Source organism: Notolabrus celidotus, chromosome 16 (genome assembly GCF_009762535.1).
Source record: "Notolabrus celidotus isolate fNotCel1 chromosome 16, fNotCel1.pri, whole genome shotgun sequence".
NCBI classification, from domain to species: domain Eukaryota; kingdom Metazoa; phylum Chordata; class Actinopteri; order Labriformes; family Labridae; genus Notolabrus; species Notolabrus celidotus.
This window is the reverse complement of record NC_048287.1, coordinates 20,243,572-20,381,517: the sequence shown is the minus strand read 5'-3', so window position 1 is coordinate 20,381,517 and position 137,946 is coordinate 20,243,572. Positions and strand designations below refer to the sequence as shown.

Genomic DNA, 137,946 nt, shown 5'->3' with positions numbered 1-137,946 from the left:
CAGTGAGCACTGGTTGTTGAAGGTTGTACAATGGACAGAAATAATCTGAGAGGCAGAGGAAGAGTGCGTGTAAGAGGTGGTCGAGGAGGAAGAGGAGGGGAGCGGAATGAAGACAGACGAAGAACAGTAACTTCTGATGAAATTCGAGCTACTGTGATAAACCATGTTCTTCTCATTTATATTTGTGTTTACTTTATCTTTTACTGTATACAGGTGCTACATTAAAATATTATTTTTTTCTTTTTTTTGCAAAATACATTTAGCCTCCTGTGAACGAACAATAAGCATTATTTCTACAGCTTCATGTCCTGAGCATTGTGTTTTCACTTGTTTATGTAGTGAGTAATGACTGCTCATTATTGTTTTAATTTTGATTGACTTGGGGTATGATCATAGACTGTAAAAAATATGGACGTAGTATCCGTGACGTCACCCATCTGTTTCTGAAGAGCTGTTTTGAGACCAATCGGCTGTGGCAATATGGCTGCGGCAGCCATATTGCTTCTGTCGAGCCAGTGTGACGTAAAGAGGCGGGCTTTGAGCCTCCTAGCCAACAGCTGCAGTGTTCCCACAGGCAGCTGTGCCTCTCATTGGAAGACTAGTAATCTCAATATCTTCGAAATTGCCGAATTAGAAAAAAATTCACCCCCCTCACAGTGAGAGGACGTCGAGAAATTAGCTATTCAGACTACACTCGTCTTTTGTACCAGGCTGTAAACATGTTTATTAATGCTGCAAAGATCGTCTTTTCCCCATTCATGTGTATGTGACTTCCGGTACTTCCGGAGTCAGCCTCAAGCGGATCCTCGATGAACTGCAGCTTCTAACACTTCCGCATTGACTCATATTTTTAGACCGGAGGTTGCTGCTTGGGTATGATCTGACAACATTGTTTGGTTTTGCAGGAAGAGTCAGAGGTTTGGTGAATGTAGTTTGAAAATTGGGTTTTGTGCTTATAGTGTTGAGAAAAGCGTGGTGGATGGAAGAAATGTGTTTTAGCAATTGAGAAATACTGTAAATGTGAATGCCACCCCAGTCCACCTCAAAATCCTAAACAATGATTGCCTTTTTGACTTTTGACTTTTTACAATTTGGGCCACCTTGCAACATACTTCCGAAAGCTTTATTTGCATTTTAAAGTAACCTATTTTCCTTTTGTTAATACTTTAAAAAGGGACGTTAGACAATCATCTTTTATTTAGTCCTTCAAGGTTTAAGCTAAGAAGATTGAAATGTTGCCACTTCATTGCATTACTTTCAACAGTGTGTGACCAGGCTGCTGACCAGCATGAGGAGGAGGTGCCAGGCTGTTGTGGCTGAGTATGTTTCTTCCACATGTCACTGAGGCTCCTGTTTGTTAAATAAATAAATGTTAAAATGCCAATATGTCTTGTTTCTTCAGACTTCAATCCTCCAATCCACCAAACAGCACCAAACAAGAGTCAATGGCAGAATAAGCTGTTTGGCATTGGCAGAGGAGATTTGGGGAAATTTTCATGGGCACAACCCACATACTCAACTCATCCCTGTTCTTTACAAATGTGGCACCATTTGAAAGGGAGATAAACAGGCATTCCATCAGTGTCAGATTTATTGCCAAGAACCATTGTTACAACAGAGAAATATTCTACCAAACAGAAATGTACTTACTTGCTTTTCATCATGTGTGTACACTTGTTGCCACCCCTGCAAAAGTAAGTGATCTGGTTTGGCCACCCCAGTCAAAAGAGTCTGGCTCAGCTCCTGAATGGATTTTGTAAACAAATAGGGAACGGTAGACAAAATTAGCTTATTCTTTGTCAGCTGGACAGTGGCTCTACACATCCCTTGACAGGATCCCGGGGCGCCTTAAAAAGCCCAAAATCCAGTGTGTAATGGTAACGCTGTAAAATATGCATTACTGAAGCATAAGTAACCCTGCTTTAGTTCCCACTTAGTTCAAAACCCAGAGGCCCTTAAGAGTGTCTAAATCTTGTTTCAGGATCTTCATAATTTCAGCAGACACAGTGATCACATTCCCAAAATAATTAACAATATTTACGAACAAAATAATGCCCAAGGCAGACAAATCAAGCCATTAATAAACCAGATTAACATGTAGCACAAGGGACCCTCAGGGCCATTCAAAGCAGCCTCAGAAGCAAGGTAAAGAAAAAGTTCAGATGCTTACAAGTCTGTTTTTTACATAAGAACATGCCATAATAATAATGAAATCAGCTCCCTGAAATCATGATGAGCATTATCCAGTTTGATTGACAGTTCAGGAAATATGAAGGGTTCTCGGATGCCAGGAAATGCAGAGCAAGCAACACTTTCTTTTACAGCAACAAATGTAACATGAAGAAATACAGTGTTCATATCACTCCACCAAGAACAGGCATTACTGTATTGTAACTTTGCTGCAAGCTATTTTAGCCTCTTTGATTAGCAGCATAAGCAGTCTTCATCCTTGAAAACCACCACTAGATTCATCCGAGGGGGTCACCAGAATCAACACAACATTAAATTTCCTCACAGTGCTTTCAATTTGGCTGAGATTCTGAACCCCTTTAAAGGTAAATTTTAGTATACATTTTTGGACAGAATTGAACGATCAATATTGTCTCATGTTTTTGTCACATTTTTTTAATTTGAGTCTTGTAAAGGAAACAGCGCAACACGAATATGGAGGTGGTAAAATATTAAAAACCAGTAACTACTTGGCTGTACATTACCTGGTATAAGTATTGTTTTGAGGAAGTGTGTCATTTTACAAAGAAGCCCAATCACCTAGCCATAGGAGAAATAAAACCCTGCCTCTGACTCATTTGTGTTTTAGTAGACTATTATCAGTTTACTTTGGATACAGAAGAAAATGCCAACCAGTCTTACAAACGTATCACACCGTATAGGTGCAGAAGTGTGGGGGCACCTGCTATTGTTCTGCTTCAAAGGGCTTTTATTTTGATATCTGCTATGTAAACATGTTACATAAATCTGGATTGCTAATTGTCAAATTCTGAGTGTGTCATAGATCATTTCGTGGGCATATACGTATATGCAGAAGATGTTACATAAAGCCTGATAAAGAAGGTTTAACCGGTTAGTTTTATTTGTTTGAAACATGATGCAGGTGGAGAATAAATGTTGGATTGATCAAAGGTTGGATTTGATAAAAATAAACATACAAAGAAGATAAACCTACTTAATTAAAGGGGTAACAGATGAACATTTGATGTTTTTACGGTCTTGTTTTTAGTGGTTGCACTTGCATTTCGGAGGTAATTTCACTTTAATGATCCTGCTAAGATTTCATTTATGTTCCCTGTGGTTATCCTATTGATGTGATGTTCAATCCAGCTGCATCGAACAAGAGAAAAAGACAAGCTCTGGAGGAAGCAGGATAAGATTTGTTAAAACCAGATAGAGAAGCAAACATCAGTGATGTAATCGAAGGCCAAAGACTAACTTGAGACAGCACATGCAGTCTTCAAAAATTACACAAAAAACATAAACTGGAAATGACACATGCCCACACTTTCACTTTCAACTCTCACTCACACACACAGAAACACACATCTCCATGGAAACTGATAAAAAGAATAACTGGTCTGCAGAAAGAAGAAGACCGACAATGCATGCAGAAAAACTTGGACGATCAGCAAGAAAGAATTTTATGGAATCAGGATGACAGATTTGAGGGATTGAAGCAGGGCAAAAAGGGGTCACCAGTCTGTCAGGGAAAATCATAAATTAACCTCCTACTTATGCAAATAAAACAAGAGATTATGATACTCCTGTGAACCTTTTGAATCTGCAAGATGGAAGCCTAAAATAGTCTCAACCGTAATGCTTTTCTTTTTCTATTTTGAGGCACGATTACAGGAAAGAGAGTGATTCTTGAGCTCACATGGAAACAGATCAGGAAGATTGGAGTCAGTTGTTCAGGGCTGAAAGTTACACGGATGTTGCAGATAGCAGAACAGAGAGGGTGGGCAACAGAAGAGGGGAGAGGACAGGGGAAGGAGTACAGCACCGAGTACAGCACAGTACACCACCTACACTCGTCTCCATGGCAACTACCACACTAGAACGAGTGATAATGCAGTTCAGTCTCTCTTCCTATTCTGAAAACTGTTCAATTGGTACCATATGCAGTGTGCAGTATGTGGGAGACAAAGCCTTCAGGATCCTGTTGTTTCACATGATATTAGGAAATGTTTTCAGGCGAAGTCATGGCTGCTAAAAAACATGAGTGGATAAATATTTTGACTGCATACGTTACATCCATCTATCCACCAGAGACGTCAGCTTGGCCTGACACTGAATTCATCATCATCGCTTTAAGGGATAATTTGTTATTTTTGCATTAATGTGCGGTGGTGTTTTTTTTTTTTTCCTCCGCCAAAGCAAGTGGTACATTGTGTGGGCAGCAGTTGCTTTCAAAGACCAAGTATTGAGGTTGAGAGAAATGAAAATGCACAATAAAATAAATGTTCTTACACCAATCTAGTCCCTACTGATGCTGCTGGTGCAAATTCAGGAGTCACTATTACTACTCAAAACTGTTAAACCTGCTCTTTGCAAATGCTCTTCGAAAGTTGTACCCTCAAAATGCAAAAACACCAGTCTGACTTATGGCATTATGTTCATCCTATTATTGCAGGATGTGACAGCTTTTTGTTGACACTACAGAGTGTTCGTACAATGTGTGCTATATCTAATGTCTTCACCATTAAAGGGGCCGGTGTAGTTACAGTAGACAATGAGTCCCTGCTACACCCACCACTCCTTTTTTTAGCCATCCATCCTGAGTCCTTTATTTCTATTTTGGACTCATTTTCTCCAAACTGCTTGTTTTACTGCCAAAGCAGCACAGTATGCTGCTGTTAGCATAATACTTTTCTGCTCTAAAAATCAAATCAATGTGTTGGGTCACAATACTCTGAGGGGGCTGATGTCTGATCTTCTGACTTGCACTCAATTTGGTCACAAACTTCAGCACTTTAAACCCATGAAATATCCACCATATCTACTTTAAAAAGGTTGATCTTTCCCTATGGATTAATTAGGGTCATGGATCTATCAACTTTTGTGCCTGATTGCTCAAAGCATCCGCAAAATAACTGTGTTCTGTATTTCTATATACCTTTATTACCCAGCTTTCTTACTGATCTTCAGGCTGTGTAAGATGCTTGATTATGATTGGTCGAAACCCCTTGACAGCCCCTTGATGGCAGTCAGGGGTGTCGTAGTGGGGGGAAAAATGGGACTGACTAAACTAGGGCCCAAGTGGGAAGGGGGCCCTTAATGGGCCTGGAAAAAAAAGTGTTTTCTACAACACTTTTCTTTTGTTTTGTCTTAGCTGCAATAAGATAACTAAAATTGTCTGAATAAATAAACAAACATTGAGAATTATTTTCTAGAAAAGATTGATCAGCTCTGTGAATTGTCATATTTTCACAGCATCAAGTGTAGCTGAAACTAATTAAAAGTAAACTGTAGGTTTTTAGAGTTTTATTTGACTTCATGAAGTTAGATTAGACCAAATAATGCCCCCTTGTTGTTATTAAACAAGTCACTTGGCTTCAAATAATCTTGTTTACAGAGGTGGACAGTCTGAAGGTCAATATTGTGCAGTTACATTTGGATAAATTGTAAAAAATCATAATAATAATATTGATATGTAGCTTAGATTTGAGTCAGTTAACCAGGATAGTTTTAAGCATATATTTTTGTTTAATGCAAATAATCCAGTATTATAGCAGCATTGTTATATTTTGTAGGGTTGGCTGTGGTGATGGGGACCACTGAGATATCTTTTCAGGGGCCCCAGAATTCCTGGCGACGCCCCTTGATGACAGTCATTAACTTTCACTAACATGAGCAATGCCAGAGGCAAACTGATCACACGTCATGTCAAATCAATCTGGGGAAAAGAGTTCCGACACATTTGCTTCTGCATGATGATTCCACAGACCATAAGGAGAGGTTGTATATTTCTGTTAGTTTCTGTTAGCATCATATTGGTAAACAATGTGGCTTAAACACTAGTTTCGGTTAGCATGCTGATCGGCAGGCTTAACAATACGGATATTTACCAAGCGGCAAACTCCGGTCTCAAACTATGAAGCCAATGCGGAAGTGATATAAACTGCAATACATCGAAAATCCACTTGAGGCTGGCTGCAGAAACACCGGAAACCACATAGACATGAATGGGGAAAAGACGATCTTTGCAGCATTAATAAACATGTTTACAGCCTGGTTCAAAAAACGGCTTGGCCCTACAACGCTAATCTCTCTAATGGCACACACTGTACGGGGGGTGAATTTTTTTCTAACGTGACGGTTAAGAAGATATTAAGATTATGAGTTTTGCCCAAATAAGGACATGACTGACGTGACTCCCAGTCGGGAACACACAGCCATTGGCTAAGAGACTCACACTACGTCACACTCTGCCTAGTTGAGTTCCGCATTACCAATATGGCTGCTGCCGTCGATTTGCTTCAAAACAGCTCTCAGGAACAGATGGGTGACGTCACGGATACTACGTCCATATTTTATACAGTCTATGATGTTTACATATTGAATCCTGTGCAGCAATATTAGCAACGAGTGGAGCAGGTGAGAGCAATTCTTTATTACCCATCTCTACAAAGTAACTTAACCCATGAGCGATGGTGACGATAGTAGCAGGGTTCAAAGTTGTGACATTTGCTTTATTAATTTTTAAATATGTGTGAACCGCAGAGCTCAGAGAAGGAGAGCTGAATGAGGACAGGTTAATGTTAATCGACCACAACAGGCAGATAAGAATCCATCACCATGGAACGCTAACTGCCAAATCACTGGGACTATTTTTTTAAATTGTATACATAAATCAATTTAAATCAATAAAATAATCTTTTAATTCATATTTTTTGACAACGTGTTTGCATCTTAAGTTAGTAGCCGGGTAATAAACGGGATCATTTATAGTTAGCAGGTGGTTATGGTAAATAGAATCCAGACAGGGTGAGACTCTTGTCCGCCCTAAAGGGGTTCTTTTCCCATAACCATAAGTATACTTCTATGCTGTTTTTTATAAATCTTGTTTTTACTCTAGTCTTAAACACTGTCGTCACATTGTCATGTTTAACAAGTCTGCCTTGTGCTGTTGTTTGTTCACTGGTTCAAAATAAAGGTGGACTGACTCTCTAAATCAAACTCTATAAAGGGTATGAGCAAAGTAATCCTACAAACCTCTTGATGTGATTTTGCTTGGCAGTCTTTTATGATTAATACAGACTACAATCAGTCTGTCACTGTCAGTGTGTGACAAATACAGAGCAATTTAGATTGGTGGTCGGACACTCAAGCAGAAAACTTCCAGATGGCTGCCATGCCTCTGCTCGTCTTTTCACCAACAATGTTTTGTACAATGACAGTGAACATCTGACTGCCTGAGAAGTCCCTGAAGTCATTTCAGCAGTGCTTAGTACAAAACCATGAGCCTCACACTAGAGGTATGATTGTATAATATCTAAAAGCTGTTAAAAACCTGCATGAATTACATTTTTATGATTGTTTTTATGCGTTCATTTGTGTTGATCAGTGTCCAAAGAACTCAACACAACACTTATTGACACCTGTGCCAAGTGAGATAAATTTCACTTGAAATGTCCTCATTGAAACACAAAGCAAAAAATAATTGTGGCCCCTAATATCTATATAAAAATGTGTTGCTAAGACTAAATATAACTATTATTTTAACACTGCTCAATCCAAAAACCAAGAGCTTACTTTAATTATTTTTCAATACATATTTTCTCTGCCAAAAAAACTGAACAGTGTCTTAAACTGTCTGAAATGACAATTATCATAGCAATTATCATATCTTGTTTTAACACAGGCAGTCAAAAATCCAAAGATATGGAAATCAAAATAAATACAATAAAGTCTGGAAACACCATATCCTCTGACATGACATTCAGGTGTCAGAGACCTTAAAAAAATCACAATTTATTATTATTATATGTTTCCACTGTTAAAAAAAAATATTGACTTATCAATCAACCAAATGATTGTTTGCCACAACACAAACACTAATATCTGAATCCTTTCATTTGCTTGTTTTTCTTGGTGTTTAGGTGAGGACATTAGGTCGGGAACCAAGAATATGGCTTTTACACGGGATCAACCAGAAATGTTTGGGCTTTTTTTATTTGTTATTTTGTTTGTTTTTATACGAGAAGCAAAAAAGTGGTAGATGACTGTGCTTATCTGCTGAACATCATCAGGACATTGCAGGAACAGCAGGAGAAAATCCGCATGAGTGCAACATGGATCTTTTGGCAGCAGCGTCACAAACAGAATTGTGGGAGCTTTCATGCAGAGGTAAAATTTTGGTCTGAACCATCTGCTGAGGTCTAAAGTGACATGAAGGAAGGATCGGCACAATTTGCAACTCAAACTTTGAAGGAATTCAAGGTTGGCTTCACCAGTCGGCCGTGACGCCGCCATCCTCATCGATCATGTTACCGACTGAAGTGTGAAAGTCAAAACTGTCCATGTGAAAAAGTCATATTCATGTACAGATAGGAGACGTAATGTGTAAGGTACTATTCCAGTGCTATTTCAGGAGCATGGTTTTTGCATTGAAATGATCAGTAATTAATTAATTGATGTATTTCTGTATTCTTCTTCATATTGTGTCAGTAATTAACATTTTTTTTATGTTTTCCAGGAAGCTTTTATGTAACTGATGTAGAAAAAATGTCTGGGAGCTACAAGAAGCAGGGGAGTTATTCCCAAATTAATGAGTGAAGGGGTCAAAAGTCACTACCCTTGTCAAGCTCTTATTGGTGTTATTGTTATTACACAGAGAGAACAAATATAGGATGCCTTATTTAGGGCCCTAATGGATTTAAAACAGCAGTGCTGTTCTCTCTGACGCTCCAGCGAAGCTCAAATAATTTTCTGTTATTAACTGTGAGCAGAAATGACACCTTTTATAAAAGCATCACAACAAGCTCCAACATGCTCAAAATGCTTGTTATATAAATGCTGTTACGTGATGTATGTGACTGGAATTATATGAATGTCTGGTCTGCACAGAGAGCTACAAAGCCATTAGTGGAATGTTTTAATTAATGTCTAAACAATCTGACTAGAAGAAGAGGGAAATAAAAAAGTGGAAGAAGCCGAGATTGTCTGCCTATAACAAACTACATAAAGTGTTGAACTCCTGTTGCTGTGCACAAATTTAGCATTGAGTAGAGAAAGGAAGAATAATAGCTTTGATCAGTTTACACAGTCATAATGACTTGACAGGCAGAGGCAGGAGATGAAACTCCTGAGTCCGTTTTTTTCTCAGAACTCTCTCATGTGACGTCAGTAACAGGGTTGGACTGATTGTGACGTCAAAGTTGGGTTTTTTTTTAATCAAATATGAGTTGTTAGATTTCGATTGGGCAGTTGAAGGTGAAACTAGTTTTGATGACAGAAGGGAAGATTGGATTTGGATTGATGAAGAGCATTAAATGGAAAAGTTGACGCAGGTAAGGTGATAAAGGTTGTAAATTATGACTATAGATTAAGAACCAGCCCTGTGATAGGTTGGCGACCTGTCTACAGTGCACCCTGTCTTCTGCTCAATGTCAGCTGGGATAGGCTCCAGCCCCTCACGACCCCACACGAGATAAGTGGTCAAGGTGATAGATGAATGGATGGATTAAAAACAAAATGTTAAGATTATAGGAGTTGAACCTTAAAAGACAGAGGAATACATGTAAATTGTACTGATCCAGAAGTGTATCTGTTCTCTGTGTTTTGTAAAGTATGCCACAAACCAAAGCTCATATAAGTAGAAAAAAATGACTAATCAAGTCTCGTTTTTTTTATTTAAGTTGAGAAATATGTACCCCAGGAGGACCGAATAACAAAACATTAAAAAAGGTTTTTTTGTACAAAAAAAAGGAGGAAACAAAAGCTGCACATCTGCCCTAAAGATAGAGACCTTTCTTTTTTTCCCAAAGACAAACTGTATTTTTTATCCACTCAACCTGGATTTGTCAGGGTATTAGAGTAAAATTAATTTCTGGATAAATCAACAACAGTTTAAGGAAATGCACCAACTGATCTGTTAGCAGTAATGTTTGTTTCTTTTAGTTCCGTTTTTTTTACTTTTTAAATATTTTATACCATCCAGTCAACTGCAGCACTGATTTTCTTTAGCCTTTAATTGCCTCAATAATTAAAACAGTGTGAAAACATCTGATGCTTTTTAATAAATCACTGAAGCATGAATGGGGAAAAAACTCAATGTAGGCAGTGACTGGTTTCAGTTTTCCAACATGTGACTAATCAAATTACTCGACCTGAATGCGTTCATTTAAAAAAGATGCACTTATTATCAAAATCCTTTGAAAAACACTTCTATGTTCCCACACCACCTTGCTTTACAACCATTTTCTGTCGGGCACCCTTCGCAGAGGAGTCCAATCCCATCGCCCCTCCCGACATGTTTGGAAATCCATGAGCAGCCACGTATTTACGGTACGCCTCCCTTATGATGCGGAAGGCTCGTGCGTTAGCGTATGGTATGTCAGTAACCGGGTCTCTGTACAGTGCAGCCTTATGGGTAACAGGACAAACCTCCTGGACAGGCAGCTGAGGGCTCGACTGGCCGCTGTATGAAAAGGCCGACTCGAAAGATTCATCATCGCTGAATGTAATGTATGTGCGAGAACACAGGCCTCCGGCGGGCTGCTGAGAAGGCGTTGTGGGATTCTGTGTTGTAGTCTGAGGGACATCCTGATCCAACCTTCAACAACAGGAAAATAACACAATTACTATTTTAACAAAAACACCCTGTAGGCTGTTCATCTCCTCACTCCCTTCTTCTTACCTTTGTTGTGTTCACATTGAAAAAAAGCAAACCAAACTACTATCCTTAATCAAAAAATGTTTTAGTATATTATAGTCTAAAATGGATTAAATACTTGAGGGCGAATTCACTGAAGCAGATTAAAGATTATAAAAAATACACAGTGGTTCAACAAGGTCAGCATCCCATCCACCAAATTATTTCTGTAGCTGTTCAAGTCTCTAAGTGGATCAGACGTACCCTTCAACATCCACATTTTCTTCTTTCAGGACCGAGTTGGAGACAAGCGGCATCAGGACTGAGTGGTAACGAATGGTCGGTCCTTCAAAACGCCGCTTCTTATGCACTTGTTTCTTCTTGTCCGCCTCCAGGCGTTCATAGTTCTCTGCACATAGAAAGTACAATAAACGAGGGGTGGCAAGTTTTAAGATTGATATTACAGAGATAAAAAAAAATAAAAAGAAGAAGATGCCTCCAATCGAGTGACACGAACAGGATGTTTGTACCTAAAGATCGAATGTTGAGCTCAGCTGTTATTTTGGCCTCTGCGAGCAGCTCTTCTTGGGTCAGGGGTCGGTCACGGTGAGCACCTCTCCGTCTACGAGGAGCATCCTGCCGCTCCTGAAGGCGAAGATTGGTCTTTCTGGTGTGTTCACTGGTGGATTGTCGTACAGATTTCCGTGCTAAAGAACGACAAAGTTATTTAGATCAGAAAACCCTGATCATAAAAAAACCTACTCAGAAATTACAAGCTCAAATTAAGACTCTCCTCAGAAAAACATGATTACTGTATCCCAAGTGCAATTGTGACAAAATGATTTAAGTGAGCTACTTTACAATAACTTCTTTGAAAACTAAAGATGGGCATTTAAATTGTTTTGTGCAATCTTACTCTCTGCAAAATCTTGGAATTCTTGTGGAATCCTCCGCTTGAGCTCCACTTTAGTTTTCTCAGTCTTCTTCAGTTCCTCTGAGGGTCTTTTGGGTTTAGGTTTTGCCACCTTTATAGGCTCCTTGGATAAAAAAACAAATAAATAGTGTATTAACTGCAAATGTATTTCAAACATCATTAACAAACTAGCAAGAGCTGCAGAGCTTTCATAGTGAAAAGTAGCTTTTAATTAGAGTCAGTATTCACTTTGCAGGATACTGTAGAGATGAAAAAAACAGGAGGTAGAATGGAAGTAAATATTATATATCATAGGAAGTCAATTTGGAAAATTGCTAGTTTGAAGTTATCGGGTATGAATGTATAATGATGAAGAATTATCCAGATTCCACCTATTAGAAACATAATCCCATCAATAGACTGTATAAATATGGACGTAGTATCCGTGAGGTCACCCATACGCTGTTTCGAAGCCAATCGACGGCGGCAGCCATATTGGAAATACAGGAACTCAACCAGGCAGAGTGTGACGTAAAGGGGCGGAGTTTGAGCCTCCTAGCCAACAGCTATGTGTTCCCGACCGGGAGTCAAGTCCTTATTTGGGCAAAAACTCATAATCTTAATATCTTCTGAACCGTAGCGTTGGAAAAAAATTCACCCCCGTACAGTGTGTGCCGATAGAGAGATTAGCTATGTAGAGCCAAGTCGTTTTTTGAACCAGGCTGTAAACATGTTTATTAATGCTGCAAATATCGTCTTTTTTTTGAATTGCTGTCTATGTGGTTTCCGGTGTTTCTGCAGCCAGCCTCAAGCGGATTCTCGATGAATTGCAGTTTATAACACTTCCCCATGGGCTTGGAGGTTGCCGCTTGATCTCATCCAAAGTCTTAGGGCTCCTGAAATGAGTGAAGCTACCTTATAAGCTTTGGTGACAACCCGGCTTTTCCTCTTGGGTGCATCCTCCTCCTGGTCGCTGTCTGGCTCGTCGCCCTCATCGATGTCAAAGTCACTGTCCACCTCATCCTCGGTGTCTGAATGTTCTCCGTGATACTCGTCATCTCCTGATTCCTGAAAAGAAAAGCTCATTATTTCAACAGCCCATCTGTAACTGCAATATCAATCATAATACTCCCTCTGGGTTTGTATTATTTAATAAACGCAGAGGGTTCACATAATAATATTGTATAATTATAATGCATTCAGACTCCTTGATAAACATGGTTACACAATGATATGATGTTAGTGAAAAAGAATCAAGGTGGTAATGTTAAGCTAAATGCCAAAAGAGCTATTTTAATTTGTTTGAAGCTGTGTGACGCAACAATGAGCTTTAAGGAAGAACATTTATTGAATACTGTAAACTCAGCAAAGAGAAAACCAGCTGTAATCAACTGTTAAATAAAAAAACATGACAACATATCAAAAACAGAAATTTTGTGTTTGAAAAATACAACAAGCGGTTGCAAATTTATAAACACTTGACAGACATCAAAAGTCAGATTAGTCCTCAAACTGAAGCAAATGCTCAGTCACAGTGACATTTTTAAGAGCAGGGATGATGAGAGTATCACAGGATTTGTTTGTGATATTTTTCTGTTACTCTTGTTAAACTCAGCTGAAACGAACGTCAGAACTGCCTGAGCAGCCGCTGCCAAATCCTCCTACGCGAGCTGACCCCTGAACCAGCAGCTGTTTGAAGAAAATTAGCCAGACTGCAAATTGATGCTACCAATCTTCATCTTTAAATGTAAGCCTTGAATGAAGTTAACATCAAATAATAGGATGTTGTGTTGACACAGAACTAAGCTTGAGGCTTATATAGACATATCTTCAAATGCAGCGTGAAGCAGTGAAGACTGGCACCCTCACCTGGCTTTCACTAATGAGTGAGCTGTTAAAACAGACTGAGCCTGGATATTATGGAGTCTCTGTCACAGTTAGGGTTGCAAAGGGGTGGATAATTTCCATGGGAAGTTAAGCTGGGGAATTTTGGGAATATTCTAAATTGGAAACTTTCCATGGTAGTTATGGGAATTCATGGGAATTAACTGGGAATTGAGGGTAATTTAATGGAAAGATTTATTTGTAAGTAGAACTTTATCAAACAAAAACATGAATGTTGAGTTAAATATTACTCATCCCCCGACACAACCCATTCAAAAATTAACAAAAATGCAACCCCAACAATGTCCCATTCAAAATGTCAAATGAAGAGAGCCCCTCTCCCTCCAAAAAAAAATTCCCATTCAACATGCAAATAAAAAAGCATCTTCCTTCAAGCTTCTCAAGCCTAGCCTCTGCATTTTTATGCAAGTATACATACAAAAAGATACACTTGTACTTTTAAATGTCTATTACACAGTATTGAAAGTTTTCTATGATTTTCTGGCTTGTTAATGCATGGTGTGCTACCTGACTCTATGCTTTCTGTGATGCTATCGTCTGTAGTCAAGGATAAAAATGGTAAATGATGTATCATAGATAACTATAGACCTATTGCTCTGGCAAGCATACTTTCCAAAGTGCTAAAACTAATTATCTTAGATCGGTTACAAGAATACATTGAAACTACTGACCAGCAGTTTGGTTTTAAGAACAAACACAGTACAGACATGTGTATTTATGCAAAGAAGGAAAACGTTAGTAATTATAGGCGCAAGAACTCCACAGTATTCTTATGTTTCCTTGATGCATCCAATGCTTTTGATCGAATAAATCATGGTAAATTATTCAAAAAACTGCATAGGAGAGGTGTTCCTCCTTATCAGAATTCTCCAATTTTGGTATCTGCATCAAACAATGCTGGTCCGATGCGGTAGGAGTCTATCAGTAGCCTTTTTGGTGACTAATGGGGTCAGACTAATTCTGTCACCTCTCCGTTTTAACTTGTATATGGACAATCTTTCTGAACAGTTAAAAGCCTGTAAGACTGGGTGTATGGTGGGGAATAGACTTGTTAATCATCTGATGTATGCTGATGACTTAGTCATCCTGTCCCCCTACAGTGCTGGATTACAGCAACTGCTCAGAATATGCTCTAGCTATGATGTTGAGCATGACATCAAGTTAAACAGCAAAAAGGGTGTTATAATGATTGTGAAAGCCAAGGATGATCAGAAGCAAAACTTTCCTTCTTTCTGTATATCTGATCAAGTGCTTAGTGTAGTGGACAAAGTCAAATATCTGGGGCCCATTATAAGAATGACTTATGTGATGATGATGATGATGATGATGATGATGATGATGATGATGATCTGCAACAACAGTGCTGTAAACTGTATGCACAGGCTAATATGCTGGCACATAAGTTTCCAATGTGCTCAGATAATGTTAAAACAGAGCTTTTTAGAGCTTACTGTATTCCTCTTTATACTGCTCATTTGTGGGGCAGTAAAAGTAGAGCTAAAATGAAAAAGCTTCAGGCAGCATATAATGATGCATATCGAATTTTCCCTAAATTTCCAAGATGGACCAGTGCAAGTTTTATGTTTGTATCAAACAATGTCCCTACATTTCATGCTGAACTGAGAAATTTGATGTATACATTTATGTGTCGCTTAGCTGATTCAGAAAATGAAATTTTAAGGGAGCTCACTCAGCCTACATTAAAAGGGACACACAGTATTTTTCTTGCTTTTGGAAACACTGGAACAAATGCCTTTTTATGCTCTGATCAAAATGAATGTGTAAACTGTTGTCATATGATCTTTTTATTTCTTGCTGGACATGTATATTACTTATTTTTAGTCTTTTATATTACTCTTGTGCTGATATGGACCTATGAGTCTGAAGTATATACAATTAAAGGTAGAAAGGGCCATCAAAGCCAGTTACATTGACATGTCCCCTCTGTAATGATGAAAGATACACTGGATTGAGACCAACACAAGCTAATGCTAACGTATATCAGTCCGGATACTCACCTCATTGAAACCTCCGTATGTAGTCTTGTAGAATTCATCTTCTTCTTCAGCATCCAATAGCTTTGACATGCGGTTACCCGCAGTCTTTCTAGGCTCCCGACAATCAGCAAGAGTCATGGCTGTGTTTTCTTTCCAATCAATGCTAGCACAGCTCTCGTTTTGTTACCCTGCTAGCTAATGTTGTGCTAGCTACACCGCTATCTGCTGTTTGAGGGGTATTCTCTGCCTCGTCGTTACTCATTCATCTTCACGTACTCATACTTATTCAATTTATTTACGAGCTTTAAATTCACACTGATATTATTAAACGTGTTCCCAGATAATCAATGCAAGCGGAGTGCACAGCTAACCGATTAATACTATCAAACCACAGCGCTGAGGAGGCCCAGGAACACATCCGGATCATGTGCTTCTACTTCCGGGGTATGGTCTACATGTTTTGTTTGTTTTTTTATGGAACATTTTACAAAATTGCAAACTCTCAAAGAGGATGGTAAAAACAGATTACAATCAATTACAGTGCAATCAACAAAAGTCAGGCATCCAAAAACAATATAAAGCAGAGCAGGGGCACAAAAAGAGGTTATCAAAGTTCAGCATAGCAAATAGCTGATTGGTCCATATATAGAAAACAGTTTGGGACAAGGGGGACATTTAATTTCAAACTTCTTTTCATGTTTGGCTGCTATAATAGTGGGAAAAGATAAGAAAATATATATACATATAATACACACATACACACATATACATACAAATATACACATACATATATATACACATGTATACATATATACATATTTCAAATTAAAATAGTAAATTATGAGCAATGTCTTAACATATCTTGCTTGAAATCTTTCTTGTCCGTAGTTTTTTCAGGGTCGAAAAAAATAACTTAAAGGTGACATATCATGCAAAATCTACTTTTTAATGGTTCTCTACCTGAAATATGTGTCCCTGGCATGTCTACAAACCCCCCAAAAATGAAAAAAAAAAAAATCCATTCTGGCCCTGTTTTGATTTCTCCACCTTTCTGTAAATGTGTACTGAAAAGAGCCGTTTCAGTTTTCAGTGTTTTTCATACGTCACAACACCATCCGGTCTGCAACGGAAGTCAGAGCTCGGAGCTTGTTCAGCCCATAGACTGTATAAAATACAACTCAACCCCTCCTCCATTTTTCATTACCTGCACACATGTGTGCTAACAAGGAGCTTAGGAGGGAGGCATGCTAGTTGTAGGCTGTCTTAATAAACACAAAGGTCGGTTTTACTCCCCACGTCTGCAGATTTGAAGATCTAGTGGATGATTTTTATTTTTCATGGAAAAGTGCTAGCGCTAGTTAGCATAGCCACATAGCTACATGTTCGTAGCTATGTACGAAGACACACGTCGACATACTGACAAATAAAACAACAAGAAACACTTAATCTGTGACCAATCGTTCAGAAAGGTCCTGCTGCAGGCGCCTCTCCATCAGGATCAGATTCTGGATCAAATTCAGAGGGTTGAAGTCGGGTCTGTGAGCAGCCGTGTATATTCAATCTCATTTAAAGGCACAGACACAGGAAACAGCCTGTTCTGAGCAGGGCTGAAAAAGAGGGGTTTACAGGCATACCAAAATCTGATTTCGAAGTGTTTTTTGAGCAATAAACTTTAAAGACATGTTTTGGGGACCTCTTAGACCAATATATATTGATGAAAAAGAGCGTAATATGTCACCTTTAAAAATCATTTATTTAACCAGGCAAGGAGGGCTTATAATTTCTCCACTTTGCACAATGAATATGGTATTTACCCAGTAATAAAATAACGTTAATAATATCTGAAACTGAAATAGCCAAATCATCTATGTAGTAAACAATGATGTAATTCAAAAGATGGAACATCCGTTATTTTTAGTGAAACCCAATTTTTTATATCTGACCAAAAAGACTGAGAGACGGGACACAGAAAAAATAGATTTTCCAGAGTTTAATCTTCGTTATTGCAGAAGGAACATAGATCCACCTCAAATTTAAAGCTTTTTTTTAGAAAAAATCTGATACAGGATAAATCTTATTTAGGATTTTGAATAGGCCATTTAATAAATTTAGAGTACGCTTTGTTTCATGTGACGGAATTCACCAGATTAGGGCTCTGTGGTATCCCAGTATGGCCTAAATGTACGTTCAAATGGTTTAAAAACGGCTCTTAAATTGATATCGTTTTGAATAATATGGATATAAAAGGTGTTTTTTTTTAATTTACCCAAAATCGGTATAATTTGGCTGGTGAATGAATTGTGTCTGCACAATTTTGGATGGTGTTGTTTATGGAAACCAGTGGAGTTGGTGCCCAGGACTCTTTGGCAGGACTGAACATCGTTCATGTTTAATACGTCTTTATCCTTGTGTTTAGAGCAAAACTAGGGTTGCGAATGATATACACTACCAGTCAAAAGTTTGGAAACACCTTATCATTCAAGGGTTTGTATTTATTTTAATTATTTGAAACACTGTAGATTAATGCCAACTACAAAACTATGAAAGAACATATATAGAATTATTTAATTAACAAAAAAGTGTTAAACAAACTAGAATATGTTTTATATTTTAGATTCTGTAAAGTAGCCCATTTTCTCCTTCATGACAGCTTTTCACACTCTTGGTATTCTCTCAGTCTGCTTCATGAAGTGGTCTCCTGGAATGGTTTCTAATTAACATGACTTGCCTTCTTAATGTGTTTGAGACCATCAGTTGTGTTGTTCAAAGGTAGGTTTAGCACACAGTGGATAGACCTATTTGACTACTGTTGCAATCAAAATTTATGGTAAAACCTTATTATTTCATAGTTTTGATGTCTTCATTAATATATATATATATATATATATTAATCTACAACGTCAAAAATAATTAAAATGAATAAAAACCATTGAATGAGAAGGTGTGTCCAAACTTTTGACTGTATGTTTTTACTTTGAATCGCTTTATGTATGAATTGTGCTTCGTTAATAAGCTTGCAAACTTAGTAGAAGTGGTTATTGAATTATTTTTAATGAAACACATCACATTTTCAAACTCTTAATTAGAAACTAGATGGAAAAAACTACTAATACTACTACTAAGTGTACATTTAAATTAGCTCAAGTTAGCTTTGATCTTGTCTTGAGTTTTTCTAAATTGAAAACATAGCTTGATGAACAAGGTGTTCCTTCTATTATAGTTTTTGACAAAGATCCACTTCATAAAAAAACAAAAGAATCACTGGAAAACATTTTTGAGAAAGCATCTTATTTTATTGAGGCTCATTTAATTAAAAAAATATTTATGGAGAGCATTAATAGATGAAAAAATACATTCAAAACACAAAAATAGTGAGGACAGATAGTGAGACAATATTATATTACAGTGGAGACACATAATCGAAGTAGGTTGGCAATTACAAGCCATATAGATGCACATGCTGTGTTATTTAACCTTAATATAAGATTAAGATTTTGTATAACCTTTTAAGTTTTATTGCAAAATTCTTAGGCCCATTTTTTGAAGTAATAAGACAGGATTTTAGGATTCAACTGTTGTAGAAATGAAAAAGACTTGAGTCCAGCTCCTAAGTGTTTTCAGTTGATTGACATCTACAACTGCAATAAACAAGAAACAAGCAATTAACATGACATTTCACATTTCCACATCTAACATGCTTATCAAGTGGCGCTAAATGTATATTTGGGTTGCTTTCCTATCATTGTGCGTCTGTCTTAATAAAGACAAAATACTATCAAGTCACACTGGAACATGTGTTTTGGACTTGTTCAAACAAGCTATTCCAGACAGTCATACTTCAGAGTTTATCTGAGACAAATCAAACCAGATACAGTTCTTGCAATGTTTGGGATTGGGTCAGCTGCTTTGGAGCTCTCTCTGCCAAGCAACTAAAGGAATGTGATATGCTTTGTGATCCTGTTAGTGAGAAGAATAATACTGCTGAACTGGAAACATAAAAGCTCTCCAGCTTATTTAGTTTTAATGAATGATGTAATGAAGCATTTGCAGTTAGAACAAATAAAATTCACCCTTAGAGAGAAGATAAATATACTTTACTCAATATGCCAGCCATTTATAGACTACTACAACAAGAAAAATATGTTAAAAAACAGAGCACCTGATGTCCTCAAAGTTTTATTATATAAATGTATATATGTATAAATGGATGTACATGTTTATGTTTTCTTGTTTGTATTTGGAGAAAAGAAGAAAACCAAAATAAAAATTAGTGAAACACAAAATATAGACAAAATTATGAAAGTTAAATCTTCCCAGTTATTTCTACTTTACATATACCTTGTAAGTCCCTAGAAATGCATCTGAGATGTGCTTAAAAGGTTTTGACAGCAGAGTTTACTGTAAGCTTTTGCGACTTTAGCTAACAAGCTTGCATCTATATGAATTATTAAAGACTCAGTTTCTGTTTGACACTTGGTAACATGCTATGATATGCACTTACTTTGACCAAAAATTCTAAACTTAAACAAAGGTATTCAATGTTTTTAATTACAAACCTTAAATGTAAGAAGTTAAACCAGCTGTTTGGAATCATATCAGTTTCATGGTGAACCTGCTTGTCTCCGTATGGTTTCCTGACCCTCCTTTTCCACTTGTCATGGTGCTTCGTGGCACGTATGCTATTGTGGCAGTGTGCTTTATCTGCCCTTTACTCTTGCTCCAGAAGAACATAAAAATAAAACACACGCTCACAGAGCTGAAAAATGAGATAAACCCAATGGTTGCGGCTACTAATAATGTCTTAAAATCAAATGGAAGTTGTTGATTTCCGTTTATACCTTGAGGTACAAACCAACCTTTGAGACGAGAGGGGTTTCTAGAAGACTTTGGAAAGGCTTGGACATGCAGGCTGACAGGCAGGCTGGTATTTCCTGCTGCATTAGATGCCACACAGAGATATGTTCCGCTGTCTTGAGGTTGAGCGTAGCGTATCTCCAGCGAGCCATTAGAGAGAACCCATATTCTACCAGTGGGGGATACGGGTTTTAGCTGTGGGTTTAGCCAGGTGACAGATGGTGCAGGGTCACCTTCTGCAGTGCAATAAAACATCACAGTATGTCCCTGATCGACTCTTGTTTCTTGACTTTTTCTGTTTAGAATACGAGGATGACGACATGTGAGCAAGCCTGAGAGTTCATCTTCCTCCAGGTCTAGAAAATTCAATCCATGAAAGTGGACTGAGGTAGCACAAGTCAGTGAGTTCCCACCAAAATCCAGATTTGGTCGTCTTCGTGCCAACCACAGCAAGCGGCAGTCACATTCTAAGGGGTTGTTATCGAGTCCCAGAGTTCTTAGGGTGTCCACTGACTGAAAAGCTCCAATTTCCATGGTGGTGAGAAGGTTTCCGGACACATTCAGCAATCTCAAATATGATAAACCTCTGAATGCTCCGGTTTCAATACAAAGCAATGATCCCCCCACCAAACGCAGCTCCTGTAGGCGCAGCAGGCCTCCAAGCTTATTCCCATGAATGTAGGTGATTGGGTTGAAAGAAAAATCGAGAAATACGAGATAGACAAGATGTTGCAAAGGGATGTAAGGGACAGCGCTTAAGTTAGAGTGTGTGATCGTGAGGGATGTAAGATTCAGGCCAAAGAGACTGTTACCTGAGATCATCTTTAACCACGGACAATGAGAAATGACAAGTTCTTTGAGGTAGTCTAGATTACGGAAAGAGTAGTTCGGCAGTGTTGCAATGCCAAGTCGGTAAAAATGAAAACTTCTCAGCCTGCTCAACTGTGTGAGCGCCTGTGTTGGCACTGCAGTGAGGTTGCAGCCATCGAGGTGCAGCTCTTCCAGACTTGTAAGTCCAGTGAGAGCTTGATGAGAAATAAAAACAATGTCATTATCTACTGCTGTTAAATACTGCAAAGCAGGCAAATCACAGAAAGTGAAGTCTAGAAAAAGTAGAATTTCATTGTCACTTATGTCCAGAGACTTCAGTTTTGGCATACCAGCAAACGCTCCCACAGGAATGATCTTTATGTGGTTGTGAGTGAGACGCAGGTTTATCAGATTTTGCAAGCCTAGAAATGCTTCAACTTCAATGAAAACCAGCTCATTATCACTCAAATCAAGGTGTAGAAGTTGAGGCAATGCCTTGAACTGCTGTTGCACCAGAGTCTTAATCTTATTACGGGTTAGATTAAGAAGTTTAATGTTTTGTGGGAGACTGTCGGGCACTGTGTTTAGTTGGCGATCAGAGCAGTTTGCCTCCAGAAGCATGGTGTTGCAACGGCAAGGCTGTGGGCACAGCCGGTGTGATTCACTTGTTAATGTCACCCCTGCTGCCAGCAGGTACAGAGCCCAGCACAGCCATCCATGGATGGCGATCCTCTCAAACATCTGGAGACCTGCCTGCGTGAGAGAGAGAGAGAGAGAGAGAGAGAGAGAGAGAGAGAGAGAGAGAGAGACAGTTGTAAAAAAAAAAGGTGATATTTTCTTGTGACATGTCAGAATAAAATGGGTGGAAGGAGGGAACAAGAGGTAGATTCTAAAAAACAGTCAGCTGCTGATGAGGGGTTGAGAAGCAAAGAGGATATGGTCAAACGCTGTAAGGTTTTAGCGCTGAGTCATCTTTATCTAACGGTGAATATAAGTGATAACAGTTTATTTTTATGTTGTTAACAGCACTTTGATAATCTAAGATGATGAGATACAGAAGTGAACACTGTGTCGTCCATTCTGGGAACATTTTCAGCAAGGTCTCATACAAGCTAATTAAGTAAACTCAAGAAACTAAAAGCTCACCTTTCTTTTCTGTCTCACTGTTTTTGTACCTTACATTTCACTGGCTGAGATAGATTCTTCTTCTTTAGTGATATAATCTGTCTCTTTTTACCTCTCTTGTTTCATACTGTTTTTCTGTCATTTCTGTTCTGAATGTGTTGAATAAAAAATGTATTTATAATCCTGGTTATCAACCTGACTGTGTTCACATTTAACTTCCTTGCTGCAGCTCTTAATAGAATGGATTTACAGGGATACCATTTTTGTCAATCAAAAGATGGTAGATAGACCTCACATTCAAGTTACGTTATTATAGTACAAATATACTTTTTAACATTTGCATTAAAACTTCCAAAATAGGAATTGTCGGTCTTGTTGCTAATCGAATTGTTTGCTTTTGTAAATCATAAAAAGGCATCACTTTTCATTTCACTCTTATGCACCACAACCATTTGAAAACTCCTCACAGGGGCTTTAAATGACAACATGCTTTGCCTCAACAGACAAACCACTTCCAGTTTACTGTTCTCATTTGTTCAGAGCTGCTTCACCACAAATCCAGGAGGCTCTCAATACTGCCGATAATTTGATTTCAACTTGACAACTCTATCACAAATAAGTAGATATTACAAAGAACAGGTTATGAACCCGCTGTTTTTGTTTTATTAAAGCCGTTTGAAAGCAGAAATATATGGGAAAGTGTCAGCCTGCACAACATTAAATTACATGGAGTACTTGACCGCACTATTATCTGCAGATCCTCCATTATTGTAAACATTGTTCCTCTCAGGGCAGAATATAATGTCAGAGGAACATATATTCTTTTGGTATTTATTACATTCAGTATTTTACAGTTTGTTTATTTTGGTGCTGTGGTTACTATGGCAGAAGACTCATAGAACATTTTTTCATACTTTTTGTGGGTATGTTTTGACTATGCTTAACCTCTATACGTCCATTTCAAAGGGAAATTATGTGCAAAAATGTGGCTACAATATATCTTCAAAGAAGACTGAATACAATTCAGAGCTTATGTAAGGTAACATGCTTTGGGAAAACAGCCTCAGCATTCATGTTTGTGGCAGGTGAATAAAATATATCCAGACGCAGTCTTTCACATTCCTTCTCCTCTTGGTCTGTGTTTGCCATTTCTTTCAAGAACTATCAGATGACAATGTTGACCTACAGAAAACAGCCAAACAAGGTTGAGCTGACATAACGAAGTACATTTTAAATGTAATTATAATAATACATTATAACTACATTACATATTATTATTATTATTATTATTATTATTATTATTATTATTATTATTATTATTATAATTTTTATTATTATTATTATTATTATTTTTTTTTATATTATTATTATTATTATTATTATTATTATTATTATTATTATTATTATTAATAATAATAATAATAATAATAATAATAATAATAATAATAATGATGCTTATTATGATTGTGATTATTATTTTAAAAGTAGATCTAGATCAACCAGTTAACCCTCCTGTTATGTTCGTTTCTCTGAAACAGCAATAATGGTCCTTGGTCAATTTGACCCGGGGGAATATTCAATGATCAAAGAGTGTCAGGAGCCCAAAAAATCCTGATACACTTTTTTTTTTATTTTTTTTTATTTTTAACTCCATTACTAACCATTTAAATCAAGATTTAGTCCATTGGTGTTCATTAATTCTCACAGATCATGGTTCAATGAGGATAACTCACTTTTTCATTAAAATTAATGTTAAAACTTTTTTTAATGTACATTGGAAAGCCCTAAATATAAATACAATAGTTTTACATGACATAGATTTTTGTTTATCTTATTTTACATTTGAAGTTTTTTATTTCTATGAAGTGATGTTGATAGATTAACATGCTACATCTTCTGTCACATGCTGCCCAGATTTTTATGCTGCATTTAGCTGGTTTGGAAGGCATATATTGCCTAAAATAGACTTTAAAAAGGGTCAATTTGACCCGCAACATACCAGGAGGGTTTATACAACAGCACAGAAATGCAGTTCAAAGCTTAATTAGAACGAATATTGTGAAAGGGTCAAACTGTTATTTCAGATTTGGGATTTAAATAATTACTGTGGATGTAAATGTGACCATTATCAAAAGCTGACTTAATTTCAACAGTTACATAACCCACCACTCGGGGGCGGCAAAAGCAAAAGGATATTTGTGCACAGCCTTGTGCAACTGTTAATCAACACTGCTCGGAAACTGTATATACCAGAAACAGGCCAGGCACACCGAAACTGCTGTATGTAATCACATACTAACTTATAACCTCAATAAGTAATTAGAATTAGCATGTACATGTTAATTTTTATGATTATGTAAATAGTAATAATGCTATTAGAGGGCAGAAAGACTTGTGAAGTTTCAAACAAACTGTAACCATTTCAAAGTGACAGGCATCAGCTCATAAAAAATACTGTGACTGACTAAGATGTGCTGTTTAAGATGTGCAGAGAGTGCTTAGAAAATAAAAACACCTTTAAGTGTGAAGCCACCCTCTGTTTTGGCAGCTCTCCTCATGTGGAAGTATGGAGCATGTGAGAAAAAGACAGAGGCAGAGAGACTACAGCAGGACTGATTTCTGATTATCTGTGACTTTTCTGTTGCAGATAAGACTATGGCTATATTTGAAAAAGTGGTAGTATGTTAAAAAAAAAAGTTGTTTTATAAGCTGATTTATTGTAAAATTTTCTTGTAATTGCTGATTTAAATTTGTCTTTGTCTTTGCAAGCTGATTTACCTAAAATACCAGCATGCCTGATGTTTTTTTTTATTATAAAAAACTAAAGATTAAAAAGTGCAACAGAGGAATAGTCAACATTTCAGCAAACAAACATTCATGAGTGAATGTTCTCACCAAGTGTTTTCAACATCATATTTCACTGTAGGTAATTTCCTCTTGACAGTTATAGTATGAAGCTGGGGGAATCCTGTGTAATCTAACTGCTGGTGATGACAGCAGCTCCCCCGAGCAGTGACTGATGAAGTCTGACTCCTCCTGTGGGTTCACACATGCTCCAGAGTGAAAATAGTGCACAGAGGTGAAATCACGGTTATTAACTCTAGCCTGAGATTCTGAAGATACAGAACATAAAGGATGCTGCTTTGAAAGGATGGGCAATTTGGTTAGGAAAAAGAAACAAGTATAACTCACCGTCTCTCTAGTCTGGAGGGCTCATCATTGCGATTGCCATTTTGGCAGTTTGTAGTTAAAGAAAATAAAAAAGAATAAAGTGATTTTTGACCTTAAATCTTCTCCTTTTAAACTGTTGATACACGCAAAAAAAAATATTATAAAATCAAACTATTCAAAAAGCAACAACCTCTGGTCTCTCAGGTCCACCTCCTGTTGCTCAAAAATAAATCCAGATAAAACCTGCTACGAAAAAAACACACGTTATCACAAGCGTCTCACAAGAAGCTCCACTCTCCAAGTATGAGTTTTTAATGTCGCTGCTATCAGCTCAGTTCCCCTGTTGCTTTGCTGTCCTCATGGCAACAACAACAACCTGGATGCGGACGCACGGAGCTCATTGCATGCTGGGGGGATTATATGCACCAGATCCTGGCCTGCATCCAGCATGCTGCACTGGATGACAGGAGGCAGGCAGACACAGGTCAGCCAAACACTGAGATTCAGGAGCAACACACAGATGGGAATGAGAATATTGGAGCTGACACTTGCTTTAGGATAAAGGAATGTCTCTGTTGTCTGTCAGAGCTAATTGAAAGTTTGATGCTGAACAAGGCAGATTCATTATATTTAACATGTTACCACTAGATGCTTGGATCTACAACATTTAAATTAAACAGTAAATATATGCATGTTGCATTATGTCCTCTTTTCATGCTACCCTTTAAGTAGGCTAATTTATAAGAGATCCCTTTTTAGCTTGCCATCTTTTCAGAGTTATGCAACCAGATTCCAGACCTGATTTGATTGCTTCTCTACTATAGGGCTAATATCAATCATGTGAGCTTATGTTTGTTTGGTTTGTGCATGATAAATCATATCAACTCGCTCTTATTGAAAATCATACTTTGAATGACTGACGGAGGCATAAGAAATCCCCAGTGTTTGGCTGGAGCCCAGCTGCTGAGTCTACTGTCAAATTTGCCATATTCAAAAGAACAACAACATATTGTTTTATTTGATCTAATCCCCAGGGAATATAGTATATTTCGTAACTACATACTAAACTGAATTATACAAATGCTTGATTTTAAATTTGCATATTTAAAATGTATCAACCAGCAATTAAAGATCTGTTTTACAAGTGTCCTGGCCATGATCAGCTGCAGCAGGTTTTAACAAAGTTACAGACATACAACACAAAACAGTCACAAACACAGATCAACATGTTCCAGGTCACACAACAGAAAGTCATTAGTCAGAGCATCTACAACCCAAGGCATCTTCTTCTAACATCTTTAATCTACTGTATGTTTAAAGAGACCAGCTCCCTCAGACCCAAATCCCCGAGCAGAAGATTCCAAGTTGCAGTGCAGGAGCAACATACCCTCGTCTCTTTTTCTCTATTTCAATATGTTGTCTGACAGAAAGCAAAAATAAGTCTTGTAAATGGGTCACAGGAGCGAAGGCTTGAGCTGTAGCAATAATGATGTGGGAAGTCAACCCTTCAGCCAGTTAACACTGCCCCCAAAAGCTACCCATAGTTTACAAACATGCAATTTTACAGTCTTTTCTCTTTACTCAAAAATTCACAATTACTTCTTTCTAGAGCCCTCTGGTCTGGGTTTTTCTTCTGCTGTATGGGCGTTTAAGTGCTAGAGTAGGGACCACTAGGTATTTAAATACCAAAGTTTGCAAGCTATCAAATGCCATAGATGTAAAAAAAAATAATAATAATAAGCTTAATCTGCAACAGATTTTTTTCGCTCTTAGACTGATGAAACTTCTTATACTTGGTTCACTGTCAGTGGGCTTTATGAAATGGTGTAAATTTATTGGTGCAGGGAAAAAAGTTTAATTAGCAATCCCTAACTCCAGTTTCAATTTGTTTTGTTTAAATCAGGTGTTTGAAAGGAACTACCTGCCTCTCGGCTATGTGACAAGAAAGAGGCATGTTAACAGAAAACGTGCATGATCACCAGAAGAGCAGGTGCTGAGTCAGGACCTAACCATCTGTTACCTCAGGGAACCTGCGTTCGTCAGCAGATCCCTGTCCAACCCTGCAGTCAGGGATAGAAACTCAGCTTTTAAAGCCAAATAAAGTCACAGCCAAAATAAAGTGTCTAATTACATAATATCCTCCTGTCTTATTAGCATCATATTGTTTCATCATTGTTGTGTCCTGTAGTTGTGACTGCTGAAGGCTTTCTGAGTAAAACTGTCTTTTTCAGTATTCTTTGAGCTTGTCAGAAAAATAAATTATTCATTCTCATAGTCATTCAGCGTTTCAATAATTTCCTCTCGCTATATTTCACATCAGAAGATTTAGATGCCACAAAGCTCTACAGCAGGGAGCCAATTAACTGCACATAGACTGTATAAATAATGGGTGTAGTATCCGTGACGTCACCCATCTATTTCTGAAGCGCTGTTTTGAAGCCAATCATCGGCTGGGGCCATATTGGAAATGTTGAACTCAACTTAACTTCCTTCGAGCGATTGTGAAGTAAAGAGGCGGGCTTTGAGCCTCCTAGCCAACAGCTACAGTGTTCCCGTTTGTCAATCAAGTCAGCTGTGCCTCTCATAATGGAAAACTCATAATCTTAATATCTTCAAAATTGCAGCGTTAGAAAAAAATTAGCTATCCAGACTAGACTCATTTTTGAACCAGGCTGTAAACATGTTTCTTTCTGCTGTAAAAGATTGTCTTTTTTCAATTTGCGTGTATGTGGTTTCTGGTACTTCCGGAGCCAGCCTCAAGCCGACACTCGATAAACTGCAGTTTTCAACACTTCTGCATAGGCTTCAATTTTTGTTGTCGCAGGTTGCCGCTTGGGGCTGCCGCCGCAAACAACACAGCTGTTAAATTGCGGCCCCAGAAATGCGGCCCTTAATTTGCAGCCTACGGTTCTGCAGACATATACTACCAGCCTGGTTAGCATTCAGACTCAAATAAAAAAGGACCAACTAGTACCTAGCAATAGCTGACCTACAGGTAGCCTAGCAATAAGCATTTAGAGTCAAGTAACAAAACTCTCCTACAAGTACTACTAGCTACTTCTCGCTATCAGTTAGCCAGGCTAGCATTTGGTAGAGTATCTAAAGCATTTGGTCGAAGCCCTGAGAGCTAATTCAGTAGCACTCTAAATGTGGTTTGTTTGAAAACTCAAAAGTATGCTGTGACTTCATGGGAGACGATGCCAGTCTAGCTTTTGGTTTGAGTGCAAGTTTCTGAAGCTTGTTATGGTAAAAACAACACTGCTCTGGGCAGAGAAGCAGTCATATACATCAAGCTGTTTTTTCAACATTTGGATGGTTATTTGGCATATTTCACATGCTGAGCTAGCTGTAACTTCACATGTTAAATATTTTGTTTCATTTACATAATATTTACCAACAGTTTTATATTGACCAAAATCAAATAGTTGCCAAATGTTAATAAACCAATACTATTTTCTGAGTTCAATACAATGACATTTGTAATGAATTTTCAACTGTTCATTTTTTTGTTTTACAACAGCTGTAAATATGAAAGGCAGAGGAGAGGGCGTTCACAATAAAGAGGTTAAACAAGGGACGTTTTTTTTACACTCACAGCTTCACACCAAAACGTATCACACAAGCAGAAACAGCAACATATGGGAAAGTAGAAGAAACAACTCACAACCTAAAATTCTCAGACAGAAAAAACCCAGGAACCTAGTTTCTCTGCATGTGAAAATCTGCAGGGAAAATTCTAAGTTTCTTATACACAGAAAGTAAAAAATATACCTGCAGCTGTCCTCACATACTGAGTCTGACAGACAGCAGTGACCAGAGGCATTATGGTTTGGGACTGATCATCCACCTGTCTGTCTGTTGTACCTGTCTTGTGAAAGCAGAATCAAAAATGTGCCTCAGGATTTAATAACATCTTGCACATACATCTGTAAGGACTCGAGAACGACCTTAGACCCCCAACAATTTATAGCTGATATATAATTTCATATTTTTTCACTACACATATCCATCCACACATCTTTTACACTGCAAAAACTCAAAATCTTATCAAGTGAAATTGTCTCATTTTAAGTCAAAATGTCTTATCCCACTTGATTTAAGATAACTTTACTTAACAAGTAACATTTGAGCAAGATAGAGGGACTTGTTTTAAGACAATGCATCTTAAATATCTTGTAAAGTCAAACAATCTTGAAATTATCTTGTTTTGAGTTATAATTTAGAAGAAACAAGGTTTATTTTACATTTCATACATTTTTCAAGCTGAGATCTTATTTGTAGAAGACGGATAATCTTGATTCAAGACAAACACTTTACTTGATTTAAGTGTCCATTTTATTGGATAATCTATCAGAAAACAGTTCCATTGTTAAAAGAAAGAAAGAAAGAAAGAAAGAAAGAAAGAAAGAAAGAAAGAAAGAAAGAAAGAAAGAAAGAAAGAAAGAAAGAAAGAAAGAAAGGTTGTTTTTTTAAGGGTGGGTTACAGTTTTCAGGCACTGTTTCTTCTAAATCAGATAAAAATATACATCCTCAAACTACATGCACACAATGGAACACCTACTTTAGAACATAGCTGGCTTATCATAAAAAAACAACATGACTGAATATTAGTATATCCAGCTCACTATGAGAAGACATTATATCTTAAATTAAGGTGAATATATCTCAAATGAAGAAGTTGACATGAAATTTATCAGTGCAAAAATCTTTTTGGAGTGAAAAAATACTAATTGTTAGCATTCCTGGCTTTAAAATACTGGTAAAATATTGCTTAAAATATTTTTTTTCCCTGTTAATTTTAAGATCACAGTTTTCTAAATATTACGTCTTATTTTAAGAAATCTTACCAAACAAATTTTCACTTGGCAGGTTTTTATGATTATTTCAAGGTAAAAGTACCTTGAAATAAGTTTTTTTTTCTTGTTTTTGGAGGGGCATTTTTTCCAGTGTACGCCACAATAAGTTTTATTTATGTTTATTTCTATCATATAACCAGTGCCACTTCCACCACTGGTGGTAAAGGGTATTTTTTGCCTCTGCAGCTGTTTGTAAATTAGATTCACATGACAAGTCAGGGAGCAGATGCTTCTTGCCTTGTTGCTCTCGCTCTGAAAATAGAGTTAAAACACATAGCGTGAATGTACGTGTGTGTGAGTAAGGAGAAACTTCTGTAAACTTCCTCTTTATGTGTGGTTTCTGGTTCGGTAAAACGTGAGCACATAACTATCTATTCTATTGAAACATAACCCTGCTGATTACTCTGCAACAAGGTAGGTTAAATATTTCTTCTCATCTTTAGTAATGTAGTGAGGGTGTTGACTGATATTTGTAATGTCCCCATAAAATGTTTGTCAAAGGAAAGGGTTTTGTAACGTGGATAGATGGGGTCTCAAAAGGGGAGGAAGGATTTGCTTAAATAAAATGGTTCAGAGATCACTGTAAAACAAGTTCTCTTTTTTGAGAGGAACAAATCTTTTAACACACCACACTGCAGCAAGGCTTCAACTTACTTTCTACGGACATCTTCAGGGACTCATGAAAATGTTAAAGCTTGAATGCAACATGTTATGTCGTGTTTCTAAACTAGACCAGTGAAGATGGTGAACATTAACAATGTTTACTGCATAAAGAGCTCTTAAAGAAGGTGATGCAGGGACTTTTGCTTTGGGGCATTTGACTTATTTAACTATAGTTTATTCAGGATCTTAAACTCAATTTAATCTATTTATCATCTTTCATACAAACAAAGATGCAGCCCAAAGTGTTGCACAGAGGGATATACAGGCAGAAAATAACAATGATAGTTTAAATAATAAAAGACTAAAACAATAACATGAGTCTAAAACAAGCCTGATTAGAAAATAAATACAACTAATAGGGTCAAAACAATAAAATATATGAGGGTAGAAAACAAAAATTATAACCAATTAAAAAAAAGATAAATAGTAGAATAAATAAATGAATAAATAAATAAATAAATAATAGGTTGTTAAAAAATGTAATAATGCAGTCCAAGGCTAAAAAGAAACGACTCCGAATTAAAAAGACAGGTCTTTAGATTACTTTTAAATACACCCAGAGAGCTCGCTGTCCGGTTGTCCAGAGGCAGAGAGTTACACAGTTTTGGGGCATAAGAACAGAAAGCTCTCTGGCTGGTTTGTTTGGGACATATGAGGGATATTTAAATGGAAGCATTGGAGGACCTCAGTGAATGCTCATAACATAGGAGACTTGTAATGCATCGGGGAGCAAGGCTTTGTAGAGCTTTAAAAACAAGTAAAAGACCTGTCAGAGAATAGACTTTAAAATCCTGCTGATGGTTTATAAAGCACTGAATGGTTTAGGCCCAAAATACATTGCTGATCTGCTATTACTTTATGAACCACCTCGACCTCTGAGGTCATCAGGTACTGGTCTGCTTTCAGTCCCTAGAGTCAGAACGAAACATGGTGAGCAGCGTTTAGTCATTATGCTCCACATATCTGGAACACACTCCCTGAAAGCTGTAGGTCTGCTCCAACTCTCACCTCTTTTAAATCAAAGACTAAGACTTTTTTATTTGCCACTGCCTTCCTATCTTAGATTATTTTAACCCACTTTAAATTAAAATTTTAATGTAATTTTTAATATATTTCTCTGTTTTATCGTATTTGTCATTTTAATTGTGTTCTTTTATGCCTGTCTGAATGTCTCCAATGCTTTTAATGTTTTAATGTAAAGCACATTGAGTTGCCCTCGTGTATGAAATGCGCTATACAAATAAAGCTGCCTTGCCTTGCCTTCAAAATCGATTCTAAAAGAAAAAGCGAGCCAGAGCCTTGAGAAAGGGAGTTCTGTGATTAGTTTTCTTTTTGGGCAAACCAATAAACAGAGAGTTACATAATAAATACGGACTAGTTTCACAATCCACCTATGAAGAGCTGCAGGTGTTTTGTGGGGAGTTTTGCTCTGAGCTAAAATTGAATATTTACAGGAAATCTTATGGGTGGAAACTTTTTTTCACCAAGAGCATTTTAAAAAAAAACTGTTTTAAAATTGATGACTCAAAAGTAGTGTGCAGGCTGTGAGAGTGACCCTGACGTTGTACTTTTTGGTATTATGGTATTAGTGTGGTATTTAACTACATTATTCTGTGTACATAGCATTAGTCCAGCCAACAGTTAAAACCTTTAGACTACTTAATTACTATCACAAAAGACAAAAAAAAAACACAATCAAATGACAAAACATAAGAGGTTATAATGGAACTTTGTTGATTTCTATATTATAGTTTTAGTTGCTGATTACTTTGCTTTAATCAACTGACTGATTGGTTGATCAATTGTCTGTTCATATGTCTGTTCATAAACTGTAGCAAGTAGAATCATTTCTCACCATTACAGGATGCTCGTTTTCGGTGCCATTATGCTTTTGGCCTCTCTGGATCTCGGCCACTCTTCTTCTGCCTTTAATAAAATGTGGGAAGAGTGGAAAATCAAACACAGCAAGGTTTATGATAATCAGGTAGGACTGTGAAAGCAGCTGATCTCTCACTATTTGTCCTCTCACCCACATAGACACAAACAGTTAGATCACAGAGTCTGTTTTCGTTCCAGACTGAGATTGTCTTCAGGAGAGCTGTTTGGGAGAAGAACATGTTGCTGGTGCTGAGACACAATCAGGAGGCCTCAGCGGGAGAACACAGCTTCACAATGGGACTCAATCATCTGGCTGACATGGTACGATTCTGGCTCTAATGCAACAGCTTTTGCTGTCATTCTCTGGAAACAGGTCGTCAAAACTTTCTGATATCAAACACAAGACAAAGTATATGTGAATACTCAGTCTGTAGATTGGCACAGGGTTCTATCAAAGCCAGGCTGTGCAAATGATGTTGTTTTGTTGCAACTTGACTGTCATAAATCTACAGCAATAACTCCAGAAATGACCAAAGTCTGGTTCATTTCGAGATGTATTCGCTTGATTCATAGTAACCCACAGGGTCTAAAAGAAAAGCAGTTTACAGAAAAACTTCTGGTGTTTGTCTGTGGGTTGCAGTGGGTGTGAACTTTGACTTTCCTGCCCTGTTAGAGGTTTAAAAAGTGCAGACAGTGAGAGAGACGGCAAGAAAAAAACATACCAGCAGTTTTTCCAGTCATTTGACACAACCACCTCTGCTGACCTCAACAACAACCCTTACTACATTACTGATACTTATTTTCAGTTTATTGATCAAAAAATGTATAAACTGTTTTTTGTGATTGCATTATTTTCTTCTTATATAATCTTTGACTTGATCAGCATGTTCTTCATCCCTGCACTACATATCTGTCTATATTTTGTTCTATGGATCTGCTGCCAAATACAAAACTGTAATACATTTTGGCATTAGACTGTGAACACTGATACATGTTGGATCCCATGTGGGCTAGATTTATCTTATGCAGGCCCTGTATGGGGCCCAACAGGGCCCTTACTATACTAAACTAACCCTGTTTCTCAGTTTGGCCCACAGCTTACAAAAGTAGCTTTAACAATAAGAGACTATTTTTAGCTCCACAGAAGAAGAAAAAAGGCTGAAATATTCAGGATAAAGGTGGAACATGCCACTTTGACAGAAATGTATCAGAGAGCCCTCTGGTGGATAAAAGCAGCATGACATGTTTTAGCATTAAGCAATGGTCCTCATTATGTCACCTATCTTTTCCATCAACACCACAGACATGTGTTTGATATCACAACATTGCATTCACACTCACTGACCTCTGCTGGTGCAAGACGCATGTCACTGACCAACACTGTTAATCTGCATTAAATCCTCCACTGATTGATTTAAACCCAAACCTATAGAATGGCTCTAATCTCCTCGTTTACCATCTGATTAATTTAATCCACCAGGGCACACCCAATCTGGACATAAAGTACATCTGGCAGTTCCAAAAAAGTTACATAAACATGTACGTACATGGAAGCTGGTACAAAATGTCTGGAACATAAATAATGACAACAGAACTGTGCTGCAAACTTGTGCAGGTATAAGATGCATTTAATGGAGATTATTTTAAAATGTTATGCATTCCAAAAAAAAGTGAGTCATAGATTAATGTGAGAGGAATCTTAATATAATGTTATGCACAAAAATGCAGGGAGTGAAAGTACAGAGTGTTGCAGGACGACTTGTAACAGTGCACTATTCGTTTTTTAGGGGGAACAAGAGATTATAAAACTCAAATTAAAGTCAAATTGGGCACAAAAGAGGGTAACAGCACGATCAGTCCAAGTTAAAAAGATGTGCTGATTATAATAAATTAAATTAAAATAAAGCTAGATCTGTGGTCGACTTTTTTTGCTCCTTTTCCTAAAAGTAGTGATTAAACTAACTAATTTGATCACGAGGGACACTGTGTGCAAAACAAGATCTTCTCCCAGAAGCTGTGAGACTTTAACTTCTTGCACATGGGTCCATCAGGTTGTTTTATGTGAGTTTAATGGAGGAAACAGCTCTGTTTGACCTTCAGCTCCCACAGTAAATTTCAACTAAATAAACTGCTGCAGACAGATGGAGTTGTATTATAAAAGTGCTTCAAAATTGTGACAAAAGCTGCAGTGAAGAGATGATCACTGGATAAGACATTATAACATTTTCCCTATGTGCATTCATTTTCCCTATGTGCAACCATTAGTCTTGTTTTCCATTAAGACAGCTGAGGAGATCAATGAGAAACTAAACGGTCTGAAGCTGGAGGAGCCTGCTAACTTCAGAAATTACACTTTAAAGGGAGTGAGCAGCTCAGTGATACCTCAGAGTGTGGACTGGAGGAAGAGCGGCCTGGTCAGCCCCATCCAGAACCAGGTAACCAATGATTGTAAACAAGAACTATGTAATGAATAAACAGTGGAAATAAACAAGTGTCTTCATGATTTAAGGGGACGTGTGGGTCGTGCTGGGCATTCAGCGCTGTGGGGGCTCTGGAGGGTCAGATGAAGAAGCGGACAGGGGTCATGGTTCCCCTGAGTCCACAGAACCTGGTGGACTGCAGCAGAACGGACGGTAACCTTGGCTGCAGAGGAGGATTCATCTCGAAAGCTTTCAGCTACATCATCCGCAACCGAGGCATCGACTCAGAGCACTTCTACCCCTACGAACACCAGGTTAACCTCAGCGAATCATTTCTTATTTTCTTAATTGCACCTTTTTTTTGTTTCTCTCTTCTTGATTTACAACTCTTTTGATTTTGACTTGCTTTAACTTGTTTCATATTCACTCATTTACTTCCTTCTCTACTGACTTCCCTAAACCGTTACTTCTTTCTTTACTTCCTTCATTCTTATTTATTAGATTTTTTTTTGCAGTTGCTTTAATTCTACCAAGCACTGACTTTAAAATCAGTACTGATGTTTTAAATAACAATTTAGCCGATGGCCGATGCCAGTACCAAATGTTTGCAGTACCTCCTTGTGATTCTTTGTGTCTTTGTGTTTAAATTGTTGTTAGTAGTCTGTGCTCTTGAACAGTACTGGAACATGTCTCACAAAATACCTGTCACTGATCTTTCTAGTGGATGACTCACCTTGAAAAAAGGAAGTCGCCTAAAAGGATGAAAATGTTAATTCATGCAGCTATTTTTGAAGTTACATTTATCTGTATCATTCAATACTGACACATAACACATATCATTGATCTGATTTCTTTTTGTAGAACGGAAAATGTCGCTATTCTGTCCAAGGAAAATCAGGTTACTGCTCTGATTACCACATCCTACCACGTGGAGATGAGAAGACACTGCAGGCTGTCGTGGCCTCTGTGGGACCAGTCTCTGTGGCGGTGAATGCCATGCTGAGATCTTTTCATCTCTACAAAGGAGGTGAGGCTGGAAGGAACTCTGGTGGCCGTGTGGTGGTAGTAAATGAGAGCATGTGTGTAACATGTGAGACAAATGACAGGAGGACATTCAGAGCACATGATTGAGACATATGTCAGATACTGTCTTTTTCCCTGATCTTGAAAGTCTACCTTTTGAAACTTTCGTGAGATGCAGTTTCTTCAGAAGAACTTAATGGAACACATCTTGTTTTTGCTTAAATTTTTAAAAAGCATCAGTTAAGTCATTTTCTCTCCGGCACTTAAGGCCTTAGCTGCAGTTAGATCATGAAGGTAATCACTGCAGCGCTGGAATTTAACAGAAAGCGCCAAAGACTGACTCAAATGCTCTAAGATCCAAACAGATTACAGGTCCAGGTATTAAGAGGGTGATACATTTTTATAGTTGTTTACTTTTTGTTTATGGAGAGAGAACAAAATAGTCTTCTATTCTCAGTGGAGACAAGTTAATAAGAGCTCTATCTGCCACACTTCTGCTTTTAAAATGAATGTTTAGGCGCAGAAACGGGTTTAATCTTTACAAAACTATAATTGCAGCTTTGTGTGGCAATAATATATACATATATATATATATATACATACAAGTATAGACACGCTTTTTTTTTAATTGTACAATATGATTGTTGTTAAAATGAAACAGGAGTGATTTTACATCATGAACTCTGTGTCAAACAATTATAGTTGACAAGAAAGCCTCAATTATAGGTGCAACGGCCCAAGATAATATTTAAATAATAACCACACATAGTATTCATTATTTCATTATTTCAAAGAAAGTGTCGGACCAACAATATTAAATTATCTTGAATTATTTATTATCTTTTTAACCTTCTGTCTCTTAGGTTTATACGACGTTCCAAACTGCAACCCCTGGATCATCAATCATGCCGTCCTGGTTGTTGGCTATGGAACACAGGGAGGACAAGACTTCTGGCTCGTGAAAAACAGGTGAGTGTTGTCTCTCTGCTGCTGGTATATTTAATGAGTTACTCCACAGGTGAAAAGAAAAGCATGACTTTATATGTATGACCAAGATTTCACTGCTTTTATGATTGTAGCTGGGGAACTACGTGGGGAGAAGAAGGCTTCATTCGAATTGCCAGAAACAAGAAAAATCTCTGCGGCATCGCCAGCTTTGCAATCTACCCTACACTGTAATCGTCTGACCAATCACCTGAACCACCTGAGTAGAATTTAAGTTGTTTTATTGAACAGAGACCAAGAGGTTTTATTTGTATGATAGAAAACTGGTCTGCAGTGACTATCCTGCACTTCAGAAATACAGTTTACATTTTTAATTAAATTTAATACCAAATATTATTTTTCTAGCCTTCATTACTTTGTGAGGGTTTTTCAAAGAATAAATTACTTGAGAGCAAAATAAAAGCACAGAGACTCATTGCTTTATACCTTTGAAATTGTTTTGTGCATTCTACTGTATATGTATTTTCTACCCTGTATCTTATTTGTGTTGTTTAGCCAAACATTTGTATGAGCTTTTGTATGTTGGAATTTAAGATTACCACCTTTTATGACAATGAAAGACCATGATGTAAGTTATTTTAGTTTAGGACTGAGTATAGTAACTGAAAAAAAATAAACATTTTATTACCAGGTTTCACTTTGGTCATGGTTGTGAGCTTTTCACGTGTCACTGGTTTCTCCCACAAGTATGGCTGAATACTGAACATTCTGAAAACAGTGGGACAAAGGCAGGTTTAGCATGAGCATATGAAAGTTCTTAGCCTTCTCATACTCTCTTAATCATAACACACATCATATTGAGTTAATCTAGCACACTTAACTAAATAATATGCCTTCAAGAACTTATTTGGCCTGAACTCAAAGGAGGAGCACTCAAACACTATCAACTTAGCAATAACACCACTACCATTAATGTCTGCTAAATTAACAGAATAACATAATTCTCTTTGATAATTATATGTAATCAACTTTGTGTCAAAGCTTTAGGGAAGACATTTGGCTCATACCACTGCTCCTTTTTATGCTTCCATTTTATTGTCTTATGCTTAGGTTGCTTTATTTCCAGTTTTGAATAATGATTTTATTTTGAAACTAGCTGCCTGCATGTCATAAAGTTTTACTTGATGGACAGAAAAATGGTTACATTTAAGTAATAATATTAAATGTTAAAAATAACTGGAGAGGCATGAACTTGTTGTGGTTTTCAGATGTGTAATGAATCTGGAAAACATTCGTTTAGTGTCGAAAATCCATTGCACACTACCTGCACAGCACCAACAGACAGACTAAATTAACAACTAACCCTGCTACAGCTTTCTAACACATTGGAGCATTTGGCAGCCTCAGAAGTTGGTATCGACCAAAAACAGCCTAAAGAGTGTAAATGTACTTACAGTCATCAGAGGGGCAAACACCCGACTGCAGATGAATTATGATGTTATTTCCTTTCTATTTGTTATAAAATAATCGGTTGTTTATTACTTTAAATGTGTTACTGCTATACTGGTGTTGTGTTCACAGCTTGTTTTAACTGCCCCCTACTGGCAAAATTTAGACATTGATGATTTAATGACTTGCAGGTGTGCAGTCAGGGAGCATCTTTATAAGCAGAGAGACTCTTGGGTTGTTTATACTCATCATCACCTCAGGTAGGTTGTGTTAAGGTATCTCTGTGTACTACATTTTAGTCCTGGATTTGAATCAGCTAATTGTATTTGTCTCTAATGAGGAATTATAGCTTAACATAACAATAGAGAAATATCTGGTAAGGTGATCAGTCCTCTATAAAATTGACAAATTACACCAACTTTGAACACCTTGATGTTTTCCATGCATGTGCATATTTTTAAATTCACATTTTGCTAATGTGTTTATTTTTAATCTGGGGTTTTCTCTGTCAAACTTTCGATGTTAATCCAAATCAGCTGTTGGAGTTCTAATGAGGGCTGCTGCAGCTGGCCAATCTAAGCATGACTCAGGCCTGTAGTTTAATCTTGGAAATTTGTGAAACATAAGTTTTTGCTGACTTGCATTTCAGTGTCAAGTTTGTGTTTTCTCTAGATGCAGAGATGTTTTGGTGCGTTCTTATTACGGCCCTGTGTGGATTTGCAGCAGCTTCTATCACCTCAGAACTAGATCGACACTGGGAGCTATGGAAGAAAATGCATAACAAAGTCTACTCCCAAGAGGTAAGTCTTTAACAGTGTGTGTGAATAATAAGTCATGAGCTAAACTATATACAATATGACACGCTGGTTTGAGCATGTGGTTCATGATGATCTTCCAGATTGAGGAGCTTGGTCGCAGGCGGATATGGGAGCAGAACCTGGAAATGATTAATGTCCATAACCTGGAAGCTTCTCTTGGCATGCACACCTATGAGCTGGCAATGAACCACCTTGGAGACCTGGTGAGCTGTCACCTTTTCAAACCATCATTTAAACCACAGAGAGGATTTAAGTTATCCTACATGGATTGTCCGTCTCAGTGTTTGGATTAACAAGTTGTTGGACACATTAACAGGAGAACTGACTGAGTATGCCCCCTATTATAGACCAATGAGGAAATCACTGGCACGCTGACTGGCACCATTGTGCCCCCTGACCTGGAGAGGAGTTCTTCAAATGGAATAAAGGTCAACAACTCTCTGCCGCCAACTCTGGACTGGAGGAGTAAAGGTCTGGTAACTGCAGTTAAAATGCAGGTACGGTCCAACTGTCTCAAAGCATTAAAAACACCAACAACTCAAAATGCAGTTTCAAAAGGATCCAGTCTAACTTAAATGTATGCATATCTATTTATCTTTTAAGGGTATGTGTGGCTCTTGTTGGGCCTTCAGTGCAGTGGGAGCTCTTGAGGGGCAACTCAAAAAGACCACAGGTGTCCTGCTGTCTCTCAGTCCTCAGAACCTGGTGGACTGTTCCACAAAATATGGCAACCATGGATGCTACGGTGGCTTCATGTCAAATGCCTTCCAATACGTCATTAACAACAGAGGCATAGATTCAGATGAAAACTACCCTTATGTTGCCAGGGTGAGCTTTGGAGGCAATTACTGTGGTGATAAACCTTGAGCATAAACTCAACTTAAAATCAATAATTTATTCTACATTTTCTTTTCAGCGTGGGCAATGCAAGTATGACCCAGCGCAACGGGCGGCCAACTGCTCAGGTTATGCCTTCTTACCAGAGGGGGATGAATTTGCTTTAAAGGCAGCTCTTTCTGACATCGGACCAATCTCTGTAGCAATTGACGCCTCCAGACCAAAGTTTGGCTTCTACCGCCATGGTGTGTTACTATTTTCAAGCTGCATACAGCTCTAACTTTAAGATACATTTTGTTAACTGAGAAGGGATTTCTGTCTTTGTCTTTCCAGGTGTATACAGGGACCACACATGCACCCACAATGTGAACCATGGTGTGCTGGCTGTTGGCTACGGCACTGAGAGAGGACGTGACTACTGGCTAGTCAAAAACAGGTAATCTTCAATAAGTACAACATAAATTGTCTAAAGCTTCAATATCTGAGGAGTTTTACAGTGATTCTTTGTTCACTTGTAGTTGGGGTGTAAATTATGGAGAAGAAGGCTACATCAAGATGGCTCGCAACAGAAACAACCAGTGTGGCATTGCTCTCTATGCTTGTTACCCCATCATGTGATCAGTGCAAAGGTTTTCAATGTACATTTTAAATAAACTGTTTGACCCTCAACTTGTGTTTCATTTTAATATCCAGAGCTCTTAGATGTATGATAATTTCCTAATCCAACAAGTGACTGGAGCACAACATTTGTTTCCTGTGGAAACTATTGGTATAAGCTGAATTTTTTTTTTTTTTTTAACATACAAAGCCAAATACTGATGTGCAAAAAGTCATCTGAACAGCTGAAATGAAGGCTGATGGAAGGGGACTCTCAAACAATTGAGTTGCCTTGCATTTTGTATATTTATCAACCACTTCAGGTTTGTGCCTGAGTAATTCAAGTCTGCCTCTTTTATTGAGCACAATTTGTTGTCCTAAAAGACAAAGTCCTTTTTGGGGGGAGAAAAAAAAAAATCTCTTCAATGTATTTTATATTCTCACTTTGCCCTGTTTGTCTAGCTGGTCAGAATATGTCTGTACTTTCTTTTTAATTTTTTTTCTTTAATTCTCCTGTTGTCCAGCGCAGCTGGTTGGAGCTAATTGGCATCTGAGCATGAGTGTCAAATGAAGGCTTTGATCAGAAAGACAAGCAAATTTTTTTTGAATGTAGCTTTGCTTAGTTTATCATTTCTTCTTTTTTTTAGGGCTGTATAAGTAAATTTTCTTTAAACAAGTTCAGAGACTAGAGAAGTGCTTTTTGTTTCATTTTTTATCTGCATCCCTTTCATTTTTGGAATACATGTAAGTTTGTTTTAGAACGCACGAGTCAGAAACGTCACGTCCTGTAGAAGTAGCAAAGAAGATTTTTGCTACAAGTTGCCACTACAGTACAAACTGGAATGATTGAGTTTGGTGCAGAAATAAAATGACAGCAAAACTTTACTCACCAACTTTGGGTTCACAACCATGACAGACCAACGATCCAACTTTAAAAAGGGAATAAATTCTGAAAAACTCTTGTGCTGTGAAATGCAAACGATCACATTGAATTTCTTTCAAGTTTTATTTCCATAATTGATCATTTTCTTCATAGAACTGGATAAATGGCACAAAAGTGCGATTCCCAGCACATTGAACAACTCTCACATAAAATAAATACAGCACCTTTTCAGCATCACTAAAATGTTCTCAATATCCAGAAGTAATAAATACAGCATTTACCAAGATTTAATTTACAAAACACAAAGACAACACAATAGATTTTGTTGAACTTTTTTTGGAATTGTTTTCCTTGATCTTTTGTTCCACAAATTCCAAACTTGCACATACAAACATCTACAGTTTCTACACACAGCACGTTGATTTTTGAATTGAACTCACATTAAGAGTAGAACTTTTTATAATTTCATAAACAGGTTAGAGTCAAACTGAAGAAATGGAAACAAACTCCTTCAGTCCAAACTCGGTGAAGGATTCTTAAAGTTCTTTGCAGAAAATGAAGTTTTCTTGCGTGGTTGACCCTTCAGGACTGATCCTCCTTCAGACTGGTGTTGCTTTATTTTGATCACATCCCATATCAATGCTGTCATCATAGATACAACTCAAACCAGTGACCCTTTTGATAGTTCAAATATACCAATATATATCCAATGAAAATTTTACACATAGAAACATTGAATAGTTAGCTTTTACATTTTGGACCGGAGCATGAACTTGACAAAGTTTGCTCTTTTGATAAGTTGATAAACTGATGTCCTTTTGGGTTTGAATCAGGGGATGTGTCCACTTTATTGCTTCCACTTCCTCCCTTTCAAAATAGACTCACGTGGACAAACAAGTGTAGGTCAAATTTATACTTTTTGTGCATAGTTCATGCTCTTTTTTTGGATCCTTTAACCTAATTGCGCTGCCTTTCTGACCAAATCTTGTCCCTCTGTGACAAGATGGATTGCACATGTATCCTCCTCAGATATTAAGGTGTGTGTTGAGAAAGGGTTACTTGGGTACAGGGTAAAACAAGGAGCATAATCACCACTAACTTCCAGAACACATACTCAAGTTTCACCAATTTTAACCCCACTTTGATTAAGAACAATCACTGCAAGCAACAAATCTATGTCATCATACAACAATGAAAATACTAGTTCTTGCTTCAGACAAAAACAGCTGGCATACAGGACGTCCAAGAAGTCAGACAATACGATACAAACATGCGTCACGATCGGTTGAATATGGAAGGATTAGAGTTTGAAGTTTGTGAATTTAAGATGTGATCCTTTACTGCATTTCTTAACAGAGATAAGCCTCTTGAGACCAGCTATCATTCATGGATTGGTTTTAAAGACCGAACTGTATCAGCTATCGAGCACCCGAGTCTTCGATACAGAACAAAAACAATAAAATTCAACACTGCATATATTGCAATTGATTTAGTTTTTTCTTCTCATAGTGTAAATATATTTCCGAGGTCCCCAACTGAGCTGTGTTCATCACAGGGATGAAAACATCACAACAGAAAAAAGTAGAAAAATATGTAACAGACGATTTAGAATAACCTTACAGACACCCACACATACTGTACATACATATACCATACACACACCAAACAGTCTCTCCAGCATGAAGATGGGACACATCCCCCCCCCCCCCCCCCCCCCCCTAAAAAAAAAAAACAACAGAAAACAGGCTTGCTTATCTGAATGCAATCTAAATTAAACAACATTCAAGTAATAAGTCCGCATTTTAGTAAAATTGCAAGCCTGTGTGCTAATGATGTAGCTGCAGTCAGGAGTTGATTAGCTTACTTCATTACAGGGCACTCTAACTAATCACTCAGCTGTGTTAAATACTTGATTTTGATTGGTCAAAACCTCATAACAAGGGTTATAATTCAGAATAGCAAGAGTGAGACCAACAACCATCAAAATAGAAAATAAATCTGCAGAGAGGAGCTGGCACATTTCTAAAGTTTAGGATTTCAGCTCTTCCTGTTGACCGTGTGACAAAAACTTGACTTTCCACTAGCATTGTTAAAGAGCATGAAGGATATTTAAAATGTAACTCTCAATTTACTTGGAAAGCACAAAACTTAAGATTGTCTGTTAATGGCTGACCGGTCAACAGCAGAGCAAAGAAGAGGTAAGGTGGAAAACAAGCAGGGGATGTTCAAACAAGCAAGGAGCCGACAGATCAAATTATTTCAAATGATATTATTTCTATATCAACTATGGTATCATTTAACAGGACAGAAGTTGATTTTAGGTATTAATGTAAAGAGCTGGATACTAAATGGTGTATGCCAACATTCATGTATGATTTCGAACTTAAGACCATATGAATTGGATGTTGTAGCGAGCCATTTACTTTGGGAATGTAGAAAGGAAGGAGACAGCAATGTAGGAATATGAAGCAGCTAGCATGGCTGTGTCCTAAGGTAACAAAACCTGTTTTAAATTACTTTTAAATCAAAGTGTAAAAACAGAGCAAGTTTTGGTTTGATGAGTTACATGCCATACAATTTCTTCAGATTGTGTGACCTTTGGTGGAAGCAAGCTAGCTGTTTCCTACTGTCTGCAGTCATTATGCTGCATAAGATAAGCTAATCCTCTCCTGGCTTTTAACTCCTTGCTTAAAGCACAGACATCAAAGAATATCAATCTTCTCATGTGAGGCCAGGCAATGACAAAGAATAAAAGTAACTTGTCAAAATGTTGAATTATTATTTCTGTCTTTTTCACACACACACACACACACGCACATGCACACACACACACACACACACACACAGAGTTAAGTGGACAGACAAACTCCAACATCTGAGATAATTATGACATGGGTGTTTTTTGGGTTACATTACCAGTCTACTCTGGCTCACCGACAGACAACACCAAAGCTTCTAACATCCAAACACACACACACACATAAACACACGTACACACACACGCACACACAGGCACAGACATCCAGAGGGTGACTTGTTGTCGAACAACATACAGGACTAGGAAGAACCCATGTTCTCATTCACTGATTGTCAGCACACATATTGATGTACACCTTTGGAGAAATGATATGGAAGTAGAGACATGTATCAATGTATGTACTCTACAGCTTTCCTTCAGAGGGGTGTTGTCAAATTCAGACTAAAGTCAGAATATTTTTTGTGTGTACTTTGTAGTGAGTTGTACTTCATACAGGAACATATAGAATGGTTCAAATCTCCTTCTTGGCAGAAATAAAAGTAAAGTAATGAAAGGAACCAGAGCCTTTAAAATATTTGCAGACAGGTCATTTGTAATCTCTGTTATTTTTTGTGCTGCTCTGCCTGATCTAATTTCTATGATTTTTCTTCATTCGGTCCCGTTTAATTTGTGCTTATGAGTATGATGAAATCGCCATTACTTTTAAGAGGCATAACAAAATTTAAAGAAATGACAACGCCTTGTATTTGTCTGTTGAGCCTAAATAAAAAAAGAGACAGAAAGAACAAAGGGCTCTTTGAAGATGTTGTCTCCTTGAAGAGCCAGCAAACTGCTGACAAAAAGTCAATAACTGGATCTAAATCTAAAATGTTGTCATCAAAGCACTGTGTCTGAGGTTAAAAACCAACTTTTACACCAAATCAAAATACTTCTTTTATGTCTTGATTCCATGTTAAGGCTGATAAATGCAGGATGGAGCTGGACTGGTCATTTAACTATCCTGCATGTACAATTTTTTGGTGGAACGGTGTTAAACATAATATCAGCTGTAAACATGATCAAAACAGTACAACACACCTGAGCTACTTTATGTATTTGTTATCATTTTTCAAAATAATGTGTGACTGCTGCTCCGTACATTCTGCTGTTGGATCAGTTAAACATGATTCACACAGCTGCGCTGATTTGCATGAAATGAAGGAGTTCAAACACATAAACCTGACACTTTCGCTTTTCTCACATTACACAGACACACATGCAACCCCCATGCATACAACTTCTACTTCAGGCAAGCGTTGCACCTTAGGTATGTGCTCTCACTTGACCAAAATCCATCCAACAGATGTTCCTATGTTTGCCACAGCTGTACGAGTCAACAACATGGAGGGAATAAAATATGAGTTTCACACTGAACACCGAGGAGCTGGATCAAACTAGTCCCATTTACGACAGAGAATCCTGTGAAATGCATCTTCACCTGTCCGTGTGTTTTGAGGTGATAAGTTGAGGAGACTGGATTTATGCAGGGACGTGAGAAACATTCAATTCTCTGTGTCTGAATAAATCAAGTCTCACTGGAATGTTTGAATCGTGTTTGGTAGAAAATAAGAGCTTTCAGAAAGTCTGGCTTCAGTAGCAGGCAGTGGTCTATAGGGTCAGGGGCATTTTTAGAGAAAATATAGTCCCCTTGACAAATTCATTTGTTCAATTCTACTAGAAAAAAAACAGTCTGACTGTAAATGTGAAGTGAATTGTGCCAGTAAACATCACACTCAAGAAAAAAGCACTGAAAGCCCGTCAACAAGGCCAAGACAGAAATAGAAAGAAACAGACTGCAATCATATTTTAAATTCATCCTAACATTATAAATATTTTCATTTCCCTCTAAATGGCTTTTTCAGTCTCTCCCTTTGACATCTCTTTTGTATTAATTAAGTTTGGTAAGGTGGATCTGTTGGCCCAGAAATAAAAACTTCAGAAAAATAACAGGCTTCCTTTACTTCACACCACAATCTGCCTCACTGCTGGATGCATTACCAGATCAACACTCTTTGAAAAGGATCTGTGGTTTTTAGTACCTGATAGTACCCCTCGTCTTGTCACTGTGGCTCTGTGAGGACTTTGAATGATGCAGTCCTATTTCAAAGGATTCTGGGCTTACAATGGGGATGGCAGTCTGTTCTGTTGGTGTGTGACGGGCAGCACTGAAGCTTTCAGGGATGTTCGGGCTCTAGTTGTCAAACGACACACGCCAGCTGTGCTCTGCTGCCCACTGGTGGTTGTATGTTTTACTGCAACACTTGGCCTCGTGTTTCAGGCAACTTTGTTGCAAGGAAACTACCTGCAGCGAGCGCACCAGCAGCGAATATGATGGGTACTGCCTTAGTGATGCCGACAAATGACTGGAAGATGCTGATGCCCAGGACCGCTGCCAGTTTACAGAGAGCGTTCAGGAAACCAAACGCTGTGGTCCTGAAGAGAAGAGAGGAAAACACGATCAGAGTGAGGAGATCCGGCAACAATTATAAACAATATTTATAATTTGTTTCCTACTTTACATTAGTCAGCATGTCAGAGTGCCAGATTCCAGAACTGACACATGCTTACATTTATTTTATTACAACTCCTCTAGTGGCATTTGTAGCTCAGACCAGCCAAAGTGAGGCACATGCTCCACCAGATGTTTTAAATTAGACAGGTCTTCTAATACCTTAATCGTATTTTAATAACATTATTTTATATTATCCTGTAATTAATTACATTTCAAGTCATTACAAGTATTCTATTTATGCCTTCTAGTATATTTAAAAATTGGTTTCCTGTTTTAAATCAGACCTGTCAGGGAAAGTGACTGCATGTTTGTCAAGCACATGATGATGATCATAATGGAACAGTTAATGACATTAGAACTAGCCTTGGTTATGATAATGACACATTATAAATTGATTTGATAAATAAAAAGCAACTAAACCGCAGCTTTGGAAACTTTGATTATGTAATGAATTCAAGTAAGACTTTTCTTCACTTAAAAAGAAATGTACAAAATACTGGAAATTGCATCATTCTTTCTTCTAAATATTGGCTTGCATAACGCCCCTGCTTGGTTCTGCTCCATAACTGAGACTCCACGTGCTGCTCTTATCCATTCCTTTTATTTGTTATTCAGACTAAATGTCTGTTACCTGTGCTCATACTGAAGACTTTGTTTTACTGTTATGAATATATTACCACAACATTTTGAAAATCAGAAACTTAACTAATCATCTTAACTAATCATTCAAAAAACCTTCAATGAAGGCATATGATGTAGGTTTATTTGTTATTTACCAAAAGTAGATTAACTAAGCCCACATGAAAGGATAAAAATGCTTCGTAATGATCATGTAAGAAGATCACCACCACTTTCTATCTTTCATTATTTATGTGGCTGAGCTTTGCAAAGAGACAGGACAGAGGAGAGACAGGAAGTCTGGCTTTATCTAAATAACATGATTAAAAGTAGAATAATCAGCTCGCCATGACCTCCATTACTCATTAATTAAGGTTTACCTCTACTTTTCCCCCTGCTTTTGAATGGATCACTTATGTGCAGATTTTTTTGTACAGAGCCAGGGAAGCAGTTTTCCTCTTTATGGCCCTTTTTTCCTCCTTTATGAAACACTGCTCAGCTATTGGTTGTGCCTTCCAATGTAACAGACAGATACTGATATAATTATTTAGCTCTTGGCACAAAAAACAACTTTTTTCTACCAATTCCATTTTTAAATACCTTTAAATAACTTAAAGCCATCAACTAATGTGACCGACTGATACAAACTTCTGCTGTTTGTGCTCTTTTTGTCTTTTCTCATGTTTTTTTTTAAAGATGCCTAAGATACCAACAGCAGAATCCCACTAACTTTGGAGTTACCTTTGAAAAACTTTTAAAGCTATTGCATGACATTCAGGGTGACCACATCACCCCTGTGCTCCAAAACCTCCACTGGCTCCCTATCAAACAAGGCATACATTTTAAAATCCTCCTCCTCACCCACAGAGCCCTCCAAAAACCAGGCCCCGTCTTACCTCACCGACCTGCTCCACCACCACACCCCCTCCCGTAACCTCCGATCCTCCAACGCCCACCTCCTCTCCCTACCACCTGACACCAAGCACCGAACCTGGGGGGACAGAGCTTTCTCTGTCACCGCCCCCACCCTCTGGAACGCCTTACCACTTAACATTCCAAACTGCCCCAACCTGTCGACCTTCAAAACACTCACCAAAACCCACTTATTTAGAACTGCTCTTAACGTATCATTGCTTTTAAATGTATTTTATTCATGTTTTTATTATTCTGTTGTTTTATATGATGTTTTATCCTTTGTGCAGCATCTTTGAGTTTTTAGAAAAGCGCTTTATAAATAAAATGTATCATTATTATTATTATTTTTCCATACTTTTAAAATATTTTTCTAAAGGAAAGAGGCATTTTTTCCAGCAATTTTGCTGTAAGTGCTGCTTTAAGAAAGCAGTAGGTAAGGAAAAAGCTGACCCTCGACAGGACAATCATCGTCTCTGTTGATTGTTTGGGTACATTTCTTTGCAGTGAATTGGCTGACAATCTTTCTGCTGCATCTCAGAACAAAACCTGTTTATGAGCATGAAAGAAAGCCAAATAAAACAAGTCAAAAAGTAATTGTAAAAATGACGTGCATTTTTGAGACAAGATAAAATCAATGAAATCCTATGTTGCATTTTTTTTATATTGCCTCTTAATTCAAAATTAAATTGAAAAACTCCTATCTATAACACTCAGGAGTTGCTGCGTCTCATGTTACCTCTTGTCTGAGGGGTAGAGCTCAACTGTTATCACATCCAGGGCGTTCCACGAGGCGATGCTGATGCCTCCAAACAGACACAGGAGGGCGATCATCCCTGACTCACTGTTCCCAAACATCAGGAAGAAACAGCTGACACAAGAGATGACGCTGGACCCCGCTGTTTGGAAACAGGAAAGGCATTGACATTACATTCAACAGCCTCTTGTTTTGAATCAGTGAATAATCTCTTATCATTTAATGTACCTACCCAGCATCCTTAAACGCCCAATTTTGTCCATTAATAGAGCCGACACGATGTTGCCTGGCAACACAGCCAACGTGCCGAGGAAGCTGACAAAGTAAATCATGTAAGCGTTGTTGAAGTCGTCGCTGAAGTCGAGTATGCAGCCTTCCTTGTTGTGCAGAAACGTGCTGTTGACGAGTTTACAGTCAACAAACCTGTATTTGAACAAATCTGAGGAAGAGAGAAACAAAATGAGGTGTTAATGCGCAGAGACACTGAGTATGTGACCTTGTTTTGTCTTTGTTGCTTTTACCGCTGAAGAGTCATTTTTAAAAAGTGAAATATTTTCTGACAAAGTGTAGAAAAGAGAGGTGAAAAACTGATGGGAGAGTTTCATAATCCTGATACATTTCAAGGTTACTTTCATTTGTATTTTTTTCCCTGGATTTTGTTTCACAGGCGAGGCATGTTTATTCACGGGATTATGGGAACAATTATATTTGAATTTTGTGAAGTTATCTTTCTTTGATGTTGATTTTTATGAGTATTTTGAACTCTCTGGTAAGCAATCAACACAGATGCGAAAAGCTCAGCCTTCACATGATCCACACTTTTATTTTAGTCATTTATTATTATTTTGTCCATTACATTGTGTGGTGTTTGAGGATGCTGTGACATTTCCTTACTTAACCACGCAGGATCGAATCATCCATCCCAAAAGACAGAAACCAGGACATTTACACAGCCACCACATGACCAGGACAGCAGCCATGACTTTTAATATAAACAACAGGAAGAACATTGAAATAGTCAGCAGTGTTCTGTCTGTCTGTCTGTCTCTCATCAAGAGTCTTTACTGAAGTAGTAGGTCTGCTACACTGATTCCTGTTTTCACTTTGCACTAAGTGCATCACTCCATTTTCTGATGACACTGCTGAAATGCCTCCAAACCAATAACTGATAACAGCTTTATGAAAGGGATAAAACCATTGAATGATCACAACATTTTAAATGCAAAAGATGACATGTGGATTAAAGAATGCAGCGATGAGAAGATACCGTATGAAGTTGAGATTAAAGTCTGGTGTTAGTCGGGTTAGAGCATCTCTTCAGGCAGACTCTGGCGTGTTGATAGATATAATTATGATTTACTCTGTGCGTTTGTACAATTTGCTGGAGATAATGATGCCATCTCTGCACAAATCTGAGTTTGTATTGCATCAAGTGGAGCCATTCCTACATGTGTTTGTTCTTAATGAAGAAGCTGTTTCTTTGCTCTCGTCTGTCAAACAGGCGGGTCTGGACCTTGTTTACGTTTCTACAGTAACGCTTCTGCAGCAGGGTAACCTCGGGATACAGGCAACAGATTGTTTCTATGGTTACAGTCCTGCTGAACAAATGTGTTTTATCTCTCCTTTTTCTTAACATCAGGCTGCAACAAAACTAATTTAAATTAATGTTTTATGTCGGGCTTCTTTCGAATCTGCAGTATTGATATTTTCTGACTTTCTCTCTTCGAAATCAATGTAAAGACCAGCAAATCAATATCTGGAGCAGAAGATTTTATGTAACACAAAAGGAGACACTCATGCATAATTATCACGACTGCTGTTACTCTCAGCTCTACAGAACAGTCAGTAGTGTAGTGAAGGACTTTGCTCTCATAGCTTGTAACAGGACTGTTTTCGGTACTCTGCTCTCATCAGCCTTGTTGTTTTAGATTCAACACACTTTTTCCAGAGCTGCCTGCCTGACAGCAGATAACAAAGAACATAGGAGAGCATTTAGCATCTAAAAAAGCCAGATGTCTCCCTGAGGAGACTTGAGCAGAGCAAAAAGTATGACGGCTAAAAGACAAACAGAAGACTTGAAATGAATGCTAATATAGCCACATGTGCAAATAGACATATTTAATTTGTGTCCTGAGTGGCTTTTCTTTGATTTTGTTGATCATGCTCCATGTTGTCTCAATCCTCGTTAATCTGATTTTGTTCTGTATTTTTCAAATTGTGTATTTCAGTTGCAGTTTCCCTTGTGTTCTTGTATTGCTTGTGGATATTTTCACTTTCTTAGTTCAGGCTCCAGTGTTTCCTCTTTTATTTTAAGATAAGAGATAAGATAGTCCTTTATTCGTCCCACAACGGGGACATTTAAGTGTTACAGCAGCAGGGTAGATAGTTCAAAACAGTATAAAGTAAACAATAGCATATATAGCAATTATTAAAAAGTTATTAGCAATAAAAAAAATGAAGAAGTAAAAATAAGCATATCTTATATACACAACTAAATAAGTGAATTTACAAATATTTACAAAACTCGTGACGCGATGAAAAATGTGCACAGACTTGTAGCCTAGGTATATAACAATTTACAGAACAGAACTGAAAAGATGAGTAGAAAAAAAGTAGAAAAAAAGTAGAAAAAACGTATTGCACATGTAGGAAGAGAGGGATAAGTAATTATTGCACGTTAATAAATATATGGGGTAGATATTGCACATGAGTCGATTTTGGTGAGGCTATTGATGTTGATTATAGTCTGAGTCAGAGATTTTAGATTACTTGTTCCTTCGGTGTCCTGTCCTGTTTGATAACACTAATTGGTTTCACCTGCGTCTTTTGTCATACCTGTGTTGATTACTCTGTGTGTATATAGTGTCTCTGGGTGAATCTCGATCTCCTCCCTAAGCACTGAGCCCTTCTTGACTTAATTGACCTGGCAAGTGATTGAGGGCATCAAAATTGATTGTGGGCTCAAAAATGTACAACTAGTAATGAGACAGCACTTTGTAACTTCTCTAGTAACCTGCATGATGTCATGTTGCTCACCCTAGAGGCATTAGGAATTTTTATTGCACAATTTTTACTTTCCTCTTGTTTAAAATATACAAGTATATATAAAAACTTTAAATATATAAACTATACTGAGTATATAGTATGTGTGAGATAAATAGATTCAGACTGATTTTTTATATTAATACTTACAGACAAACTTGTTTATGAAACACCAACATTGGTTGTACCTTCCCGCTTCTTGTTTACCGTGTCTCTTTTTTATTTCATGTTATGGCGTTCAATTACCGTTCCATGCTAGCTTCCCCTTGGAAAACCTAGGCTGTTTTCGAAACCGCTTCCAATATTAGTAGTAAGTATTGATTTGGCCAAAATTCAGTATGTAGTATTTGAACGAGAGCAAAATCTGCAGTATGCCAAAACTACCCGGATGTCATACTGATACAGGAAAATTTCTCAGGTTGCATCGGACCAGCCTCCTTTGCGTACTGTTGCCCACAATGCACAGCGCTAATGTTCAGCTTTTTCTTTTTTCTTTTTTTTTTGAAGGGGGCACTCAGTTTTTAGGTGCTGTGAAAAGTATTAAATTCCATATAAACCACTTCTCAACTTTTTAAATCATAAGTGGATGCTAAAGAAGCTGTTTCTCTATCAGCTTGGACATTGTTTACTTCCGCTTTCTGAAACCAGTAATGCACCAAGCCTGGCCCAGAATACGGTAAAACAGATCCAACAGAGCAGTCATACTACATACTACCTTCAAACGCAGTATGCAGTATGCAGTATGCAGTACGTACCGCATACTACATTCATATGTAGTTTGTAGCAGGCTGTTTCAAAAACAGCCCTCATTTCACGTCACAATGCTTTGAACTATGGTTCATTCCCGTATGCTATGTCTGCAAAAATGCCCACTTATGGAAGGGGGTTTATAAAGTCTGTGAGAGGCTCCTGATGCACTTTGAAGATGTGACAGTGAGGCAGCCCTAATTCTGCGCCTCAAAGACAGTGAGTGTGGACATTGAGATTAGGACTCTGTTTCCCTTTTCTTTTTGTCAGTTCATTGAGTCTTACTGGTGTCTTCCAGTGTGCTCTCTAGTATCTCCTCTGGATTTTGTTATAAATTTTAGTTTTTTTCTTGGCTTTTGTTTATGAAAACACTTTTTTAATTTTGTCTGCATTGGATAATCTACTTTTGTTTTACTTTTAGAAGTGACGATGTGCCTTCACAACCTTTTCATGATGTATCATTGTTGTGTTAAGTTTGTTTTCCATCCTGAAAGTGGGTAAAGAAAACACCAAACAAAACTACGAATGAAAAGGTTTTTTTTCATCATCTGTGTGTTAATTCATCTGGTGGCAGATGAAGAAAAACCCCTTTTGAAACCTTTCTTGTGACACTAACTTCATATCACAATTGAGCGAACACGGTTCTTCTGTTCATATTTACCTGTGTTATAGAACAAACTTGCGACAAATGTGCAGTTTCTGAAGAAGGTATGTGTGGAGGTGATGTCCTCAAAGTAGCACTCTTCAAACACAGAGTCTTCAAACACCATCGACTTCATCTTCAGGTTCAGGAACCTGGGAACAGGTCTCAGGTTTAAGGTTTCCGTCATGGCATTTTATATTTACTAAATTTTGTTATTTCGTATTTTTCTTTAGCAGCATTGACATGTCAAACTGATTCAACCAACAACGCATCCACACCTGTGTTAAATTCTCTAAAGTTCAGAAACCACAACTTAATCGCACTAAACTCTTACTTGTCATTGAAGTAATGTCCCTGGCTGTGGATTTGGTTTTCCAGGGTGAAGTTGAAGGTGACATGCTCCACTCGCTCTTTAGTGAAGGTCTTAGTGCGGGATTCATATTCCTGCTTCTGGATGTACTTGATCATGTCCGGGAACCACACAGTCAGACCGTAGTAGCTGCAAAGTTTTCAGAGTCAATTCAGATAAAACTTGCCTCAACACTGAATGTGATGAATCCCCTTTTGGCAAAGATTTAATGTGTGTGGGTGTTTTTTTTTACCTGAAAGACATGGTGAACCAAACAGCCATGAGCATGAAAGTAGTGCGTTTGTACTCTGGGCTGAAGCAGGCCAGGATGTTGTTCTTGATCTGCAACGCGTGAATGAAAAAACAAAAAATAAAAATAAAAAAGAGAGAAACAAAGGAACACTTTGCAATTGCTCTTACTGAATTACGATAATGATATTTCAGTTCAGATTTCTGTGCAGCAACATGCAACTTGCAGAGTTACCACAGATTTCATAAATAGAAGCTAAAACTTGAATGCACCACAACAGATAACCTTGTAAGGTTCATGCTTAATGTACTCTTTCAAACAAACCTTGCATGGACCCTTGTTGGCTTCATATGGAGTTTTGTTTTACAGTTTCATCCTAAAAAGTGTCTTTTAGCAGGCATTAAGAAGGTGGGTGGTGCTTTAGCAGAGTCAGAATCAATTTGAGGGTTTAGGCATGTAGCAGAATGTAGGCAGATCACTGATTATAACATTTGAGAGATAGATTCTATATCAGCTATTTGGCATTAAGCCAAAATAATCCCAGAGAGAGAGGAAGACATGTATGGTAATTGTTGTAATATGTTTCACCAAATTCAATTTCATACAACACAAAGCATCTGAGAAAAACTGAATGTTGGTATGGAGGACGATACTGTATAAATTGATCATCCATTTAAGCCTCTCATTAAACTATTAAATCAAGCTGAGGCCGAGAGGTCAAAATAATTAGCAGTGAAAAAGCTGTTGTTTTAAAACCTCTGACTTGATTCCACCCACGTACCCATCCACGCTGTTCACTTACACAGATTCAAACTCCATCGAGACATTTGTAAGCATGCCTCCAAACTTTCCAAGACCTCAGAGTCATACTGTGTTTCAATAGCTGTGTTATATAAAAAAAAGAGCGATCATAAGTCCAGCCTCAGGGCTGTTTTATTTAATTTGGTTAAGTTCAGAACTGTCCGCTCAAAAAACATCCCTGCTAAAAACAAAATCCCACGTTTAAAAAATCACTCTGTATGTGAAGCGTTTTCCCTCTAAACTTCACTCACCTGTTGGGAGAGGCTCATAATCTTCAGTCTGTAGCGCTGCCAGACAGGGGTGTCGGTGCCAGTGTCCACCAGCTCATCCATCTGTTTCACCGTCTTAATGGTGGTGACCTTGGATGAAAGAGACACAGATGCTTCAGAGGATAACTCAAGCCAGATTTCAGGGGATGAAGGAAGTGTGTTAATCACATTTTTAATCGCATGTTGGAAATTCCAATATTTTACATTTGATTGCACTTTCTGAGTCCATATTTTCAATGTAAAGCAATTCTTTTATGATTTATTGTTGAAATAAAAGTCTGCACTGCTACACCAGTGTGGTCTGAAACCATGACCTAGATGTCAGTGGCAATTCGCACACTGGAAACCTGCTGTTTTTGTCATGCGGCTGTTTGCTGACATCAGTCTAATTTTTTTTTGTGATCAATTGTTTGTTGTTTTGTTTTTTTACAGTGGCTTTGACATTGCAAAACATAGCATAAGTGATGGTTCAGCCATGTCATTTGAACTCTTTTATGACAATAAGCTAAAAAAAAAAAAAAAAAGCTAAATAATCTGGAAGTAAACACTTTTAATATCTAGAGGAAAGTTGATTTCAAAGTACAAAGAAAACAATTTCTATGCTCCTGACATTTTGTTTAATTTTGGTAAACGGCTATCCTGAATATTTGGATGTGGCTTGATCAAAAGATTATAAATACTCACAGTAAACACTCTCTCTGGGTGTCCTTTTGCTCGCATGTTGGTGTCATGAACTTGCTTCAGAATCATCCAGCCTTCATCATGTTTGCCGTTCTGGTTGGAAGAAAATTATCATAATAATAAAAGTAATAACAATAATAATAATAATGCATTTTATTTATAGGCACCTTTCTTGACACTCAAGGTCACCTTACATCATTAAAACAAACAGAGTTTAAATAAAAAAACAGTAATAAAATACAATTTAAAAGTTTTAAAAGAATGGACAATGGAGTTGTGGTCAGATTGAGTAAGCCAGTTTAAACAGATGAGTTTTGAGTTTGGATTTAAAATGTGGGAGTGAGTCAGTATTACGATGGTCAGGTGGGAGAGAGTTCCAGAGCTGGGGAGCAGAGCGGCTGAAGGCTCTGCTCCCCATGATAACAAGGCGAGCAGAGGGGACAGTGAGGTGGATGGAGGAGGAGGATCTGAGGGTGTGAACGGGTGTGGCAGTATATAGGAGGTAAGAGAGATATGGAGGAACAAGGCTGTGTATGGATTTGAAGGTGAGAAGAAGTATTTTGTAGTTGATCCGGTCTGTGATGGAGAGCCAGTGGAGCTGTTGTAGAATGGGTGTGATGTGGTGGATGGAGGCGGTGCGTGTGTTGATACGGGCGGCTGAATTTTGAACCAGTTGTAGTTTATGGATCTTTTTGTGTGGGAGGCCAAACAGAACTTTCTTTAATTTGTCTTTGTCATATCATTAATTTACAAGTTGGGTTAAATCAAGCATCATGTGTGTAATGACAAATACATGAGTAGCCTCAGACAGAGACGAAGTGTCAAACTAACATGCTCACCTCTAAGTAGAAGCGTGGGCTCTCTGGCATAGCACTTAAAGCAATGATGGCGGCAACAGAGGGGAAAGCACACACTAACACAAACACACGCCAGCTGTGGAACTGATACGCTGAGCCCATCTGGAAACTCCATCCTGAGGACCAAAACACAAAACAATTATCACACACTTTACACAGACACTTTGCCCTACAAACATGCTCTGAATCAAAGAGGTCAGTGTGGAGTTTGTTTAATTAGATGTGACACAGTTCAAACTGTGTTTAAATTCTTGCCCCTGGGGTTGTCAGAGGTCAGCTGCAGTGTACTGTGTCTCTGAGATGATGCTTGCAGGCAAACAGGCTTAAATCTGCACAGCATACTCAGATGACCAGACTATTACCCCCTGCAAGAATGATAATAACATTGGATGGATTTAAAAGATTTTGAAGTGTTTTTCGGCTACACAGCTAAGTTAGCGTGCTACAGTCGTACATTATTCTCAGGTATGGATGTAGTATCAGTTGTCTCAGTTTGATGTTCTCACCATAATGTGGGATAATGCACCAGGCCATTGCGGATGCGTAGATTCCTCCAATCATCCAGAACATGCAGAGCCAGCTGAGGTGCTCACCACGCTTCTCTTGGGCCAAAAATTCAGAGTAGTAAGAAAACACGATGGGGATCGAGCCACCTATCCTGTAAGGATCAGAAGACTGCTGTGATGAACTGTTTTAGAATGTTGCAGAACAGACATTAAGAGAGATACATGTGGATTTGATTTTCAGACTATCAATAATTCAGGCTATGAAATATGAGCCAGATGTTATTTCAAAATCATGATATGTAAAATGTGTTTTTATTAGGTTCTGATACACTCAGTCGACTGGTTGTTTACTTTTTAAATAGCCATACTGTAGATATGACAGTCGTGGTAATTAGCAGTAGACTGCTGCCTGAATCTTCAGCCTCCACTTCTTCATTTACTTCTGTTTTTTCTTTGTTTCTTTGCAACACTTACTCAGAGAGGCTCTGTGGGAAAGTGACTGATGGACCACAAATTGATTTTCCGCTATCTCCATTTGTTGCTCCACTACCAAAGATGCTGCTGCTTTGACTAATGTCAAAACTTTAAGTGCTCTGAAACTTCCTAATATATGCCACAGGATAATTAAGACAGGAAATGAGACAATAATAGCTTTAATGGTGGAAGGTTAATTATGCTGACAAAAGATATTCCTATACCAATTCACCTTCTTTCTTGAGATACCTAAACTTCGTTTTTACCAAAATTTGTTGGAATTTCAGTGAAATACAAAATTGGCATCTAAAAGCTTCAACTCAAATAAGCGTTATCCCTCGAATCTGAAGCTTTTCATACTGGAAAGATCCTTATTTTTTTCACTGGTGGGAGTTACTGGTGTTTTTTTCTGTGATAAGTTACCTTTAATTAGATCTGTTATATGGCTAAAAAGATAGCTTTGCCAGTGTCAGCATAAAAAAACATGGTGTAAAAACAGGGCAAATTGTCTTGCCGGCTATACTGGGGCTTATAAATAATCATATGATTGTTGATACATTAAGACCAGTGCATAGAGTGACTCAATCGTCCATACTGAACCCAGCAATGACAAACATCTTCTGATTTTGGTAAAGTTACTCAAGAGTGTGTTGGTTAAAAAAAATGCAACTGCTTCAAATTTCATAAAAAGATTTATTTTTATTTATTTAAAAGTTATTTAAAAATAGATTTTTTTTAGTTTTTTCCTCATGTGAATTTTGTGCTGGGTTGTACTGTGGCATAACATCTATCATATACTAAAGCACACCTAGTGTAACTGCAAGGCAATTGACAAATCAGAGCAGACTAAGTGACCCAGAGTTAAACAATTTGTACCAGTATAGAAAATTTTCAATTTACCCAACACCTGAGAGGAGCCTGCAAAACAGAAAGGTGCTGTAGCCCTGGACGAAGGAGGAGAAGAAGGAAAAGACACTATTGATGGAGAGAGAGATGAGGAGAGACTGCCGACGGCCTATCCGGTCAGCCAGAGCTCCCCAGAGAAACGCCCCCACCATCATCCCGAAGTAAACAATCAGACCTGGGGAGAGAGAGAGGGAGAGACTTACTTACTCTGCTGAAAGCGTGCCACTCAATACGTATGTGCAGGTGAGATATAATCCTCTCAACTTTTCAAAAGATCAAATATTACACTATTTCTCTTAACGTCAACAAATCCCATGAAAACAGAAAAACATACAAGTTATTTCATCTCTCAGTCTGTGGCCTGTTTTCTACCAAGAACATAAACCTCTATTGTACAGTAAACATATTGATGTGGATCAAATGTTTTTAATGTTGCTGTTCAACATCAATGCTAAATCAGGCTCATGTGCACCTTGTATGTCTATATATTTGACATAGAGTGGGCTAGACCTCTTATGTTTGTAAAAGCATCTTGAGATAACGTTTGTTGTGAGATGGCGCTATACAAATAAAGATTGATTGAGATTGATTGATTGATATTAATGTCACTCACATTAAGAACCTGCTGAATTAAGAAGCTAGAATTAAGAGTGGCAGCTGGCTAAAGGGATCTCACGTGCAGGAAGTTACTGGTTAGAGTGTAACTCTGCCTGTATGCTGATGACACCTCCATATATGTTGACTATATGGTTGGTTATTTCTAGTCAAGAAAGTTCTTGATTTAAAAAAATGAAGAGTGTATTTTCTGTTGAAAAGAACAACATTTGATACATAGAAAACCCTACCATCCGTTTATTTGACAACACAACTCTGATCCTAAGCACACAGCTTATTCGCACATTCTATGGATAGGCTGTGAAATTAGAGTGTCTGATGTCCATACATCAGAAACAGGAATCACAATTACCTGTAAAAGTGTCTTACCCAGCATGCTCTTGTTCGGTTCCGACAGGCACATATCCTTCTCGGCGCTCGGCAAGACGAACCCGACCACGAAGATCTCCACACCATCCGCCATGAGAGCCAGCCCCAGCACAAAGTACAGGGTCCACTGGAACTTGCCGTGTCCACACTCCTGCAAAATAGTCTCATACTGCTGAGCCAGCTCCTCACGGTCCTTCCTCCTCTCGGCTTCAGACACGCCAATATCTCTGAACTCCTGAGCATTGGCTCTCACTGAGTCTGGGCCTCCAGCCAGATTTCCCTTTCCGGAATCGGCTCTGGGAATTCCTTGGTACTCACCCTCGTAGATCTCGTCATCTTCATCGTGGCCCTCTGTGGAGTCACTGTGCCCGCCCTCATCGTCGTTAGCCGCTTGGCTGTCTCCACGGTAATAGCCTCCGTCCTGGCTGCCCTGCGTGGGGTAGTCATCATCATCCTCTTCAAAGCGGCTGTAGGAGCGTTTGCTGTACTCATCAGTCATCCGATCCACCCCACGGCCAACCTTCTTACTGGCTTGTCGTTTGACCTCTTTGGCAATGTCTTTGGCACCTTTAATGAAGGCAGTCCGGTTTTGGTAGCCTTCCTCCATTTTAAAGAGGCTGGGCTGATGCAAAGATGGTCAAGGTTTAGTGGAGAGGCCACCTGCTTCAATTTTACCAAAGTGTACCTCACAGATTTGAAGTGACTGACGTGGCTGACAAGAGGTTCTTGTTATACCTGTGGAGAGAAATGAAAAATAAATTAGCCACTTAACTCAAGGTTTTTGTGCTTTTTAATATTGGTATAAGTGTGTTTTTTGTTGTTTGAAAAAGAGGCATTTGAAAAAAACCTTGTCAGTCAGCATCAGTTCATATTTCTGATGACACCTAACAATTCATGGCCAGGTAGACCTTTTCACTGAAGTGGCAGTGTGGTTGTTGAAATGATCTGACATTTCTTGCAGGAAAGTCAAATGACTACAAAGAGATGTTAAAAAGGACACTAAAATGAGGTGAAATGGACAAAAAGAGAGAAAAAAAGGCAACAAAGAGAGACAAAACTACTACTAATAGAGACAGAGGGGGCAGAAAAGAACCACAACTGGACCAAAAACTAATACAAGATGCAACTACAAAGAGACAATAAAAGAACTGAAAAGGGGAACCTAACATAACTACTTAAAAAAGAAAGAAAATATGATATATAAAGATTTTAAGATTACAATAATGACAAATAGAGGACCAAAGCGAGAATCAAACTATATCAAAATTACTTTAAGACACAAAGCTACTTCAAAGAGACACTGAATTACTCCAAAAGGCCACAAAATACATAAGAACCCGAAGGAGATACAAATCAACTAGAAACTTATGTTGTGTTTTTTCTTTTCAACCTACACCTGTTGCGTTTCCATCTCAGCCCATATCATAGCATGCCATATCTGCTAAGTCACGGACAGGCCTGAGAAGCAATTACAGGGTGAGAGATGAAGCCGGTAAGAGTAAGAGTGATTTTTAATGGATGCCTTTTGGTGCGGAAATGCCTTGAATGCTTCAGTGGAAATTCTTGGTGAAGAGCTACAGTCTATGGCTGTGATGTAAATGTACTGTGACAGAGATAGTGCTTCAAAGGATCAGAAACTAGTCAGGAATAAAAAAAAAAGAGCATTACCAAAAGGCCACACTGTACATATCACAAATATACACCTTTATTATTTACTATTCTTTTAATGATGACACACAAAATCCTGCACTGACATCTTAGTTATTGAAGAGTTTGATTGATTAAATATGCATTAAGATGAGAAATCTTCTTTTCAGAGAGGAGTATTTATTCTGAAAGCCACTGACTCGAGAAACTCACTGCTGATACACACATCCATTTGAAGAGGTACATGAAGACACTGTGAGCCTCACCCCCAACGTGCAACAAAAGATGTTGCTTTGATTTTGTGGTTCAGTGGACAGGTAAAATCAGGTTGACACTTCTGTAAATGTCTGCCAAGCATACCTGATTCAAGGGACTTCAGAATTACTGAGGACTAGGGGTGTAAAAGTACATGTTTTCATACCTAACCGTTTTGGTGCAGCACTTTCAGGTCGGTGCAGATGCTTACCTAAACAGTTCGGTGCAAAACTAAAGGTTACTCAGAAAACTCAGCAAAGTTATTTTTCATGATGTGACTATTGTGGAACAAATATCTAACCGTTATGTGGAGAATATAAATGTACTTGCCACACTTAAAATCTGCCAGTGTTTAGCGTTTGGCAGTGTTAATTTCAAAATTCATTTAAAATGTTATAAAAAAGAATACTGAGCAGACTTGCAAGCCTGAACCGTTGATGCAGCACTTAAGACAATATATTAAAAAAATCTTCTTTAATTTTTGATAAGAGGAAATACATTTTATGTTGCATTTCTTACCCTTACTGTGCCAAAAATGTACCAGTTAGCTGCTGTTAAGGCTCTTGAGGGGAAGTCTAGTTTGTGTCCATTTTGGCACCCTCTTTGGATAAAGTGGTACCTCTTATCTCTTTGTTGATTTCATCCTGTACATGCTAACCAGTGGTTTTAACCAAAGAGCTCATCCTGTTTTGGCAGTTTATAGGCATTCACTTTGAGTGAACCTGACCTGCTGCATCACTTTATATGTCAATACAAACAGTATAGAAATCATCAGTCTTGTTGATGAATGTCTTGTTTGCTATTATCGGTCATTTAGAGGCATCAGTATTGATGTCATCTGTTTTTCCAAACCAGTAAAAATCTCCCTACAGGAGCTTTAGGACGAACATTCAGTAGGTATTTTTAGTGAGATAAGGTTGTTGATTAAAGTGATATTTTCAACAGTCATGCATATCTAAGTTAATTTAGTATTAAATGTAGTCATTTCGAACATCATTTCCAGCCATAAGGCCACAGATCCTTCAATGTCAGCAAGTGGAGCAGATTTACTGGCACCGATCAAAGGAACCCCACAGGCCTGGTCAGCCAGGCTAAACCGTAGGACACTAACCTAATAATATCCCAGAGTCAAGCACTTGCAGGGCTGTAATTACTACAGCTTGACAAACAATACCTACAACATCAAGTAAACATGGAGCTAGTGAGGAACTTTCTAGCTAATGTTACTGTTGGCTATTAAGTGGCACAATGCTACATTACATTACCTTTTCAAAAGTTTTATATGGCAAGAACAACCTTGAGAATAAACTAGTTTCATAAATATTATAAATTAGGGCCTATATTGATTTCACTTGAAATATGGCCTGATGTTTGACAAGAGTTTCACTTTCCATTTTTTTCAATTACTTAGAAATCAGCATTGAGAAATAATCACAATTCACACATTATCAGAGATCACAAGTCTTAAGACTGAGGAGACATTATGACAGAATCATAGTAAGCTCTCCATCCGGTGTGAAGTCAGATGAAAATGGCCACTGTGTGAATATGGTAAATGGTACCATCATAGGTAACAGTGAAAGCCACTTTCATGCCTCATTTGAAACTTGGTAGGAATTACAATACACACAGACACCAACCCTGTAATTCATTACAGTGACAGTAAGCCATGATGCAGAAACAGAGGCTAAAGGGCAATTCAGTCATGTTAAATGTCACATGTTCAAGCATTTTCCTATACGTCCAAACATGTTGGTAAAATGTAGAAAGAGAATTAGTCTGTCGAAATAACAATTGTCTGTGATAGATAGATAGATAGATAGATAGATAGATAGATAGATAGATAGATAGATAGATAGATAGATAGATAGATAGATAGATAGATAGATAGATAGATAGACAGACAGACAGACAGACAGACAGACAGACAGACAGACAGACAGACAGACAGACAGATAGATAGATAGATAGATAGATAGATAGATAGATAGATAGATAGATAGATAGATAGATAGATAGACAGACAGACAGATAGATAGATAGATAGATAGATAGATAGATAGATGACATTTTTATCTTCACAGTGTGATGTTAGCCTATGCATTCAGTATCTAAGTGTTCAAATCAAAAAGATATTGCTGTACTAACTGAATAATTTGTGCAACAGGTAAGCCACACATCCCTCTTTCTCATTAGTTTATTCTCACATAAAACTGATCTGTGAATGCAACAGGAGTCAGACTCAAACAAAAGCTTTGAAGCTACTTTTCTCATTTCTTTGCTGATGTAAAGTTGACAGCCTCTCCACACCCCATGCAGCCTGAAACACACACTCCTGGCAGTGAGGAAGAGCAGGCAGGTCTGAGGAAGAGGAGGAGGGACATTATTGCTCTCTGACTTGAGAAAGCCCTTTACTGTTTTTGTTTTTTCTCTCCTCCCCCTCTTTTCAAAAATCAATCAGCATCAGTTTACCACTTCCTTGTAGGGCCGAGCAGGGCTGATAGCCATCCAGCAAATGCACTATAGGTTTTAGAGCACTAGATGTTGCATCAATTGTAATGTGTCGTATATGAATAAAACCTGAATATGTCAACACAAATATATAAATACAAATCATTAAAACATAAAACGTCTCACTGCAGGCGTGATAAATGGCTTGCAGATACCTGTTTCAAGCAGACGTATCTTTTGGTGCTTTTACAGGGTTATTCTTTTCGAAGCATCGACACGATATTCTATTTAAAATTAAGCAAATATAAACCTCCCGTTCAGTCATAATCGTCTTCATCTATAAAAAAGGCCTTCTCACTTACATGCCAATTAACACATCCCACAAATACTGCCGGATTAAAATGCTAATCTTTACAAACAGCAGCCGATTGTGTCGCCTCGTCTGCTTCCTGACATCTGCGCTCATTCTTAGAAATCTCATCGCCGGAAGCTTGTCACGACTTAAATAAGATAATAAGGCCTCGTCTCGATTCACAAAATCGATCTTAATTGCTGTTTGAAGCAAACGGTTGCAGAACACGCCCATCATTCCCCAATTCGTGATGTCTTTATTTTTAAAATATAAGCTTTGACAACGCCATCAGGCCTTTAAAAAGACGCTAATTAATGTGCACATTATTCTAAAAGCTCACCTTTCCTCCTGCGATTTGCTCCCTCTTCAGTCCGGAGATGGTGATGAGGAGGATGAGGAGGATGAGGGTGAGGATGCGTACGCGGCTGTCGCTGTGAACCGAGTGATGATGATGATGATGATGCTGCGCGGTTTGGAAGAGAGAAGCCCACGCCATCCACATACACTCAGTGATGTGCAGGGGTCCCCTCCCCCCATGCAAACCCTCACGAGCGCACGAGCACATTAACGCCTTCATATCTGGAGGACATTTTTGGCGCATTTGTGCGCAATATGCACCCGTTTCCTCGAGCTCTACGTCTTTATCGCGTGTGCTTTATACTTTTTCGTGATCTGAACACCGTTTGACTAATTAATGGATTAATAGATATACAATTCGGTCAACGTCACGTGCACACTTTACGGGTATATCCTCGGATTCATGCGTGCACAAACACCTTGCTTTCTTTCCGATTTCAACAAATGCATTTTGTTTTGTCATTAAAAATAAATATATCCAATTGTGTGCAGATACAACACACACGTGCAGGAACACCTGACTCCTGTTGCTATGCCAACCACTTGCCATATTCTTGATCCCTTCTGCTGCATTAAGATGAAGAAACGTGAGATTTTTCACACACAATGTGATGTCATCGTTACCATTCAAAAAATCGGAGCTACTGACTATCATTTCTTCTCTCACACACATGAAGCAGTTTTTTTTCTGAATATAAAAGGTCCTAGTCACAACACCGGGGATGAAGATGGTGGAAAGAATATTAGGAGACTTTAAAACTACTTATGTTACCCAAATATTCAATTGATATGGTGATTATTTACAAAAAAAAAGAAGCTGTTTTGACAAAGATGTTGCCTAAAGTCGTATGTATTTTGTTAAATCATTTCGGGGTGGGGTACATCAACAGATTACATTATCATATTCTAAGTGTGAAGGCAACAAGAAAGAAAGAATCTGGTCCAGTGGGCAGATAACTGCTCTGTGTGCTTCATGTTAAAATATTTGTCTTAAAATATCTATTCCACAATTTGGCATGTAAATGTTTCCAAGAAAAAACTTTGCCGCCTTGGAAATGAACTGAAATGGGCTTCATTTCAGAATAAATTGTTGCTTAATAATTTTTTAAGCACATACTACAATAAACCAAATCAGCATCTGAATTGGGCCTTCCTGTAAAATCATTCATGAAATACCTTGTACCAAAACTTTTATTTTTCTACATCGGTACAGTGACAAAAAAATAAAAATACAAAAACCTGGTTAAATTATTCTCGCTTTAACAAACATGAGTAGATTAGAAGATTTAAAAAAAGGAAATTGCAGTCTGAGGTGGATTACGGGGGCATTGGTGCTCTCAGAGGGACACGAGGTGGGACACCAGGGGGCCTTGGAGGCATTGGAGGACCTCTCTGCATGCCAAAAGGAGGAGGACGAGGAGCGCCATAGCCAGGGGGAGGCATGGGGGGAGGGGGTCCTCTCATACCATGAGGTACAGGTGGACCTTGGGAGGAGAGAGAGAAAGTGTAATGTAGTTATTAAATGTCCAAAATAGTTCCCACGAGAAAAAGAAACCACAGTGGAAAGTATTTCAAAATTCAAGAATCGAATGGAAGAGTCAAAGTTAGGGGAGGGATTGCAAAATTGACATTATACACACTATAAAGAAACCTCTTTTATTGCAGTTATCGAATTCTCTTCTCTACATATATACTAGCTTGTTACTTCCTATTCCATGAAACCAGACCCTTTGACCCCTTACTAAATCTATTCTCCTCCGAGACATGCTTCGTGTGGTGACTCATCCTCTTTGTCTGTCATAATGTCAATCATATACTGATTCCTGAGTGTACAAGAGTGTGGCACCACTCTCGGAGACAATGAACAAGCTTAAGCCAAAGAGCTTACACTCCTGTGTATTTCTTTTGAGTGTTTGAAACATAAGACATCTCCAAATCTTTCAAAATCTTGCTCATCTGATCCCCAAATCTGACTTTGCTGACTTTACAACATGTTAGATTGTGACAGTTAATTTACCTGTTTTAGTATCAGATACTATTGTAAACTATTGTGGAGGTGTCTTTAAAAATTAATTGTGCTAAGATAATACTGTGACAAAATGTGTTTTACCAATACCAGAGGTGAGGGCAGGGTAGTACATTTGCAGGTATGGTCTTTGCAACTTGATACCAAAAATGATTCAAGAAATATTGTTGCATAACAGATATCTACAGGTAAGGACTTCAGCTTTTGGTGCTTTTCTTCCCAATGAAAGAGGCAGCATTTGTGAACCTAACCATAGTGTTTAATCAGACAACAAAGCTTTGAGAAGATGCATCTGTGCTTACCCATGGGAGGTCCGTACGGCGCTCTGGGTGGCATGCCCATAGGTGGGGGTGGAGGCATGCCAGGGGGTAGTGGTGCTCGTGATTGCGCTGATCCTGGAGGGGCAGGAGGTGGAGGCACCATGCCAGGGGGAGCAGGAGGGGGCATAGGCATCTGAGGCATTCCTGTGGAGCAAAAACAATGTTTACAAGCACACCCAGGTAAAAACCTTGCCGATGCACAATGACATCTTACATTTCTGCATAAATAAAACCCAAACATCTGTAATGCTTGTACTGTGAAATAAATATGAACTGTTACCTGGATGCATGTTTGCGTAGGGTGGTGGTCCAGGTGGAGGCCCACCACCGGGCTGACCACCTCCAGCATTTGGGGGCATGGACATCGAAGGGGGCATATTTGGAGGCATGGACCCAGGAGGAGGAACAGGTGGGAAACCAGGAGGCGGCATGCCTGCACCAAAACAAGATATATTTCAAGTTATACAATCATATTCAAGTAGTACAAAAAGTCAAACTGGCAGTAACAAGCCACAAGATTAACTCTTGAACAGCATGACTGCCTCAGAGAAGGGGTTCTTTTTAATTTACGGGGTGATTTTACATAATTCCACCAACGTTACAAACTTGGACTCGTTACTAAACCGGCTAACTACTTACTTTCTAACTATTAATCAAAGACAGTTGCTGCATATTGAATAAAACGCAGAGTTAAAAGAGAAACACCCTGAGATAAAAGCTTTAACAAACACATTAGCTTAAAAAATATAACTACCTTACATAGTAAATGCAAGATTTTACAGCTAAGGGGGTCTTTGAAGCCTTAAAAGGTGATATGTGCTGCAGGATACTGTATATGAAATGTATGGAGCTGATTGGTGCATTAGAGCTGTGTGTTTGTTCAGCATATTGATGCCAGAGGAAAATGTAAACAACAACACACACGTTATACTGCAACCTTTTAACGACAGTATTTTAGTCTTACCTGGCATGGGCATCCCGCCTCCAAGAGCTGTCAGTACTGGCGTTGGAGCACTTGGCGGTGGTGGAGCGTCTGCAAACAGCTGATGTGGTCTGTCTGCCTGGGAGAGAGGGTTCTGTGCCGCCAGGAGCCGCTCTGCAGCCGATCCATGTCGCTCTCCTTTGGAGTCCTTCTTGAAGGCGTAGGACACTGTGATGGGCCTGTTGCAGAGGTACTGGCCGTTCATAGCTTCAATGGCGGCATCTGATGCATCGAAGCTGGCGAAATTGATGAAAGCGTAGCCTTTGGAGTTGCCAGTGTCTGGGTCTCGCATGATCTTTGGTGTTTGCAGGATCACACCAAAGGCACTGAACGTGTCATAGAGCAGTTTCTCATCTATTTCTGGATCGAGATTGCCAATGAAGATGTTGGCACCCACATCAAGGTTTTTGTTGTGTGCAGAAGCTTTATTAACTCGAATTGGTTTGCCATAGAGCTTTATCATATTCATAATTTTGATGGCATAGTCAGCATCCTCTTCACTGAGGAACTCTACAAAGCCGTAACCTGAGAGGGAGGGGAAAAACGTCATCATTATTCATCTGCAAAGGAAGTTACTGTAAAAATATTCCATTGGTGGTATGCCGTTACCTTTTTGATCACCGTTTTAGAGAATATCAGTTGATCTACTCACCTTGATGTTGGCCAGTAACCCTGTCTTTGGGCATGTGTGTGTTGACAACAGGACCTGCCTGAAGGAAGAGCTCCCATAGTAGCGGCTCTGACACTTTCTCATCCAAGCCGCCAACATACACTGTGGCATCTGAAAAAATAAATAGGAATTAGAGTCAGACTGGTTATGAATTATAACTTTCAGAATAATAGAAATTGGCGAGATTATTGAATGGATTTGAGTCATATAGAAACAGGTCGCTTCCACTCTGTTCCAGAGGAGGAGAGAACATGTTCCTTGTGTGATCTGGAGGAAGTTGAAAGTGAAATGCACTTTTTATTCTACTGTCCATCATATCATGATCTCAGGTGCCCCCTTTTCACCAAAATATCAGAAAACTGTCCTGATTTGTTTTGCATGTCTGATGAATTTAGACGTCAGTACCTGTTCACTCACAAAGTGTTCCAGTTTGCTCAGTTTGTGTTAAATGCTATTCAGCAGCGTAGGAGCACACTTTATTTTTTATTCAGTTGTTGTCACTATCAAATGTCTGAAGTGTACCACTATGCTCGTTAATTATTTTAGGTCATTCCTGGATATGTGCAGTATGCTGCTCTCTTCTTTTTCTTCTTCTTCTTATGTTGTTGCTCCAATTTTGTTCTGTTTTTGTAGTGTCTTGTAAGTCCATATGGGCTGGGCACGATGAATAATAAATATAATAAAATAAAAATAAAACATATAAAATGCTGATGTCTTATTGTAAGTATCGGGTCAAAGCAGATATATCAAAATCTAATGCACACATATTTCTGCTTGTTCATACCAAGGTCTAAAGTTAACTAGCTGATCACATCTGATCAATCTCTGTAACAGAGGTAATAATATCAATATTTTTTGTTAATATTACTTTCCCTTGTTGTTTTTTTATTGCAAACTGTGTAACATCAACCAAAAGAATGCTCGCAGAAAGGAGTTTGTGATACTTTATAGGGTCAAAAAGATCTTCTGCCTTAGCTTCTGCTGTTAGCTTGCTAGGCTAGTTTTAGCAAAGAGTTCACAGGACGTAACTCTGTTTTCAATAGTCTAACAACAGAGAAATGGATTCAAAAGAAAGGGTTAACAATACACGCAAAGGTCAAATGCAGCCAGCAAGCAAAACACAAGAATGTATATATATTTTCAGTAATAACTAAATAAGCGGCGAGGCAAGCTAACGAGGATTGAACACTTCCATGTGACCGGTTGTTTACCTCAAACTATAAGCTAGCAGGGATGCTGAGGCCTCTCCTAAAGAACTTAGTTGTTAAGTCGGAAGTGTAACACACAAGCAAGTTGAAAAATGAAAAAAATTAATGATATAAAGTTACAAGGAGGATCTATTTACCTTGGTTTCTTTCTGAGATTGGTCCCGCTGCCATGTTGAATGAACAACGAACAGCGAGCGTCCTCAACTCAAGCCCCGCCTCTTCCGGTCAGTGCGGAAGTGAAAACAAATACGTCACATTATAGAATACAATGGCTGTGTCCGAAACAGACTGTACAAAATCAGACAATTATATACATATTTTAAAGTCAGCTTTATATTTGCAGCATGGAGTTTGAAAACAAACTTTGTGAACTAATGGAGCATCTGAAATCATAGTTGAGAAGCAACATGAAGCAGCCAGAGGCTACACCTGCAGAGTGGGAGTAAAATGCATGTTACAATGTTACAATTGTTACAATGTTACACTTGTTACAATGTTACAATGTAACAATGTTACAATGTAACAATGTAACAATGTTACAATTGTTACAATGTTACAATGTCATTTAGCAGACGCTTTTATCCAAAGCGACGTGCATAAGAGAACAATAACAACACAAGCAAAGATCTAGACAAGAGGTAATAAAGTGCTTCAAGTCAATTTGGGTACAGGTACTGCCAAGCAGTGTAAAGGCAACGCACTAAAGTAAGTAAGGAATTTCTTCTTTTTTTTTAAAATAAAATAAGGAACATCTACAATGAAGCAACCGAACAATTTAAGACCTTGCATTATTATCATCAACAATTAACATCACCACAATAATGACCAAAGTACCAAGTGCTGGGTCACTCAAGAGCTGAACACAGGTTCCCAGAGTAGAGCAGGACAGTGCGAGTCAACTGTAGCTGGAAGACATGATCTGCCACTGGGGCCAACAGTGGAGAACAGTCTAGCTAATTGCATAGTGCTTCCTAAAGAGCTGGGTCAGATATCAGCCAATGTTTTTTGTGCCCACTTGTTCAAAACTATTAACGGTGATAAATTAAATTTAACATAGATCATTTTTTTTATATGTCAACAACATGTTTTTCTATTTTCTTTCCATTTTTTCCAGAATGCTTTTTTTTTTATCTCTTTTTGCAAATCATTTTATTTTATTTCAATCCGAAATAATAAGTACTGTTTGTTTAAACAGCATATCCACAACATTCTTGCTCCCACAAATGTTAAACAAAAATCTCTTGAGATAATAGTGTTTATCTGCTTGGTGTTTGATACTGATTTGATATCAATTTATTTGTAGTTTGTATCTAGTTCCAAAAAGAGGCACAACTTAATCCAAAAGTCTTGTGCTATGTTTATAATATGTTTATAGTATCTGAGCCATACATCTAAACATACAATACAACGGACTACCTAAAAACTTGCACATTGTACATTGCACATTCAATCAGTCCATGCACATTATTTATATTTGTATTTATATTTTTATATTTAATACTGTTGTCTTCCTTTTGATTTGTGTGTTCTTTGTGGCTTTATACGGGACCTGAGAATCGAAATTTCGTTCCATATCATGCGACAGCTTGTGTTGGTATGACAATAAAAAACCTTAAATCCTTGATTCTTGAATTTCTGTCTGACATTGATCAACAGCATAGTCCATGTTAGATTGATGATTATTAGTTGACCCAGTTCATATCCATTAAACAGAGCTGTGAAATAAGTGACATGACGAATGAATAAAACATTTGTATGAGCCATTTTATTACATCATATAAATCTACTAAAAGTATAAACACGTGGTACAAAATGCTCATAGAAAATACAATAAAGGCCTTCAGAAACACTGTTATAAAACAATACTGTATAGAAAAAAAACATGACAAAAAAAATCTAATGAGCACATCATGCATCAAAGCCAAAGAATGAAAAGCCCAATCATTTTTATTTTTTCTTATAAAATGCATAGCAAAAAATTAAATTGTGTACAAAAGCCTTCACTAATGATAATCACAAAAAAATGTCAAAGGCATTTGTAAGAAGAGCTTTAAGATTAATGGCTTGTTGTCAAGAATCACACACATAATAAGCACCTAAAATAGAAGAGAAATGATAAAACACACCATTCAGATACCTTGTAACAATCTGTGTTGAGGAGTTATTGACAATTACTGACACATTTTATTTCTTCTTTAAGGTAATAGTGTGTTGTTAAACTGGACTGTATTGGGATGATTAGGTGAGCATAAGTAGATTTAAAAAATGGTTGTATTAAAGCTTGTGAGACATTGGGTAGAAATGTTAATTTTATTTGTTCAGTTTATTTTCAATTTTCAATTCTTACTGAGTAATGCTGCTGAGCCTTTGACGCAAAAAATACACAAGCATTCTGCCACTTGTGCTGCAGACACACTTAGCAAATCGAGTACCAAACAAATAATATATGAGGGCTATACATGTACATCAAAGGTAGTAGGTTTGATATATGCTTTATTATCAAATATCATGTTATATATTTTGGCTGAGGACATTATGGGAAATCCACTTCTTGGAGGAACACTTGATCAAAGTTTAGCACCACTTGGTTGTCTGTGAGCAAAAAGTTAGCCAGACTATTTCAAGATTATTTCAAGTGAAAAGGAGAAATGTTGCTTTACACTTTTGTTTTTATGCTGATTAAAAAAATATGATGTCACATTTGATAGAGTGTTTTAGGCTTGTTGATAGGGTTATTTCAAAACTGTTGGACAGCGTCAGTTTCACTGTTTACTGTTGCCATGTTAGGAGTCTCTAAGCTAACTAGCTGCTGGCTGTAGTTTCATATTTAGGGTACAGATATGAGAGTGGTATCAATCTTCTCCACTCAACCTCTGCCAAAGAGCACATTTATAAAATGGTCAACTTTTCCTTCAGGTATTGTAACAGTTATATAGCATGTTATCTATAATTTGAATGACATAAAATGACAAGAAAACGCCATAACGCAGAGTATAACCTCCTTAAAGACCTCGTTAGGATACAGTTTGGGCTTTTTTTTTACATGTATTCCATAAAGGCACCAAAGACAGAGCAATAATATAAAAAAACTGGTTCTGGTTTTAATCATACTCCAACTCTGCTTCTTTGTTTTATATGTGCTGTCTGCTCAGTTTGACTGTAATCAGTTCCTGCTGCTGTTGGTAATCCATCATTCAGCAGTAAGACCGGACCTCCTGCTGTTTTACTCGCATATTTCTCTGCCCACAATTCATTCCAGCCGAAGCCATATATTACCAATCAAACTCTCACTTCTATTACACGGGGTCTTTAAAAGGCTACCCGCTGAAATGTCTTCATCCTTATATTGTATTCAATACATTTTAGGTAGATAGAGAAAAATAAAGGTATCACATTTACAGCATAGACAGAATAAGGTCCTTCATAATACAAATATTTAAAAGGTTATAAGTGCGACAAACTTACATTGTTATTAGCCCACTTACACTGCTAACAATCAAACTCTTCTCCCGACAAAAGAACAAACAACAAGTGCTGGTACTGTTTTGCATTGACAACAGTGACTCACACATGCTGGAACATCTCAACATAAAGAGCCCTCGGCTCGTCTTTTTTGGCCTTCACATTCTCCCTACAATCACCGCCGTGTGGCTTCTCCTTGTTCGAGCCAGACGAAGCACATGACAAACACAATCTGTATCACAAGAGTAACTCAATAGTCTAAATGTAAAACACTCTGCAGATCCTTTAGTTGTCAGCTCACTGATTAAAAATATACATTCAGCTAGTGTCACCGTCACCAAGTATACTACAAACACCAGAATAATTGTCAAAAGGCCTTCACAAAAAAAACAATAAAACAAAAAGAAAACATATTGTTGGTTAACTATCTGATCTTTAAAAAACCTGAGCTGCTGTCAGAGATATCAGTCTCCTGCTGACATTTTTGGAAAGTACCCTCTAATTGTAACATGACTCAAAAAGTGTATTTCAATGCTTAAAGGTGTAATAATCTCTTCTAAGTAGGACCCTTTAAGTGGTTGTTGTTTTTGCATTTTGTGTGGTGACCTTCATGTCTTTTACCATCAAGGTTTTAAGACTCATACATTTTCAAACCTTCACTTGCCAGAGTCTGAAGTACTAGATGCAAGTAATCGCACCTTAAACATGAAAGAAACTAACTTCACAATGATCCTTACTTTGATCAAATGTGTTTGGTTTAGAACTTTCTCTCTTGTACATTCACTGATGAAAGGCAGGCTTTATTTATGCAGCTCTAATGTGAGTAAATAAAGTATGAAGAAATCTGTAAACCTCGTCACCTGGCATATCAAACTTAAAAAAAACTTTAAAAAGCATGGTTATCCTGTTTTCACTAGGCACAAAGAGGTAACGGCTATAGTGGTGTTGTGTTTGTATCATGGACAGATGGTGGACGTTCCATTAGTCAAGGCCTGATCACCTGGTATTCTTACCAGAAGACAAGCTAAAAAACCTTAAGGTCCAGAGAAATCAATTTCATATCTATGGAGAGATCAATATTGTTACCAGGAGTCCTATGGCGTGTGAAGGCTTGTTTTCATGGTGGACAGCCGAGGGTTTTAGTGCGAGGGCAGAGTGGCTGTGTTGGCTGCATTGAGCTGACCGACAGCTAACATCAGGATGTCTTTCTTCTCTTTGTAAAAACGCAGTTCTCTGCCTGCCAGCCTGGCGTCCTCCAGCTCACGCTCTGTCGACGCCACTTCCTGCTGAATGGTCCCCGCCACGCTCTGCTCTCGATTCACCCAGTCTGCGGCCATCTGAGTGCGCATGTCGTCGTCCAGAGCCCGGTGAGAATAGTGAGCCAGCACTTCCTGCAAAAAAAGAAAAGAAAAGAGTACACTAATGTTAAAGAGGGGAACGCTAAGCAGGGTTGGTAAGTTGCCATTGGTAACCATTTGGAGAAATTGGCAACCAATTCTTCAGCTTTGGTTGAAATCAGTGGAAACCGCTTCCTATCATGAAGCAAGCAGGAAAACATGCAGAGTAAATAAAAATCATATGGAGCTGCAAACCAAACAATGAAGCATGTGTGTTGGTGTGTGAGGTTGTTTGCACACCCACATCTCCCTGTGGAAAACTGATCAAGTTTTTTGACTGTTGAGTTAAAAGTTTTGACAAACCAGGAAAACCATAAACAAAAGAAATTGACAAAATTTTAAGACCACTTATTTTTGTCCCATTTGCTTGTAAATCAGATGTATAACTGCATACTTTTTAGTTACTTGAAACAAGTGAGTAAACTAAGGCATTGACATTTTGAGTTTTGGCAACAAAAGCCAAAAAAGTGTCTATGTTCTATGCTCAAGGTAGCATGTTACTGGTTGATAGACCAGTGTGCTTGGTATGTGACCAGTATGCTACCAGACTTTTTTTTAATCAAAGTTGCCGTTTTTTTTATCTGTGCGCTAATAACTAGCCAGGTGGTCCCTCTCCATTACAGAGCTGAGGATGCTGCGTCCATGATTTCCAAAAAGAATGTCAAATTTTGATTTGTCAGACCACAGGACAGTTTCCACTTCGGCTCAGTCCATCTTTAAAAAAGCTCAGGCCTCAAGAAATTTATTGAATGGAACAATTGACTTTCTCACTAAGACATGCAACGAAAAAAGGTGAAAGATATTGGAAGAACTTACATGAATGTGTAATGATGTCTATATTTTCATGTGTTCTGCTGTGGAAAATGCCTTGTTTGTGCCTCCTGTGGACAACCTTGAACTGACAGGACCTTTAAGGATTCTAAAGAAATTCTCAGACACTTAAAGCTGGGGTTGGTAATCAGATTTAGATACACTTTTTGTCATATTGGTTAAAATGATCTTTATGTCCCGATGGCAATCAATACATAATGTGTTCTTAAAAAAGAGGTAAAAAAAGCTGCTATCTACAGCTGGAGTAAACCTGGGAAAACACCAACCAATCACCGTTTTTGGTTCCCAAAATTTTAAACCAATCAAATCCCGTAGTGTCGTTCTGCCCGCCTCCTGTGCGTACATTTACCCGTGTGCACTCTCGTCCGAGACCGTCCCCTGCCTCTGCTTCCCCTGACTCTACTGACTGTCCCTCTCGCTCGACCTCGGGCCTGTCCCCTCTGACCCGACGAGGGGCTTTGCCCCTACAGAAAATGTAGATGTATTGTAGTGTTCGTCCAGACGCTGTAGGGATGACGAGCCGATTCGTGAACATGTTGAGCTTTAATAACCAGTCACTGTCGGCCGTGATCAAACCAACCAACAAATCAATGTTTGAATGAATAAAGAACTTCTCCTCTTGTCTCTCCTCTCTCCAGCTGGCCTCGCACACTCTCTCACACATCCTATGCTGATGCCTTCACGAACTGTCAACACTGTAGGAATTAAGAACATCTACACTGAACAAACAGGAGAGCTGTTACAGTATTATATGTATTATAACTTTTCTCCTGATGTCGTGTCACCGGTACAACTGGATAATGCTAGCATGACAGTTGTGAGTACTAACAGCAGCCATGTTTGTTTGTGTTTTTAACTTTCACTATGATAATGTTTTGGTGAGGACCGGTTTTGAATCAGTCACAATCATATGGTCATGAATCAGTGGTGTATGTGAGCGGGGGTGTCGTTTTGGAGGAGCTCCGAGGGGAGGGGTTAGATGGAGTCCTGAGGACATGCTACATTCAAATTCATGCTAGTTTTCCAAGACTACCAACCCTAGCTTTAAGAACTGAACATGCGTGCTGTTGAACAACACAGCTAGCCACCCCACTTTTTGTTTGTTTGTTTATTTGTTTGTTTTTCTCCTCTCTGTCCCTTACTGTGGTATATCATGTCAAGCATTTTTACTCACTCATGATGATGACCCTGTCTGTCTTATGTTCTCAGTATTGTTTGTAAAATATTTGTTACAAAACAAGAAAAAAAAAGTCTAAAAAAAAAAAAAGCTCAGGCCAAGAGAAGTTGGCAGCATTTCTGGAATCATATTTGATATGGTTTCCTCTTTCCATGGACCAGTTTTCACCTGCATATGTAGATTCAGCGACTGAAGTGATTTAAAGCCCAGTGCAGTGATTTCCACTACAGTCATGTTTGTTTTTAACGCAGTGCAGCCAAGGGCCTGAAGATCACATACATCTTATTTGTACACTAATTTCAATTAAATGTAGGGTTTAAATTATTTTCAAACCATAACATGTGTTTTCGTCCAACACTTTAAACATCCCAACCATTTTGGAATGGGGTTGTACTTTATGTTATCAAGGAAGTACAAAACATACAGTCACAAATGACACAAACATATAACAAAGCAAAAAGGCATGATTTTAAATATGCTAGAAAAATCACTTTTACTAGACTGTATATTGATATCCTCAGATAAGTTCAGTTTTGGTATGAGACTTGATATGAGAAAACTAAAGTTGGATTGGTCCTTTCCTAATTTGAAGTTTTTCTTCTAAATTATCCTTAACATGCCAATCTAACAAAGATAATAGAAAGTAATGCAGCTAGAGAGGGTGTGTTCAAATGTATGGTCTCATTGTTAATCAGTCTGCACCACCATATCTTATGGGGAAGTTTTGACACTCTGTTTAGGAAGTTTGATGAGAAATGATGGAGATAATTGAACCCAGCTGCTATGTGAAAGAATGTCTTTCAGTACCTGTCGGGAACACTGTCGTTCTCTCATGGCTTTGAGACTCCCGTTCCAGTGCAGCAGCTGGAACACAGTCATCAGCTCCTGCAATATAAACACAGACAAAAAGCAGAATTATAGCATTATGTAGCAATTTAGTGCTGAAAAGCATGCATGCTTGCTTCAAATTTTGTATTCCCAATTAGACATGGTGTTAAGATCTTGTTTTATGCTGCTAGTAAAAAATAAACAGGCTCTTCAATACATTTCTTTGGTCTATAAATGAAAACATCAAGCAAAACATGTGAGCTCAAACCTTACAAAGTCTAATTTTACATGTTTTCAGTGCACCTAGGTAGCAATAAGTGCTGCTTACGACACAGAAATTCTTGAAGTTAATGCACCTGAAACTCCAGCATGGATTTCCCTTTGTTGGACTCGAGCATGAAGCGAAAAGCTCCAATTCCTGTGTTGGGATTGTCAGCTTCTTCTCTGTTTCCCTACAAACAACAACAACCAGTTTATTCAAAACAGAATTTTGGAAGTAAATAAAATGATGAGAGAATGTTTTTGGTAATTTCGATGAAATAATGATTTTAGAGGTACCAGCTGACATATAAATTCACCATGAGTAATGTTTTTTAATTATGTCAGGGCCACTTTTACAAAAGTATGATTTTAGGGTGAAATTCAGGGAGAAGTCATCCTCCTTTTTCTTTTCTTCATAGAGCATACTTTGAAAACATCTGCTGCACTGCAAATGCTTGAATGCATGTTGCCAACTGCATATGATGTTGGACAATAAAACAGCACTTCCATATATATTACATGATTTCTCCTTTTTAACTGCAGGTATGCTGTGGGTTTCCGGATTGTTTAGGACTTCAGCACCAAAGTGTCTGTGATCTACTTAACGTACGTTGAAAGAGGCGAGTGCCTCACTGACGCTCTTCTCGATGAAGTCGTCTGTGATGCGACGGGAGGGATGCTCATTGAAAACAGAGTTCATCAGCGCAATCTTGGCAGCACTGCGTCTCGCTTCTGCCTTGGTGGGACAGAACTGTCAAACAGTGAAGAGGACATGCATTAGTGGTCAAATAAAACTCACAAACACATTGAGACTGTAAAACATGAAGAAAGATGGGATTTATGTGGAGTCAATGATGATCTTGAGTTTGCATCCCTATTTGGAATGTGCTGTTTGCAGCATGTAGGATCTTCATTAAACTGTGCTTGAAGAAGACTTCTCTTACTTTAAATATAGAATATGTCCACAAAACATCATGCTTATTAATGTTCAATCACCACTTTTTTAAACATAGAAACTCACAGTTTTTAATAACAGTTTTAGTTGCTATACCTGGAAACTCCCGAAGCAGCTTCCTCCAGGAAGACTGACATAGCAGACATAAGGAGGGCTGTTAGATGGGACCATTTCATAAACAACAAGAGCCCCATTCCGCAGGTCAGCCCCTCGAGTCAGCTTCATCTGCCAAAACTCCTGCAAAGCCTCCACCACGTTCACTGTAGAAGGCAAAAACAAAAGCAGTCTTGTCACATAATCATTTACACTCTTTACATAACCATATGACGGTTTCAAGACACTTAATTGCTTCCTGGGAAAGTTACTGGCTGTGTTCTGCAACATCCTCTCTAAACACAGAGATGGAAAGGGGTGGGAGGGAGGTCAACACGAGGATACAAGAGTTTTATTTCCGAAAAATAGTTGAGTTGCTGCTAAGAGGAAATTCTGCATCATCTCAGAGGAGCTGAGGGAAGTAGGAACACACCCTCAACTTTTCACTTAATGTGTCCGTGGGAGAAAATGTTATTCCTGTCTTCTGAGTAGGGAACAACAACAAAGACAAGCAGGGAAAATTTGCGCCTGAGTCAGAGATGATTATTTGGCTCGGGGTCTGCGGAGAGAAGAGAGCGCAACTGCAGCCAACATTATCCCAAACTATTTGACTCTTCCCCACTGAGCTTGCGCTGTTTGATTCGAGAACAGGCAGTGAGCAGGCAGCCTGCTTCTCGCTCTGAACGGAGTCTGGAGCGCGATCAGAACACTTTAAGGCTGCAGCTCTGGGACTATTGAGGCCTTTGTAAACAAGCCGAGAAATATCCTGGCATCAGATATATTAATCCCTGAACAGCAATCCAAATATTTCTTTTATCGCTTATAATGTGTGTACAGTCAAATGCTCTCTTGTTATTACTCAATTTTAAAGTAGCAACACTGTAAACAGCATCTAAGTTTTATAATCTTTTACATGTGAAAGTTTATCTCTGACATTATCATCACTAGATTATATGGGTACATAGAATTATGTGTGTGTACACATTACAGATCATCTTCTTTAGAAGAGCCTTTCAAAAAGTGAATAAAAGATTGGATTTAAAGTTTATGCATCATACTGCAGTTAACTGTTGGTTGTTTTTTTTCTTCTAATTGAGCCACCAAAAGAAGGACCAAAACCAAAATTCAAAACACAGCAACTTTTCGAGCATCTTAAGGGTTGAGGAAAAGGGGTAAGATAGTACATTTTTATCTATTTTGTTGATCAATTTGGAATAGAGAGACAGGAAATATTAGGAGATAGAGGAGGATGGCATGTCACAACGGTGCTAGTCTAAATTCAAACCTGCATTTGCAGCAGTGGCTTGACATCAATCAGCACAATTTAAAAATAGAAATATGATAAAATAGGTGAACACTCACAGAATAACTTAATGATGAGTTTGTTGTAAATTAAAGGGTTTCACATCCTTGGTTATGGCATTATCATAAATATAGTGGAGGATTTTCAATGTGTAAATGTGTTTTAAAGTAAAGTAGAATGTGAAAATTGACATAATACCCTTTCCTTCCTGAGAATAAGTAATTGGAGCCACATTAGGACTAAAACTAAGCCCCAATAAAATAGTCTTTATGGGGCTGCCAATGTGGAAGGTGTTAAGTCCCCTAAATGAGATAGAAGAGGGAAGAGGCTGTTAGTCAGAGCATGAGGGGACAATCTTTTGGAAATAAATCCTATTAGCACCCAACAGGAACACTTAGTATTAGCTCCTACATCCAACATTAAAGCAGATTTTGGTGAAATAGACGTTTTTAACACAGCTTTCTGTGTTCTGCAGTGATAAATGAAAACACAAAAGTACTCTCTATTCCTATTACTTCTGGCTTATATTTAAAAGACTCCTGTAATATATATCTACTACTTTAAAAAAAAGTCCTGATGGTTAACAAAAAGCCTCTACATTTATTTTGTCATGCACATTTTTATATTGTCATTATAGCTCCAGTATTTAAGGTGTACAATGTAAAACATGATTAACTAAATGTGACTAATTTAAATACATAGCCTATAACAGCCTATTGTTCTTAGATGTAATCCTCCAGAGCTGTGATACTTAATCCCAATTAAGTGATTGTACTTAAGGATTATTTATGTACATTACGTTTAACCATGTTAATATTAAGTGCAATTGTAAAGTACCATAGTATGAGTTTAGACAAAAGTCAGAGTGAGTTTTTATCACTGTAACAGTGATATTACCGGATTGTGACTTGTGCTTTATCGTTTTAAATCTAGGTCCCAACAAATGGCGCAGTTTTAAGTGTTTATTCTCATAAAACTATAAAAATGACTGTACAGTCCGGGACAGATCAATATTGTGAATTCGTGAACTGTTACCAGTGGCCCTTACCTCTGCCATAACCTTGTGTGTGTTTGGCGAAGCTGCGGACCACAGCCTCCACCGCCTCCTTCAGCACCGCCGGGTTCCCCGGGTTGCAGTGTCCAGCAGCCCCCGGACCGAGCCCCACTCCCAGACCGCCGTACAGGCTGTGGAGCTGCAGCGGAGGCGGAGGAGGAGGAGGCCCGGACGAAGCGGCCAGTGACGCTGGGGAGGGAAGGAGCGGTGCGATGGGGACAGTAACCCCGGGCCGGAGAGAGGAGCGGAGGGTTCCGGTGGGTCCCGAACCGAATCCAATCCCCGGCTGTAGCCTCTGAGGGCGGATACTGTTCACGTTAGATTCCATTGTCCCCACGTAACGTCTGCAAAGTCCCGGTCCGGATGCGATACAAACCGATCAACCCGACGGCTTCAGGTTTGAAAATGGTCTCCAGGGACTGATTGAACAAAGTATTATCAGGCTTTTGTCAATCACTGCCGAAAGAAGAAGTTATCCGATGTTGATTCGACACATATCACTGCTGCTATGCATCCTCACTCTCTGGATTAGGCTGCAGGATTGTCAGTCAAATGATGGCTTCAGGGACACCTCGTATTCTCCAGTCTCTAAATTTAAGGACCACAACACCAGCATTTTAAATAAATGTTCATCTATTGATTATGGTGGCCCTGAAGGACAAAACAAATTTACAAAAGATGAAGCACTTTTAAAAAGTTGGAGAAATATTTACATTTTGGAAAACAAATTTACATTTAAGAAAACAAAATTACAAAATCAAAACACTTTTACAAGCAGTGAGACAATTTTACAAACAGCAGAACACTTTTACCATTTCTGAAACAAATTACATTTATTTATTTTTTATTTATTTTTGGCCTTTTTGCCTTTATTTGATAGGACAGCTGAAGAGAGACAGGAAATGTGGGGAGTAGAGAGCGAGGGAAGACGTGCAGGAAATGGTCGACCATCCGGGAATCAAACTGGTGACCCCTGCAACGAGGACTGTAGCTTCTGAATGTGGGGCGCTTAGACCACTAGGCCACCAGCACCCCTTTTAATAGAAAGGGAATTTACCAAATACCGGAAGTGATCCAGGAGTGATCGAGTGAGGGGTCATTCAGTTTGTTTGTTTGGATGGAGAGAAACCAAACGGAACAACGATTGGTACCGGTACTCCGTTTCGTACCGGATCACTTCCGGTGTTTGGTACATTCCCTTTCAGTTAAGAATGAATGTAAATTTGTTTCAGGAATGGTAAAACTGTTCTGTCGTTTGTAAAATTGTCTCACAACTTGCAAAAGTGTTTTTTTTATTTTGTACATTTGTTTTCTTAAATGAAAATGTGTTTTGTTCTTGGTAAAAGTGTTTTGCTAATGTCATTTTGTTTTATAAAATGTTAAAATGTTTTCCAAGATGTAAATTTGTCTCCAACTTTGTAAAAGTGTTTCATCTTTTGTAAATTTGTTTTGTACTTCAGGGCCACCATTATTGTTACTTTACCCCAAAGAGTTCCTGTTTGGTGGTTCGGCCATTTTTCAAAGAAGAATTAACTTTGCAGAAGATGGGTTAGTTTATAAGTCTTCCTGCTTTTTTAAAAAAAAATTATTTTATTTTTCTAAGTGGTTAGACTAGAAAACTGTACTTTTTTTGGGGTTTGGGTCTTTGTTAGAAAAATACTAGTTCAAAAGTATCTCTAAACATAAAATACTATTAGGCTAAAGTGTGCGTTGCATTGGATTGTGCTCCACCTCAAGTATATGTGTAAAGTAATTAATATTAGAATAATTAACATAGAGTGCTAAGTGTATTTTAAGTGTGTTAAATTTAGTAGTTTCTAAAACACACCGCATTGTTATAGATAACTAGACCCACATTTAAGATACATGTATGTACTTTCCAAACATATGTATGAGCTCAGGATTTTATTTTTTTTTTACATGTATGTACTTTCCAACACTTCCTCCAGACCCTGAAAGCAGCAGGGGGAAGTCAGAGACATATCAAGAGGAGAAATCTGAGCCTCCTCTGTTCTCTTCTGGCACCAACAGAGCACAGTGAGGCTTTATAGCTCCAGCTCTGCAGCCTGAAGCATGTGATTAACACTTGGACACAAAGTCACTCATTATGCTTGATAAGGGGACTTAAAAAAACAAAATCAAAAAATGATCCTTCTGTGTGACACTGAAAGAAATCATCCGGAGTGAACTGAGTTTGACTTTGAGTAGGTGGACCACCAACTTTGAACAGAACAAAGACTCTTAGAGGAAGTAGGACCTCCTCTTGTGCTTCCTAAATGTTTTTTATGACTTTCTGGAACTTGTGTAATTTTTCAGTCTTACTGTGGTTTGGTGTAAGTCCATGGAAGCTTGAAGGAGGACTGTTAAGAATTTGAAAATCTTTTTTCAAGTTTTGCCTTTTTTTTTTTTTCTTTTTTTTTTTTTACAAATTCCAGAAAGACTAGGAAAGTCTCACAGCCAAATAAAAAAAGGGGAACGGTGTGGCATGTTATTGTTTATCTCAGAGTACACACACAGCAGGAAAGTCACTTATCACAAATGTAATGAGTATTTGGCACACTGGAGGGCGTGCTTTCATTTCACTACCAGTTGATAACCTCAACTATGCAGATCAATCACATTTTGACACTGATGTAGCTGCTTAGTTTGCACAAACTGCTGTGTGTGTGCTGCTCCACAAGGCCTGCCTTTCTGATCTAGTTTTATCAAGAACATCTCCCTGACAGATACAACTTGAATGCATGAGACTTTGATACCAATGAAAGATAATGTAAGGAATCCTCTTATTTAAACACTGAATGTAAGACATCTTAATCATCTTTTCTTTTTTGTTTTTTTTAATCAAATAAATGTTATTGTAAAGAGTTCCCCCCTACTATATTTAATTCCAAACATTACTTCTACTAAACTAGATTTACACTGAATGTAAATGAAATTAAGTTACGTTGATATTAAGATTTTACTTAATAATATACAGCATATAATAAGCTTTCAAATCTATTTCCTTGTAGGTGTAGCGTGTTAGGTTTCACATATCAGTGTTTCACCATGAAGTCCAAACTTCTCAAAAGATTTCAGTGAAATTATTTGATTTATCTCCAAAAAAGGAAACAGAAGAGCACATTTCAAGTAAATGAGGCTGAACTTCCTCTTGTGACCTTTCAAAGGGTCCAGACCATTTTGTTGGCAGCCAGCGATCAGTGTTACAAATTAAAAAAAGATTAACACTACATGAAAATAGTGCTTACAAAAAGAAAAGCTGCTTACATGTTGCCCTTACATTAATATAAATCCAGTCCAGCAGTATATGTAACAAACAGCCAGATTTACTCAGCACTCTTACTTCTGATACTAATGATCACTTGCGGCCAGAGTCTAACCTACTCTCATTACAACAGTTTTATGCAGGACTCAGGTCTCACTCAGCCGTGTATACCACAACAAAGATTGTTCCACTCTTTTTTACTTTTATAAAACAGGTTTAAGAGAAGTAAAAAGAAAAAGAGCTGTTTCCATCAGGGGAGTCCAGGCAGAGGTTGAACAGACTCTGGACTGGGACAATCATCTCCGATAGAAAACATTCCCACATCTGGTTTGGATTTAAGCTTTATGTCAAAGTCTGCAGGGGCTTCCCCAATAGATGAACAGAGACTCATTGAAATGTTCTACAAGTTTTATTAAGCAGCTCATGTTTTCAATGCCCTCTGCTCACATACCTTTTTCCCCTTCTTGAATAGTTTATCACTGATGAGGGTGAGGAGGAGTTGAGAATTAATTACTTTACAACAACTGTAAAGATAAACTGCCAGGAGTAACTACGTGTCGGATGTTAACCAAAGGTAGAAGGTTTACATCCACATGAGTAAGTGTCAGACAAGGACTCTTCTAACATTTCAAATCCACTTAAGAATAGTTTTAGATCCTTTATCTTCAGTACCTGATCTTTAAATCAAGATTTCATAAACATGGCAGTAAAAAAGAAACAGTTACATACATTTACAGTATTTACTTTTAAAAGAAGGCTGCACTCTTTCAATGAGTAATCCACACCCACACTCACATATAGTGAGGCTGTACATTGGCATAGCAGTGCCACATGTAAAGTGCAAACATGGCCCAATTTTAACCCTAATATGCTAACGTGAAGTGGTTAGCTACACCCTGATGAGTCCACATTCTACATGCTGCTTAACAATATTTTAAGATAGACTCTTTTAAGTGTGTATGCACTGTCAAAATGTTACCTAGGTTAAATGTTGGCCTATTAATGTTGCTAAATCAAAAATTATGGACTCATTAAAGGATTTCAATTCATCCACATGGGGGTATGAATGTGAGCGACAAAGTAATTATAACAGTCTTAATATTTGTTTTGGCAGTCTACCAGATTTATGAACAAAGACACAGTTTTTATGCTAACAGACAAATCACAAGTGAACACCTAGCCTACAGTTTCTGGTCTTAAAATTTGACTTTAAAGAAATGAATGAAGAGCAAAAACAGATAACTCCATTTTTATACATTTTCAAAAACATATTTCTTTTTGATATAGATTCCTGATAGTTACATTTTGAAGATATCTCTGATTAGTAAAGTCCTTTTGACTTAGTCGCAGCCACCCAACCTCAGTTGATTGATCATACCAAAAGCTAGTATTAGAAAAAAATGTGTTTTTTGAAACATTTTTTTAATTTTTCAAAAGTGAGTTAACGGTTTTTGCAAATGAACTCTTCAAATATAAATAATTCATTATTACAGCAGCACAGGTCACACAGATCAATCAATAAATCAGAGCTCAAAAGTAAAAACTGTAAAGGTTTGGGCTATACCTGCTTTGAGTTACATGCTAACTTCAACATCACATCAGTGCTATAAAGAGATACAATAAAAACTGAGAAGCCCACACAAAACTGATTCTTCATTAAGTATCATAGACATTATGCTTTTATCAACAGAAGTTAAAAGGTGCTGTTAAAAACCACAGCAGTTTAATGAAATGTAGAACAAAACAAAGCCTGCTCTTAGTTATCATGCTAGTAAGTCATATCTCTGTAAGCTGATGTGGCATTCAAGCGTGCCCTCACTGTCACGATGATTAACGGTTTTATTTAATTGATAAGATAAGATGCGACCTCATGTAGGAGAGTCAGCAGTAGGATTGTTGGACTTTGGTTTAATTTTGCCGAGGTGGAGGACTGAGCACTAAGGGTCAGCAGGGTGAGTCACTTACTGGCAAAAACATCCAGTAATGTTTTCCTCCGTTATCTAATCCAATCAGGTTCACATCCCTGGGGGCTGTATCAGTGCTCAGGACTATAAGAGGCCCGAGAGTACTGCAGAAAAGCACCATCCGGTCCAAATTCTCCTGCCGCACAGGTGAGTCTGACTTCAACTTTTCTTTCTTTCTTCAGGGCTTAAACTGTGATCGATACACTGAAACAATTCCTCAAATTCTTCTTTAGTGTAAAACTTGTGTTTTTTACGGACAAAGGACTAAAACTAAATTTAAAAACAATTTGAATCACTTAAAATTCAAGTTTTTAATGTTTTATATTATTGTGAAGTTAGACTGAAATATGTAAGTCTGCTTTTTAAGTCTATTTCAATTTCTTTATGAGGAGATTTTAGCCACTGTAGAGTCAACACTGAAAGCAACAACATGAATGTAAAAGGGTGACAGATTTTATCTGAAGTTTACAAATCAATGTGGAGTTTAACAGACACAAAGTGATTCATCTCTGGTCATCGCATTATGAGGAAAAAGCTGTCAGGGACTTTCTGTATGAACTTTTATAAGTCACTTTTCTGACTGAGCAAGAGGAAGCCTTTCAGCATACAAGAACCAAAAAACAACTCTATGAAGACATCTTTGATCAGAGCAGAACATTAAAATAAGCATAAGAAATGTAAAGTTAAGACCCACCTCTCTATTGTGCAAAATAGCAATGGCAAGAGTGTTTGAATGCAGAATAATTAATTCATGTTTGTTTCTGTAGGTCCTGTACCCTCAGCAGCCATGAAATTCATCCTCATTGCCGCCGTCGCCCTTCTTGCTCTGGCACAGGGTATGAAGATTACTCATTAACTCTTCAATCAGAGGCTGCAAATGTGTTTTATAGTTAAAACAAACTCAGTTATTTAACTTTTATTTTGTTTGTTTTTGGAAACCCACAGGAAGCTCTGCTCAAGATGCTACCGATCTTGAGAAGCTCACCCAGTACTTTGAAGAGATGAGAACCAAACTGACCCATGACCTGACTGAGTTGATTAACAACCAGGACCTGGCAAACCAGGCTAAGTAAGTACAGAGTCCTCAACGGCTCCTCCACCTCCACACATGCAGTCAAAGCTTTTAGTCATGTCTTATGTTCAGAATGATTTAAATCTGTTTGCTGCTGTATTGACTTTACCCATTGTTAAATAACTACAAGAGTTGTAACTTGTACCTCTTATACTAGGACTTTATGTAGCTTTATGCTTTTACTCAAATTTATGCACAGTGATCAGTTTAAAACTTATGGCTCATTTTTGTAATTATATTTTTGTGTTGATGAACTACAAATCTGTGTTTTAAACAGACAACAGAACACCCCTATAATGTATCTCACCATTATGGTTCAGTCCTCAAAGCACAAAGCCATCACTTGCTTTACCAGCAATGGAAAATCTAATTTTTTAAATACTTTTTCAGTAGCCCAGGATACAATACTACTAACCCAGAGTGCTACCTAAACTGTAACCTGTACTCTAACAAGCAGGTCAGACATACAATTCTGATTTTCACACATCACCATATTCCATGCTATTTTCTACAGGACCTTCATCAGCGACGGGCAAGCCCAGCTGGAGCCTCTGGCTGCTCAGGTCCAGGAAAAGCTGAGGACCGTCGCCACCAACGTTGAGGAGCAGATCAAGCCAATGGCTGCCAACGTGCAGGCTCAGGTTCAGCCCATGATGGAAAACTTCCAGCAGCAGGTTCAGGCTATCCTCCAGAAGCTGATGGACCAGACCCAGGCCATTGGAAACTAAACTCTCCACACAACAAGATGCAAAAGTGCTTCCAAAACCACCACCTCCTCAGAGCTACTTGTATTTGATGGCTGGCCTAAAAATGCGGGCAGAAGATCTTCAGCCTAAACGTGTTTCAGTGATTGTTAGCATTGGCCTTGTCATTCTGTCCAAAAAGCACAATTAAAACTTGAAACACAACTCCAGAGTCAGTTTAGTATTGTGCCTTTGTGTGTGTGTGTGTGTGTGTGTGTGCATGTCTCAGTGTGTGTGTTGTGTGTGTGTTTGTGTGTGTGTGTGCATGTCTCAGTGTGTGTGTTGTGTGTGTGTTGACTATCATTAGGCCTGTCAAATAATTTGACTTACCCAACAGAGACAAGAAAAATGAAGTAAGAGGGAAAGTAGGCAAACTATCTGTTATCAAATCAACAGCTGACAAGAACTAGTCATTTTGAAATTTTTATTCAAGCAAGCAAAGGTCAAGGGAAATTTCACAATAACAGGCTGGAAAAGCCCAAACATTCAAACATTTAAAAGGGATAAAATGGCAGAAAAGAATGCTTTCAGTCTTATTTTCTTACAGAATTCTCCTTTAAAACTCCTCAATAACTTATCATTTTCTATTTTTAAATTTTTCCTATTTTTTTGTTTTATTTTCTCTATTTAACTCAACAAACCAGGCCTAGTGTTTGTGTTCATAACCAGCCTGGTTGGAGACTCGTTTCCATTGTATTTTTAATATATTATTTCACTTATTTTTACTTTGTTTAATACATTTTTCACTGATATTTTTTTTTCTCCATCGGTGAAGCTAGTCTCACAAGGTCTCCAACTCCTGTGAATACAAAACATAAATAAATGATAGGGTTTTTGTGTAGTTAGCAACAAAATGTGTAACCAAAAGCATCTATGCTTCCAAAATCTGATGCTAGACGATAGTTGTAGGTCTAAAGGCAAAGCTGGAATAACAAAGCCTGTATATAGATTAACTTCAAGAGGTGAGGAGTGAGTCTCCTGACAACACTGTCCTCTCCTTGTGAAAGCAGCGCAATATCTGTACCTCAAGTTGAGACGCTCTGGACACCAGTTGAATTTGTCACAGTCTTCTGGGCGGCCTCCTTGGCCTGGTGTGCCTGAAGAACAGCCACAGCTTCATCCCCCTAGCAAGAAAATTGTTTAGTGTTAGCAAACAGCATTATGGGAAGATTAAGTCGAAGTGCCCCCTAAATTCCACCTGGTCTTTTTACTACTGGTGACGATGCATTCTCTCACACTTCCCCATCCTTTATTCTTCCCTTTCCTTTTACTCATTAAGCTCTAGTGAAATCTTCAGAAAAAGGAAGCTGTCAGCCTTGATGAACTAAAGTGGTCACCTTTGAGCGGAGAGACTCTGGAGACTCCAGCATGTGGAGCAGCTCTGAGTTGTCAATCTCCAAGAGCATGCCAGTGATCTTTCCTGCCAGGCTGGGGTGCATGTTCTGGATCAGTGGGAACAGACGCTCACCTTGGAAACACAAGGAAAGGAAGATAATAAAGGATGTTAATAACACTCCAAGAGCATCACTTACTGCTACAAAACCATAAAATATATAACATTCATATACAAGGTATGATGTGGCTGTTTTCTCATCTCGGGTTACAAAAGATAATTGCACAGGGCCCAGTGACATGCAGAGGGTAATCTGTTGCTGACACTTACCCAGCATCTGCTTCTGTTCCTGTGGAGGAGCAGCAGCCAGCATGGAAGCAGTCAGAGGCTCCTGTCCCTGAACATGAACAGCAGGCTGAAAGAAAATTGAAAGTCAGACGAAATATAAAAAAATCCCATATGAAGGGCATTAAATGACTAGACAGGAGGGTATGTGTGCATCCCTACCTGCTGCATGTTGACTTGTGGCTGCGCAGTCATGTGCTGTGTAGGGTTGCGAACTCCTGCAGCATACTTATACTGGGGGACTCCACGCACAGGGGGGGGTGCTCCAGCAGCTGCTGTGGGTGGTCGGGGGCCCATCGTCTGAGAGGCTGCAACACACATAGAAAACATCAACACGAAGACATAGGTAGAAACTGTAATTGCTGAGCGTTTAGACAGACTACTTCTTAGAATTTAAAAAAAGAGTAAAGGTAACAGACCGACTCGCTGGGCTGACATCATGCGGGGCACCTGGGAGCCAAGCCGCATGCCACTGAAGGTCTGAGGGCGTGGAGCTGAGGGACGCATGGCACCTGGCATGTTCTGAAAGTCTACACAAGGACACACACATTTTTCACTGTTCATTAATGTGCTGTGTCAGACAATGGATTCAGACACTGATGGATCAAAAGAGGTGAGATACTCACGTTGTGGCCGGACACCTTGGGTGGTCCAGCGTGGGCTTGGGCGGAGCTGGGCCATCTGCCCAGCAGCTGGGTAGTAAGAAGCACGGTTCTGAGCTTGGGGTATGGCTGCCATGAAGTATCCAGAGGGTGGGGCAGGCTGGTAGGGGTTGATGACTGGATTTGGCACTGCGCGCACAGTGGCCATGCGCTGCATATACTGGTTGGTCAGGTGTGCTTGACGCTCTTCTTTGCGCTGGGCCAAGGCCACATACAGCGGCTTGGTTGCTACAATACGTCCGTTCATCTCAGTTACTGCTTTGGTGGCCTCCTCTGGAGATGAGAAGCAGACAAAGCCGAAACCTTTGCTGCGCCCTCCCTCCGTCATGACCTTAAAGATAAATCAAACCAAATTCTAGTAAAAGAGTAAAGCAGTAAAGCAGCCTCACGACAGTCGACTGAGAAATCATTACCTTGGCACTGGTTATTGTGCCGAATGGTGAGAACTCCTTTCGCAGACGTTCATCGTCAATTCCATCATCAAGGTTCTTCACATACAAGTTGACACCCTAAAAAGACAAAGGTGGTGTTGACTTTTATGTACAACAGTTGGGAACATTTAAACCAACAGAGTGCTTCTAAAAGTACCCTTAATTCTTCTGAGTGTATACTGTGTTTTGTCTGTAGTGCATGTTTATCCCCAGTATCTATGGTGAAGACATTTGGGGCCCATGAACTACAAAGTTAGTGTTGCAGCCATTTTGGCCAGTGCAACCTACCAAAGAGGGAGCACTGAATTTGACAAAGCTGCAGTTATCCAATATGCTTAATCAGAAGATAATGACAGGAGCTAATACAACATGGCACCTTATGAGGTGAATTTGCACTACTAGAGAAAGAAGGACCTGGTAGCGAGTCATGCGGTCTTGTTTCATTTGCTCGAATTTCCGCTTGAGCTCCGTCTGTCGCTCCACCTTCTTCTGGGCCCGGCCAACGTAGATCAACTTTCCGTTCATCTCCTTCCCGTTCATCTCGTCCACTGCCTGTCGGGAGAGGTCAATAACGTCAGCTATGTTTGACATGACAATGCACTCACAGAAAATCGCTGTTGCAACTCTCACCTGCTGGGCGTCTTCGTGCCTCTCAAAGCTGACAAACCCAAAGCCTCGAGACTTTCCACTGTCATCGGTCATGACCCTGATACTCATGGAGCTTCCTAAACATCAGAAGAATAACCTTCAGTTATTTGTCACTGCAGATGATCAAAATATTATACAAGTATTGGAAGGGATGTAGATGAAGTTCAAACTGTTCAAACCTACCATATTTACTGAAGAGCTCTCTCAGCTTCTCATCATCCATGTCATCACCAAAGTTTTTAATGTAGACATTTGTAAACTCCTTGGCTCGGGCACCCAGCTCAGCCTCGCGCTCTTTGCGAGATTTGAAGCGACCAACAAATCTGTGTTGGAAAAGATCAATTACAGGTGCAATAAGAATGTTTTGCTATTAGCAACTATAAAGCCAAACCTTTGTAAAACAGGATTACTCAAAGTATTATTGATCATGTCAGAAGAATGACACTCCCATAAGAGCCTTCTTCATTAGCCTCCAAATTGATTCAAACTTTCAGAAGTGCTTGAGCAACCATTCAAACTCCAAATGTAACACATGCAAAAATCAATCTAACAGAGTTCTTTTCCTCTATTTTACACTAGTCATACACCACAAACATTTTCAACAGGATACAACTTTCACTTACACTTTCCGGTCATTGAGAAGCATGCCATTCATTTTCTCAATGGCTCTTTCCGCTGCCACCTGAGTCTCAAAATGCACAAAGCCGTAGCCTTTAGAGCCATTTTCATCACAGACCACCTTTGAGGGGAAGACACATGCAGTTTTAAGTTCACACATACACACACACACACACACACACACAAACACATGCGGTCACAGTTTATTTAGCTAAAACATCCTGTTAGACCACAACTGACATTAGTGTCCTCTGCTAAACCGACTTTCTATAGGGACTGATGAGATGTTCCAAGCAGAGTTTGTTACTGTCAAAATCTTCCTCTTAATACGATCAACCAAAGTCAGTCAGTTATTCATCCAATTGTTTGATTCTTGATTAATCTTATCTACCAGGTGATTAACCACAAAACACACAGATGCAAATTATGCCTGTAACCACAATGCTATCTAAGCACACTGATAGCTGACCAACCCCTTAGCTGTAGGCAAGAAACAACAAGGCGGGGTCAGCCACTAGCCCTTTACCTTGCAGGACAGGATGTTCCCAAAAGCAGAGAAGGTGTCATAAAGAGCCTTGTTGTCTATGGACTTGTCGAGGTTCTTGATGAAGATGTTACCGACACCACTTTTCCTCAATGATGGATCCCGCTGTGACCACATGATGCGCACAGGCCGCCCCTTGATCACATCAAAGTTCATGGTGTCCAGTGCACGCTCGGCTGTGAGGGAGGAAAACAGGAACAGGGGCTGGGTTATTGAGACAGTTTAAATATAAAATCAGCAGCATTTGTTTTGGGTGGGGTCTTTACAGCTGAGAGGGTATTTAGCTTAAGGGTGGGGACAGTGGGTGTGTGTGTGGGAAGGGGCGGGGGGTGATTTCAGAAACCTGGATCTTCAAGTTCTCTAAGGGCCTTTTTTATATGAAACAGGTGACAAACAATACAGCCAAGTTTGTTCAATATATTAAGAATGTGTCAGTGACCCTCTAAAAAAATGTTCCCTTAATTTGGACGTTATGATTTGTCTGTAGTTCATATTTATCCCAGCATCCACAGCAAAGTCATGTGGGGCCCATGATCTACAGCATTATTGTGGCAGCTATTTTGGCCAGTGGGACCCATCAAGGAGGGAGCACTGAATTTGACAAAGCTGCAGTCTTTTAATATGCCTGACCTGTGCCTATTTATCTCAAGGCCATTTTTGGCGTGAGACAGTGCCTACTATTGGAAATCATTGTGGCTTATTCACAAACATCTTTCAAAAGTTTGGCTTTTTATCTTTATTTATGCTGCAAAGTGACAAGATTAAAAGTATCTGACTGAATCATAGTTTCACTTTTGGTCACATGACTGGTATTTTGTTTCCCCAAATCAAGTTACTAATACTCAATAACATAAATTAACTTAAAATTCTGTATCAGTGTGATGGTTAGGTTTTTTGGCCGGATTAAGCCCTGGATTGAATTAAGTCCACAAACACTTTCTCAATCGTCATCATAAAATTAGCATTTCACATTATATAATAATCATGTTATTGGCATACAAATGACCTACACAATAACAAGCCTATTTCATCTATACAACCCCACCCAAATACTTCACTGAAGCACAAAAAGCTTCACTAGCTTACAGTATATCTCAGAAAAACACTGAGTCACACCCATGGGAACCATGAGCAGATGTCAGTTCTTATCACTGGAACCCAAAAAGATATGGTGTGTATTATGGGGCTTTCAATACATGAATAACTGGGATGTTCTGATGTTCATGTTAAAAAAAAACTGCCTGGATAATAGCATTTACAATTTAATTGTTGCGTATGTAGCATATCAACTTAAGCTTTTTACTCTGGTAAAGTTGTAAAAGTACTGGTTTCAAAACTACTTAAAGTATAAAAGTAAAAGTAATGTAAGGGTGAAAAATGCCATTAATGACAAAAGCTTAGGCTGCGCCACAGGGCCCTATAGTGCACTACCCAACCACAAATACATTTCACAATACTGGAGAGAAATGGGTTTAGCAAATCACAAACAAGTACCATGGTCCTACCATTTCCAGTTTCGTGAAATGTGTTTTGTGTTTTGTGAAATGTATTTGTGTTCTCTGAAATTTTTCCTAAAGCACCCTAAAATTCTGAAAAACTGTATATTCTCAAACCAAGTGTTGTAGTATAATCAGGAGGACATGATTAAGGTGTGCAGAGACTTTCAGGACACTACACTGTATTACAGTGAAGTTATTGAATACTATTGGCAATAAAAAATTCTGAAAAAAACTATGTATCCTCAAACCAAGTGTTGTAGTATAAACAGGAGGACATAATTAAGGTTTGCAGTGACTTTCAGGACACTACATTGTATTACAATGAAGGTATTGAGTATGATTTGCAATAAATCTCCCTAAAATTCTGAGAAACTATGTATCCTCAAACCAAGTGTTGTAGTATAATCAGAAGGACTTAATTAAGGTTTGCAGTTACTTTCAGGACACTACATTGCATAACAGTGAATTTATTGAATATTATTTGCATTAAAAATTCCCCCAAATTCTGAAAAACTGTGTATCCTCAAACCAAGTGTTGTAATATAATCAGAAGGACATGATTACAGTTTGTAGTTACTTTTAGGACACTGCACTGTTAAGGAGTGATGTCATTGACTGTTTTAGTAGTGTATCTTTTCTGCAGTACACTTTGTAGACGGCCCCTGCCTAGAGACCAATGTTATTTGCCCAACGCTTGTTGTCTGTCTTACACTGATGGGAAAGAGATATATTTTGTGTTTTTAACATCTTTCATTTGCAAGTTATTGGTCTGAGAAGGTCGAATCTGTCAATATCTCTCTAACTTTACCCAAATAGACTTCTGCGTGCTTACGTTACTGGGGTGGGCCGGGGGAGCGGTCCTGGTTCTTCTCTGCTCCGCCACTGCTAGGAGGTTCAACTGAGGAGACCCTACCCACAACATGTCGGCCGCAGTCACGTGTAGAGGGAAGAGTGCCCCCCTACTCATCATGTACTACTGTCATTTTAACCTATAGACATTACTTTTGACAGATATAATGAGGTATATTGATAAAACACATACCGTCCGCTGGTTGCTGGAAGTTGACATACGCGTATCCCAGGGAACGACGGGTGATCATGTCCCTGCAGACTCGGATCGACAGGATGGCTCCGGCTGGGCTGAATTTCTCGTAAAGCATGGCTTCAGTCACATCTTGATGCAGATCCCCGACGTACAGGGAGGCCATGGGATAACTGGGAGCGCTGGGGTTCATTCTCCTCGGTTGACAAAGTATCCGGACAAAGCTTCAATTCTTCAGGGGAAAAGTTTGACTGACTGCCTGGTAACGATAACGGCTCCAACGTCTCTTCAGTTAGGGACAGAACATTGAGTTTGAACGGTAATATCTGTTGGTTTGTCAGTTACAATATTAGGAGTTAAATTACTGTTTATAAATGACGCGAGTTTAACGTCTGATGGGGATAAAAATGAGTTTAAATTTTGAAACACAATTATTAAAAGCAAACTGGTCCGTTTCTCAGGCTATCTTCTATACCAGTAACACGTCGACTGACAATCCCTTCGATTTAACGTTATTCAGCCCTTTCTTGTACGTTACCGTCCAGTCCACGTATGTCTACTCCAGCTTCACCGACTTGTTACAAAAAAAATAAAAATAAAAATGATTTTTTGGTATTTTATGTTTTGGATTTTTTTTTGGATTTTTATTTTTTATAGAATGTGTGCCGAGCGGGCTCAGGAGCACACACGCACTCTCACAGCACTAACAGCCGGGGTTGAGGGGGAGGACACATGTGGGGAAGTGTTAGCTTTATACTGCTGGGCGCGTCACAGAGATTGACCAATCATCTTTCAGTACCGTCGGAAAAAAAGTCAACAAAGGGGCGTGGTCTACTTCTGTACGCATGATGATGAAATCATGTAAAATCGTATTGTTAGATACTAAAATTGGTATGTAGTGACTATAACACCTTACCTTGTCGCAACGACACGAATTCCACCTGATTCTAAGTTCTTACGACCAAAGACAGTCTGTGCACACGATCTACTAGCGGCTTGGGAGCAGTGCCCATAATGGCACAACCACTCCCACTGCTAGACAGCATACAGTATAAGGAATGTCATGGGCTGGTCTTGCCCAGCATGGCATTTTACTGTAACAGATCACTCCGGTATTTCTCACTGGATACGAATCAAATGATAAAATATAAAGCCGACATTTCTCAGATATCTTTATTTGTATTTATTAACACTATTTGTTTTTTAAGGTGTCTGTTTGTTGCGCAATCTTGTGCATTAGGTTTATAGTTTGGTCTCTGTCTCATTCTTCTCTTTTATTTTATTTGTATTTGCTCATACAGTGTTTTTATTCTATTTATTTTTAAAGTGTTTTATTTGTTTTTCATATTTTTTTATTTTATTCAATTTTATTTTATGACACCGTTTTACGTTGAGTGTTTTAACTTATTTTACCTCACTGTGCAGCACTTTGCTAAACCTGATTGTCTTGTTTAAATGTGCTATATAAATGAAGTGAATTGGATTGGATTGGATTGGATTGGAATGAAAGTGAAGCATACACTGACTCAGCTTGATTTCCTTGTTTTTGTCTTCTCAAAGGGCGTTGATCAAGCTTACATTGCTCTCAAATGTCGCTGATTACTTACCTCTTGATTGAAGGCTCACCAATACGAGGTTAACACCAGTGAGTTATGAAAAGGCAAGGTTTTGCATTGAAGCACAAATCAAGTGAGCTGGCATCGGGTTGTCTCTCATGAGAGTAGGACTTGGTATTGAGCTCTTGTTGTATAAAGTAATGGTGAGATATATCATACCTAGCTTGTGTGGAGAGGCTTTTGCTAGTCATGCCTGAAGCAGAGGGCCATTTTCTGATAATGTCATGATTCATCCATTTTTAACTACCTGCAGAGGGCAGTGTTGACACCGAAGATCCTGCTCTGCTCCCTTTGAACATCTTTACTCAGCATCTCTTTTGAGGCGTCTTGACTCTTAGACTTCCGGTTATACATAGTGGTCTTTGATTCTCTACAGCCAACAGAATAAAAAAGGAATATTACTTGGAAAACTAGGAAGTTTTTCCTTGCCAAATGCTGCAAAGTGCTCTGCCCATAGTGGATTATGACGAGTTACAGTATTTCTCAATTGCTAAAACACATTTCTTGACATCCACCACGCTTTTCTCAACACTATAAGCACAAAACCCAATTTTCAAACTAGATTCACCAAACATCTGACTCTTCCTGCAAAACCAAATGTTGTCAGATCATACCCCAAGTCAATCAAAATCAAAACAATACTGAGCAGTCGTTACACACTACATAAACAAACTGAAAACACAATGATCAGGACATGAAGCTGTAGAAATAATGTTTAATGTTCACAGTGGGCTAAATTAATTTTGAAAAAAACAAAAAAATCCTCTTTGAATGTAGCACCTGTATCCAGTAAACATAAAGTGAACACAAATATAAATGAGAAGAACATGGTCTATCACAGTAGCTCAGATTTCATCAGGAGTTACTGTTCTTTGTCTGTCTTGATTCCGCTCCCCTCCTCTTCCTCCTCGACCACCTCGTACACGCACTCTTCCTCTGCCTCTCAGATTATTTCTGTCCATTGTACAACCTTCAACAACCAGTGCTCACTGAACTGGCTTATATTGGTTTCCTCACATTATGAGCCACAAGTGTGATCAGTTTTGAGTGGTTGTGTTTAAGCTGTGACACCTGTGCTTCAAATGTGTTGAACTTTTGCTACCTGTTCCTACCATTATGCAGCACAAGTACATCACAGTGCAACATGTGTTTCAGTGAGTGAGAATGTGTTTGTGAGTTGTGTCTAACAGGTGAGAAGTGCTTATGGTTTTGCCAAAAGAGTGACTGATTCAATACATGGGTTCAGACCGCTAAGGAATTTGGTTCAGACAATAGGGTTTAGTATTTTAGCAATTGAGAACTACTGTTAGACAATCCCACAGTACGATGGGACTGGTTCTTATCTTGATGTTGGGTCTTTGTTAATAATCTAACAGAGTCTGGTTCAGACCTGCTGTTTGTAAAGAGTCTTGAGATAACATTTGTTGTGATTCGGCGCTGTATAAATAAAGATTGATTGATGTACTGAGTACGTCACAGATTTACTTTATCTTACTAATCATTCATCTTTTTCTTACACATCTCTGAGGGTTTAGAATTCTTTGTTTACATGCAAGCTCATACTATTCTTACAAAAGATTTTCCTCTCTTGCCTTGACAGATGTATAACTCAGTTTTGACATTTAGCAAAGGCATGGGCTTCAATTCAGCAATAGCAACTGACTTTCTAAGATTGCAGATGGACAAGTGTAGACCTTATAGCTCATACAAAATTGTATTATATTGTATATTTACAGGTCAAGTGTAAAAATGTTGTCCTACACGTACAGAGACACACAAACAGATTGAGCACAGAACACTTGATTTTTAATGTTTTAATTCCACTTAACATGAAAGCACATAACCAAATAACGTACTCAAGATGTAACTTGCAAATTCCAAATCCTGCATCCCAACTTTTAAAAACCAAGAAACTGTAGTTAGAAGAAACTGGCACTACTTTGTAACTACTAAATGGTCAATACGTAGCTTTCTACTAGCTTACTTTTAATAATCAGTTTATATTTAGCACTGTTTTAGTAAGTTTTCTTTTTCTTAAGGTTCTTTGAAGGAAGGTAAAAGTTACTGTAAACCACCTGGTCCAAGCTATATCCTATGCAAAAAAAAAAAAACCCTGCCAGTTTCAAAGCACAGCTAACCCTCACACCATACTACTGAGAACCATGTACATTCCAGGAGTCAACTCAAGAGTAAAAGGGAATAAAATACACAAAAAGAAAATACAAAACACCTGAATAGAAAAAGTGTAGAAAGCCACATACAAGCGCATATGGCAAAAGTATCCTCCGCACTGCTGAAAAGATAAAAATATCAAAAAGTTACAGTATCGAGCCATTATGTCAAGTTGTTCACTTTATCTTAGGCTGTCTATACCTTGTCATGTGTTCCGGGAAATTGCAGGAAATTATACAGTCTACAGGTTTCACTGGAAGTGAAGACGTCAGTATGATGGAATGTAAATCCTCTCAACCAAAAACTACAGTTTCCGTACGTAGCCATTCACACAGAAAACTTTTTTTTTTTAATTTTTAGCCTGAATGCACATTTAAACCCAATGAGCCATGACATGTACCATCTATAAAAACACTACCTGCTAAACCAGACACTGACGGGGTTGGATGGATACAAGCAATGTGGAAATAGATCTAAGGGAAATTCTGCCATCTGTATCATCTAATCAGATCAGACTTAAAATTTTGTGAATTGACACAGCTGTGACCGTTTTATACAGTTTACATGCTTCAAAGCTGTTTTGTAAAGTTCAAGTAAAAACACACAAGTTATCAAAATTACAGTCAATTGTTTTTGTGTTTTGTCCTGAAACAGCAGTATAATGCTACAGTGAAAAAAGGTCAGTATGGGTCTGATTTTGATCTAAAAGGAGGGATTTAATCTGGACTACACCATGGACAAAAAGTCTAAATAAAAATAAACATCCATTGGTTCACTTGATGAGTAATGCTCCAAAACAAAATGATCTATTCCATTTTTTTTTTCTGTGGAGGTGCTCATACAATTAACACACACACGCACACACACTTCAATGTATCTGCACACACATACTGTACTTTACACATTGTGAGTGGAGTGTAAACATACATATCTGTGCATGTATGTGCAAACACAACCACACACACAACTTAGGCTGGTGAGAGGTAAAAAATGTGTGTTTCTGTTTATTTATTTCCTCCGAAGTTCAGTTCTTCTCGGCTACCTGCTCCGATTCCTCTTGCTCACCATCACCCTCACCCTGGGCGTCATTCGTCCAGAGCTGCAAAAAAGCACACGAAGCCAGGATAAGGGTTTTTGCATTTTAAATATTTAGTCTAGTTTAACAAGTAATTGAAAATATATGGAAGCCCTATTCTGCCAGTGAAAAAATAATAAAACCAAATCAGAATTTAAAAAAAACACCTTTGAGGAATGAGACAAAAAGTCATGAGGTTGTAACTGACAGTTTCAGTTTTTAATATTATTCACCCCCCTTCATAATTGCTACAATTTATCTTAAAATGTTAACTAAAAAATGTTAAATATAACCTTTTGTATCACACTATTGTAACTTTAATATAAACAATTTTATTTGTTTCAAGTCAGACTTTAAAAATCACATAATGTAGACTTTTTATATATTTCATCTGTATTAAAAATGACTTTTTAAATCCCTGTTTTATTTTTCTTATCTTATTTTTCAGTGTTTTACCACCAAATTACTTTTTTTTTTTAATCTGACATTTCATCCCATGATCATTGCATTCTATTTTAGTCTTCAAGCCCACAAATATGAATTGCCACAGGGGAACTGTTTTAATTATACTTTTTTGGATGCCTTTTTTCTTTTTTTGGATGATTGAGGTGAGCTCACACGGAACCAGTGCAGAGCAAAAGGGACAGAGGAAAGTGTTGAAGATGAGACACTCACGGTCAGATTGTCACGGAGCAGCTGCATGATCAAGGTGCTGTCTTTGTAGGAGTCACTGCTGAGGCTATCCAGCTCAGCGATGGCATCATCAAAGGCCTGGAGGAGACAGAGACAGCCGTCATTTTCCAACCAACAATGTGCAAACAGCAAATTATCCGATACAAGGTCAAACAAAAGAAAACAAAGGTGTAGTAACAGAAAGCCCAAACAAACTAAATAAATGATACACACAGGAGCAAGGCGCCATTAAGTGGGTTGGGGGTTAAAAGGATGGATTTGTGCCGAGCTTGATAGAATGTACATCTAGATGATAATACTTACAATACACAGAACTTGTCCTTTATATTCTGAACTTCTACCACAAAAAAATTCAGTGGCAGAAATGTTTGGCAAAACGAAGGCATGTGAACAACTTTGGCGCACAAAGATATCAGTATGGTGTTTTCTTGTACTTACATCAATGTTTGACTTAAGATGAAATATGCTATAAAGCTTTCTCTTTAGACAAAATCTGTGATACCACTATGAGGTCAGTCAAGAAAACAGAGGTTCAGCATATCTGGTTGCTTGGACATTATGATCGCAAATTAAGAAAACAGCTAGCCAGTTATTTTTTCCCCCATAGATAACAAGTTGAAATGAAATTTATCCTGAGTCCAGTCCCTGTCTGGATGTTTGCCAGAACCAGAATTAACCTCTGCGTTCCATAACCTCACTGCTACACTGGCACCATCCTCATAACCTTTTTCCACCTAAATCAGGACAACACAAATAATAACTGATGTGAGAGAAGGATGGGTGTTACCTCTTTCGCCAGGCGGCAGGCCTCATCAGGTGAGTTGACAATCTCATAGTAGAAGACAGAGAAATTCAGGGCGAGGCCTAGACGGATGGGATGTGTAGGTTGCATATCGCCTTTGGCAATGTCTAAGGCATTCTTGTAGGCATCTTTGGATTTTGTGATTACATCTACACAGGAAATCAAACAAGTCATGTCAAATTAAGATAGTTACATCACTTGATGGTTCATGCTTCATGTTCTTTCTGAATATTACCACAAGCTTTGCAACATTTTTACACATACAAACTAAGGATGCAAACGCAGTAATAAGAGCCTATTTAAAGGACACATTTCAGCCCTGCTCTTGTCTAGAAGGACCGCTCTTTATTATTGCTTTTATTTTTCTTTAATGTGTTTTTTTCCCTTTAATTTGGTTTGGTGTAAGAATAAAAGAAAATTCATCTTTTATTAAAATCCAAGGGGGTGGCCTTAAAAAGTTTTGTTATATTCCAGCCGCTGAAAACCTTGTCTAAAAAAAGCACACCTTTATATTCCTGATTAATTGCACTTAAGTTATATCAGCCACAAGCATGATGTTCTCTATTCATTGCAAAATGTAAAATTACTTAGACTGTATTGTGAATATCAAAAATGTAATTAAATGAGCCAGGTAAAAAAAATAAACAGGAAAAAATTGACTCAATTTCAAAGAAACATCATCTGAGGTACATTTGTACAGACAAAGCCTTTGAGAGATTCATATGCTTTAAGATTAGTGTTTCATGTTAGCGCTGAAACACTCAGATTTGGTTAAAACAGACTTAACATGAAAATATGATTCTCCTCTCAATGATATTTTCTCAAAATAAAAAATGTTTTGTTGATAAAATATGGCAGAAAATGTTTTTGGGGTTAAAAAAAAAAAACCAACTCATACGCCTTTTTCACACCTGCCCTGCACTCTGGAATTTTTTGTTACACTGTCTAGTTGGGATACATGAGCCAGACTCTTTTCCTACCAGCCCTCAGGTGATTGTCAGTGTAAGATTGGGCTGGGCCGCTGCATGAACACCGCAGGTAATAATCTGGAACATTCACCTCAGGTGAGTAAGCAAAGTCCTTGAGTCATGATGTTTCATGGACTTCCTCTGCTTTGTACTCGCTACTCCACACCCTAGTTTATTAGAATGATGTTATTTTGCAGCAGAGGCGTGCTTTTACATATTGCAGTGTTTTCCCCTACCATTACAAATGCAAAAGTGTTAAAAGAGTGAAATGTTGACGATTTTAAAACTTGGTAAAAAAATGATACCAATATCAGATCGACTACATAAATTATTTAAAGATAGATAGATAGATTGTTGTGGCAAAGTCTGTCTTAAAATGAAAGCACACAAACAAATCAGAGTTGACAAAATATCAAAACACAAAAACATGATATAAAAGTACTCCGGCTCCACCAGCCATAATATAAAAGCGAGAGAAAAATATCATAAAATGAGATATATGAATACAAATAGCTTCAATAAATAAATAACACTTACAGAATAAAACAATTAGAGAACCAAATAAATAATGTGTGTGTAAATAACCGGACATCTTGTCCAGCTCGGTGATTGCAGCAGGAACAAAGCTGTTTTTGTACCTCTTTGTTCTGCACCCTGGGAATGCAAACCTCCATCCAGAGGGCAAAAAGATGAAACTCATTGTGCAAAGGGTGGGAGTCATCATTTAAAACTGCGGTAGCTATCCGCTGTACCCGTCTGGTGTACTTGGACACTGGGTAAGCCTGGGACTCACCGATCAGCCAACAAAACCATGTTACTACAGGAATGGTAACCGCATTATTGGTCATGCAGGATTTTTCACGAAGATCTCCTCCCCTTACCATCTCTTTTATCCCCAGCGGCCACCTCAGCCAGGTAGCGGTAGTAGTCTCCCTTCATCTTCAGGTAAAAGACTTTGCTGTCCGCTGGTTTTGCTTTGGGGATCAGATGTTCGTCGAGCAGTTTCTGCAGGTGAGAATGAGCAACGTTGGTGTTGAAATGTGTAGAATAAACTGCACATTGGAAAAACAGCACTCAGGTCAGTTTGGGAGATACCAACCAAGCTTTAGAATGGTAACAAATAGGGATGCACCGATCCGATCCTGGTATCGGATATCAGCCAGATCGGACTCAAAAAGCTAGATCGGATATCGGCGACAAGGGGCCGATATATAGTGCCGATTTTAATATCCCTCCTCCCTGCCGCAGGTACAGGTCATTCTGTGGGAAACGCTATGGAAACACTACGTTGATATATTTTTTATTTCTCATTTGAAGCAGTTTTTCTATACAGGATATTTAATTCCTCTTATCCACTGCTGAGGTTTACAGTTGAATTGTAATATCTGTTGGTTATGAAGATTTGCTCACCAAACTGCTGGTACACACTTATAATCTCTTGAATAACGTTACTGTCAGATTAAAAATGTTCATTTTATTTTGGTTTACAAAGTCAGAAAAGCCTGAAGTTGCCAAAACATGATTCTATCCTCACATTAAGGAATAGAGATTGTTGAATCAATACCAGGATCGGATCGTATCAGCAGATACCAAAGCCCAGGTATCGGGACCTAAAAAGTATGATCGGTGCATCCCTAGTAACAAATATGAACCAACATGAAAAATATTTATTGTATCATATTTAGATTTAGTGTTTTTCATATGAATTCAATTGCTAGTTCTGTGGGGAGCTTGTCATGATTTGATTGTTTTGTTATCGTGGCAGTGTGCCCGAGAAAAACCTTCCCTCAAGCAAAAGGCGAGTTTGCCCTCTCTCAAACTGGTTTGCAACTTATGAATAAAAACCACTACAAAAAAAAATGCAGCTCTACTAGAGACACGACTAAATGTACCGTAGGTCTTTGATAATAGCATTTTACCTTTCCTAGTAAGTAGGTTGAAATCACTCTGGTTCTGACTATGTATTTGATATGATCACCAATCAGTCCAAGCCTATACAGACTGTATTAGATCACATATGCAAACCCGAAATCTTTAATGGACACAATTTAATCTCTTTAAATCCATTGATCTCAAATCAGGCATTTATCTCCAATTCTTTACACCTCCTTCTCCACTCTCTGCTTCTTACCAGGACTTCTTTGCAGATGTCATTCAGCTCATTCTCAACCTTCTCCCTGTATTCCTTGGCCATCTGGGTCTTGCTGTCATCATCCGATTTCTGCTCCAAGCTGGAAACTACCCTCCAGGAGGACCTCCGAGCCCCCACCACATTTTTGTAGGCAACAGAGAGCAGGTTCCGCTCTTCGTTGCTGAGCTCTTCAGCCTGCTCTGTCACCAGCTTCATGCTCGCAGCCATATCATCATAGCGCTCAGCCTGCTCTGCCAGTTTGGCTTTCTGTACCTGCTCCTCCTTGTTTTCCATGGCTCCTATGTGGGCTGCATAAAGGAAAGATGGAGGAGAGGGAGTTGGGAAGGACACAAGAAAAGGGGACAGGAGTTGGAGAAAAAACAGGAGAGAGCATTAGGTGAGGGGAGGATTAAGATGAGATAGGGTGATGATAAGAAGAGGACCCCTCTCCTCTCCTCCTCATGTTGCTCATCTCTTTGATCATTTAACCGAAGTCCAGGAGGACAGCCGCACATTTTAATGCTTTGTCCTTCCCCCTTAACTTCCTGTCTAACCTGATTTCCCTGTGAGACCCGGTCACTGGTATGCATGTAGAGGTATGTTAATGCATCCAAAAAAAGCTGATTTATACCCAAAATATCATTAAAGAAAATTACAGTGCTCATTGCCACTGTTTGTTCGACTTTAATTGACCATGCTTGAAAGGAAGATAGTACTCAAGAGAAAACGTGACAATGGCATGTATATAAATAGATTTTTGAGGTCAGAGGAAGCTACAGTCCATTTTTATATTTATGTCATAGAGAAAGTGCATTTAAAAGATTCCCCTCACATAAAGTACAACGACAGTGTTCATCATTTTATTTCTGCTACAACCTCTTCAGTATTTCAGTCTCTCACAATACTTAGGCATCTCCCACCCCCCCCCCCAATACTTAATGTGCATTGGGTGTGTCCACTCAAGCTTTGTGCCATTTTGATTTCAACCAGCTTGGCACATCTGCACTCTCAGACTGGCACAGACTTGACTCAGTCTGGTGACTAAATTCACCTGGCAGACACAGCATTTGTGATTCAACAAGGGGAGGTGGATATATATGTGCATAGGGCTTTGTTTAAAACAAAAGAAGGAAAAAAAAAGAACATTTTCTGACTGATTCCTCTTCAGCTGAAAGACAAAAATGTATATACTAGAAAGAAGAATTTAATAATTTCAGCAAATTGTGGCTGTAGAGAAGCACACATACTGACAGGACTAAGTTATCTTTTAAATTTCCTTTTCTTAATAATAGAATGCTTTCTCTTACGGTGAAAATTATCTAATGCAAGAATCTTGTGATATGTTTCTAGAATAATTACTAGGTCCATTACATTTTATATGAGGTCTAAAGGGATTTTGAAGGACTGAAAATAGTCATTATAATTTCCCATAGCACAAGTTGACCCATCCACTGTGTTTGTTAGCCTGCAGCCAAAGATTACTCCCATAATTAATTAATTGGCAAAGCATTTTTACCAAAGCATCAATTATCATTTGTTTATCTAATAGAAGAATAGAATAGAATGAGACGCAAATAAGACGCAAAAAGGAGGAAGATCTCCTATTTAAGCAGACTGAACCTCAGAATAAATGGCATCTGTATAAAAGATGCCATTTAATGCCTATCATAATAGCTACATTTTAATTTTCTGTCAATTATTGACAGAATACCACCCTCTTGGTTAGGCAGAATGTTAGATGATAAGAAAAATAAAATGAAGAGTTAATTTGCAAAAACAGTTCACTCACTTTTGACAAACTAAAACAATGTTTCAAAAAACATTTTTTCTATTACTAGCTTTTGGTATTATCAATCAACTGAGGTTGGGTGGCTTTGACGAAGTCAAAATGACTTTACTAATCAGAGGTATCTTGAAAATGTAACTTTATTAGGAATCTATATAGAAAATAAATGTGTTTTTTGAACATGTATAAAAACGGAGTTATCTGTTCTTTCAAATGAACTCTTCAAATATTGACTTTAAAAAGGTTTGATGCAAAACAGAAAGACTACTGCGTTCCAGAGACTGCTGAAGATAAAAAGTGGTGAAGCACAGAATGGACAACATTCTATATATATTTCTGTAATATGATCTAAATGGCCTAGTTCTCATCCTTTTCAGAAATAGGTTACCTCCTTGCTCGTAAATTTTAACAATCAATCAAGCTTTATTTATATAGCACCTTTCATACATATCAAATGCAACCCAAAGTGCTTTACAGCGATTGAAAAACAAGAAAAAAGCAGATATAATGCAAGACATCTTAGGGGAAGATAATAAAATAAGAATTAAAATCAAAATAAAATAAAATAAAATAGAGACTAATGCATGCCAAAAATAAAATATGTGTAATTAAAATAAGTTAACCCTCCTGTAAGTACGGGTCAAATTGACCCTTTTTAAAGTCTAATTTAGGCAATATATGCCTTCCAAACCAGCTAAATGCAGCATAAAAATCTGGGCAGCATTTGGCAGAAGAGGTGTCGGGTTAATTTATCTACATCACTTCATAAAAAAAAAAACATTTCAAAATGTAAAATAAAATAAACAAAAATCTATGTCATGTAAAACTACTGTATTTATTTTTAGGACTTTCCAATGTAAAAAAGCTTTAACATGAATTTTAATGAAAAACGAGTGAGTTATCCTCATTGAACCATGATCTGTGAGAATTAAAGAACACTATTGCACTAAATCTTGATTTAAATGGTTCGTAATGGAGTTAAAAATTAGATTTAAAAAAATGTGTTTAGGGATTTTTTAGGGTTCTGACACTTTTGGATGATTGCTGTCCCTAAGAAACGAACATAACAGGAGGGTTAAAGCATCAAAATTAAGAATACAAATAGTTAAAACAAATAGATTTAAAAAGGGTAAGGATAAGAGTTGAAAATAAAACTAAGGCTTACAATTTCAATAAAACTGAGTAGATAACAATGTCCTCATTTCATCCCTGGTAAGAAGCATCTGTTAATAAATAAATAAGATAAATTGAACATGATGTCTTACCAGCTGTCTTGTTTAACGCAGTAATACCTTTACCAAGCATATGAGACCAGCATTCAAAAATCCCACGATCAGTGAGTCAGATGTGCCAGCACGCAGACACCTGCACCCTTCTGAGGAATGTCGGCCACCCAGTTTCACGTCATAGCGTCGCGCACGCGCACGCGCACACACCTGCCCACTGGGCTCCTACTGTGTACGGGACGGGAGGGGCTCGACCCGTTAAAGAGCCTACTGTAAGATGCAGCGGTAGTATTTCATTACATAATGAGCAAAAAATGTTAAATAATGCTGAAGATGGCGAACCGAAGGTCGTGTTGGTGTCACGGAATCAGTTCAGCTGGAATGAAGGGAGCTCAGCTCAGTTCATAGTGAACGCCCTTTTTCACATCCCGGAACACAAACCAAAGCTGTTTGCTTTTTTTCAGCATTAATAAATAATTTTGGGTTTCTTCTTTTGCAAACACGTATTACGTTCATCCGCGGGATACCATCTAAACAGAGCGAATTGCAGAAATAGATGAAGTATGGCTTCCCATTCAGTGAGGGCTGAACAATGACTGAGCAGCGGCGCATCACTGGTTTCCTCATACGGTCATTATAGCAGCGATTCACGAGGCATTTACAACGGTTTCTATAACACACGGTTACAAATCCACGCTTCACCATCGATACCTGCATTGATTTGGGGCGGTAAATGAATTAGTACTAACCTGTGAGTGTCGTTAGACGATGCTGTTCCTGACTCCCCGGCCGCACAGCTGATGATCTCTCCCGCTCGTCCACGGGGTTTCCCTCCAATCAAAGACAGGAGCAGGGTCGCACCGGGACGAATGACGTCACGTTAGAAGCTTTTTTTCTTTTTAAACATTACTTGAACAAAGGACTACAACAAAACATGAAGTTTCTAATGCATGATCAGAAAAGGCACGGTGTTCAATTAATTGGTTCAGATTCACAGAATAATCTGTACACAGCCTTGGTTTTACCATTTTGTGGACGTATGAAGGGAGGTTTGTCCACCATTTCCACAAAGGCTCATGGGAGATGTAGTTAATGTATACTGCCGTTTGTGCTAGTGTGCAGAAGTCCAAATGTGGACAAACAAACACTGGAGACTAAACAAATGTTCATGAAAGTAAGGACTGACAACTTGACACTTTTCTGGTGAAACAGAAAGCATCATTAACCCTCCTGTTATGTTCGTTTCTCTGGATCAGCAATAATGTTCCTGGGTCAATGTGACCCGGGGCATATTTAATTATCCAAAAGGGTCAGAACCCCAAAAAATCCTGATACACATTTTTTAAAATATAATTTTTAACTCCATTACCAACCATTTAAATCAAGATTTTGTCCATTGGTGTTCTTTAATTCTCACAGATCATGGTTCAATGAGGAAAACTCACTCGTTTTTCATTAAAATTAATGTTGATTTTTTTTTATTGTACATTGGAAAGCCCTAAATATAAATACAATAGTTATACATGACATAGATTTTTGTTTATTTTATGTAATTTTTTTTAATTTATTTTTTTTATGTAGTGATGTTGATAAATTAGCACGACACCTCTTCTGCCACATGCTGCCCAGATTTGTATGCTGTATTTAACTGGTTGGGAAGGCATATATTGCCTAAAATAATCTTTAAAAAGGGTCAATTTGACCCGCAACATAACAGGATGGTTAAGGATACCTGTAAAACTGACCTGGAAATGGGGCGGGACTCGGACTGGATCTATATACTTTAAGACTGCTTCTCTGAAATGTTCGAATTCAGTCCCTTTCAATTCAGTTTCACAAATATTTAAAATTAATATTAAAGAAATATACAAATTTACCATTTGTATCTATATTTGTTACACACACAGTAATCTATCACAGTCTTCGTCTATGATTAATACAGTAATGAAAACAAATAGAAATGCTGATGCATCATTAATTTATATATATAAACTTTATTTGAAAAGTTGTGTTTTATTACAACAAAACTAGTAGAACTCAACAAACAGGGAGCCAGGGTTATGCAATGCAGTTAATGTGTTTAGTTGACCTTCTGTTACAAGTAAATGCCCCAGTAGTTCTGAGCAGGGAGAAAGGCTGGGAACAAAACTCCAGCACAATATCAAGTAGGGATTACTACAAGTCTATATCAGTCTCAGCCCTTCTCATCTCTAGGAGAACTTTACAATCATCATCTCGTACATAATATTCAGTCTTACTGTACCAGTCCTGTTTATTATTATTATTTTTTTATAGTTATATTTAGGGTAATTTTTGCCTTTATTGATAGGACAGCTGAAGAAAGACAGGAAACATGGGAAGTAGAGAGCAGAGGAAGCAAAGCAAATGGCCAAGGCATCAAACCAGTGACCACTGCAATTAGGACTACAGCCTCTGTATATAGGACGCACTTAAGCCGCCAGGCCAACGGCACCCCAGTCCAGTTTATTGTTGAGGTGAACACCTAGGTACTTGTTGGTCTCAACCATCTTGATGTCCATTCCCTGTCCATTCCCTGGACATTCACTGGTGCAGTCTTAGGTGTCTTTCTGCAGAAGTCAATCACTATCTCCCTATCTCCTTTGTCTAGCTGACGTTGAGATGAAGGTGGTTTGGCTCACACCAATTGCAAAAATCCATGATTACCTCCCTGTACTCAAGTTCGCCCCCCTCAAACACACACCTGATGATTTGCTGTGTTTGCACAGAAATTCTCAACACAACAGCTCTCAGAGTTGTGTCTGAAGTTCGAGATTGTACAGGCCGAAGAGAAAGGGGAGAGCACAGTGCCCTGTGGGGCCCCTGTGCTACAGACCACCATGTCAGACACAGTCCATGAGCCTCATATAACATGGTCTGTTGGTGAGATAGTCCATTGTCCATGCAACCAGATAACAGTCCACTTCCGCATGTCCTAGCTTCCCCCTGAACAGAGAAGGCTGGATCGCAGTCACAGACTATGACACTTATGCTTCCAATGCTCGCCAGATGAGACTGGGATCTGTGCGGCAGGGAGATGACAGCCTCATCTTCCCAAAAGTCTGGTTTGTGTGCAAACTAAAGGGGTCAGGATTTGGGCTCACCAGTGGAGGGAGATTGTTTTGAAGTATGGAGCTGATGCAAATGGGGCCTGTAGCTTTCTTCACCTTGATCTTCCTCAGGTAACTTCTCAACTGGTCAGCAGTTATGGAGAGGCCAGGGATGAAGAAGGATGGAAAATGGGTTGAAGGAGTGACAGGGATGGTGGCTGGTTGGTGCTCTGATGGGGGGTGATGCAGTGGCTTGGACTGTCATTGTTGTCTCACTGCACTGCACTCTCTAGTCAGTAGTAACAAGGCAGTCCTGCAGCGCCTCAGTATAGACCACTTCATCCCATGCCTCGTGATGGGGGGGTTGTTTCTTCACCATAGGTATGCAAGTGGGCTGCACGAATCATCCATGTTAAGATTGATAATACAGTATCATGTGTTGTGTTTGGTTTTAGTTTTTTAAATTAGACATGCAATCACAATGTAGAACTGCTGCCTTTATAGAATATAATAAACATAACGTGGTGCACACTAGAAAGAATTTTCTTAATAGATAAGCCAAGATGTTGCAAACTCCAAATGCAGCAAATGTACAAGCTTAATGAGCAGTGTGTCGTTTGTTGGATCAATATGCTGTCATTTATAATTAATATCACCTCTTGGGATGATGTCCAAGTCAACTGGCAACTGCTCGCTGAAGGCTTCCTGTCTCACTTTCAGCCATATAATAAGGCTCTTAAGTGGCTAAATGCATTACTGTATGCACATTCACTCATCAGTAATCGTTATTCTAAATTTTCAAGTGATAGCTGACAAACTTTTGAGACTTCATTTGCATGTGAGAAATCCATCCAATACCCAACTACCTGCAGAAGTTTGTGAGATGGACAGTGAATTTGGTTTGCTAAACGAAGAGACAAAAAGTGAGCACATACAGTATTCACGCACAGGCTGGTTAAAATACCTGAATCTTGTGTTTTCATTTACATTTTTGTGTTTTCACCCTTTTTTACTGTCCTGCATGAAAGTATTAGAAATTTTAAAAAGTCATTGCCAGTGACTCAAATAAGTTGTTGTGCATAAGATAAAATAAGATAAGATAAGATAGTCCTTTATTCATCCCACATACAGGGAAATTTAAGTGTCTCAGCAGCAAAGTAGACAGTGCAAAAGAGTATAAAGCAAACAAGAGCCTATAAAACAGCATTTATTAAAAAGTTATTAGCAATTGAAATTAAAGAGGTAAAAATTAAAATAAAAAATAAGCATATCTTACAATATATACATATATATATATATTATTGGTTATAGTCTGACCACTGCAGGAAGAAAAGACCAGCGATATCTCTCCATGAGGCACTGCAGGTGAAGAAGCCTATCACTGAACAAGCTACCTAGTGTTGTTATGGTCTCCTGGAGGGGGTGTGATGAGTTGGTTGTGATCCAAGACTCAACTCAACTTTTATGCATCCTGCAAATCATGATCATATAAAGTTGGGTGGTTAATTTAAATAAACACTCACAAGAAAAGGAGATATACAACAAAGTAAAATTTAATAAAATGCTATAATACATCGTTGGAGCATACATTCATTTTCCAAGCATACAAATTTTGCTGACAAACTCCCGTAAAATTTTATTTGATGATTAATGTAGCATCTTGGAAACGGCTATAGCAAAATTTCACATTCTTATTAGCCAACATGAAATCAGGGTTAGCTGGATGACAAATTACAGTAGTAGAACAAGGCAGACAGCGCTGTGGAGGCATATCATATTGGATATAGGGGACATTTTCACAGCCTTTGTATTTAATACTAAAAGCTAAAATAGGTGAGGTCACATTTTCATTGCCCTGGTTGCAGCAAATCAGAATTCTCCCATTCAAGCCAAAACCAAGCTTTGTTTAAGGACACTGCATGGATTCTTCCTCATGTGGCATGGTGGCTACAAAGGTTTCGTCAGATATTTAGGCCATCAAAGCTAGAGATAAGGAGGAACACGCGCTAGCAGCAATAAATATTCCTATGTGTACAACACATTAGGGCAGTGAGGAGTCTGTGGATTGCTCCTGGATTGTACAGTTCTTCAATAACTTTGAAATCAAAACCCTCAGTCATGTCTAGTGTTATTAAACAAACGCTAATACCAGATGGGAGAAAGCATTGCATCAAAGGCAACCTGGCCCATTTAAAGTCTAGTTGAGGATAAATGCCCCAGGTTTGTTGCATCAAATCATCCAATGTTGCCAGATTGAGATGGGTGCAGATTAGGTGCAGGGCCTTGAGAAACTCAGGTTTGGTATCCAGTGTGATTGCTTATGCCTCCACTCCCTCTAACTCAGGGGGCATGGGTGATTTCGGATGCTTGCTCTCAAAGTGCTGCTTGAATGTTTTCGGGTCCGGCATCTGGGACTGCAGGAAGGGATGATAAACAAAACAAACAGTGTGTTAAAATTCAGGAAATGGCAATAGTTCAGTATTTGGTAGAAAATATGACTGTGCAAAAGAAGGCACCAAATGTCAGCAGAAGATAAAATGAAAAAAAAAAAATGTCTTCATATCTTGACTTAGATTTTCTTATTGGGTGGTCAGTTGGGACTTCTTTCTCACCTTACACACAGCACAGGTGAAAACTAGCGCTGCCTTTGCTGCTGTTTTTTGATCATGACCCTTGGCCTTCTTCATCTCGGCCTGTTTCTTTGCATTTTTCTGCTGGGACTGAATCTTCTGATGCCCACGCGCCATTGTGGCAAAGTCTAAAGAGGAGGACACATGGAAAAGGAAGTGTACATGTTGTGGACGTCACAGGACGTAGTTCCCTTTTTTCATCGTCATACACATCTTACTGACACCTCATCATTCTCTATTACACAATGGTTATTATATTATGTTGTATCCCTTTTTTGCAGGGTTAATATAAAGCTTTAAGTAGCAAAAGGTTTAGTGGGAATGCACTGAAAAAAGCAAAAATGATCACCATCTGGCCAAGATAGTTTACTTAAGTTTTCTTGGTGTTATCTTTTTTTACAGATAAAATATCTCCAAGTAACACAAGCGGAAAGTTATTCTACTTCTTCATTCCTTAATCTACTATCTCGGTTTTGAATAAATGACAGGCAACAAAATCAGGAGACAATTAAATCAGAAGTTTGAACCTTGTTGGAAATATTTTGAATAGTCAATACAAAATTAGCATTACTTAGTTCTGGTCATTGTAACACATTACGTTACATACATTATTATACATTTAAACAGAAGTGAAAGCTTCAGGTGAAACACAGGCGGGGCTGGAAAACTTGACTTACTCAAGAGTAGTAGAGGGTTATTTCATGAAAGGCATCTAGGGAGGAGACAAGTAACAGGCTTTAACAGCTATGGTAACAAGGCTGTTTCTTGGAACAGAACCAGGTCTGACAGGTTGTCACAGATTTATTTGCAATTGAGATTTTTTTAAGGGAGTGGTATCAGGGAGGAACACAAGTTCTCTCTTGTCCTTGCAGACACTGAAACATGAGTTTTCACTGCATGGTCTGAAAGAGTAGTTTATCTTTTTCACTACAAATAGGATCTTTCCTGATAAAAGGTTTAGGTAGACTCTGATACAAGTTTGGGCGTGTAGGCACATCTGCAGTTTCTGGGAGGTCACCTTAATAAGCAAACATACCAACAGTGAAACCAAACCCCCAAACTTTTTTATCTTGTTTTGTCACACACTGTATCATGACAGGAGCTATTTTATGCAAATGTTATGATTGCTTTAGCCTGTTAAAGGGGACCCCAAGCAAATATATAAATATAAATATTTGGTAAAAATGCATTAATAAATTCCTTGAGGTATCTTACCCAACTGTGTTTAAGTGTAATTGGTGTGTACCAGAATAACCATAATCTGTTAAAGAGTAACCCTGTGGCTTTCAAGGCTGCTGGAGGTCTAGGGACCCCTTGCTCTGTGGGAAACCTAGCCTTCCTTACCAGCAACCTCTATATAAAGAATGCTATTGGTCATCTTGTGAAAAACTATGGTTAACAAGCTAAGTATTAATAATGCTACCTTATTTCAAAAGCATGTAATGCCTTGCTAATTCAAGAACTGCAATTTTTATTTTAAGATCTTCAAAATGTAAATTCAATTAGGTGATATTAGTATTGTCAGTGGTAAAGTTGTTCAGGTTTAAGAAATAATATAAAACACAGACAAGTTTGCAAGTGCACAGTGATAAATGCGATTTACTATCTTCTACACCTCTTCATTTGTGTTGAGGAGACATTCTCATGTTCGTCTCATCGAGACAAAACCTAACAGCAATAGTATTACAGCACATCTGGGTCACTTTCAAGGAGTTGACTCCAGTGTGTATCTGTTTTAATGAATCCTGCTTTAACCTGAAGCTGAGCAGCAGGTGAGAAGAACGTCAAATAACGTGGGTTAGCCTAGCTGCAAGCTACACTTTAGCTAACCGGCTAACCTTACAGCGGGTGTTTCGATCAGCCCATGGGTAACAACAACCAGTCAAAGTGACAGCAGACATTAAAGCTTGTCCATTTTTTAAAAAGACATAAACTCTTACCTCTGGAAATAACAGTGCGTGTCTGTTAGCTGAGTACACAAAATCAAGTGACAGCTGCTCAGGTCTCAGACAGCTGAGGGCTACTGCTGCGTTCAATGATACTCGGAAATTTCAGCTTTAGTTGGAATCATTCAATTTTCAAGATTCAAGATTCAAGATTCAAGATTCAAGATTCAAGATTCAAGATTCAAGATTCAAGATTCAAGATTCAAGATTCAAGAAAGCTTTATTGGCAAGTGAGCTCACACACACAAGGAATTTGACGTGGTGAATGGAACACCAGTACCTAACAACAAGACAGAAAGGACACAACAAGACAGTAAGGACAATAAATATATAAACCTAAACACAAATCCAAAAATTCTAAATAAAAATACAATCTGTATAAAGAAGGTAAAGAAGTACCTTTAAAGACATGAAATAAGTTAAATTAGCCTAAGCCAGAGTGCACATGTAGTAGATGAATATGATAATAAAATATGTTATAAATGTAACCCTCCTATTATCCTTGGGGTCAATTGGACCCCATTCAATTTGTTTGTTTAACATTACTAAATTAATGACTAACATAATTTCTTTTGGCTTCACATTTCATGACTTTTCCTAATTTAATGGGGAAAAGTGGGAAAACATAAAATTAAAATGTTGATATGTTGCTGTAAAAAAAATGTATGCATCTGTGTTCCTTGGGGTCAATTTGTACCCAGGCTGTTTTATATGGTGGCCCTGAAGGGCAAAACAAATTCACAAAAGATGAAACACTTTTACAAAGTTGGACACAAATTTATGTTTTAGAAAACATTTTTACATTTTATAAAACAAAATTACATCAGCAAACACTTTTACCAAGGCCAAAACAAATTTACATTTAAGAAAACAAATGTATAAAAGATGAAACATTTTTACAAAGCTGGAGATAATTTTACAAACGAAGGAACACTTTTACCGTTAAGTCTGACTCCTTTTAGCCTGACTCGGTTTAGCCTGAGGCGATGTGGTCTGAGGCCGTTTCATCTGAATTCCGACACATGATGAAGGTTTTGAGGAGATATGACAGAGCTTTTCCGGAAACATGATGCTTTTTCATCTGAGGTCTGACACCTCATTCTCTGAGACCTGAGGATTTCCTAATATGTAAACCATGTCCATCTCCGTTTCGTTTCTCTTCATCAAAACAAACTAAATGACCCCTCACTCGATCACATCTGGTATTTGGTGCATTCCCTTTCCGTAAAATGATGTTAATTTGTTTCAGAAATGGTAAAAGTGTTCCGTCGTTTGTAAAATTGTCTCGAACTTTGTGAAAGTGTTTCATCTTTTGTAAATTTGTTTTGTCTTACAGGGACACCGTAGTTTTAGCTGTATATAACATAAGAAATATGAACATTTTACACACAATTGTTTTGATTGTTTTGGATGATATTGAGGTCATATAACCAAGGACACTTCCACATGTGACTGCAGGAGCTGGGATCGAACCGCCAACCTTTAGATTGAGATATGATATTTCCAGCCACCATGTCTCTAAGGACATTCAGCGATGTGTCATACGTTTAGATAACATAGAAACAAGGCAGTGGGGCCGACGAGAGTGCTTGAATTATATTTTATTTAAAGGGTTATTTAGGTAGTCAACAAAGAAACATAAAGCACCTGACACATAAACCTGGGTAACAATCAGTTTCTGGAGGTTTAAATTGCTGGGGTGAAATTGACCCCAAGGATAAAAGATGTTCATTTGAGGGTAACAGGAGGGTTAAAAAAAAAAAAGCCTGGGTGTTTACCTTTTTATTTTAATTAAAATACTTGTGTGTATGACAGAAAAAGGACACAGACTATGAAAAGCTAGCATTACTTAGACTTAGACCTTTATAGAAGAGGTAATGACAGAATAAATCATTGTGAAACGTACTTATTTTGCTTTGAAGATGTACTTAAGTAACTGGATTCACCCATGTTTTCGACCAATGAGGAGCCCATTTACCCAGCGGTTGGTTTGGGCTGTAGCAGCAGGGGTTGTGAACATACAGTCTACAGCAGGGGTGTCCAAACTTTTTTCAAAGAGGGCCACATTTGATGTTGTCAGAATACTTCAGGGCCAGTGGCTCCTACTGAGACTTAGGAATCATGAAAGTTATATATGAAATCTGTATTTAATAACAATTATTTTAAATTTTTGTCTCAATAAATCAGTAACTAGGAAGTCCTCAGTTCTCCACAAGCCACGTAAACATTAGCAAACTTTATCTTCTTCTGTAGAATGTTTTTCAATCGGGTCGGGCAATGTGGGGAAAAATATTGTCTCGTTATTTTTCTATGACAGGATCAGGATCTGGATTTCATCACACTTCTATTTCATGTTGTTTTTAAGACTGTTCTGACCAGCAGACAACATTTTAAGAACTAAATAATTATTTTCCTGCATTCTGAACTATTTTTTATGCACCAAATTTTGCCTTTTCTGCACAATTTCAGAATTTTGATCTTGTCTTGTGTCCTCTGAACTTTTAGTATTCATCAAGAACATTTTCATGATAAAACCATTAATTTGAAAAAACCTGTCAACTTTAAGAGTTCTTGTGTTTCCTCCTAATTATATTCCTGCAGAATATCCAGAGCTTTGAATTTATAAAAGTAGTCCATATGAAGCTTTTTGAGACATTTCTGGATTGACTTTAGTTTTGTTTGTGCGCTTTAAAGAAACTGCAAATGTACAGATGATTCAGAATGTGATTAATTTCTTTGCTATAATAACACAATATAAGATGGAAGCTTGGGGCCATAATTAAATGGACCTTGGGCCGCAATTGGCCCCCGGGCCGTACTTTGGACACCCCTGGTCTACAGTATGGTTGTGAAGGCATTGCAGATCTATGACATTGGAAAGATTGCCCTCAAGTGGTAGAGCTGGATTATTACAGAGCCGTATAGTCAGAGAGATCCATACATGAAGAGGTTAATATAACTATATCAAAGTCAGCCTTTACATAAAGTATAATACATTTGTAAGTTAATTCTTCATGATGATTCAAGTTTGGAGCAAGGTTATTATAGTTAACGAAAACTAACGAAATAACGAAAACGAGAGGTGAAAAAACATTTTCGTTAACTGAAATAAAAATAAAAACGAGGCTTCACAAAAAAACGAAAACTAACTGAAACTGTATTGTGAGTTTACAAAACTAACTAAAATAAACTAGAATGATAGAGAAAATGTCTTTAGTTTTCGTCTTAAACTCAGTATTTTGAGTGGATATGTAATAAAGATCGAGACTGAACGGGTGGACGTCTCTGCTCTGCTCTCTGCTCTGCTCTCTGCATCTGCGCGGGAGCGCGCCGAACGGACCCTGCAGCTGACGGGCGCGCGCACTCACAGCGAGGCAGAACTGCAGGGGGATTAAATTGAGACGAACTCTCTCGCTCCGACTACCTGCCCTGTTTATAACCGTTCCTGTGTGTGTGAATGCCCAACAAGTAAGTATAATGAGACGGAGAACTGACTTTTCCTGTCCATAAGCATTCACGTGTGTTAAAACTCCCGAGAGAGCAAATAGACGCCATGAGGGCATGCGTCATCATATATTATTAAAGGCCCTGTGAGGAGTTTTTAACTGGCTGAGAAACAGACTGAAAATGATACTGATGCCTCTTTATGGCCTTCAATAGCAAACAGGACCATCAGCGGCAACACTGGCACCTTCTCTGTTGTCATTTTTAATGCCTGAAACTGCGCTGAGGGGGTAGGTGTCAGACCAGATGATGGACATCTCATTCAGAAACAGCCTTTATTTGACTGTTTTCATGGAAAATAATCACATTGCCTGATAATGTTGACTGTTAAAAGACAACAGGATGAGGTTTTTGTTGAAAACACTACTTTTGCATGTATAGGACAAGAGATAAGAGGTATCGCTTTGTCCACAAGGGGGCGCCAGAATCGATACAAGCTAAAAGTTCCTCACAGCAGCTTTAATCACCCATATGATCCTGTTCTGTTCATTTATCATTATAAGTGTTAATGGTTAATTGGTGGCAGTGGTATTAGAGTGATATGATTATTAGTATACTTGTAGTGGTAGCATCTGAATCATTATCTCTGTATCAATGATTATTGTTTATTGCTGATTTTATTGTTCAGGATGTATCAGTGAATCACCATATTATTTAACACTATAGAGGGTCAGTAATGCTAGCTTAAGTGTCCATATTGTGACCATCACCCTTATGTTTGTGTATTTATTTGATGTGTTTCCGACCACACTCATACCTATTCCTCTGTGGCCTCATTGGGTCTGCTGTACTGTTGTGCTGTACAAGGAGAATATTCACTAAACGGTTAAAGCTCCCTCCTGTCTCCTGTCCAGTGTGTTCTGACCGACACTCCAGGGAGAGTACTATCCTACAGAGTATCATTATTAAAGAAATGCAAAGGTACGGAAATTGAATGCATGGAATATAACTATATTAGAGAAAGTGATAGTGTGGAAAGTATTTTTTGTTACAAGATTATTTAAAAGAGTGTTTAAAAAAAATTGATTGCTTGAGAGCGGTCTGCACATTGCAATCACCTATTGATTGAATGTTTCCAGTCTTTTTTAGAACACAGTGTATACAGCTTCAAAACCTACTACTACTTAAATTACAACCAATGTGATCCCTCAAAAGAACACTAGGGGGCAGGAGGAGAGAGTTATTGTATGTTTAGTGTATGCGTGTGCTTTCTGGGAGATCAGCATCATATTTGCTGCTGGGCTTTGCAGAGTGAACAGTATAAGGGACTATTACAAGTGTACTACATAAGACAGTAGTACTACTACTACTTCTTCTACAAGTATTCATATATTTCAAGTGGGCCTACTGATTTTACATTAAAGAAGCTTTAATATCACAGCAACAAAATTAAGATTTGACCAGCAGATCTTTTTAAAGGTATTAATAATGTCATCACATCTGCAGAAACACTTCTGCTTCCGCATGATCTACTGTCTAGACCATAGCGTGGATCAGGAGACAGAATTAGATATGAATCGTTTCTAACTGTGGTTTGCAGTCAGCCCAAAACAGAGAAGCTTTTCATCTCATCTCTGGATTTGACTGCATTCAGCTAATATGCAAACGAAATGCAACTCCAGTTATCACATGATAAAACACAGTCATGTGCTAAATATAAATAAGTATGGAAAAGGTAACGAAAAAAAAAAAAAAAAAAAGCAAGTTGCACGAACAAATAAGTGATTAAATCAGTCTTTATTGGAGGAAATACAGAAGAAAAAAGTAAACAGAATGCCATGAAGTGCAGTGTATATATATATGTATTTACTCACTTACACTCAGTCTTGTTGAAAATCTTCCTGACTGTAAGGTGTCATGACTTCCTTAAGAGAAATGTTATCATTGTGAGAACATTTTCCAGCAAACCATTGTACCCCCCCACCCACCCCCTCCTTTACCTTCCTGCTTTTTTCACCTCATCATAAAAAGAGACAATCCATTCAGTCCTTTGTAAGCAGGGGGAAATATCTCTCAGGAGAGAAGGGTGTGATTATGCTTTCAGAAGGGGGAAAAAAAAAAGTCAAAAAGAAAGGAAAGGAGCGGGTGGGATGACAAAAGCCACACATTGCTCAGGTTCCCCCCACCCTGGAGGATGTTGTGCAGAGACTTGCTACCTTTAGGTTTGGGGTGAGGTTGTGCAGCCTCAGGGGCCTGTGTGAAAGCAAATCTTGCAGGTGTCAGTTATTCAATAGTGGTGGAGAATATTATATGGCTGTCCATTGTGGGTTTGAATGAGCAGGGGTTTGCCGCAGACAGCCTGAGATTTTTTTCACATTTTGGTCTTTTCCTCTTGCCACAAGGGCTTTCAGGTTCACTTTCGTCCCAGGTAAGCTGTTTTAGAGGGATTATGTTGTTGTTGTTGTAAATGATCTTTTCACTGTCACACTGCCATTTTTGGGGAGAGAGATAGCATTCAAGAGGTGAAATCAAGGTCAGGAGTGACTTTTTTAAAAGATGCATTCAGGGGAGAAACCTCCCTGCTTGGTTATTTAAACAAACTTGACTGAAAAAGTGTCAGTCAGAGTGAGTGTGACCTCCTTGTTTCCCTGGAGGCTGTTGAAGGAAGAGGAAGTTGGATTTCATCTTCCTCATTGGCCACTTCCTCTCCCTGCTCCCCCCCTCACACTTTACCTTTCTTGTTCCAAACCAACAGGTTTTGCCACAGTCCATTACTACTGTTGCTGCTGCACCACCTTGACATGCCACAATGCTGCCAGACCAGTCGGACCGTACACACACAAGCCTTGACACAGTCACAACAAATCCCACATGCTGGTAACTTTCACTGTCGCCTTAAGAGGTCGTTGACTGACAGATATAGCACAAACACACACACTCACACACACGCATTCACACAGGGTTTGATAGAGAATTTTACAGCTGTGTTTCTTACAGTGTATTTGTGGAGAGAAATAAAAAATTAAGCTAAAAATGAAACCACCAACTTCACAAATCTGTCGCTCAATCTCTGAGAGTGAAAAAGTTAAAAACAAATGCATGGAATGTCAACGTATTTGTTCGTTTTATAACATCTGACCCAGATATGCCCTGAGAAATTGCATCAAGACGGTGAACCATGCCTGCAAGGGGTAAAAGGTTAATTTCTTACCTTGACACACACTCACACACTTGTACACAAAGAGTGCAGCTGAGAGGTGAGGCCTGATGTCGACTGGACAGAGGCTGATTGTGAAGGTGGTGACAGCGCTCACTAGCAGCAACAGCTCTCTGATATTTGGACACACTGCAAAAACTTAAAAGTAAGCAGGTTCTTTTTGTCTTATTTGTAGTAAAAAAAAAAAAGTAAAATAGTTTAAAAAAAATTAAGTTCCTTGAATTGAGACATTTTTCTGATTTCATGAAACGTAACTCTTATTTCAAGACACTTTACAAGTAAATGTTTCTTACCCTGTTGGCAGATTTTTGACTTCATTGCAAACAATTCATATATTGTCTTATTTTTGGCTACAATGTCTTGAAATAGGACCAATATCTCGACTTGTCAGGTGAATGTGGCATAAATTAAGTCAAACTAAAAACTAAATGATTAATGATTTACAGTTGGATGATTTCATGCCCCACTTCCATTCCAACAAACACTTTGTCCATACATGAGCTGCATGTCTTCCAAGAATAAATTAGGGGGTTCCACCTACAAAAATGGCAAGGAAACCTCATCTTATACAGTTAATGATGACAAAAATGTGCCACACACCTCATGCCAACATTCCTTTAGGGACTACCCCTGCATGGTAACTGAGGCAAAGCTCATTTATGTTTGGGAGGATTTGCTCTGACAATTTTCCAATTCAGTAGTTTCAAAACCTTTCTTCCTTTCCAACAGCCTAATAGTGTAAATTCTTGTCCCCTTTTTATATCACAGTTATGATGATAGTTTGCAGAGCACATAAGGGTTTGAGCATCCTAAATCCTTAAACTGAACTATTATTATTTGTGGTCTCTTTTTCTTTATGACATGTTAACTGAGAGTGTGCTTTTACATTTTTTATCTTTATTTTATTTTGAGTATTTTGAGATCCCTGATGATGTGTAAACAAGATTATTTCCCTCATTCCTTTGATGAAAGAAGCATGAAACTGCAATATTTGCAAATATATTCACCAACACGGTCGAGGCAGATGACTGACATGAGTCTGGTTCTGCTCAAGGTTTCTGCCTGTTAAAGGAAGTTTGTCCTTGCCACTTTAACTTGCTAAATATTGCAAAGTGCTCTGCTCATGGTGGATTAAGACGAGATCAGACTGCATTCTGCCTGTTATATGGGACTGGCTCTTATCCTGTCTTGGTGTTGGGTCTTTGTTAATAATATAACATAAAGTATGGTTTAGATCTGCGCTGTTTGTAAAGCATATTGAGATAACATTTGTTGTGACTTGTGGGTATATAAATAAAGATTGATTGATTTTAATGCTGTTATCCTGGGATCAGAAGTGTACTCATGGGTGCAGATGAATGGTTAAAATGGCTTATTGGCATATAGTGGGCAGCCTGGGTTCGACTCCAGCCTGCAGCCCCCTTCCCCGCATGTTGCTACTATGCTCTTTCACAGTTTCTGCCTCTATCCACTGTCCTCTCCAGATAAAGGTGTAAAAGCCCCAAATATAACTTAAAAAAAAGAAGGGTCCTCATCGTGTCATGTTTATTTACCTATTTACTTTGAGAACTAATAAATGAGTGTCTTGTTCATTTGTTTGCACTTCTTTTAAGCCTTCAAGATCCCAGTCATGATCTTAAACCTGAAGCTTCATTTTGATGGCCAAGTGACCTCCAATACTTGATTGAATCTATAAATCCAAAAGACATGGATTGATGAGTAATTGAAGGATTAAATCCATGACTGGATAAAGAAAGCAGATGTGTCAATAAAAGACACTAAGTTCATAATAAGGGTTTGATGAGACTGAAAATAAAGCTATTCAAGTCAAACTCAGACAGATGGATGAACCTTCTGTTTGCATGTTTGAATTGCCTTTCCTTCTTCTTCTTCTTCTTCTTCTTCTTCTTCTTCTTCTTCTTCTTCTTCTTCTTCCTTGCTTCAAGCCTCCTTTCACTCACAGCTGTCCATCTGGAGGACAAGACACACACACACACACACACACACACACACACACACACACACACACACACACTCACTCACACCCCTCTCCCCACCCCTCTCTGTCTGTGTGTCAGCTGTGTGTTTCTGCACTGACACAGGTAAACTCAGACACCTAATCCTGGCCAAGTCCAGACAGGCTGCTTCTCCCTGTGAAAGAACTCCAGGTATGTAAGATACATCTTTCACCTGAGTGGGACACACACTCCGACACTCACACACAGAGAGAGGTATTCTATGGCCCTTGAGTTTCCAGTCTTGCCCCTGCCTGCTTGTGGCAGCTTGTACGGTAGCCTCCTCACTGTTTAAGCTGTCATATCTCCACATGGCAGACATTCCTGCAGAAAGAAGTCATGTAGGGAAAGTAAAAGGAAAGATTATACAGGACCATTATCTTGATTAAGACAATCCAAACATACTTTTTGTTTTGTTTGAGATGGCAGGCATCTGTGCCAAGACATGTAAAATCCCCAATTCCTTTGTGCCGGTGTTTTGACCATGTAAAAGCTTTGTGTCTCATTTTCTTTGTCACTTGCAAATACTTTTGATTCTCTTTGCAGTTGTTTTGTACCTCTGTAAAGATCAACCTGATATCAAAATGCCCTTGGTAGATCAGATCACAAGTAGACAGCCTTAACTACGGCAGCAAACGTACCCAGAATGCATTGATGACGCATCTAAAATCAATCAATCAGGTCACATATTGAGATGGTCTGAGACACTTGTCTGCATGGTCTAGCACTGTGTACAGGGTGTTCTTTTTGGGATATGAAATGTTGTCCTCACATGCTTGGAACGTCTCGATATAAGATAAGATAAGATAAGATAAGATAGTCTTTTACTCGTCCCACAACGGGGAAATTCAAGTGTCACAGTAGCAAAGTAGACAGTGCAAAAAAATAAATAAAGCAAACAAGAGCCTATAAAGTAACAATTATTAAAAAATGTATTAGCAATTACAATTAAAATTAAAGAGGTAAAAAATAAGCATATCTACAACATATATATATATATTGTTGGTTATATAGTCTGACCACTGCAGGAAGAAAAGACCTGCGATATCTCTCCGTGAGACACAGCGGGTGAAGAAGTCTGTCACTGAACGAGCTACTTAAAGTTGTTATGGTCTCCTGGAGGGGGTGTGACGTGTTTTCCATCAGAGAGGATAGCTTTGCTATCATCCTCCTGTCAGCCACCACCTCCACAGGGTCCAGTGGGCAGCCCAGGACAGAGCTGGCCTTCTTCACCAGTCTGTTCAGCTTCTTCCTGTCAGCAGCAGAGATGCTGCTTCCCCAGCAGACCACTCCAAAGAAGATGGCTGATGCCACCACAGAGTCAAAGGAGGACTTCAGAAGAGCCCCCTCCACACCAAAAGACCTGAGTCTCCTGAGCAGAAAGAGTCTGCTTTATCCCTTCTTGTACTGTACAGCACGTTTGAGTTGTCTGACCAGTCCAGTTTATTGTTCAGGTGAACATCCAGGTACTTGTAAGATTTTACAATCTCAATGTACGTTCCCTGGATGTTCACTGGTGTGGGAGGAGGGGGCTTGCGTCTTCTGAAATCCACCACCAGCTCTTTGGTCTTTCCTGCGTTGAGCTGGAGGTGGTTTCTCTGGCACCAGACTGCAAAATCCTGCATCAGTTCTCTGTACTCCCTGTAGTCCCCATTGGTGATTACGCCAACGATGGCGGAATCGTCAGAGAACTTTTGCAGGTAGCAGCTCGCTGTGTTGTGGGTGAAGTCTGCAGTGTAGAGGGTGAACAGGTATGGAGCCAGAACCGTTCCCTGGGGGGGCCCCCGTGCTGCAGATGATGATGTCGGACTGACACCTCTGGGCCCTCATATACTGCGGATGATCGGTGAGGGAGGTATGCACCCTGGTTATCAGAGTTTATAATAATGCAGCCCATTGAGAATTGTATGTTTCAAAATGTGGATCAGTGAGTTTGTCATGAGTTAGTCATGATTACCTGATAAACAACTGCATCTTTGTACTTGTATGATTTTACCTCTGTGGTTGTTTTGCATCTCCAGTCATTCTGTGTTTCTCAATGGTAGTTTTTTGTGTCTTTGTTGTTATTTGCACGTCGTTGTGAAGCCATCTTCAATGGAATGGAGCGGAGAGATACTTCTGGGACGGAGCTGATACATGCTGTGGTGCTCTCTGTGGAGACAAGCATTGACTGGAGTGGGTACAGATCAGCTCCGGAGTGTGCAGTGGAATCAACAGATGATACAAGAGTCATTCTTTCCATAACGGTGCATGACTTCTTTAAATCAGTCTTCTGCTGTGGACTGTATCAGCCAAAGGGAACTTTCTTATCTGTAAGTTGAAGAAGTGTTTTGGTTAGCAGAAGGGTTGTGACGTTAATCCCATGTTTCCACTGGATAACTTCTTCACTTCACTTGACTCATAAATACGTCACCAGCACAATATGTCCACACCCATGGAGGCAGCATTTTGGCTTCACTTTTTTTATTTTTACAGTGGGAGGAGATGGAGGCATCCCATCCAAATTAATAAACAGTCGATGCTTATGAGACATTTAGCTATTCTTTCAGCCTGTTTTGAATCTTAATGTCAGTGTTCTAATCTCTCTATTTAAGGTTCACTTATTTAAGTTTGGCACCTTTGTGTTTTTGCCCTTTAAGATTGCTTTGCATTTATAATAATCTTGAATAATCAAGATCATTTTTGAATCTCTCCTCTTGTTTTTTGAGTATATCTTTCTTGAGGTTTTTCGATTTGTTTCTGTTGTCAACTTTGGAGGTTTTTTTTGATCTCGTTACTTTTTCATCTCTTTTAGATGAATTTGTCTCTCTAATTTTTGTGTCTTCTTTGTAGTATTTGTTATCTCTTAGTGGTTATTTGTATTTTGTTGCTCTGGTCTGAGGCCAACAAACCAGAGGAGCCTGTATTTTTCATGAATATTCTCTTTCTACATTTTTTTTCTCTCTTCTGTCATAGTGTTGTTCATCTCTCTGTCTGTCTGCTGTTGGAAGAAAAGGACTCCACCTGTATTTATCTAGCAGTTCCATTTAAACACACACAGAGAGAGAGAGAGAGAGAGAGAGAGAGAGAGAGAGAGAGAGAGAGAGAGAGAGAGAGAGAGAGTAGCAAAGGCACAGGTGCTCTGTAAAGCAAATTAGACAAGGGAGGATAATAATGGAGCGGACAGGAATGATCATGCAAGCACACACACACACACACACACACACACACACACAAACACACACATGCACGCGCACACACACACACACACACACACACACACACGCACGCACACACACACACACACACACACACACATAAACAAGCACACACATGGCCCCACTGACGGTTTAACTGACTCAGAAATGTAATTTTTAGATTTCCATACAAGAGCGCCTGAGGGCATTCATAAGCAAAAGGCGCAATGTGTCATGCAAACATCTCCATAAGACATCAAATCAGTTTGGAGGCTGCATCCCAGCCCAGACTTTCCTTCCATTGTTAGTGCGTTGCATTGTTAGCAGCAGCTTGAAGATGAACTGAGACATTTCAGAGCTGCAAGGTTAATACGATTGATGGTTCCCCTATCTGTGAGAGACTGTGTGAGAAAATAGTTCAACAATTTATAGCACAATTAAACTTCTACTGCTGAGTCAAGCTTTACATTTATTAATGATGGTTCAAGAGCAAAAATGCTTGAAAATCTTATATTAAGTAATTTCTGAGAATATAAAGTATTTTTTTCTCTAATACAAATAAATTGAAGAATAAAAGAGTATATTAATTAGTCATATCAAGTGCTTCAGATTTAGGCAGAGTATTAATAGAAATGCATAATGTGTATTCCTATTTAGCATTTCAAGATCATCATCCAGAACCACTACTTTACAAACCTTTAAGAGACATCGTACATAACCTACTACACTTCCCTTGATCTTAATGAACAGGAAATTACAGGGAAATAAATATCAATATTTTAATTATTTTTTTTAATTCAGTTCCTGATTTAGATATTACCATGTTTGGTAACAGTGAAAGCCCTTTTAAATGTTCCTTTAGGATCAGTTCTGATATATTTCTACTTATCTATGATACTAAAAACAGCAATACAAAAAAACAACATGGCTAGTTGGGGTCTGTAGTCACAAATTGTTGTGTTCCACCTCAGCAGTTCTTTAGCATAGTGTGACACACAGAAATACAACACAAACACAAACCCACACTCTATTTGCTCTGACGGGGTGATCCCAAACACTGGGATCTCTTCATACAATGGCTTCATTAAGGGGACAATGGTATTGTGTCTTTTAATGACTGGGGCTCCTCCCTACCTTATGTCTGCTCTGAGATTACCTGACACACACACACACACACACACACACACACACACACACACACACACACACACACACACACACACACACACACACACACACACACACACACACACACACAAACTCATATCAACCCCTTTTTGAAGATTCAGAGGGGGGAAAAGCAAAATGGATGGAGGACCTAGGTGATTGTCAGTTCCATCTGTGACATTTCGCCAGTGGTGGATAGTAGCAAAGTAAATTTACTTGAGTACTGTACCTGTACTTTACTTGAGTATTATTTTTTGGGGAAACGTATTACTTTTACTCCACTCCATTCAGAAGACAATTATTGTACTTTTTACTCCCCTACATTTCTATCAATGCTCTAGTTACTCACTACTTTAGCTTTGAAGTCAGCTCATGAGTTTCCTTCTCTTTTCTGAAATCTGATCCCTAAGACAGTAAGATGTGTTTGTGTAGTTCTGTTTGTCTCAGTGGTTTAGTCGTACCTATATATCGTGCGTCTCCACAGTTGAATGTGGAGTAAACACAGAGCAAATTTCACTCAGATCAGGCAGTTCATTTAGAGGTGGTAATGATGGCTATAATTCTCCACCTGAGCACCCATGTCCATATCTTCAGCCCGTGTTAGAGGTCTTTTAAATGAAGAATGATACGTATCGTTAGAAATGTTCTCCTTGTTTCCAACTCTGCCCAAACACACAAACATTCACTGTCCAACCTGAGAAAGTGTGTTGAGCTACATAACATTCCTTTCATTCCAGATGAACATTTCAAACTAAGTTGTCTGTGCTTGGAGTAACTTAGTTTTTTCTTTGTATTTCCTCTAATTTCTGTATTTTTTCAGAGATTTCATGTAATGGTTTCTAAATAAACATGATGTAACAGAATGTACTCCTATGTATTTTTGACTGCACTTTTGTATTTTGAAAATCCAAAGTTTTGAGATATTTTAAGAGGTACTTTGAATATTTAAGTATTTTTAAAAGCAAGTACTTCAGTACTTTAACTCAAGTAATAATTTGACAGAGCAATTTTCACTTGTATTGGAGTAATATTTGACCAGGAGTATCTATACTTTGGCTTAAGTAATAAAGCTGTGTACTTTGTCCATCACTGCATTTCACAGTCATGTGTACGGGAACATATTAGCTGAAAATCAATCGCTTCAAGATTTGAATCCCTGCTGAAGTATTTGCTTGTTGTATTTCCCGGTTTTCGGTGTCATGGTGCCCTCAATCCCGTCTTCTCCTTTGCTCGCAGGTGAGGTGGGCCTCTATGTGCCTCTCCAACCCTCTAGCCAATTAGATCTCAGCTTCGTTCTGCTCGAACCAATCAGAGGTCGTCTCGCCCTCACCTTCAATTCTTCTACACTGAAAGAATTTTAGCCAAAGTTGACCCGCTGCCATTATCAAAGCAAACTTAAGGCACATATTATAATGCGTGGGAGCAGGATATGTTAATATATTATGTTACAATCTGCGTACAAAGTGAGCACGAGACAGGTAGAGTGACTGGCAGCTGGGGACAAAAGCGGCTTCACCTGCCAGGTGAGGCGGAGGAGAGACAGTCAGGGGAGCAGAGGGGCAGGGAGAGAAAAGAAGCGGGGCGAGAAAAGTCGACTTACCTGTAGACCAACTTCTGGCAGCTCGCTCACTCTATTACCTGCTCCGACTTGAAAGTCCAGTTTCACAAGGAAGAACCGGAGAGGAAGCAAAATATGTCACAGGAGACAGACAAGTAAGTGATCGAGCTCGCGTAGACGATCCGTGATACTTTTCACTGCATGGAAACACTTTTTTTTAAACAATCATTTGTTGTTTTTTTACTCTTTAATTAGAAACACTAATTTAGATCATGTTATAGGATAAAAAGAGTGTCACTTACTTGTGATGTTGTTGGGTTTTTTGTTAAATTTCTGATTATTTTGAATATTCTCCTGGAGGAAAAGTTGTCTAAACTTCTCGGTGCCGTGGATTTCGTTAGAGCTGAATTCGCCATTTTTGAATGATGATGGAAAAGTCTTGAAAGTTCACTAACTGGATAATTTTACACTTTCAAGTCTTTTACATGAAAATAGCACTTTTTCCCTCCATCTGTGAATTGCTTTGCATTTTATGTCGTAAGCCTGATGAGGCGATGGATGTTCCTGTGAATGAGGACAGTTTGCATGTCGGCCTGTTGTTCAGTCGCACCAGAAACTCCTTTATTCATAAAAAAGAAAAGTCCGTAATCTGAATACTGCATAAACTACAAGAACCAGACATGCACTTTTACTCGACTTTCATTATGCTTTAAAATGGATTGGGTTTTAGAGAGTAAGTTAACTCAGCTTAATTTTGAATATTTATCATATACAATAAAATATATATCCAAAAAATGTAACTTTGCATGGGATGACTTCTTGCAAACATACTTTTTGATTGTCTTTATGAAGTTTGGAACAACTGAAGGCCTTTTATTAATCTTAATTCAGTTTTTAATTATTATTTTTAAATTAAGACACGTATAAAAGTGCTGATCACTTCTTCTTAATGTTATTGTTATTCTTATTGTTATTAGTATTGTGTCTATTATTTGTATTTGTATTTGTATTTTTATTTTTATTTTTATTATTATTATTATTAAGTAGCAGCAGTACATTTTTGTTACATCAAGTATTATTATTTATTTATATTTTATTGGCATTCACAGGATTTTACAACATCGGTGTACAATACATTTATAAGTGTCTTTTATATTGTGTCCTCAACAATGCACAGTTGATGAAAGCTTCCATGAAAAGCATTAAGTATTTTATATCTAGATATGAAGTGGCTAAACATTATTAAGGTTGTCAAATGTGGTGATTTTTAACACATTATTTGGTCCTCCGCTGCGTTGCAGTGAAAGATTGACCACAAACGACCACAGTTATGACACACAGTGTTAATATTGACTCAAACCCATTAGAGGAAAGCTGTTCCAATCATAATAGCATCCACAGTGAATGTCTTTTACTTCTGTGTCAGACATTTACCTGCTGGCCATAGAGAAAGTGGCTGGAATTAGCAATTCATTGATGCTTATTTTAAAACACTTTGTTTTATTTTTAAACTCAAGTGACTGGATAACATTAATCAGCATGAATACGATGAGAAAAGATACTAAAGCAAAAAAAAGAAGAATTATACCTAAATAAAAAAAAAATACAATCCAGTTGTGGTTAAGCAGCTTCATCCTGGGTGTTTTAGCCTCTTTTTCACCATCATGCGTTTTTCTTTGAATGTTTGCATCAGTATGTCATCACAGGTTAGAGGCGAGAGGAACAGGTTCTTGATTAAGCAAACAAGAGTTTATTTCAATCAGGGAAACATTAATAAAACAAACAGTCATTGCATATTATAAATCTATTACCAGAGTTTAAACGTTTTCAGCTAAGAATAATACGCTTTTTATGTATCGTATATATATGTTTTTGTCAATAGATAAATAGTATTGTTTTGGGCCTAAATGTATGTAAAACATACTCAAAAGTGTTTCACAAAACAGAAATGTATGCACTTAAATGTCTTGTTTTTTCATTGACCAAAATATGTATTATGTAGAAGTAGAAAGAAACCAGAAAGTAACACAATGCAGAAGCTGGGATCAGATATTAAGGACTCTCTTTTCTGAAAAGCAAACCAAAACAAATAATGATAATCAAAATAGTTTGCTGTTACATTAGTAGGTCAAGTCAAATAAGTCAGACAAATTAACAGAAGCCAAAAAAAAAAACAACTTGTAAAATAATACTTTAAGACTTACAGGAAGTTGTTCCATCACAGTGATGTTGTTCATTGTAGATTAAGTGCAAGTTGACACACTCAGAACCTCTCTTGTGATTGAGTTCAAAGCTGTGTTGTGAAAACACTGAGTGTTTAACTGGTCTGTGATCGTGACTTAAGTGGGTTTAAACTGAAGAGAGACAAACCCCTGAACACACGCAACACACACAGACACAAAAATGGCAATGGTGTCAATTTAATTCCTTATTTTATACAGAAATATCAGAATAATGATGACAGCCGGATCTTTTTTTACTTTTGTTATAAGCAAGCAAAACACACTTGTTACAAATAGAAAAATAGAAAAGCAACCAATCAGTGAAACCTGGCAGGTTAATTGATCTCCTTCATTGTGTGTGTGTTTGTCAGTAAGCGTCTGGTGGTGGTGGTTCCAAACGAGAGCTCATTCCCAGCTGTGCGGCGAGCGTACACCAGCGAGGACGAGGCATGGAGGTCGTACCTGGAGAACCCGCTCACAGCCGCCACCAAGGCCATGATGAGCATCAATGGGGACGAGGACAGCGCCAACGCCCTCGGCCTACTCTACGACTACTACAAGGTCTTGGACACATAGAGTTCAATGTTCACTTATACAGTATAAGTAACGCTCTTTCGTTTTGAGGCCCTTAGACAAAAATAAATACATTAAATGAAAATCCCCCAAATAATTTAAAACTACATCAATGTTGTGCAAGAATACTGATTTATATTTCTGACTGTCTGTAAGATTGAAAGGTGTTGAGCATCCTGTGCTCCTCTTTTCTTCCAGGTGCCAAAAGAGAAAAGACTTATTCCAGTTCCCAAAGTGCCTGAGATGATCGAGGAGCAGGAGAAGAGGTGGGTCACAGTTGTTCATGTACAGACAGAAAGATGTAGAAAAATGCCAAACATGTGGACTTCAGCAAACATTTTTAAGTAATGTGTGGAATTACATCCTGGAATTTAGTAGTAAAGGAGAGTTTTTTAGGAGTAAAAGAGTTTCATTTGAGTATTTGTAGCTTGTAGGTGTGTAAATATTACATGAGCAACCGAGTTTGTGAGTGTGAGAAGCACTGATGTTGATCTACAGAGGCTGGTCTGGGTGTGTAAACACATCCTGATCCCTGCAGAAAACACAGGAAATGTAGAAGAATTGATGATACAAAGAGTTTAGGAAACTAGAACCTATTTAGAGAAGAGTTGTCTTGTTTTCAGATTGTAATAGGAGAAGCAACCATCTGTAGATAGGGAGGACGATGAACAACTCTAGTTTATCTAAGCCCAAACCCTGGTAGAGTGAATCCATTATGGAGCTGACTCAAGCTATTCTGTGAGCAACGTTTACCATCACGAATACCACTGTGCATAAACTAGACCCACTCACTAGCACAGTGTACTATGTGCTACTAGTGGTACAATAATCAAAGAGAGCAGGTAGAACAAGTTTCCAAAAATGCGAACCCTACAATAATTTAAAGTGCCCTTAAATATTGTCATGAGAAAAGCACAACTTACATTTTCTTTCATTGTCACTCCTCAGAAATCATTATTCGTGTTGTTAACCTCTAGCCAACATATGAAATCAGATTCAGACGATCACGAGCAAATAGGATTATTTGTAATCGGTCTTAATTGATGACTCGCTGCACACCTGGTGTGTTAAAGCCCAGCATAGATGAGTGTCGTAGTTTGGAATCAGTAACCTTTTTATATTGTGAGTCTGTTAAAGCATAATGAAGTTCTGCTTGTGTCTCAGTGTGTGATTACACATTCTGTATCTGCGTGATAGCGGTATCTTCACACACACAGTGCTTTTCAGGCACGCCAGCTCATCTGCCTCACAGTTATCCCGTCTCACCCCTGTAACGCCTCTGTTACTACCTCCAAAGCCGGCACAGCGGTGGGATGATTTGGTCCCATCATTACAGCAGGGCATTCATACTGAAGATGAGACGTTACAGGAGCCTTGATACAGCAATCAATATGAGGGCAATTGACAAATCTGTCTATGGCATTACACAAATGAATAGGGGACTCACTCAAAAAGAAAACTGTGCTCTAATGTGTTTTATTAGGCCTTGTAAAGTTATAATGGTTTTCCACCCTCCTTCTTGCCTCTGTTTCTTGTATCAGTTCTTTTCCCAAAGCAGGGTTCATCTACCTCCAAATATGGTTCACCAAACTAGTTCTACTCTGAGTAGCTCACATGAATGTGCTCTACAGCTCCTAAAGCATTAAAATCATGTTTTTTTTCCAGGACTACTTTGCAGAGCAATCACAGCGGCCAAAGCGAGACGGAGATGTTAGACAACCGTGTTCAAGTCCTCAAATCTGTCCCAGTCAATCTTTCACTGAACACAGAGCACCAGGAGACCAAACGAGAGCAATACAGCAGCTCAACAGGGGCGGCTGGAGCTGGGGCACCGTCTGGAGATGGAGGCCCACAAGCTGTTGCTGTGGTGAAGGCAGAGATGTACGCGCCTGTCTTCATGACGGGAGGCGGGCTTCACTACAGGGTGGAGGGAGAGGAGTCGGCGAGGGTGATCTACGAGCAGAGTCCGTATGAGGTGACCACGCTCAGCCACAACTCGTACGTGAAGGAGGACCAGCAGAGTCCACCTGACAGCCCGTACGAGGAGGAGAGAGACACGGTGAGAGAAAACACCACAGAGAAGCAACTATGGAAAGATATCTTCTAACATAGCTGTACCCTCATGAGGTTTTAAAGTTGTTCAAAGTAAGCATCGTTTCATCAATCATTTTGTGTTGTAAACATGTCAAAGGTGAAGAGGTGCCTCAGGTAGACAATGGTTCAATCTATCAAAACCCAAGCCAAACACATTATTATTGTCAAAACATTTTTTGTTCTTTGTACTTCTGGGTTTATTGTCTCCTATTTGTGAGTATTACAACCTGTGGAAAGATGTAGAACAGGAGGACATTTTAGTGTCTGTACATTTTGATCGTTGTCCCCTCAGGTAGAACTACCTTCATAGAGTCTATTTTTGCTGTTAGTGTAACACTAACACGTTTACCTCCTCTGTCTGCACTGTCGTTGAAGGCACTCTGGAAACTGTAGACAGATCTAAGACTGATAATGTGAATCCCAAAGAGGAAAATAACAGCAGCAGAAGATTTAATGTCACACTGTGATGATCTCTAACAGTATTTGCGAAGGTGGAGCTGTTATGTAATTGTACGTGAAGACAGATAGATATTTGATTACGAGTACAAAGGTTGCCAAACAGGAATCTACACGTCGTTGTTACTTTAGATCTCTGTGTATCATTATTTGTGGCACTGAACTGTTTGTGTTTGTTCTCATTTACAGCATTGTTTAAGCAGTTCCTCTCAGGCCATATTTTCTTGTCATTATGTCAAATGATTTCCTCTTTTTGTGTTTTGTCAGCGTTCACATCTGGCTGCAGATGACTTCTTATTTCACCAGGAGGGAGTGTAAGTTACTCACCATGCAACCACTCAGTGCATTTATCTAAGGCAAACCTAAAGAAACCCAAAGAAGCACAATATCGTGCATCCCACAGTAACATCTCATCACACACTATCCTCACTGTCTGTATATGTGTGTGTTTGTGTGCAGTGACAGCTTCCAGTACACGCTGGACGCCACTCGCTCCCTGCGTCAGAAGCAGGGCGAGGGACCGATGACCTACCTGAACAAAGGCCAGTTCTACGCGGTGACGCTCAACGAGCTCAGCACCAACAAACGCCTCCGTCACCCAATCAGCAAAGTCCGGGTGAGCCGATCAATACATGATGATGTCATTTGATTTGTCATTTGGCCTGATTATCCCTCAAACTTAATCATAATCAAACTCATGATGTCTTTGATTTCCTTTAAAAGATTGTTATGACAGTTATTATCTAAGGGATGATATGTGCAGCTCCATGTCAGGGTCTTGTCTCACCATGTCAGGATTCTGTTTCGCATATGTGCTTATTACCTGTCTACCAACTTTAGATCATACAAGTTGACACTCAGTATTGATTTAAAAATGTACTGTATTCCTTTCAGCCTACTTGCAGGTCTACTTAACATTAACTTCACAGCAGTCTCAAAATAGGCCTGCTTTGCTGTAACAAATCACATTGAACTTCACATTTTCATTCAAAAAAAGTGAAAACAGCATTTGCATCCTCAACAATTGCAGAAAATAACAACAGCACCTGTACAAGGTCCTCTTCCCAGTAACTTTGAAAGTCTGTTTGGTGCTTCTTTGAACTCAAACAGTCTTTAAACAATGCTAAAGCCCATACCCGTCGTGGTCGCTTGGAGTCTGTTTTCTTCAATTTGGTTGATGTCTCTTGGACTCTCTTTCATTAACATCCCTCACCAGTTTCCCTCCTCTCTTTTTCTTTTCTTTGGTGGCGAGTGGTCGGCCACAAGGTTAATATCGTTAATAAAAACTAATGCAATAACGAAAACTAGAGGTGAAAAAACATTTTCGTTAACTGAAATAAAAATAAAAACGACCCTTTACAAAAAAGATTACTAACTCTAGCTGTATTGAGTTTACAAAACTAACTAAAATTAATTAAAATTATAGAGAAAATGTCTTTAGTTTTCGACTCTGTCAACATATCTCAAACATAAACTCAGTATTATATGTTTTATGTACTGTTGTTGTTGTGACCATTTTTTGTTAGATACAATATAACAATAAGTGATACATTTTATTGTTTTATGTGGATTGTTGTTCATCTGTCCAAGGTGATTACATTTTTGAAAATGGTATGATATTTTGAGTTTTTATTACATGCTTTTTGTAACCTTTTTCAATCTCGCCCCTGACAACTAACCCATATTACAAAAAAGACTAAAACTAACACTGAAACTAATAAAAACTAAACTAAAATGAAGCATTTTCAAAAAAATTTAACTAAACTAAACCAGCAAACTCGCTTTAAAAACTAATTAAAACTAAACTGAAATTGAAACCAAAAGGTCAAAACGAAATAGAAATAAAAACTAATGAAAAATACAAAACTATAATAACCTTGGTCGGCCGTTAAACATAAATCAAAACTTTTGTTTTCCTCAAATAAATACTTTAAAAATATCATCGGACCGACTTACAATGCTAATGAAAAAAAGCTAATGTTTTTGCTTCAGTGCCAATGTGGAGAGATGAATGTGCCAGAACTCTTTTCCGTGGATTG

General features: G+C 38.4%; 12 protein-coding genes and 2 non-coding genes across 20 annotated transcripts in view; 4 read left to right on the top strand and 10 right to left on the bottom strand.

The window, feature by feature from the left end:
- Positions 1 to 9,847: 9,847 nt before the first annotated feature.
- vps72a (vacuolar protein sorting 72 homolog a) lies at positions 9,848 to 16,083 on the bottom strand. The gene is made up of 6 exons (XM_034704703.1): positions 15,665 to 16,083; positions 12,657 to 12,809; positions 11,745 to 11,865; positions 11,359 to 11,535; positions 11,093 to 11,237; positions 9,848 to 10,789 (listed from the first exon to the last, which is right to left on the bottom strand). Exons 1-6 carry the CDS (start codon positions 15,779 to 15,781, stop codon positions 10,402 to 10,404), a joined length of 1,101 nt encoding a protein of 366 aa, XP_034560594.1. The 5' UTR covers positions 15,782 to 16,083; the 3' UTR covers positions 9,848 to 10,401.
- Positions 16,084 to 19,908: 3,825 nt separating this feature from the next.
- On the bottom strand, positions 19,909 to 38,981 carry LOC117827868 (leucine-rich repeat and immunoglobulin-like domain-containing nogo receptor-interacting protein 1). 4 transcript variants are annotated; one of them, XM_034704700.1, is made up of 4 exons: positions 38,843 to 38,981; positions 38,077 to 38,156; positions 32,978 to 33,048; positions 19,909 to 22,056 (listed from the first exon to the last, which is right to left on the bottom strand). In XM_034704700.1, exon 4 carries the CDS (start codon positions 22,046 to 22,048, stop codon positions 20,234 to 20,236), a length of 1,815 nt encoding a protein of 604 aa, XP_034560591.1. In that variant the 5' UTR covers positions 22,049 to 22,056; positions 32,978 to 33,048; positions 38,077 to 38,156; positions 38,843 to 38,981; the 3' UTR covers positions 19,909 to 20,233. The 4 variants fall into 4 exon arrangements, 3 of the variants coding, with proteins under 3 accessions (XP_034560591.1, XP_034560590.1, XP_034560592.1); XM_034704699.1 differs by lacking the exon at positions 38,077 to 38,156 and having other exon boundaries at positions 19,909 to 22,060; XR_004634295.1 differs by lacking the exons at positions 19,909 to 22,056; positions 32,978 to 33,048 and adding an exon at positions 37,302 to 37,430.
- LOC117827871 (cathepsin L1-like) lies at positions 30,763 to 38,449 on the top strand. Its single transcript, XM_034704704.1, has 8 exons — positions 30,763 to 30,873; positions 32,986 to 33,106; positions 33,199 to 33,321; positions 35,283 to 35,435; positions 35,510 to 35,734; positions 36,282 to 36,447; positions 37,307 to 37,412; positions 37,523 to 38,449. The coding sequence occupies exons 2-8, from the start codon at positions 32,987 to 32,989 to the stop codon at positions 37,620 to 37,622; spliced, it is 993 nt and encodes a 330-aa protein (XP_034560595.1). The 5' UTR covers positions 30,763 to 30,873; position 32,986; the 3' UTR covers positions 37,623 to 38,449.
- A 110-nt stretch (positions 38,982 to 39,091) lies between the features above and the next one.
- Positions 39,092 to 41,161, top strand: LOC117827873 (cathepsin S-like). Its single transcript, XM_034704705.1, has 8 exons — positions 39,092 to 39,112; positions 39,510 to 39,637; positions 39,736 to 39,858; positions 40,003 to 40,152; positions 40,259 to 40,483; positions 40,572 to 40,737; positions 40,826 to 40,928; positions 41,011 to 41,161. The coding sequence occupies exons 2-8, from the start codon at positions 39,518 to 39,520 to the stop codon at positions 41,108 to 41,110; spliced, it is 987 nt and encodes a 328-aa protein (XP_034560596.1). The 5' UTR covers positions 39,092 to 39,112; positions 39,510 to 39,517; the 3' UTR covers positions 41,111 to 41,161.
- Positions 41,162 to 42,076: 915 nt separating this feature from the next.
- On the bottom strand, positions 42,077 to 65,798 carry LOC117827867 (synaptic vesicle glycoprotein 2A-like). Its single transcript, XM_034704698.1, has 13 exons — positions 65,123 to 65,798; positions 60,078 to 60,812; positions 59,088 to 59,268; positions 57,714 to 57,865; positions 57,190 to 57,323; positions 56,354 to 56,443; positions 55,652 to 55,759; positions 54,603 to 54,691; positions 54,335 to 54,499; positions 54,019 to 54,152; positions 49,801 to 50,007; positions 49,551 to 49,710; positions 42,077 to 47,202 (listed from the first exon to the last, which is right to left on the bottom strand). Exons 2-13 carry the CDS (start codon positions 60,682 to 60,684, stop codon positions 47,019 to 47,021), a joined length of 2,211 nt encoding a protein of 736 aa, XP_034560589.1. The 5' UTR covers positions 60,685 to 60,812; positions 65,123 to 65,798; the 3' UTR covers positions 42,077 to 47,018.
- Positions 65,799 to 66,312: 514 nt separating this feature from the next.
- Positions 66,313 to 70,601, bottom strand: sf3b4 (splicing factor 3b, subunit 4). The gene is made up of 6 exons (XM_034704702.1): positions 70,483 to 70,601; positions 69,120 to 69,248; positions 68,450 to 68,992; positions 67,766 to 67,918; positions 67,468 to 67,629; positions 66,313 to 66,623 (listed from the first exon to the last, which is right to left on the bottom strand). Exons 1-6 carry the CDS (start codon positions 70,514 to 70,516, stop codon positions 66,457 to 66,459), a joined length of 1,188 nt encoding a protein of 395 aa, XP_034560593.1. The 5' UTR covers positions 70,517 to 70,601; the 3' UTR covers positions 66,313 to 66,456.
- Positions 70,602 to 72,821: 2,220 nt separating this feature from the next.
- On the bottom strand, positions 72,822 to 82,258 carry lix1l (limb and CNS expressed 1 like). Its single transcript, XM_034705208.1, has 6 exons — positions 81,701 to 82,258; positions 79,353 to 79,516; positions 78,912 to 79,052; positions 78,397 to 78,492; positions 78,020 to 78,097; positions 72,822 to 75,198 (listed from the first exon to the last, which is right to left on the bottom strand). Exons 1-6 carry the CDS (start codon positions 82,032 to 82,034, stop codon positions 74,947 to 74,949), a joined length of 1,065 nt encoding a protein of 354 aa, XP_034561099.1. The 5' UTR covers positions 82,035 to 82,258; the 3' UTR covers positions 72,822 to 74,946.
- Positions 82,259 to 84,453: 2,195 nt separating this feature from the next.
- On the top strand, positions 84,454 to 88,920 carry LOC117828193 (type-4 ice-structuring protein LS-12-like). The gene is made up of 5 exons (XM_034705209.1): positions 84,454 to 84,476; positions 86,985 to 87,082; positions 87,703 to 87,771; positions 87,881 to 88,004; positions 88,522 to 88,920. Coding segments are annotated over exons 1-5 (507 nt in total). The 5' UTR covers positions 84,454 to 84,474; the 3' UTR covers positions 88,736 to 88,920.
- A 240-nt stretch (positions 88,921 to 89,160) lies between these two features.
- Positions 89,161 to 96,599, bottom strand: LOC117828164 (polyadenylate-binding protein 1A-like). Of its 2 annotated transcripts, none has more exons than XM_034705171.1 (14): positions 95,873 to 96,599; positions 93,314 to 93,507; positions 92,793 to 92,908; positions 92,353 to 92,492; positions 92,152 to 92,246; positions 91,936 to 92,073; positions 91,504 to 91,599; positions 91,055 to 91,421; positions 90,848 to 90,958; positions 90,591 to 90,736; positions 90,414 to 90,498; positions 90,088 to 90,218; positions 89,775 to 89,874; positions 89,161 to 89,549 (listed from the first exon to the last, which is right to left on the bottom strand). In XM_034705171.1, the coding sequence occupies exons 1-13, from the start codon at positions 96,063 to 96,065 to the stop codon at positions 89,776 to 89,778; spliced, it is 1,911 nt and encodes a 636-aa protein (XP_034561062.1). In that variant the 5' UTR covers positions 96,066 to 96,599; the 3' UTR covers positions 89,161 to 89,549; position 89,775. The 2 variants fall into 2 exon arrangements, with proteins under 2 accessions (XP_034561062.1, XP_034561063.1); XM_034705172.1 differs by lacking the exon at positions 95,873 to 96,599 and adding an exon at positions 95,663 to 95,784 and having other exon boundaries at positions 89,436 to 89,549.
- On the bottom strand, positions 91,706 to 91,842 carry LOC117828578. The gene has a single exon (XR_004634441.1). It is a non-coding gene; the product is annotated as a small nucleolar RNA SNORA5 (small nucleolar RNA).
- Positions 93,807 to 93,942, bottom strand: LOC117828579. The gene has a single exon (XR_004634442.1). It is a non-coding gene; the product is annotated as a small nucleolar RNA SNORA5 (small nucleolar RNA).
- A 2,678-nt stretch (positions 96,600 to 99,277) lies between the features above and the next one.
- On the bottom strand, positions 99,278 to 109,588 carry LOC117828165 (14-3-3 protein beta/alpha-B-like). Of its 2 annotated transcripts, none has more exons than XM_034705174.1 (6): positions 109,091 to 109,588; positions 105,330 to 105,637; positions 104,080 to 104,203; positions 102,216 to 102,379; positions 101,411 to 101,506; positions 99,278 to 100,759 (listed from the first exon to the last, which is right to left on the bottom strand). In XM_034705174.1, the coding sequence occupies exons 2-6, from the start codon at positions 105,621 to 105,623 to the stop codon at positions 100,685 to 100,687; spliced, it is 753 nt and encodes a 250-aa protein (XP_034561065.1). In that variant the 5' UTR covers positions 105,624 to 105,637; positions 109,091 to 109,588; the 3' UTR covers positions 99,278 to 100,684. The 2 variants fall into 2 exon arrangements, with proteins under 2 accessions (XP_034561065.1, XP_034561064.1); XM_034705173.1 differs by lacking the exon at positions 109,091 to 109,588 and adding an exon at positions 108,381 to 108,968.
- A 3,409-nt stretch (positions 109,589 to 112,997) lies between these two features.
- Positions 112,998 to 116,110, bottom strand: znf706 (zinc finger protein 706). 2 transcript variants are annotated; one of them, XM_034705317.1, is made up of 4 exons: positions 115,980 to 116,077; positions 114,717 to 114,751; positions 114,022 to 114,167; positions 112,998 to 113,823 (listed from the first exon to the last, which is right to left on the bottom strand). In XM_034705317.1, the coding sequence occupies exons 3-4, from the start codon at positions 114,154 to 114,156 to the stop codon at positions 113,728 to 113,730; spliced, it is 231 nt and encodes a 76-aa protein (XP_034561208.1). In that variant the 5' UTR covers positions 114,157 to 114,167; positions 114,717 to 114,751; positions 115,980 to 116,077; the 3' UTR covers positions 112,998 to 113,727. The 2 variants fall into 2 exon arrangements, with proteins under 2 accessions (XP_034561208.1, XP_034561206.1); XM_034705315.1 differs by lacking the exon at positions 114,717 to 114,751 and having other exon boundaries at positions 115,980 to 116,110.
- Positions 116,111 to 130,342: 14,232 nt separating this feature from the next.
- Positions 130,343 to 137,946, top strand: part of grhl2b (grainyhead-like transcription factor 2b) — a 20,440-nt gene continuing 12,836 nt past the window's right edge. The window contains exons 1-6 of the mRNA XM_034704959.1: positions 130,343 to 130,717; positions 133,156 to 133,345; positions 133,556 to 133,623; positions 135,023 to 135,416; positions 136,175 to 136,221; positions 136,367 to 136,523. Of these exons, the coding sequence (XP_034560850.1) occupies positions 130,698 to 130,717; positions 133,156 to 133,345; positions 133,556 to 133,623; positions 135,023 to 135,416; positions 136,175 to 136,221; positions 136,367 to 136,523 (876 nt within the window). The 5' untranslated portion in view covers positions 130,343 to 130,697. The remainder of the gene's footprint in view (positions 130,718 to 133,155; positions 133,346 to 133,555; positions 133,624 to 135,022; positions 135,417 to 136,174; positions 136,222 to 136,366; positions 136,524 to 137,946) is intronic.

What these genes read in the sequence shown, in the direction of transcription:
- vps72a (XM_034704703.1), bottom strand. Translation starts at nt 15,781, where the DNA reads ATGACTCTTGCTGATTGTCGGGAGCCTAGAAAGACTGCGGGTAACCGC. An exon ending in CATACGGAGGTTTCAATGAG is followed by an intron (nt 12,810 to 15,664) that starts GTGAGTATCCGG and finishes TTTTCTTTTCAG; the next exon opens with GAATCAGGAGATGACGAGTA. An exon ending in TTGTCACCAAAGCTTATAAG is followed by an intron (nt 11,866 to 12,656) that starts GTAGCTTCACTC and finishes TTTTTATCCAAG; the next exon opens with GAGCCTATAAAGGTGGCAAA.
- LOC117827871 (XM_034704704.1), top strand. Translation starts at nt 32,987, where the DNA reads ATGCTCGTTTTCGGTGCCATTATGCTTTTGGCCTCTCTGGATCTCGGC. An exon ending in TTTTCATCTCTACAAAGGAG is followed by an intron (nt 36,448 to 37,306) that starts GTGAGGCTGGAA and finishes TCTGTCTCTTAG; the next exon opens with GTTTATACGACGTTCCAAAC. An exon ending in TTCTGGCTCGTGAAAAACAG is followed by an intron (nt 37,413 to 37,522) that starts GTGAGTGTTGTC and finishes TTATGATTGTAG; the next exon opens with CTGGGGAACTACGTGGGGAG.
- LOC117827873 (XM_034704705.1), top strand. Translation starts at nt 39,518, where the DNA reads ATGTTTTGGTGCGTTCTTATTACGGCCCTGTGTGGATTTGCAGCAGCT. An exon ending in TGAACCACCTTGGAGACCTG is followed by an intron (nt 39,859 to 40,002) that starts GTGAGCTGTCAC and finishes CCCCTATTATAG; the next exon opens with ACCAATGAGGAAATCACTGG. An exon ending in ACTACCCTTATGTTGCCAGG is followed by an intron (nt 40,484 to 40,571) that starts GTGAGCTTTGGA and finishes TTTTCTTTTCAG; the next exon opens with CGTGGGCAATGCAAGTATGA.
- LOC117827867 (XM_034704698.1), bottom strand. Translation starts at nt 60,684, where the DNA reads ATGGAGGAAGGCTACCAAAACCGGACTGCCTTCATTAAAGGTGCCAAA. An exon ending in GGACATTACTTCAATGACAA is followed by an intron (nt 54,153 to 54,334) that starts GTAAGAGTTTAG and finishes ACCTGTTCCCAG; the next exon opens with GTTCCTGAACCTGAAGATGA. An exon ending in TGGGCGTTTAAGGATGCTGG is followed by an intron (nt 49,711 to 49,800) that starts GTAGGTACATTA and finishes GTTTCCAAACAG; the next exon opens with CGGGGTCCAGCGTCATCTCT.
- sf3b4 (XM_034704702.1), bottom strand. Translation starts at nt 70,516, where the DNA reads ATGGCAGCGGGACCAATCTCAGAAAGAAACCAAG. An exon ending in GGTTACTGGCCAACATCAAG is followed by an intron (nt 68,993 to 69,119) that starts GTGAGTAGATCA and finishes CCTCCCTCTCAG; the next exon opens with GTTACGGCTTTGTAGAGTTC. An exon ending in AGGCGGGATGCCCATGCCAG is followed by an intron (nt 67,919 to 68,449) that starts GTAAGACTAAAA and finishes GTTTTGGTGCAG; the next exon opens with GCATGCCGCCTCCTGGTTTC.
- lix1l (XM_034705208.1), bottom strand. Translation starts at nt 82,034, where the DNA reads ATGGAATCTAACGTGAACAGTATCCGCCCTCAGAGGCTACAGCCGGGG. An exon ending in GCTGCTTCGGGAGTTTCCAG is followed by an intron (nt 79,053 to 79,352) that starts GTATAGCAACTA and finishes ACTGTTTGACAG; the next exon opens with TTCTGTCCCACCAAGGCAGA. An exon ending in AGGCACTCGCCTCTTTCAAC is followed by an intron (nt 78,493 to 78,911) that starts GTACGTTAAGTA and finishes TGTTGTTTGTAG; the next exon opens with GGAAACAGAGAAGAAGCTGA.
- LOC117828193 (XM_034705209.1), top strand. An exon ending in CCTTCTTGCTCTGGCACAGG is followed by an intron (nt 87,772 to 87,880) that starts GTATGAAGATTA and finishes GGAAACCCACAG; the next exon opens with GAAGCTCTGCTCAAGATGCT. An exon ending in GACCTGGCAAACCAGGCTAA is followed by an intron (nt 88,005 to 88,521) that starts GTAAGTACAGAG and finishes TATTTTCTACAG; the next exon opens with GACCTTCATCAGCGACGGGC.
- LOC117828164 (XM_034705171.1), bottom strand. Translation starts at nt 96,065, where the DNA reads ATGAACCCCAGCGCTCCCAGTTATCCCATGGCCTCCCTGTACGTCGGG. An exon ending in GGAACATCCTGTCCTGCAAG is followed by an intron (nt 92,909 to 93,313) that starts GTAAAGGGCTAG and finishes TTCCCCTCAAAG; the next exon opens with GTGGTCTGTGATGAAAATGG. An exon ending in ACCGCATGACTCGCTACCAG is followed by an intron (nt 91,600 to 91,935) that starts GTCCTTCTTTCT and finishes TTGTCTTTTTAG; the next exon opens with GGTGTCAACTTGTATGTGAA.
- LOC117828165 (XM_034705173.1), bottom strand. Translation starts at nt 108,420, where the DNA reads ATGCTTGGTAAAGGTATTACTGCGTTAAACAAGACAGCTG. An exon ending in ACATCTGCAAAGAAGTCCTG is followed by an intron (nt 104,204 to 105,329) that starts GTAAGAAGCAGA and finishes TCTCACCTGCAG; the next exon opens with AAACTGCTCGACGAACATCT. An exon ending in TGCTCCGTGACAATCTGACC is followed by an intron (nt 100,760 to 101,410) that starts GTGAGTGTCTCA and finishes GCTTTTTTGCAG; the next exon opens with CTCTGGACGAATGACGCCCA.
- znf706 (XM_034705315.1), bottom strand. Translation starts at nt 114,156, where the DNA reads ATGGCGCGTGGGCATCAGAAGATTCAGTCCCAGCAGAAAAATGCAAAG. An exon ending in TCACCTGTGCTGTGTGTAAG is followed by an intron (nt 113,824 to 114,021) that starts GTGAGAAAGAAG and finishes CCCTTCCTGCAG; the next exon opens with TCCCAGATGCCGGACCCGAA.